Below are 144,179 nucleotides of genomic sequence, written 5' to 3'. Positions count from 1 at the left end.
ATTTAGTTATGCCATATGCCATAATGCCTCAGAAGTTTTCCAAATGATTATATAGATTTTTCAAGAGCTGCTTCACTAGTGTGATTGTATACATAGATGGCATTCTCATTTACTCTCAAACCCAGAAACAGCACATACACCATGTTCGGACTATCCTTCTCTGGTTACTAAGTCACAACCTGTCTGCAAAAGTGGAGAAATGTGAATTTCACTGCATGACAATTTCATTCTTTGGATATATCATCCGCACACAAAGGGTCACTATGGACCAATCCAAAGTCACAGCAGTCATGGAATGGCCCAAACCCATGACCATTAAAGACCTGCAGAGATTTCTGGGATTTACAAATTTCTACAGATGATTCATCAGAGACTATAGCATGGTGGCTGCCCCCCTCACCTCAGTCTTGAGGGGTAAAACAATTGAAGCTCATCTGGAGCAACGCTGCACAAAGGGCTTTCGAGAATTTTCAGACAAGTTTTACAACAGCTCCCATATTCAAACACCCTGACCCTAATATCCCATGGAGGTAGATGCATCAAACTAAGCTATACCTGTGTGCCTATTTTTGCTGGAAACTAATCCCAGCAGAAGTGAACCATAGTATGTGTAACAAAGAACTGTTATTGATCAAGGTGGCTCTGGAAGAATGGAGACACTGGCTTGAGGGGGTGAGGTGCCCATTCCAAGTAAAAACAGACCTTAAGAAACCCTTAGTACATCAAGGAGGCTAAAAAGGTGAACCCCTGCCAGGCTAGATAGGCTCTTTTCTTCACCAGGTTCAATTACACTGGCACATATTGACCAGGTTCCAAGAACTCCAAAGCTGACACCCTCTCCAAAAGACATGACCCACTTAACCAGGTCATAAGCTTAGAACCTATACTTCCACCATTACTGGTCATTGCCCCCATCCACTGATACTTGATGGAGGATATCCAGAGGGGGTTACAAGCAGAACCAGCTCCAACAGAGTGTCCCCCTTTAAAGCAATATGTGCCTCAACCTCTGCAAACCAGAACCATACAGTGGGCCCACAGCGCCCCCAGTTCAGGACACCTAGAAATAAGACATACCACCTTATTAGTTCAAAATGCCTTTTGGTGGACCACACTTATTTCAGACATCAGAAACTTTGTCCAAGCATGCCAGGTATGTGCCCAGTCAAGAACACCACACCACCTTCACAAAGGCCCACTTGAACCCCTGCCAGTTCCTCAATGCCCATGGTCTCACCTTGTGGTAGACTTCATAACTGATCTGCCAAATTCTCATGGTTTCACCACAATTCTGGCAGTCATTGACCATTTTTCTAAGGGCTGAAAGGATTACCCACAGGGATGGATGAAGACCAGGTCCAGAACTTGTATACCATTGTGTGTTAGAATGAAGCTGTTGATGGTCAAGTTAAAGGAGTTCAAGAGAGGGAGAGCAGGCAGGAGGACTGGAAGCCTGTCTGAAGGGAGGTTTCAGTCTAAAATTAGAGGAAGTGAGGAGGTCTTGGGACTCAGGAGGATGACAGATGGATTAGATTATTTTTCAACAGAAACAACATTAAAAGAATGGAATTGTTTAAACCGAGACATTACAAGAGGTGTGTGAGGGTTTGACACACACATGGTCCCTGAATCCACTGTAGGAAACCAGGTCTCAGTCTGCACCAGGAAATAAAGAGAATGAACACCAGGTTTATACAGAAACACTGAGAAAGGGTCTGCGGACAAGAAGAGTTACACCAGTGACTGAGTCAGAATCCAGAGCAGGACCAAAAAAAAAAAGTCAAAAGTCAAAGAAGCTTTATTGTCACTTCAACCATATATAGCAGATGCAGTACACATTAAAGTGAAACAACGTTCCTCCTAGACCAGAGGTGCTACACATAACAAAGACAAAGTACAGTGATGCAGACAAACATAGAGATAAACATAGAGATAAAGACTAAACTATACTTAAGGTGCAATAAAAACTAAACTATACTTAAGGTGCAATAAATAAACTAGACATACAACAGAAGTGCACAGGATGACAAGACAGTGCAGACAAACAACATATAGACTGACTTTTGTGCAGATAGCAGTGTATACAGTGAGTGCAAATAAGAAATTGACATTTTGTGCAAAGAACAGTGTATACAGCGAATGCAAATATTAAAGTGACACATGTAAACAGGATTAATATAAAAAATGTAAAGTGAAATGTAAAGTGACGTGTGTGCAAACAGGACAATTTAGTGTGTGTGTGTGTGTGCCCAGCATAGTTCAGTTCTTCTTGGAACACAGTTCTCAGCTTTTGTGCATGCGTGTTATGTATGTGTATGTGAGGTCATGTCCAGCACAGTTCAGTTCTCCTGTTGAGGTTAGATGTTGGATGTGTGTGTGTGACCAGTTCAGATCAGTTCTCTGTTGAGATACCTGATTGCCTGAGGGAAGAAACTGTTTAACAGTCTGGTTGTATGGGTCCGAATGCTTCGGTACCTCTTTCCGGATGGCAGAATGGTGAAAAGTGTGTGTGAGGGGTGTGTGGGATCACCCACAATGCTGTTAGCTTTGTGGATGCAGCGTGTGGAGTAAATGTCTGTAATAGAGGGAAGAGAGACTCCGATGATCTGCTCAGCTGTCCGCTGAAGGGTCTTGCGATCCGAGACGGTGAAATTCCCAGACCAGGCAGTGATGCAGCTGCTCAGGATGCTCTTGATGGTCCCTCTGTAGAAGGTGTTCAGGATGGGAGGTGGAAGATGAGCTTTCCTCAGCCTTCACAGGAAGTAGAGATGCCGCTGGGCCTTTCTGGTGATTTGGTACTCTTGACAATCTCCACGATGGACCCATCAATGTTCAGTGGAGAATGGTCACTCTTTGGTCTCCTGAAGTCAACCACCATCTCTTTAGTCTTGTCGACGTTCAGAGACAGGTTGCTAGTTGTTGCACCTCCTCTCTGTATGCTGACTCATCGTTCTTGCTGATGAGACCCACCACGGTTGTGTCATCAGCAAACTTGATGATGTGGTTGGAGCTGTGCATTGCTGCACAGTCGTGAGTCAGCAGAGTGAACAGCAGTGGACTGAGCACACAGCCCTGAGGAGCTCCAGTGCTCAGTGTGGTGGTGCTGGAGATGCTGTTCCTGATCCGGACTGACTGAGGTCTCCCAGTCAGGAAATCCAGGATCCAGTTGCAGAGGGAGGTGTTGATGTCCAGCAGACTCAGATTCTCGATCAGGTGCTGAGGAATGATTGTATTGAATGCTGAACTGAAGTCAATGAACAGCATTCATAGGTAAGTGTCTTTATTGTCCAGGTGTGTGAGGGCCAGATGGAGGGCTGTGGTGATGGCATTGTCTGTGGAGCGGTTTGGACGATACGCAAACTGCATGGGGTCAAGAGAAGATGGCAACAGGTTCTTAATGTTTCTCATGATGAGTCTCAATGTACTTCATGATGATGGGTGTGAGTGCAACGTGATGGTAGTCGTTAAGACAGGACACTGGAGACTTCTTCGGAACGGGGATGATGGTGGTCGACTTTAGGCACGTTGAGATGACGGCACTGCTCAGGGAGATGTTGAAGATGTCCGTGAAGACATCTACTAGCTGTTCTGCACATTCCCTGAGCACTCTGCCAGGAATGTTGTATGGTCCAGCAGCTTTCCGTGGGTTAACTCTACGTAGAGTTTTCTTCAAGTCAGCCATGGTGAGACAGAGCACCTCATCCTCTGAAGAAGGGATGGTCTTCCTTGCTGTCATGTCATTACGTGCCTCAAACCGAGCGTAGAAGCTGTTCAGCATATCTTGAAGGGAGGCATCACTGTCACAGGCAGGTGGAGCTGGCCTGTAGTTGGTGATGGACTGGATGCCTTGCCACATGCACCGAGTGTCGCTGCTGTTCTGGAAGTGGCTGTGAATTCTCTGGGAGTGTGCACGCTTTGCCTCTATAATGGCTTGAGACAGTCTAGCCCGCACTGTTCTTAGGGCGTCCTTTTCTCCATCTCTGGATCTTAGCAGTGCACACACCTTTGCGGTCATCCACAGCTTCTGGTTGGAGCATGTGGTGATGGACTTGGAGACAGTCATGTCCTCGATGCACTTCCAAATGTAGCCTGTCACTGATGCCGTGTACTCCTCCAAGTCAATAGAATCACTGTTGGTTGCAGCCTCCCTAAACATGTCCGAGTCAGTGCACTCAAAACAGTCCTGAAGAGCAGAGATGGCTCCTGCTGGCCAGGTTTTAACCTGTTCCAGAACCGGTTTAGAGCATCTGACGAGTGGTCTGTATACTGGAATCAACATAACAGAGATGTCGTCTGAGTAGCTGAGGTGTGTAAACAACATCCAGCGTGTTCGCCCCTCTCGTAGCAAAGTCCACATGCTGATGGAATTTAGGGAGCACTGTTCTGAGATTTGCATGATTGAAATCTCCGGCAATGATAAACAGTCCATCAGGGTGAGCATTCTGCAGCTCGCTAATAGCTCCGTAGAGTTCACTCCGTAGAGTTCCTTAGCAATAGCACTGGGTGGAATGTACACTCCGATAATGAAAGTAGTGGTGAATTCCCGGGGTTAATAAAAAGGTCTGCATCTAACAGTCACAAACTCCACTAGCGATGAACAGTAACTAGAGACAAGTAGAGAGTCTTTACACCATTCCATGTTGATGTAAACACACACACCACCACCGCGAGTCTTACTGCACAGAGCTGCATTCCTGTCAGCATGAAACACAGTTAGCCTGGCTAGCTGAATGGCAGCGTCCAGAACTCTGTCGCTGAGCCACGTCTCCATAAAAACAAAGACACAGCAGTCTCTGTACTCACGCCGTGTAGTTCGCTGGAGTCGGATGTAGTCCAGTTAATTGTCCAGGGAGCAGACATTTGATAGAAGTATGGAGGGGAGTGCCGGCTGGCTAGGGTTTGTTTATAACCTAGCACGGACACCTGCCCTATTTCCGCACTTCCACTTTCTCGTGCACTGCTTCCGTCAACTCTTCTCCCGGCCACCGGCATCAGACAACGCCGAGGGCTTGGGACCTGGTCTCCGCAGCAAGCCAAGATCACGAAGCTTTCTCCGTAGGTCATTGTGCATGTTTTCTGGTGCATGATTCCCATAATCCAGTAGTGTCTGGCGGTTGTACACATGAACACCGTTGTATCTGGTGTCCATATGCCGTTAAAGTCAGGCTATTTCGGGACAATAGCACCATTTTTGGTCCAGAGTGGCCTCTGCGTGCTACTGCTGCGCCGCCATCTTGGACATCTCCAAGTTGACCAGAGTGTAACCTGAAACAGGCACAAGATAGACACAGAGACTGAGCCTGAGACCAGATTAATAACAGCAATTGATTCTGGGTCAGAATCATAGAATGTACTGAGGTTAGGATTAAAGATAGAGACTGTAAAAATGGGAAATGATCCAGTTTGAGTTATGACAAATAGAACAACAGTCTAGAAAACTGCAGAACTATTTGTTTAACTGTTGGATGTGATTGACTGTGTGCAGTGTGGTGTGATGACTGTTGAGCAAGTTTTAATGTGAGTTGTGAGTTAGTGTGATGTGGTTCCTCTCCTCCACAGAGTGTCATTGTCTTGTATCACATCCTTCAACTCAGCACCTGCAGTCACTCCCAGCTGCAGCAGTTCAGTCTCTCTACAATCTGACATACAGAGGTTTTTGTACGACTCTATAACACTGTGTGAGTACCAGATAGTATTGATTAAATGCCAACTCTGACAGTAGTAATCTCCTGCATCTTCAGCCTGGACTCCACTGATGGTCAGAGTGAAATCAGATCCAGATCCACTGCCACTGAAATGAGCTGGAATACCTGACTCTCGCTGATTTATTAACTTAATCAGGAGTTTAGGAGCTTCACCAGGTTTCTGCTGATACCAGTGTAAGTGGTTATTACTATACAATGCCTGACTGGTTCTACAGTTGATGGTGACTGTTTCTCCTGGAAGAGCAGATTTCACTGCAGGAGTCTGAGTTACTGTGACTTGACCTCTGCATTCTGAAAAATACACAATAACGCAGCATGAAACTGAAATATTCTAATAGAAACAATAAGTGTATTAGTATGAACAGATCATTGTAGAGATAAAATATGAAGCAGTGTCTGACCTTGAGTCCAGAGGATCAGTGTCCAGATGAAGACGGGGATCAAAGTCATGGTAGCTGTGGGTGAAGTTGCTGTAGCAGCAGCTCTCAGTCATGAAGTGTTAAAGTCACAGTGCTATAAACACTCCCAGAGCACTGAAGCATGTGCTGCCAATGCAAAGTGTCCTCTAAGTAGGGAAACACCTTTACCACATTCCAACAATCTTACTGTCATTCTCACACTACTACAGAGTTATTGTGTAAATTTTGCTTCTAGAGTCAGATCAAGATTTTCCGGAAAATACTTTTAGGTCTGAGAAACATAAATAAGTGAACTGGAAAGAGAAGCTTAATTGTTTATGACAGATTTCTCTTTCATTCCATGAGGGTTCAGATGGACTACAGAGGAGATGTAGAAGAGACCAGCATTAAAAAGTTATTCTTTAGTATATTTATGTGTCATGTATATTGTGTTTCTGACTGTAGAGATGAATCTCATCATTAATCCATCACTTATCAATAAACTGCAGAGTGACAAATAAAAATCTTTCAGTTGTGTTCTATTAATATAACCACAAATGAACTTAGTGCATGTGTGTTTGTCCGTGTGTGTGTGTGTGTGTGTGTGTATTCACTGTAGTGTGACAGAAGTTTTTGTATGACGGCTTCATAGGAATGTATCACTGTGCGCAACTTTTGGTGGAGGAACCAAACTGTCTGTGGGCCGTAAGTAACCTGTTTACTAATTACTGAAATGGAGTGTGTTCAGATTTATGGTTTTCTGATATTTTAGAGGTTTCACAAAAGGTATCTGACTAGAATAGTTCACTTTAATTGACATTACATTTACGCCCTAAACACATATTATTCATTGTGCAAATTACTGTAACAGTGTTTCACTGAATAATTCTAACTACATTTAATATCTCAGAGACTCTGACTTTATGAACAGATGTCCTGAAGGCTAGAATGTATTTATTTAAATTATAAATATGTTTTAATTAAATGCTGTTTAATCACATTATAAATATTATTAATATTTCATATTATTGAAGGTAAAGTACAGTTAAAATTGAACTTGATGTACAAATGTTCACAATAATATAAATCATTATAGCTGTAAGATGTAAAAGTATTAGAATTGAATGTGAAACGTTTGTGATGCTCCACTGATCTCAGTTCTGCTCTGTAAGATATAAAGGGAAGTGAAACACACACAGTGAGCTGAAACAAAGCCTGAGTGACTGACAGCTGTCCATTCCTGTCTCACCTCTGTGTGTGTGTGTAGGTGTCACCCAGCCCAGTGTGACGGTGCTGCCCCCCTCCAGTGTGGAGCTGCAGCAGGAGAAGGTCACACTCATGTGTGTGGCCTACAAGGGCTTCCCCTCGGACTGGAAGTTGAGCTGGAAGGTTGATGGCAGCAGCTGGAGCTCGGGGGAAAGCAGCAGCACCTCCGTTCTGAACGCTGACGGCCTCTACAGCTGGAGCAGCACACTGAGCCTCCACCCGGAGCAGTGGAGGAACAAGGTGGTGACCTGTGAGGCCTCCAAAGACAACCAACCTACTGTGGTGAGCACAGTGAACACAGAGCAGTGCTCAGAGCTGTGAGATCACACACACTTTACTCAGCTCACCTTCTACTGCTTCACTGTGTGGTACATGTGGCCTTTACTGCTCAAATCATCCTCTCTCATCATTTCATTTGTGTTATTAACATGTGAGCTCACACACTCCTCAGTTTAACTCAGCTCTTCTTCTTAATTATCACCTAAATATGTGTTAAGTGTGTGGATCACTGCAATGTCCTGCTTTGAATTATTAATAAAAGCTTTTGAATCAGTAAACACGCTTGCTTTATATTGTTGATTAAACACATCATACACAAATCACCAATGCATCTGTCTCAGTATCTGCTGTAGAACCTGATCATTCATGAGAAAAACAAATAATAATAATAATAATAATAATAATAATAATAATAATAATAACAATAATTCTCCATGCCATTTTATTCCATACTTTCACAGGGAGCTTTGAGTTTATAATTTTTATATGTCCTGTATTTTAAAGTAACAAAGAATTGATAGAAATCACTGAAAATGTGTTTGAGTGAAGATTGAAGATGTAAAGCATTTTCTTTTCAAATAAATTATGCAAAAGCTTATGATATTTTCCAAGCCCCATCAAATAATCAAATACTGACACAGTGGTTATAGAAATTAAACCATTTTAATCATGACTATATCTCTGTAAATTACTCATACTGTACTAAAATATAAACTTTTTAAACAATGTTAAATGTAATTTTTATTTGCTTAGTGGAATTCCCACAACATCAAAATGATTAGTGTAGTCTTCTGTTTCTGGGAACAAATCTCAATGATTCATTTGGTCACAGTGTCAGTGATCAACACCACCCCAAACTCCACCAAACCCTGAAACATCAAAACCAGGAAAGTCCATCACTCAGGAATGAGACTGTTGGAGCTCCACTGCAACCAGAATGTAGTGAACTGATTGATGTGAACTGATGGAGTAAACATGATAGAAATGTAATATAACTAGATGTGAGGTGGCGTCTCAAACTTCTGAACTCATCAAACATCTTTAGGAGCAAAACACTTCTTTTACTGAAATAAGACATAAGATATTTTGGTGTCTGTTTATCTACTTCTAGAAAATTCTTAAAGTGGATTAGGTTTACTTTTGAAGAACCAACAACATTAATTAGAAAAATAACACAGAATTCTATGAAGACATGCAGCTGAGACTGTTGTCCTTCTAGCCCAGACTAGACATAAGCTGAAAACTTTATATGCAAAAATTAACATCCTTTATCCGTTCATAAATCAAACCTGTCTATGGTTGTTACAGTTACCCTAAACCTAACCCTAAGCATAGATTTGAGAATGAGAATGAATTTGATAAGAATGAATTATATCTTTCATATTTTCTGATACTCTGGAGATAATGTCAAACACCACAGTGAGTCAGTGTGTCCAAACATCAGTACAAAACTAGCAATTATTAGTAAAACTATATCAGCAAAAAAGGAAACCTGACCATTAGGCAGGAATGTTGTGTGTTTTCAGGAGGTAGGGCAGTAGGATTTTGCTGCAAGGCCCATACATGTTTTTGAGCAGTCTTCATGAGCAGGATAGTCTATATGGATTTGGTGTGTGGGGGACGAGATAGAACAGAAATGTACTTGATAATTAGATACTTGATATTTAGAAAACTGTGATGATTTCATTTGTGACAGTAAGTAGTACTATCACAATAGTAGTAGATATGAGGGAATGTGTGCAGTGTGGTGTGATGATGAAGACACAGAGCTACCTAAGACAACAAAGGACTAGGGTGACCATATTACTTTAGGAGTAGTTGTGTGGTAGGTCAGATAGAACAGAAGTGACACTAAGCACCATGACTGTATAAAACTACAAATGTACTGAAGATGATGGACTGTGTGCAGTGTGGTGTGATGATTATTGAGTGATTTCTAATGTGAGTTGTGAGTTAGTGTGGTGTGGTTCCTCTCCTCCACAGAGTGTCATTGTGTCGTATCACATCCTCCAACTCAGCACCTGCAGTCACTCCCAGCTGCAGCAGTTCAGTCTCTCTACAATCTGACTGAGGGAGGTTTTTGTACGACTCTATAACACTGTGTGATCCAGTAGCCAGAGATAGAATGCCAACTCTGACAGTAGTAATCTCCTGCATCTTCAGTCTGGACTCCACTGATGGTCAGAGTGAAATCAGATCCAGATCCACTGCCACTGAAACGAGCTGGAATACCTGACTCTCGCTGATTTGCGAGCTTAATCAGGAGTTTAGGAGCTTCTCCAGGTTTCTGCTGATACCAGTGTAAGTAGTTATTATTATACACTGCCGGATTAGTTCTACAGTTGATGGTGACTGTTTCTCCTGGAAGAGCAGATTTCACTGCAGGAGTCTGAGTTACTGTGACTTGACCTCTGCATTCTGAAAAATACACAATAACGCAGCATGAAACTGAAATATTCTAATAGAAACAATAAGTGTATTAGTATGAACAGATCATTGTAGAGATAAAATATGAAGCAGTGTCTGACCTTGAGTCCAGAGGATCAGTGTCCAGATGAAGACGGGGATGAAAGTCATGGTAGCTGTGGGTGAAGTTGCTGTAGCAGCAGCTCTCAGTCATGAAGTGTTAAAGTCACAGCGCTATAAACACTCCCAGAGCACTGAAGCATGTGCTGCCAATGCAAAGTGTCGTCTAAGTATGGAAACACCTTTACCACATTCCAACAATCTTACTGTCATTCTCACACTACTACAGAGTTATTGTGTGAATTTTACTTCTGGAGTCAGATGGGGAATTTCTGGAAAATACTTTTAGGTCTAAGATGCATAAATAAGTGAATTAGAAAGAGAAGTTTAAAGTTTAAAAAATTGTTTCATCTTTTGGAAATCTTCAGGAGATAGGAATAACTATTGATCTAACTATCTAATGAAGAAATCTTTAATCATACAGTTGTGTTCTGTAAATATAACCACAATTAGTTAACTCTGTGTTTGTGTGTTCACGGTAGTGTGACAGAGGTTTTTATTCGATGGCTTCATAGGAATGTATCACTGGGCACGACTTTCAGTGAAGGAACCAAACTCATTGTGAAAAGTAAGTGCCTTATTTGTTTAATTGTTCATAGATTCATTATGTTATCTTCAAAAAATTGAAATTAATTAAGTGAAACTGATTTACTGATTTACTGCAAATGAATACTTTAAAAGTTTGATATAGAAATGGGTCTTTTCTATTAAAGAGAGAAAAGTGAAACGTGTGAAGAGCAGAGAGCTGTTTCTGTTAAGGCTTTTGTGTTGTTTCTAAAATTCTGTATAAGTCACTTTTTTCACTTTTTCACTATTTTTAAGCTTGATGTGAAATGTTAGATTTTATTTGATTTAATTTTTGCTTTGCATTAATCTAATTAATTATCACAATGGAAATGATAGAGTTCACATTAACATTAATCTAATTGTGTGTGTGTGTGTGTTCTACAGCTGGTCCGATGGTGAAGCCCTCCGTGTCTCTGCTCCCTCCCTCCTCTCGGCAGCCCTCTAATGAAATGGCCTTGATACTCTGCCTGCTCTCGGCCTATTCTCCACAGAGGGCGCTGCTGAGCTGGACCGTGGATGGTGCTGAGGTAAATGAAGGGGTTCTGACCAGCACAGAAGAACAGAAGAACGGCGTCTACAGCCGCAGCAGCACCCTGACCCTCAGCAAAGAACGCTGGGAAGAGGCTGAGGTGTTCGGCTGTACCGTCTCCCACCACGACACCACTCAGGTCGCCTCGTTCCGAAAGAGCCGATGTGAAGTCCACTAGAATTCAAGTGTACGCTTTAAACCATGCTTAGCAGTCTGAGGTGATGTCAGTGGTGTAGCTCTGCTGAAATAAAGCTTCAATGTGGAAAGCAGGTCTCCTTTTTCATTAGTGAAGTGTCTTTGGCAGTGATTTGGAACAGCACCTTTAACAGCAGGTCGAGTGCAGCGCTGTGTGTTGTGCTTGAGTGAGTTTAGCTGAAGAACCATGAACATCTGCTGAAAGTGGTGATCTATTCTGGGTCTCAGAGCTCTTCATGCAAATCTGTGTGTGTGTGTGTGTGTGTGTCTGCTTTTCACTCTTCGGTCTGCCTCTGTGTGTACTACCAGGTGAGGAGTATCACTTTCACTTCTCATTTCTCTGTTTGTTCAGAATTTGCATCAAACTATTAAAACAGGTAATAAATTCCAAATACATTACAGAATAAACAGATTTAAGAGAAAACATCAAAATGTGTTTTCTCTGTTTGAAAAAGGAAAATAAGAATCTTGAACAGAAAGACACACCTAGTGCTGTTGTTTCATTTTTGGATCTTCTTATACCTGTAGTCATAATGCATAATATGGGGTCAAGACACAGATACACAGAGAGAATGTAGACAGATTCATCCTCATGTTAAAAATACAGGTAGGAACAGGACAAAACAAGAATTTACAAATTATGATCCAGACACTATAAGCTAAAATAATGACTACTGGGATGAAATAATAATAATAATAATAATAATAATAATAATAATAATAATAATAATAAAGAATCATTTATTATATCTTTAAAGAGGCCTATTCAAGACCAAAATCTTGTCCATTTTTACACACACACCCACACCCACACACACACACACACACACACACAAAGGCTTGATCAGAACTTGATTTCTCTGACGATACACATGATTTAGAAAAAAAGCCCTGAATTCAAAAGTGCTGAAATGACTCTTCCATCGTAAAGTATGAACAGAGCAGGTGATGTTCTACACATTTCCTCATTTCTTCCTAACACTTGCTGTGGATTGAGAACACAGGGCTGTCTGTCAGCCAGCATTTTAGCCTGTTATTTACAGAAATTCATCAGGTTTTTACACCCAGTGAAAAAACCACAGGAAAAGAAAGAACTAATATTTATCTTTATTTAATCTTGGTGTTGCTAGGCATAAAATTTTCTACTGGGACACAGGCCCCCATCACTCAAACTTTTATTAAATGCCTAACGTTCTGTATGTACTCTGCTTTCACAAACATAATAAACACCATCAACCGTGAAATGTTTTTTCCCCCCAAATTCTAACGTCACGTCAGACAGCCTGAACGTTTTAGACAGTTTAACCAACAAAAGATTAGTTTGGTTTTATTTATTAAGACTAAAATTGCTTTCAGCCTCTTATTGTTTGCATATTGCACTGTGCAAGGTTATAACATACTATTCAGTCTTTCAATTCACTTTAATAATTGCAATTAAAAAATGTTTAACTAAAATGGGGTAAGAAAATAATTTGCTAAACTCCCATGTCTTTTTCCTTTAAGTGAGAAATGACCCCATAGTTCATGTCAAAGTTAAGGGTATAGCCTTGGCATATTTTGCAACCAGCCACAAACCTACAGAATGGTGAGTGAACTTATAGTAGCTTGATAACGTGTCTTATTCCTAGTAACCTGACATCTTTCATTACTCACTCTCATCTTTGATCTCTGTTTTTCTACCTCTGTTTGTTAAAAAGAACTTTCCGATATCAATTTACAGAAGTCAGTAATAAAATATGATAAGTCACAATAGTTTGTCTTATTGTTTTAAAACTTTCTTCAGTTTCAAACGTAGCCTATCACTGTTCTTCTTCTTTCATAACACATGCTAAAGCACTGACTGTGTAGCGCCCTTACCACCTGATGAGGGGAGATGTGAATAGTTAATAAAACACAGAAAATGGAAATGCTGCTTCACCATCAGAGTCTCTGTATTGCCCCCTTCTTAAATAGGTGAACACTTCCCAAGGAAAAACTATTAAAGCAATACATTTATCATTCAGGCTGAGCAGGGAACAGTAACGTGGGCACCAAGGAGAAGGACCGAGAGGAAGCAGGTATGTGAAAACAGTTCTTTAATGAGAAGCACAGTCAAAAAAAAAAGCATAAACTAAGATAAACCGAAACTGGAATTAATGGAGCACTAGGCAAGGACAACGGAACTGAAGACGCATAGACATACACCAACATAGGCAGGAAGAGCAGACTCTAGGAAAGTCGCTCTAACACTCGCCGCTGACTCTGGCGAGTGAGAGTGTTAAATAGTGTCTGGGAAATTGGGTGCAGGTGTCAGTGCTAGAACTCGGGTTATTTGGGGACGTGGTAGCGTGGCTGAGGTTGGTGCATCCTTGACAGGAACATTAATTGTCACAGATAAGACAGTATGAAGTCCATTCAAAAACTACATATAACCAGCACAATTGCAGCCAGCTGGTTCAGTTCTAACATGCACAGTTCACATGCATGGTTGCTATGGTAATTGGACCACAACTAGAGCTTGTAATAAGAGGTTTTATTTGACTGGAGTACAGCAGATCATTAGTAGTAAATGTGGAAAATGGTCATTGCCCCTGTTATTGCTCATGTAGTGATGCGTCAGCATTATCATGGCCCAGAGACAACAGACTGCTCTTAGTTAATCGTGACTTAAGTAGTAAGCAGATAGTTACAGGAATGTTGTGTATAACATTCAGACAATTGTGAAGGACCTAATGATGTAAAATTCATGTAACATTAAATATGCTTAATCATTTTGGAAAAAAGCTTCACCATAGCTTGCTTTTTGTTTCTGTATTCTCTGCATGTGTTGTGCCATGCCTTTCCTATATAGTTAATCAAAGTGAAAATTTACCAAAGGTACCAAATTATAAATTACCAGGTGATTCAAAATAAAAGATGAATTAGTTGAACTAGAATTAGAAGTCAGTAGGTATATTGTTTGAATGTTGTCTCATAAAATTAAATAAAAATTTGAGGTTTTTGTTAGGATGGGGCAGGCATGCGTTTGTAAATTACAACTGCATTCATATAAACTGCATTCACATAAAGCAATCCAATTACTTTTCCTGCTAAAGGCCCAGAATCTTAATTACACATTTACATGATGAACTTAAAAGTGCACTAGAATTACAACAGGGCAAGATGCAGGTAAGACAAACCTAATATAAATGTAATGGCATGCGGTGCACATTCCCCTCTTCGCCACCAGTGGGAACCCTCGTCTGAATATTGACATTTCCGGGTCATGCAGTGTTCACTTCCTGTCTATGGGACTTATATACCACACACTCACAGTTCACTCTTTGCCAGGTTTTGCCAGTTTACTTGCATTTTCCAGTTTTTCGGTTTTGCTTGTGTCTTTGTCTTTATTTGGATTTGTCGCCATGCTGCTTTTCTGGTTTTTGGACTCTGACTGTTTCCTGTTTGTTCTCACTGTCTCACGATTTGGATTTGTATGCTCAGATTTCTTAATAAAACACTACATCTACTCCATCTGCATTATTGTTACAGAAAATTTCACCAAATCCAGCAGATTCTATAGCAGCAACTCACCAAACTGCATGCAATAAATGAACAACGGCTGAACACCATTCAAGGACGCCTACAGTGGCGAGCAAAAGGGGCAAAAATGGCGATCCCTGACAAGTATGATGGCTCTGCAGAGACATATAAGGAATTTCTCCATCAGTGTAATCTATTTTATTCATTAACCCTAGGCTTTTACTGAGGAGACTACACAGTGTGCCTTTGTAATGTAATTGCTTATGGGGAGAGCAGTCTGAGACAATGATCTTCAATTAACAAGTTCCTTCTCCTATTTCTCACAGCAAATTCGAGAGGTATTTGAATACCCTGGAGGGGGAATAGACATTGGACCACAACTTCTACAGCTAAGCCAAGGAACTAACACCGTGTCTGATTATGTTGTCCAATTCTGAACAGTGGTAAGCCAGAGTGGTTGGGATGATACTGCACTACCATCTGTTTTCAGGAAAGGACTCAATCCACATACATTTTTCTAAGGGCTGAAAGGATTACCCACAGCCATGGAAACTGCCACTGTCTTGTTCATCTGGCCTTCCAGAGCAAATCATTTTTGACAGAGGGGTTGCAACCTACTGAACATTAATGTTATGTTACATTCCATGTATCATTGCTCAAGCCAGCCCATGTGCCACCCAACGAAAGCCCCATGACACTATAACTCCCCATCCTCTGGACACTGAGGGTACCCCAGCATACCTGGTAAGAGAAATTCTCAACTACAGACAGAGAAGAGGCCACCTCTAGTACCTGATCGATTACCACCCTGGAGAAAGTTCATGGGTGGATTTCCTGGACATTCTCGACCCCTCACTGGTCCAAGAAGTCCATGAAAATCATCTAGAGTGACCCGCCCCCAGACCTAGCGGTCGGCCTCATAGGAGAACAGTGGGAGGTGTTTGTAGAGAAGGGAGGATTCTTTAATGACATCCGGTGCACATTCCACTCCTAGCCACATTTTGGATTTGTCGCCATGCTGATAGCTATTTTCTGGTTTTTGGACTCCCTGTTTCCTGTTTGTTCTCGCTGTATCAAGATATGGATTTGTATGCTCCGATTTCTTAATAAAACTCTGCACATGGATTCTACATTTAATCCATCTGCATCAATGTTACAATGAAGTTTCTTTAATGATAAGAACAGATAGAAAAAACAGTCAGGAGTAATGGATAATACTGGGTTATCAACTGGAGGAATATGAATAAATTAGAACAACACCTAAATGCTATCTGTCCCATGATTATACAATATATCAGCAGACAAGAAGCAAACCTGAAGCACAGGACAGCACAGGAAGTAGTAATGCATTCTCTATATTAAGAATATTTACATCTACAGCATCTGGCAGATGCCCTTATCCAGAATGAGGGAGAAGTGCTTTGTAATTTCTAGCAAAACACATCCTCAGGGTCTAATAAAATATTTTGAAGTTAAATCACTGTTCTTGATGAACAGAGGAAGATGAGTTTTTTTAAGTGCTTGTTTTAGTGGTTGGTGTTTGAATAGAATTGGTCTTCAATGTTGTCTCATCAAATTTCAGAAAAAATGTGGTTTTGTTTAGGATGGGGCAGGCACGTGTTTGTAGCTTTCACTTTTACTGGGTCACCACACCTCCATGCTATATGTCTCCTGATTCAATATATCAGCAAACAGGAAGGATACCTGAAGCACAGGAAGTAGTAATGCACTCTGTCTTAAAAATATTTACATTTACAGTATTTGGCAGATGACCTAATCCAGAGTGAGGGAGAAGTGCTTTGTAATCTCCAGCAAAACACATCCTCATTGTCTAATAAAATATTTTGAAGTTAAATCACTGTTCATGATTAGTTAGCATTAGTAGAGCAGCACAACAACAGTAGAAGTTTAACAAGTTCTCATTTTAGTGCTTGGTGTTTGAAGGGAATTGGTCTTTCTTTGAAGACAGATAGTGACTCAGCTTTTCATTCAGCCAGAGGAAGTTCATTCCTCCACCTGAGGGCCGAGTCAGAGAAGAGTTTTGATGTAATATGAGGAGAGAAAGTCAGATGGTGTAACTCAGAGAGCACAGCATCCTGACATGGGGAAGATTCTCCTGGGATCTACATCAGCTTCAACTTGCTGAGATTTAGTTTCAGCTGATGAAAATAGATAATGGTAGGTGAGGCAGGGATGTATGATAGATGGATGAAGACCAGGTCCAGAACATGTAAACCATTGTTTGTTAAAGTGAAGCTGTTGATAATCAAGTTAAAGGAGTTCAAGAGACGGAGAGTAGGCAGGAAGTCTGGAGGCTTGTCTGAAGGGAGGTTTCAGTCTAAAAGTGGAGGAAGTGAGGAGGTCTTAGGACTAATGAGGATGACAGATGGATTAGATTGATTTTTGACAGAAACAGCATTAAAAGAATGAAATTGTTTAAACTGATACAGTACAAGAGGTGTGTGAGAGTTTGACACACACATGGTCCCTGAATCCACTGCAGGAAACCAGGTCTCAGTCTGCACCAGGAAATAAAGAGAATGAACACCAGGTTTATACAAAAACACTGAGAAAGAGTCTGCGGACAAGAGGAGTTACACCAGTGACTGAGTCAGAATCCAGAGCAGGACCAGACTGTAACCTGAAACAGATTTATATTAATTAATAAGACCAGATTAATAACAGGAATTGTTTCTGGGTCAGAATCAGAGAATGTACTGGGTATAGGATTAGTAACAGAGAATGAATAAATGGGAAATGATCAAACAGTTTGAGTTATGATAAATAGAACAACAACAATCTAGAAAAGTGCAGAAATATTTATGTTAAACTGTTGGATGTGATGGAATGTGTACGATGTGGTGTGATGATTTCTAAAGTGATTTCTAATGTGAGTTGTGAGTTAGTGTGGTGTGGTTCCTCTCCTCCACAGAGTGTCATTGTGTCGTATCACATCCTCCAACTCAGCACCTGCAGTCTCTCCCAGCTGCAGCAGTTCAGTCTCTCTACAATCTGACTGAGGGAGGTTTTTGTACGACTCTATAACACGGTGTGAGTGCCAGATACTACTGATGTAATGCCAACTCTGACAGTAGTAATCTCCTGCATCTTCAGTCTGGACTCCACTGATGGTCAGAGTGAAATCAGATCCAGATCCACTGCCACTGAAACGAGCTGGAATACCTGACTGTCGCTGATTTGCGAGCTTAATCAGGAGTTTAGGAGCTTCTCCAGGTTTCTGCTGATACCAGCTGAAGTAGTGACCATATGAGCTGTGATGATACACTGCCTGACTGGTTCTACAGTTGATGGTGACTGTTTCTCCTGGAAGAGCAGATTTCACTGCAGGAGTCTGAGTTACTGTGGCTTGACCTCTGCATTCTGAAAAATACACAATAACGCAGCATGAAACTGAAATATTCTAATAGAAACAATAAGTGTATTAGTATGAACAGATCATTGTAGAGATAAAATATGAAGCAGTGTCTGACCTTGAGTCCAGAGGATCAGTGTCCAGATGAAGACGGGGATCAAAGTCATGGTAGCTGTGGGTGAAGTTGCTGTAGCAGCAGCTCTCAGTCATGAAGTGTTAAAGTCACAGCGCTATAAACACTCCCAGAGCACTGAAGCATGTGCTGCCAATGCAAAGTGTCCTCTAAGTATGGAAACACCTTTACCACATTCTTCTAGTCTTCATTTTCACACTACTACAGAGTTATTGTGTGAATTTTACGTCTGGAGTCTGATGGGGATTTTCTGGGAAATACTTTTAGGTCTAAGATGAACTAGAGAAAGAAACTTAAATGTTTATAATAGAATTGATTCAAGTGTATAAATGTAGTAGAGAAGTTCAGATTTTCAGTTTAATTCCATCAGGATTCAGACTGACTACAGAGGAGATGTAGAAGAGATCAACATTAAAAAGTTATTCTTTACTATATTCATGTGTCATGTTTATTGTGTTTCTGACTGTAGAGATGAATCTCATCACTAATCCATCATTCAGTGTTATTTCTCCTCCAGTCTTCTGCAGTGTGTACAGTACACTGTGCTCCAGAGTCAGACCTTTTTACTGAAACATCACTGAGTTTAAACAGATGAGTGATGAAGAAAACTTACTTATGAAGAAATCTTTAATCTTACAGTTGTGTTCTGTAAATTAAACAACAATTATTGAACTGTGTGTGTGTGTGTGTGTGTGTGTGTGTTCACTGTAGTGTGACAGAGGTTTTTGTACGACGGCTTCAGAAGAATGTATCACTGTGCGCAACTATTGGTGGAGGAACCAAACTGTCTGTGGGCCGTAAGTAACCTGTTTACTAATTACTGAAATGGAGTGTGTTCAGATTCATGGTAAAATAGGTTTCACAAAATGTATCTGACTATAGTACTAATAGTTCATTTTAATTTACATTAAATGTACGACCAAAACATATATTATTCATTGTGCAAATTACTGTAACAGTGTTTCACTGAATTATTCTAAATACCTTTAATATCTTAGAGACTCTGACTTTATGAACAGATGTCCTGAAGGCTAGAATGTATTTATTTAAATTATAAATATGTTTTAATTAAATGCTGTTTAATCACATTATAAATATTATTAATATTTCATATTATTGAAGGTAAAGTACAGTTAAAATTGAACTTGATGTACAAATGTTCACAATAATATAAATCATTATAGCTGTAAGATGTAAAAGTATTAGAATTGAATGTGAAACGTTTGTGATGCTCCACTGATCTCAGTTCTGCTCTGTAAGATATAAAGGGAAGTGAAACACACACAGTGAGCTGAAACAAAGCCTGAGTGACTGACAGCTGTCCATTCCTGTCTCACCTCTGTGTGTGTGTGTAGGTGTCACCCAGCCCAGTGTGACGGTGCTGCCCCCCTCCAGTGTGGAGCTGCAGCAGGAGAAGGTCACACTCATGTGTGTGGCCTACAAGGGCTTCCCCTCGGACTGGAAGTTGAGCTGGAAGGTTGATGGCAGCAGCTGGAGCTCGGGGGAAAGCAGCAGCACCTCCGTTCTGAACGCTGACGGCCTCTACAGCTGGAGCAGCACACTGAGCCTCCACCCGGAGCAGTGGAGGAACAAGGTGGTGACCTGTGAGGCCTCCAAAGACAACCAACCTACTGTGGTGAGCACAGTGAACACAGAGCAGTGCTCAGAGCTGTGAGATCACACACACTTTACTCAGCTCACCTTCTACTGCTTCACTGTGTGGTACATGTGGCCTTTACTGCTCAAATCATCCTCTCTCATCATTTCATTTGTGTTATTAACATGTGAGCTCACACACTCCTCAGTTTAACTCAGCTCTTCTTCTTAATTATCACCTAAATATGTGTTAAGTGTGTGGATCACTGCAATGTCCTGCTTTGAATTATTAATAAAAGCTTTTGAATCAGTAAACACGTTTGCTTTACATTGTTAATTAAACACATCATACACAAATCACCAATGCATCTGTCTCAGTATCTGCTGCTAAAAATAATAATAATAATTTTCCATTGGTATTTTATTCCATACTTTCACAGGGAACTTTGGGTTTATAATTTTTATATGTGCTGTATTTTGAAGTAACATATAATTGAGAGAAATAATCACTGAAAATCTGTTTGAGTGAAGATTGAAGATGTAAAGCATTTTCTTTTCATATAAATTATGCCAAAGCTTATGATATTTTCCAAGCCCCATCAAATAATCAAATACTGACACAATGGTTATAGAAATTAAACCATTTTAATCATGACTATATCTCTGTAGATTACTCATACTGTACCAAAATATAAACTCTATGATTCATTTGGTCACAGTTTCAGTGAGCAACACCACCCCAAACTCCACCAAACCCTGAAACATCAAAACCAGGAAAGTCCATCAATCAGGAATGGGACTGTTGGAGCTCCACTGCAACCAGCATGTAGTGAACTGATTGATGTGAACTGATAGAAAAGTAACGTAAATAGATGAGAGGTGGCATCTCAAACCTCTGAACTTGTCAAACATCTATAACAGTAAAACACTTCTCTTACTGAAATAAGACATACGATACTTTGGTCTCTGTTTTAGCCTATCCACTTCTAGAATATTCTTAAAGTTGATTAGGTTTACTTCTGAAGAACCAACAACAACATTAATTAGAAAAATAACACAAAATTCTATGAAGACATGCAGCTGAGACTGTTGTCCTTCTAGCCCAGACTAGACATAAGCTGAGAAATTCATACGCAAAAATTTACATCATTTATTCGTTCATAAATCAAATTTATCTATGGTTGTTACAGTTACCCTAACCCTAAGCAGAGATTATGATGAGAATGAATTATATCTTTCATATTTTCTGATACTCTGGAGATAATGTCAAACACCACAGTGAGTCAGTGTGTCCAAACATCAGTACAAAACTAGCAATTATTAGTAAAACTATATCAGCAAAAAAGGAAACCTGACCATTAGGCAGGAATGTTGTGTGTTTTCAGGAGGTAGGGAAGTAGGATTTTGCTGCAAGGCCCATACATGTTTTTGAGCAGTCTTCATGAGCAGGATAGTCTATATGGATTTGGTGTGTGGGGGACGAGATAGAACAGAAATGTACTTGATAATTAGATACTTGATATTTAGAAAACTGTGATGATTTCATTTGTGACAGTAAGTAGTACTATCACAATAGTAGTAGATATGAGGGAATGTGTGCAGTGTGGTGTGATGATGAAGACACAGAGCTAGGTTAGGGTTAGGGTTCAGCTGTATCGTCTCCCACCATGACACCACTCAGGTCACCTCATTCCGAAAGAGCCACTGTGAAGTCCACTAGAATTCAAGTGCATGCTTTAAACCATGCTTAGCAGTCTGAGGTGATGTCAGTGGTGTAGCTCTGCTGAAATAAAGCTTCAATGTGGAAAGCAGGTCTCCTTTTTCATTAGCGAAGTGTCTTTGGCAGTGATTTGGAACAGCACCTTTAACAGCAGGTCGAGTGCAGCGCTGTGTGTTGTGCTTGAGTGAGTTTAGCTGAAGAACCATGAACATCTGCTGAAAGTGGTGATCTATTCTGGGTCTCAGAGCTCTTCATGCAAATCTGTGTGTTTGTGTGTGTGTGTGTGTGTGTGTGTGTGTGTGTGTGCTTTTCACTCTTCGGTCTGCCTCTGTGTGTACTACCAGGTGAGGAGTATCACTTTCACTTCTTATTTCTCTGATTGGAAGAAATTTGCATCAAACTATTGAAATGATTAATAAATTCCAAATACATTACAGAATAAACAGATTTAAGAGAAAACATCAAAATGTGTTTTCTCTGTTTGAAAAAGGAAAATAAGAATCTTGAACAGAAAGACACACCTAGTGCTGTTGTTTCATTTTTGGATCTTCTTATACCTGTAGTCATAATGCATAATATGGGGTCAAGACACAGATACACAGAGAGAATGTAGACAGATTCATCCTCATGTTAAAAATACAGGTAGGAACAGGACAAAACAAGAATTTACAAATTATGATCCAGACACTATAAGCTAAAATAATGACTACTGGGATGAAATAATAATAATAATAATAATAATAATAATAATAATAATAATAATAATAATAATAATAATCATATATTATATCTTTAAAGAGGCCTATTCAAGACCAAAATCTTGTCCATTTTTACACACACACCCACACCCACACACACACACACACACACACACACACAAAGGCTTGATCAGAACTTGATTTCTCTGACGATACACATGATCTAGAAAAAAAGCCCTGAATTCAAAAGTGCTGAAATGACTCTTCCATCGTAAAGTATGAACAGAGCAGGTGATGTTCTACACATTTCCTCATCTCTTCCTAACACTTGCTGTGGATTGAGAACACAGGGCTGTCTGTCAGCCAGCATTTTAGCCTGTTATTTACAGAAATTCATCAGGTTTTTACACCCAGTGAAAAAACCACAGGAAAAGAAAGAACTAATATTTATCTTTATTTAATCTTGGTGTTGCTAGGCATAAAATTTTCTACTGGGACACAGGCCCCCATCACTCAAACTTTTATTAATTTTGTATTTTGTATTAACTTTTGTATTTCCAGGTTTCCCATGTTATGTTTTTGTTAGTCATGTTGTATTTGTACAGTGTTCTGTGTAAGTCTTGTTCTAGTTTGGATAATAAATAAATAATTTTATTTCATCCTGCATGTGGGTCTGATTCTCTGCACTCGGATGATCACGACTTCCATGGGTTCGATCCCCACTTCATGAAGATTACAGTGCTACAACTTAAGAAACTGTATATGGATGTAGTTAATAAAAGTGAAAATTTAATAAGGTACCAAATTATGAATTACCAAGTGATTCAAAATAAAAGATGAATTAGTTGAACTAGAATTAGAAGTCAGTAGGTATATTGTTTGAATGTTGTCTCATAAAATTTAATAAAAATTTGAGGTTTTTGTTAGGATGGAGCAGGCATGCGTTTGTAAATTTTCTTACAACTGCATTCATATAAACTGCATTCACATAAAGCAATCCAATTACTTTTCCTGCTAAAGGCCCAGAATCTTAATTACACATTTACATGATGAACTTAAAAGTGCACTAGAATTACAACAGGGCAAGATGCAGGTAAGACAAACCTAATATAAATGTAATGGCATGCGGTGCACATTCCCCTCTTCGCCACCAGTGGGAACCCTCGTCTGAATATTGACATTTCCGGGTCATGCAGTGTTCACTTCCTGTCTATGGGACTTATATACCACACACTCACAGTTCATTCTTTGCCAGGTTTTGCCAGTTTACTTGCATTTTCAAGCCATTTGTTTCCATTGATCTTGTCTGCCTTCCATGTATGACCAAGTTTTCCAGTTTTTCGGTTTTGCTTGTGTCTTTGTCTTTATTTGGATTTGTCGCCATGCTGATTGCTATTTTCTGGTTTTTGGACTCTGACTGTTTCCTGTTTGTTCTCACTGTCTCACGATTTGGATTTGTATGCTCAGATTTCTTAATAAAACACTACATCTACTCCATCTGCATTATTGTTACAGAAAATTTCGCCAAATGTAAATCCAGCAGAGATTCTATAGCAGCAACTCACCACATTGCATGCAATAAATGAACAACTGTTGAACACCATTCAAGGACGCCTACAGTGGCGAGCAAAAGGGGCAAAAATGGTGGTCACTGACAAGTATGATGGCTCTGCAGAGACATATAAGGAATTTCTCCATCAGTGTAATCTATTTTATTCATTAACCTGAGGCTTTTACTGAGGAGACTACACAGTGTGCCTTTGTAATGTAATTGCTTATGGGGAGAGCAGTCTGAGATAATGATCTTCAATTAACAAGTTCCTTCTCCTATTTCTCACAGCAAATTCGAGAGGTATTTGAATACCCTGGAGGGGGAATAGACACTGGACCACAACTTCTACAGCTAAGCCAAGGAACTAACACTGTGATTATGTTGTCCAATTCTGAACAGTGGTAACCCATGAGCTGAATATGCACAAAACTCTTTGACCCACTCATCCATTGGGCTTCCAGTGTGTATTGGGTTTTCAGCTCCCATTATTCGCATGGTCTGGCGGAGTTGTCTAATGTCCCTGTAGTAGATGAGTAGTATCAACACAGCAGGGTCGTATGGGAGGGTGCTCATATGCGGCCACAGAGAGCAGTGCGCCACAGTATACCCAGGCCAACTGAAGACACCGTTCTCATCCTGATTACCCGCCTGGTCAACTGGTCAATGGCCCTCGATCTGTAACCCCCACCTCCGACTCCCATGTAGGAAGCTCAGTTCCTGCTACATTGGACCTTTCAAGGTGATGAGGCAAATCAACCGCATAACTTATTGCATACCCTGCGCAAATTGTATATCACCCTCATTCCATGTATCATTGCTCAAGCCAGCCCATGTGCCACCCAACAAAAGCCCCATGACACTATACCTTCCCATACTCTGGACACTGAGGGTTCCCCAGCATACCTGGTAAGAGAAATTCTCAACTACAGACAGAGAAGAGGCCACCTCTAGTACCTGGAGAAAGTTCATGGGTGGATTTCCTCGACATTCTCGACCCCTCACATGTCCAAGAAATCCATGAAAATCATCCAGAGTGACCCTCTCTCAGACCTAGAGGTCGGCCTCATAGAAGAACAGTGGGAGGTGTTTGTAGAGAAGAGGGGATTCTTTAATGACATCCAGTGCACAAGCCAAAACTCGTTTATTTGAGACACCAACTTCTTGCTCTGAAAAAGTCCCCCGCTGGCGTGGTTCCCCATTTACCTGACGAGGTGAGGAGACGGTATCATGGCTGCAGAGCTGGAGCTAAGCTAAAAGCTAAGTGGCTAGAGAAGAAGTGGCGATATAAGCCTTCTGTATCCTCTGTAATCATGGGAAACGTGAACTCGCTACCGAGCAAGGTCGACGAGCTTGCTGCGCTGGCGAAAAATGACAAAACCTACAGAGAGTGCAGTTTATTGTGCTTCTGTGAAATGTGGCTAACATCTAGCATTCCGGATGCTAACATGGAGCTACCTGCCTTCAGCATGGTCAGGGCGGACAGAGACACTAAAGCCTGTGGGAAGCGGAAAGGAGTAGGACTCGCCAACAGTGGAAACATTGAGGATGTTGTTGACTGCACTACTGACTACATCAACTTATGTATAGACGTTGTTGTTCCAGTAAGAACTGTACACTGCTATGCAAACAACAAGCCCTGGATCACAAGTGATATCAAGGGACTTCTGAACCAGAAGAAGAGGGCTTTTAAGGATGGTGATCAGCAGGAGCTTAAGCGTGTGCAGAAGGAACTAAAAGTCCAGCTCAGGGAGGTGAAGGAGCAGTACAGAAGAAAGCTGGAGCAGAGGTTGCAAAACAACAGCATGAAGGAAGTATGGAGCGGAATGAAGACAATAACCAGATGCAGCTCAAAGCAGGGTAACACCATTGAAGGAGGTGTGGGAATGGCGAACCAGCTAAATAATTTCTTCAACAGGTTTGACGACCCCAACTCATTCACACCTCAGTACACTGCACCCCCCATCCCCACTTCTGCTCTCAATCTACCCACTGAGAACAACTATGGCACAGAGGAGGAGAATAATCATCCACCCATGATCACAGCAGCCCAGGTGTGCGGAGAGCTGAGGAGACTCCGTCCCAGCAAAGCTGCAGGCCCAGATGGAGTATCTCCACAACTACTGAAGGCCTGCGCAATGGAGCTGGGAGACCCTTCACAGCACATCTTTAACCTGAGCCTGGAGCAGGAGAGGGTACCTCAGCAGTGGAAAACATCCTGCATCATCCCAGTCCCAAAGAAACCACGCCCTGGAGAGCTGAATGACTTCAGGCCAGTCGCCCTGACGTCTCACATAATGAAGACCATGGAGCGGGTGATGCTACACCACATTAGGCCACAGGTCCACCATGCCCTCGACCCTCTGCAGTTTGCATACCAGGAGAAGGTGGGAGTAGAGGATGCCATTACTTACATGCTACACAGATCCCTCTCTCACCTGGACAGCAGCAGCGGGGCTGTGAGAATAACATTTTTGGACTTCTCCAGTACATTCAACACCATCCAGCCGCTGCTCCTCAGAGACAAACTAACAGAGACGGGAGTAAGCTCACACCTGATTGTGTGGATCACAGACTACCTGACAGACAGACCTCAGTACGTGAGACTGGGAGATTGCAGGTCTGACACTGTGGTCAGCAGTACTGGGGCACCACAAGGGACTGTTCTCTCTCCGGTCCTGTTCACCATCCACACCTCAGACTGTCAGTATAGCTCAGAGCTCTGCCACATGCATAAGTTTGCGGATGATACTGCTATCGTTGGCTGTATCAGGAAGGGACAGGAGGAAGAGTACAGACAACTGATACAGGACTTCGTTGCATGGTGTGATGTTAACCATCTGCACCTCAACACTACAAAGACCAGGAAGATGGTGCCAAAACGTACAAGTACCTTGGAGTACAGCTAGATGAAAGAATGGACTGGACTGCCAACACAGACGCTCTGTGTAGGAAAGGACAGAGCCGGTTGTACTTCCTAAGAAGGCTGGCTTCCTTTAACATCTGCAAAATGCTACTGCAGATGTTCTATCAGACTGTTGTGGCGGGTGCCCTGTTCTATGTGGCAGTGTGCTGGGGAGGCAGCATAAAGAAGAAGGACACCTCACGTCTGGACAAGCTGGTGAGGAAGGCAGGCTCGATTGTAGGCTCAGAACTGGAAAGCCTGACATCAGTGGCAGAGAAGAGGGCACTGAGCAGGCTCCTGTCCATCATGGACAATCCACTGCATCCACTGTACAACATCATCTCCAGACAGAGAAGCAGCTTCAGGTTGCTGTCACTGCCCTGCTCCACTGACAGACTGAGGAGGTCCTTCCTACCCCATGCCATGCGACTCTTTAATTCCACACGGGGTGGGAGGAGTCAGTGCTAACACTACTCTTCTCTCTGTACTGGACTGTACAATAAAACACACACTACACAATACACTCTGGTTTATACAGAACTCTCAATACACTGAGATTTGCACAGGACTCATAAACATGCAGTTTTTGCACATAACAGTTTTTGCACATCGAATAGGTCTGTAACCTTAATCACTTGTCTTACACATTACTTATCTTGTTCATCTCATTCTCCATATTTATTCCTAAATCTAAATAAAAAATATTTAGTATTTTTCTGCTATATTTTCTTGTATTGTTATATTCTGCTATATTTTGTAATATTTTATGTTTTGTTATTTGATATATTTTTGTAATATATTATATTTTTTGTTTGATATATTTTTTGTTGTATTTTTGTACCCTAATTTGGGTATTTTAGTATTTTTGTTAAATTCCTTCCTATTTTATCTATTACCTGTGTTTGTGGATACTGCTGGAAACTGTGAATTTCCCTTTGGGATGAATAAAGTATCTATCTATCTATCTATCTATCTATCTATCTATCTATCTATCTATCTATCTATCTATCTATCTATCTATCTATCTATCTATCTATCTATCTATCTATCTATCTATCTATCTATCTATCTATCTATCTATCTATCCACTCCTAGCCACATTTTGGATTTGTCGCCATGCTGATAGCTATTTTCTGGTTTTTGGACTCCCTGTTTCCTGTTTGTTCTCGCTGTATCAAGATATGGATTTGTATGCTCCAATTTCTTAATAAAACTCTGCACATGGATTGTACATTTAATCCATCTGCATCAATGTTACAATGAAGTTTCTTTAATGATAAGAACAGATAGAAAAAACAGTCAGGAGTAATGGATAATACTGGGTTATCAACTGGAGGAATATGAATAAATTAGAACAACACCTAAATGCTATCTGTCCCATGATTATACAATATATCAGCAGACAAGAAGCAAACCTGAAGCACAGGACAGCACAGGAAGTAGTAATGCATTCTCTATATTAAGAATATTTACATCTACAGCATCTGGCAGATGCCCTTATCCAGAGTGAGGGAGAAGTGCTTTGTAATTTCTAGCAAAACACATCCTCAGGGTCTAATAAAATATTTTGAAGTTAAATCACTGTTCTTGATGAACAGAGGAAGATGAGTTTTTTTAAGTGCTTGGTTTAGTGGTTGGTGTTTGAATAGAATTGGTCTTCAATGTTGTCTCATCAAATTTCAGAAAAAATGTGGTTTTGTTTAGGATGGGGCAGGCACGTGTTTGTAGCTTTCACTTTTACTGGGTCACCACACCTCCATGCTATATGTCTCCTGATTCAATATATCAGCAAACAGGAAGGATACCTGAAGCACAGGAAGTAGTAATGCACTCTGTCTTAAAAATATTTACATTTACAGTATTTGGCAGATGACCTAATCCAGAGTGAGGGAGAAGTGTTTTGTAATCTCCAGCAAAACACATCCTCATTGTCTAATAAAATATTTTGAAGTTAAATCACTGTTCATGATTAGTTAGCATTAGTAGAGCAGCACAACAACAGTAGAAGTTTAACAAGTTCTCATTTTAGTGCTTGGTGTTTGAAGGGAATTGGTCTTTCTTTGAAGACAGATAGTGACTCAGCTTTTCATTCAGCCAGAGGAAGTTCATTCCTCCACCTGGGGGCCAAGTCAGAGAAGAGTCTTAATATGAAGAGAGAATGTCAGATGGTGTAACTCAGAGAGCACAGCATCCTGACATGGGGAAGATTCTCCTGGGATCTACATCAGCTTCAACTTGCTGAGATTTAGTTTCAGCTGATGAAAATAGATAATGGTAGGTGAGGCAGGGATGTATGATAGATGGATGAAGAAGATAGTCTCAGTCTGCACCAGGAAATAAAGAGAATGAACACCAGGTTTATACAGAAACACTGAGAAAGAGTCTGCGGACAAGAGGAGTTACACCAGTGACTGAGTCAGAATCCAGAGCAGGACCAGACTGTAACCTGAAACAGGCACAAGACAGACACAGAGACTGAGGCTGAGACCAGATTAATAATAGGAATTGTTTCTGGGTCAGAATCAGAGAATGTAGGATTAGTAACAGAGACTGAGTAAATGGGAAATGATCCACCAAACAGTTTGAGTTAAAGATAAAGAAGAAGAAGGACACCTCACGTCTGGACAAGCTGGTGAGGAAGGCAGGCTCGATTGTAGGCTCAGAACTGGAAAGCCTGACATCAGTGGCAGAGAAGAGGGCACTGAGCAGGCTCCTGTCCATCATGGACAATCCACTGCATCCACTGTACAACATCATCTCCAGACAGAGAAGCAGCTTCAGGTTGCTGTCACTGCCCTGCTCCACTGACAGACTGAGGAGGTCCTTCCTACCCCATGCCATGCGACTCTTTAATTCCACACGGGGTGGGAGGAGTCAGTGCTAACACTACTCTTCTCTCTGTACTGGACTGTACAATAAAACACACACTACACAATACACTCTGGTTTATACAGAACTCTCAATACACTGAGATTTGCACAGGACTCATAAACATGCAGTTTTTGCACATAACAGTTTTTGCACATCGAATAGGTCTGTAACCTTAATCACTTGTCTTACACATTACTTATCTTGTTCATCTCATTCTCCATATTTATTCCTAAATCTAAATAAAAAATATTTAGTATTTTTCTGCTATATTTTCTTGTATTGTTATATTCTGCTATATTTTGTAATATTTTATGTTTTGTTATTTGATATATTTTTGTAATATATTATATTTTTTGTTTGATATATTTTTTGTTGTATTTTTGTACCCTAATTTGGGTATTTTAGTATTTTTGTTAAATTCCTTCCTATTTTATCTATTACCTGTGTTTGTGGATACTGCTGGAAACTGTGAATTTCCCTTTGGGATGAATAAAGTATCTATCTATCTATCTATCTATCTATCTATCTATCTATCTATCTATCTATCTATCTATCTATCTATCTATCTATCTATCTATCTATCTATCTATCTATCTATCTATCTATCTATCTATCTATCTATCTATCTATCTATCTATCTATCCACTCCTAGCCACATTTTGGATTTGTCGCCATGCTGATAGCTATTTTCTGGTTTTTGGACTCCCTGTTTCCTGTTTGTTCTCGCTGTATCAAGATATGGATTTGTATGCTCCAATTTCTTAATAAAACTCTGCACATGGATTGTACATTTAATCCATCTGCATCAATGTTACAATGAAGTTTCTTTAATGATAAGAACAGATAGAAAAAACAGTCAGGAGTAATGGATAATACTGGGTTATCAACTGGAGGAATATGAATAAATTAGAACAACACCTAAATGCTATCTGTCCCATGATTATACAATATATCAGCAGACAAGAAGCAAACCTGAAGCACAGGACAGCACAGGAAGTAGTAATGCATTCTCTATATTAAGAATATTTACATCTACAGCATCTGGCAGATGCCCTTATCCAGAGTGAGGGAGAAGTGCTTTGTAATTTCTAGCAAAACACATCCTCAGGGTCTAATAAAATATTTTGAAGTTAAATCACTGTTCTTGATGAACAGAGGAAGATGAGTTTTTTTAAGTGCTTGGTTTAGTGGTTGGTGTTTGAATAGAATTGGTCTTCAATGTTGTCTCATCAAATTTCAGAAAAAATGTGGTTTTGTTTAGGATGGGGCAGGCACGTGTTTGTAGCTTTCACTTTTACTGGGTCACCACACCTCCATGCTATATGTCTCCTGATTCAATATATCAGCAAACAGGAAGGATACCTGAAGCACAGGAAGTAGTAATGCACTCTGTCTTAAAAATATTTACATTTACAGTATTTGGCAGATGACCTAATCCAGAGTGAGGGAGAAGTGTTTTGTAATCTCCAGCAAAACACATCCTCATTGTCTAATAAAATATTTTGAAGTTAAATCACTGTTCATGATTAGTTAGCATTAGTAGAGCAGCACAACAACAGTAGAAGTTTAACAAGTTCTCATTTTAGTGCTTGGTGTTTGAAGGGAATTGGTCTTTCTTTGAAGACAGATAGTGACTCAGCTTTTCATTCAGCCAGAGGAAGTTCATTCCTCCACCTGGGGGCCAAGTCAGAGAAGAGTCTTAATATGAAGAGAGAATGTCAGATGGTGTAACTCAGAGAGCACAGCATCCTGACATGGGGAAGATTCTCCTGGGATCTACATCAGCTTCAACTTGCTGAGATTTAGTTTCAGCTGATGAAAATAGATAATGGTAGGTGAGGCAGGGATGTATGATAGATGGATGAAGAAGATAGTCTCAGTCTGCACCAGGAAATAAAGAGAATGAACACCAGGTTTATACAGAAACACTGAGAAAGAGTCTGCGGACAAGAGGAGTTACACCAGTGACTGAGTCAGAATCCAGAGCAGGACCAGACTGTAACCTGAAACAGGCACAAGACAGACACAGAGACTGAGGCTGAGACCAGATTAATAATAGGAATTGTTTCTGGGTCAGAATCAGAGAATGTAGGATTAGTAACAGAGACTGAGTAAATGGGAAATGATCCACCAAACAGTTTGAGTTATGATAAATAGAACAACAACAATCTAGAAAAGTACAGAAATATTTATGTTAAACTGTTGGATGTGATGGAATGTGTACGGTGTGGTGTGATGATTTCTAAAGTGATTTCTAATGTGAGTTGTGAGTTAGTGTGGTGTGGTTCCTCTCCTCCACAGAGTGTCATTGTGTCGTATCACATCCTCCAACTCAGCACCTGCAGTCACTCCCAACTGCAGCAGTTCAGTCTCTCTACAATCTGACTGAGGGAGGTTTTTGTACGACTCTATAACACTGTGTGAACCAGTAGCCAGTGATGGAATGGTAACTCTGACAGTAGTAATCTCCTGCATCTTCAGTCTGGACTCCACTGATGGTCAGAGTGAAATCAGATCCAGATCCACTGCCACTGAAACGAGCTGGAATACCTGACTCTCGCTGATTTGCAAGCTTAATCAGGAGTTTAGGAGCTTCTCCAGGTTTCTGCTGATACCAGTGTAAGATGTGACCATATGAGCTGTGATGATGCACTGCCTGACTGGTTCTACAGTTGATGGTGACTGTTTCTCCTGGAAGAGCAGATTTCACTGCAGGAGTCTGAGTTACTGTGGCTTGACCTCTGCATTCTGAAAAATACACAATAACGCAGCATGAAACTGAAATATTCTAATAGAAACAATAAGTGTATTAGTATGAACAGATCATTGTAGAGATAAAATATGAAGCAGTGTCTGACCTTGAGTCCAGAGGATCAGTGTCCAGATGAAGACGGGGATGAAAGTCATGGTAGCTGTGGGTGAAGTTGCTGTAGCAGCAGCTCTCAGTCATGAAGTGTTAAAGTCACAGCGCTATAAACACTCCCAGAGCACTGAAGCATGTGCTGCCAATGCAAAGTGTCGTCTAAGTATGGAAACACCTTTACCACATTCCAACAATCTTACTGTCATTCTCACACTACTACAGAGTTATTAATGCATAAATACGTGAATTGGAGAGAACTTGAAAGATTTCTTTCATTTCTTGGAGATTTTCAGGAGTTAGGAGTAACTAATGATATAACTAACTCATAAAGAATTCATTAATGATACAGTTGTGTTCTGTAAATATAACCACAATTAGTTAACGCTCTACACACTGTGTGTGTGTGTGTCTGTTCACTGTAGTGTGACAGAAGTTTTTAAACGACGGCTTCATAGGAATGCATCACTGTGGTACACCTTTGGTGGAGGAACCAAACTGTCTGTGGGCCGTAAGTAACCTGTTTATTAATTACTGAAATGGAGTGTGTTCAGATTCTTCATAAAAATTGTAATGGTTATAGTCCATAGGTTTGTCTTTCGTCTTTAAATTCCCTTTAATGAAATGTGATGTTTAGACAAAAATTTGTTCTGCTTCTCAATTTTTTTTTATTTTAGAGGTTTCACAAAATGTATCTGACTATAGTACTAAGAGTTCACTTTAATTTACATTGAATGTACGACCAAAACATCTATCGTTGTTTGTGAAAAGTACTGTAACAGTGTTTCGCTGATTATTTCTAAAAAAAATAATCTCAGAGACTCTGACTGTATGAACAGATGACCTGAATGCTAGCAAGATTTTATTTAAATTATAAATTTGTTTTAATTTAAATGTTTAATCATATTATAAAATATTATAAAATATTTATTTTTATTGAATGTATAGTGCAATTAAATTTGAACTATCAGAGTTCACAATAATATAAATCATTATAGCTGTAAGATGTAAAAGTATTTGAATTGAATGTGAAACGTTTGTGATGCTCCACTGATCTCAGTTCTGCTCTGTAAGATATAAAGGGAAGTGAAACACACACAGTGAGCTGAAACAAAGCCTGAGTGACTGACAGCTGTCCATTCCTGTCTCACCTCTGTGTGTGTGTGTAGGTGTCACCCAGCCCAGTGTGACGGTGCTGCCCCCCTCCAGTGTGGAGCTGCAGCAGGAGAAGGTCACACTCATGTGTGTGGCCTACAAGGGCTTCCCCTCGGACTGGAAGTTGAGCTGGAAGGTTGATGGCAGCAGCTGGAGCTCGGGGGAAAGCAGCAGCACCTCCGTTCTGAACGCTGACGGCTTCTACAGCTGGAGCAGCACACTGAGCCTCCACCCGGAGCAGTGGAGGAACAAGGTGGTGACCTGTGAGGCCTCCAAAGACAACCAACCTACTGTGGTGAGCACAGTGAACACAGAGCAGTGCTCAGAGCTGTGAGATCACACACACTTTACTCAGCTCACCTTCTACTGCTTCACTGTGTGGTACATGTGGCCTTTACTGCTCAAATCATCCTCTCTCATCATTTCATTTGTGTTATTAACATGTGAGCTCACACACTCCTCAGTTTAACTCAGCTCTTCTTCTTAATTATCACCTAAATATGTGTTAAGTGTGTGGATCACTGCAATGTCCTGCTTTGAATTATTAATAAAAGCTTTTGAATCAATAAACATGCTCGCTTTTTATTGCTGATTATACACATCATACACAAATCACCAGTGCATCTGTCTCAGTATCTGCTGTAGAACCTGATCAATCATTAGAAAGACTAATAATAAAAATTGGTGTGTAGGGGATCAGATACAGCAGAAATCAGATACTTGATATTTGGAAAACTGTGATATTTCCAATTGTGACAGTAAGCACCATAACTGAAAAAAACTACACCAGGTTACGTATGTAACCCGGTTCCCTGTGAACTGAGGAATGAGACGCGGTGTCATGGCTGACACTGTGAAAACACTTTTATGTCTGAAGCTCTGTGTGAAATCACGCAGATTTATCAGCTCAGGTAGGTCATGTGACAAAGGGTTAGGCACTGGCAGGAACATAAAAGTGAGTCTATGTAACATTACTCCAGCTTCAACTGTGGGTGCCCAGGGTATGGCTATTGCCTCATGCCCTTTTCAGAGAACTGGATTACATACGTAACCTGGTGTAGTTCCCTTTCGAGGGAACTCGATGCTGTGTCATGACGCTATGGGAACGGGAATGCCAACGCCGCCACATGCCAGGAGATGTCTTGGTTGAAACCCAATGCACCGGAGGTGGCGGGGTAGGCAGCACTGGAAATGGCCTTAAAGGGGAATCCCTGAGAACCTGTATGCTTTGTGGCACAGAGGTCTAAATCTGTGGCCTGGCAGAGTTCAGACCTAAATGGTGAGCCTCTTCCCTCAGATGAGCTCCTATAGCAGGTCAGCTTGGAACAACTGCAAATCTGCCATTGTGTGCAGAACTGCAATGGATTAACCTGCAGGATCGTAGGCCTTCTCTATAAAGCCAGTTTGTCCCAACAGTGCCTCAGTGGGAATGCGGACATGCTCCATGAAGCCATTGAAGGGGAGAGATAGCCTGCAAGCTTTTCTTCAAACCTAGGCATCGCTGCATACCCCTGTTCATCTAAGTCCACAATGGCTGAATAGTCAGCAGTGGCTGAGGAGAACAGTCAAGCAGAATAAAGATTATTCCACAACCTTGACTCTTTAGTGTGGAAGTGTGGAAAAAAGTGAGATGCCTGCATAGAGGTGGAAGGCAGCGTAAAGTTAGTCAGAGATTGTCAAACTCATAGCGGACAACACTAACCTTTCATCCTGTCAAACTAAGCTAAGCTTAGCAACAGCACATATGATCACCTTCAGGAGCTTTGCCAACACCACAGAATTTCAAATGATGTTTGCTCCTTGTTGCCCACATCAAGCTCCTCAGAGTCCGATGAAGACAAAAATTCCTTGTTCGGGTCAGGAGAAATCGCAAAACGAGCTCCCGGAGCTGAAGTGGGGAAATTCGAGTCAGGAGAGAGAGCAAGAGAAAGGGGAACACCCCTCTCTCATTCCGCCTCCAATAACTCAACCTGCGAGATCCATGATCTAATTCGACAAGCTGTGTCAGCAGACGAGGGACCCGAGTCATGAGGCGCAGGCGCTTGGCTGGAAAAAACAATCAAGCGAGAGTGGAGTTTACAAAGAGGAAAAGTTTCGCAACATACACAGCCAGCTCCCTCGAGAGCCGCATGTGCACGGTTCGATTTACAGTTGATGGTGACAGTTTCTCTGGGAAGAAACAGTCAGTTAGGCTGTTAGCTGTTTCACCTCCTCTCTGTATGCTGACTCATGATTATTGCTCATGAAACTCAACACAGTTGTGCCATTAGTAAACTTAATGATGTTGTTTGAGCTGTGCGTTGCCACACAGTTGTGAGTGAGCAGAGTGTACAACAGTGGACTGAGCACACAGACCTGAGTGGCCTCAGTGCTCATTGTGGCGATCTTGGACATGCTGCTCTTGATCTGCACTGACTGAGGTCTTACAGTCAAGAAGTCCTGATCTAGAGGCCCAGCAGACTCAGCTTTTCAGTCAGATGCTAAGGAACGACTGTGAATGACTGTTAGGTTCCACGTATGATGTGTATATTGTGTTTATTTTTCACTCTCCTTTCCTTTTGTGCTATTCTTTACTCTGCCTCTAAGTCAGGATTATTGGCTGACTCAGCTGTCAATCATAATTGTGACGTCATGACTTTCTGCCAATTTTTCTGTTTTTGTTTTGTTTATTTCTTTGATTTGGGTAACACTCCTTTATTTTCTGTGTGCTGAATCTCATATTCCTTCTTTTATTAAATGATTATTTGCACACTTTCACTTTTACTTGATGCGTCAGTAAAATCTTTTGAAGCACACCACTCTTCTGTGTCCTTTTTGATCTGTTCCAGACCCAGTAACAAATGTTACAGTATCATCCCTCTTTAACATCAAGCACGTAACAACGACACTGAAGATGTCTTCGGCACAGGGAGGGTGGTAGTGTTCTTGAGACATGTTGGTACGACAGCACTGCTCAGTGGAATGTTGGAAATGTCAGTGAAGACATCAACCAGCTGTTCTGCACATCCTCTGAGCACTCTGCTAGGTATGTTATCTAGTCAAGCAGCATTCTCTGGGTTAACTCTTTGTGGTAAGACAAAGCACCTGGTCACAGGGAGGAGAGGTTGTCTTCCTTGCTACCACATTGTTCTGCACCTCAAACTGAGCATAGAAGTAGTTCAGCTCATCTTGAAGGGGGCATCACTGTCACAGGTAGGTGAAGTTGTCCTGTAGTTAGTGATCACCTGGTTGCCCTGCCATATGCACCAGGTGTTGCTGCTGGCTTGGAAGTGGCTGTGAAATCTTTGGGCTTGTGCTCAATTTGCCTTTCTGATGGCCCGGGACAGTTTGACCCTTAATGTACTAAGGGCCACCTTATCAACTGCTATGAAGGCAGAGTCTCTGTTTCTCAGCAGCACATGCACCTTTGCAGTCATTCATGACTTCTGATTGGAGCATATGGAGATTGTCTTGGAGTCATGTCATCAATGCACTTGCTGATGTAGCAGGTCATTGATGCCCTAAGATTAACCACAGCTAATGAATAGAATGAATTTTATCTTTCATGTTTTCTGATAATCTGGAGTTAATGTCAAACACCACAATGAGTCATATCATTCATACCAAACTATCATTTATTAGTAAGACAATATAAGGGCAACTGGAAACCTGACCATTAGGTAGGAATGCTGTGGACATCTTGTGTGTTTTTGGAATTTTGCTGCAAGAACCATACATTCAGGAAGAGATGAATACAGAGCTGTATGAAAACCAGTCTTTGTGAGCAGGATATTTTAGCTGGAGTAAGTATGTAGGGTTCAGAGAGAACAGAAATGAATTTGATGAACTTGATATTTGCAATGCGGTGATGTTTTCAATAGTGACACTAAGCACCATAAGTGTGAGAATGACTAAAGAATTGAATGATGTAAGAGAAAACAACAAAAATGTGTTTATTCAGTTTATGAAGGAAAAGTCAGATCAGGCTTCTACAGGGTTTTAACTCTTTGAGATGATACACATGTTCTATGAAAATTTAATCCTAAATTTAACTACAGAGTTATTGTGTGAATTTTACTTCTGGAGTCAGATGGCGATTTTCTGGAAAATACCTTTAGGTCTAAGATGCATAAATAGGTGAATTAGAAAGATATGTTTAAATGTTTATGACAGATTTGTTTCAAGTGTATAAATGCAGTAGAGAAATAACAGAAATTCAGATTTTCTCTTTAATTCCATCAGGATTCAGACTGACTACAGAGGAGACGTAGAAGTGACCAGCATTAAAAAGTTATTATTTATTATATTTATGTGTCATGTATATTGTGTTTCTGACTTTAGAGAGGAATCTCATCACTAATCCATCATTCAGTGTTATTTCTCCTCCAGTCTTCTGCAGTGTGTACAGTACACTGTGCTCCATAGTCAGACCTTTTTACTGAAACATCACTGAGTTTAAACAGATGAGTGACTAAGATATTTCTTTTCATTTTTGCTTTGTGTTACTCTAAATAATTATCACAATGGAAATTTGTGTAGCAGTGAAACATAAACATGATTTTACCATTAAATTATAACCCATAAATAATTATTAAGATAATCTAAAAAATTGAACGGAGATGACTTTACCATGGTGTGATGGTTATTTAAGCACGGTGTGTTTTATTTAATAGATGGAGATTTTATTCAGCTGCAGTTTGGTTGGATAATGTTATCAGAATTGTGTCCTGTTGTACGATGAGCAGATAAACTACTGCATCTGCTCTACAGCTGAACTGAAGGACCAAATATCACCATGTTCAGTATGATAGAGTTCACATTAACATTAATCTAATTGTGTGTGTGTGTGTGTGTGTGTTCGTTCTTCAGCTGGTCCGATGGTGAAGCCCTCCGTGTCTCTGCTCCCTCCCTCCTCTCTGCAGCGCTCTGAGGGAACGGCCTCACTGCTCTGCCTGCTCTCGGCCTATTCTCCACAGGGGGCGCTGCTGAGCTGGACCGTGGATGGTGCTGAGGTGAACGAGGGGGTTCTGACCAGCACAGAAGAACAGAAGAATGGTGACTACAGACGCAGCAGCACCCTGACCGCCAGCAAAGAACGCTGGGAAGAGGCTGAGGTGTTCGGCTGTACCGTCTCCCACCACGACACCACTCAGGTCGCCTCGTTCCGAAAGAGCCGCTGTGAAGTCCACTAGAATTCAAGTGTACGCTTTAAACCATGCTTAGCAGTCTGAGGTGATGTCAGTGGTGTAGCTCTGCTGAAATAAAGCTTCAATGTGGAAAGCAGGTCTCCTTTTTCATTAGTGAAGTGTCTTTGGCAGAGATTTGGAACAGCACCTTTAACAGCAGGTCGAGTGCAGCGCTGTGTGTTGTGCTTGAGTGAGTTTAGCTGAAGAACCATGAACATCTGCTGAAAGTGGTGATTTATTCTGCATCTTAGTGCAGTTCATGCAAATGTGTGTGTGTGTGTGTGTGTATTTCACTCTTCAATCTGCCTCTTTATATACAACCAGGTGAGGAGGAACACTTTCACGTCTTATTTCTTTGATTGGTCAGAATTTGTAAACTATAAACGGAACTATAAAAATATTTAACAAATTTCGATAAAATAACTTAAAGAATAAACTGATGTTTGAGAAAACATTTAAAATGATATTTTCCCTGTTTTAATGGAAAATAAAAACCTTGATAAGAATGACACATCTACTGCTTTTTTCATATTTAAATCTTCTAATACTTGTAGTTGTAATCCATAATAGGCGTCAAGACACTGATTGACACAGAGAATGTAGACAGTTCCAAGCTCACACTATAACCCAGAAACTAGAACCAAAATGAAGAACTATTGTGATGAAATAATAAAAAAGAAAGAAAAAAAAATCAAATATAAAGAAAGAGCTCAATTTTTTTCTTTAATCTTTATTCAGTCTTGTTCATGTAGTGATGCGTCTATCAGCATCATCATGGCCCAGATACAACAGACTGCTCTGAGTTAATCATGACTTAACTAGTAAGCAGATAGTTACAGAAATGTTGTGTCTGACTTTTGGACAATCTTAAAGGTCCTGATGATATAAAATTCATGGAATATGTGATATACTTTAATCACTTTAAGATGAATGCAGTTAATCAGTCATTCAGGGATAAAAAATAACTATTTAACTAGAGAGGAAGTGTGTGTAATGTGCTACATCTAACAGGTATAACTTCTGTAATGCACTCTCTGTCTTGAGAAAATTTACATTTCCAGCATTTGGCATATTCCCTTATCCAGAGTGATTTACAGATGTAGAAGTGCTTTGTAATCTTCAAAAAAAAACATCCTCACTGACTAATAAAATATTATGAAGCTAAATCCCTGTTAGAGGAGATACTGTAGCTTTGGTTACTACAACAGCACAAATGGAAGTTGACTTTCTTTGAAGATAGACAGTGACTCAGCTTTTCAGTCAGCCAGAGGAAGTTCATTCCTCCACCTGGGGGCCAAGTCAGAGAAGAGTCTTAATGCAATATGTGGAGAGAAGCTCAAATGGCGTAACTCAAGAATTCTACATAGAGAGCACAATATTCTGACATGGAGAAGCTTCTTCAGGAATGTACAGCAGCTCAGTCTTACTGAGATTTAATTTCATTTGATGATCTGCTATGATGAGATGTCTACCAGACATCATGAAATCTGTGCAGAACCATATGATGAGGAAAGCCACAGAAGAATAAGAAAAAAAAAAAACTGTAGAGCATTCAGGAAGTCTGGGAGGGGTTTAAATAGATAGTGTTAGGTAAAGAAGGGATGGCTGATAGACAGATGAAGACCAGATCCAGAAGATGTGAACTATTATGTGTTAGAGGGAAGCTGCTGATGGTCACTTTAAAGTAGTCCAAGAGAGGGAGAGCAGGCAGGAGGACTGGAGGGTTGTCTGAAGAGAATCTTTAGTCTAAAAGTAGAGGAAGTGAGGTGGTCTCATGACTCAGGAGGATGACCGATGGATTAAATAAATTTTCATTAAAAAAATAAAACTGTTTAAGTTGAGGAGAGAACAAGAGGTGTAAGAAACTACAGACTGCCTCAACCCAGATTCCACTCCACTGTACACATCAGAAAGAGTTCATTCCCAAAAAGGCTTCGAAATCATATAGGAATATGTTTCTTTCAATTCAGTTTGTCTGTATAGTATTTTTATATTGGCTTAAAGCAGCAATACCAAACACTTAATCCAATCAATTATAAGTATGGGAATGGCAGGAGGACATCATGGACCATCACTGAACAAAGGGTATAAAGTGACTGTGATTACAATTTAAAGATATCCGACTAGAGAATAGTATCACCCGGCACTCAATTTACATTTAAAGTGAAACTCATTTAAATTACAAATAGGAAACACAGTATAAAATGTTTGAACAGGATTTGTCCTGTGTTCTTTTGACTCATATGAACCCAAAATACTTAATGTATCTTGTCCCTGCTATGCTTCAGTAAACTTCTTCATTAAGATCTTCAACACCCTCATCTTTTTATTTTTCCTACAAGATGTGTGTGAGACTCACAGTATCCCTGAATCCTCTGCAGTTAACCAGGTGTCAGTCTGAACTAGGAAATAAAGAGAATGAACCAGGTAAATACAGAAACACTGAGAAAGAGACTGTGAGGAAAAGAGGACTTGGACCAGTGAATGAGTCAGAATCCATTGCAGGACCATAGTGTAACCTGAAACAGACACAGAGACTGAGGCTGAGACCAGATTAATAATAGGGATTGATTCTGGATGGGACATGATCCACCAAACAGTTTGAATTATGATTAATAGAAAAACAACAATCTAGAAAACTGCAGAACTATTTATGTTAAACTGTTGGATGTAAGGGACTGTGTGCAGTGTGCTGTGATGATTACTGAGAGATCTCTAATGTGAGTTGTGAGTTAGTGTGGTGTGGTTCCTCTCCTCCACAGAGTGTCATTGTGTCATATCACATCCTCCAACTCAGCACCTGCAGTCACTCCCAGCTGCAGCAGTTCAGTCTCTCTACAATCTGACTGAGGGAGGTTTTTGTACGACTCTATAACACTGTGTGAACCAGTAGCCAGTGATGGAATGCCAACTTTTACAGTAGTAATCTCCGGCATCTTCAGTCTGGACTCCACTGATGGTCAGAGTGAAATCTGATCCTGATCCACTGCCACTGAAACGAGCTGGAATACCTGACAGACGCTGATTTGCAAATTTAATCAGGAGTTTAGGAGCTTCTCCAGGTTTCTGCTGATACCAGTGTAAACGGTCAGCATTTGAGTCTCTGCCTACTGCCTGACTGGTTCTACAGTTGATGGTGACTGTTTCTCCTGGAAGAGCAGATTTCACTGCAGGAGTCTGAGTTACTGTGGCTTGACCTCTGCATTCTGAAAAATACACAATAACGCAGCATGAAACTGAAATATTCTAATAGAAACAATAAGTGTATTAGTATGAACAGATCATTGTAGAGATAAAATATGAAGCAGTGTCTGACCTTGAGTCCAGAGGATCAGTGTCCAGATGAAGACGGGGATGAAAGTCATGGTAGCTGTGGGTGAAGTTGCTGTAGCAGCAGCTCTCAGTCATGAAGTGTTAAAGTCACAGCGCTATAAACACTCCCAGAGCACTGAAGCATGTGCTGCCAATGCAAAGTGTCCTCTAAGTATGGAAACACCTTTACCACATTCCCCCAATCTTACTGTCATTCTCACACTACTACAGAGTTATTGTGTGAATTTTGATTCTGGAGTCTGATGGAGAATTTCTGGAAAATACTTTTAGGTCTAAGATGCATAAGTGAATTAGAGAGAAAGGTTTAAACTTGAAAGTTTTGTTTCATTTCTTGGAAATTTTCAGGAGTTAGGACTAACTAATGATATAACTAACTCATGAAGAAATCATTAATCATACAGTTGTGTTCTGTAAATATAACCACAATTAGTTAACTCTGTGTGTGTGTGTTTTTGTGTGTTTTTGTGTGTGTGTGTGTGTGTGTGTTCACTGTAGTGTGACAGAGGTTTTTGTATGACGGCTTCATAGGAATGTATCACTGTGGTACACTTTTGGTGGAGGAACCAAACTGTCTGTGGGCCGTAAGTAACCTGTTTACTAATTACTGAAATGGAGTGTGTTCATATTCTTCATAAAAAGTAAAAAGATTATAGTCCGTAGGATTTTTTTGTCTTTAAATTCCCTTTAATGAAATGTGAAGTCAGGATAAAGTCATTTTGTTTCTTAAATTTATCTTATATTAGAGGTTTCTCAAAATGTATCTCACTACAGTATTAATAGTTCACTTTAATTTACAGTAAATTTACAACCAAAACATATATTATGTTTGTGCAAATTACTGTAACAGTGTTTCACTGAATAATTCTAACTACATTTAATATCTCAGAGACTCTGACTTTATGAACAGATGACCTGAAGGCTAGAATGAATTAATTTAAATTATGAATCTGTTTTACTTTAAATGCTGTTTAATTACATTATAAAATATGTTTAATATTTCTTATTATTGAATGTACAGTACAATTAAATTTGAACTTTTAATGTTCACAATAATATAAATCTTTATAGCTGTAAGATGTAAAAGTATTAGAATTGAATGTGAAACGTTTGTGATGCTCCACTGATCTCAGTTTTGCTCTGTAAGATATAAAGGGAAGTGAAACACACACAGTGAGCTGAAACAAAGCCTGAGTGACTGACAGCTGTCCATTCCTGTCTCACCTCTGTGTGTGTGTGTAGGTGTCACCCAGCCCAGTGTGACGGTGCTGCCCCCCTCCAGTGTGGAGCTGCAGCAGGAGAAGGTCACACTCATGTGTGTGGCCTACAAGGGCTTCCCCTCGGACTGGAAGTTGAGCTGGAAGGTTGATGGCAGCAGCTGGAGCTCGGGGGAAAGCAGCAGCACCTCCGTTCTGAACGCTGATGGCTTCTACAGCTGGAGCAGCACACTGAGCCTCCACCCGGAGCAGTGGAGGAACAAGGTGGTGACCTGTGAGGCCTCCAAAGACAACCAACCTACTGTGGTGAGCACAGTGAACACAGAGCAGTGCTCAGAGCTGTGAGATCACACACACTTTACTCAGCTCACCTTCTACTGCTTCACTGTGTGGTACATGTGGCCTTTACTGCTCAAATCATCCTCTCTCATCATTTCATTTGTGTTATTAACATGTGAGCTCACACACTCCTCAGTTTAACTCAGCTCTTCTTCTTAATTATCACCTAAATATGTGTTAAGTGTGTGGATCACTGCAATGTCCTGCTTTGAATTATTAATAAAAGCTTTTGAATCAGTAAACACGCTTGCTTTACATTGTTGATTAAACACATCATACACAAATCACCAATGCATCTGTCTCAGAATCTCAATTCAATTCAATTCAATTTATTTTCTATAGCGCCTTTTACAATGAACAGTGTCTCAAAGCAGCTTTACAAAAGAAGAGACACAGAGAAAGGGGAGGGGAAAAATGAAAATAAAAAATAATAAAATAACTAAATAACTAGAAATAAGAATAAATTATGATATTTAATTATTAAACTATTTTATCCTTATTTTATCCCTAATAAGCAACACTGTGGTAACGGTGGTAAGTAAAAACTCCCTGGGATGGTATGAGGACAAAACCTTGAGAGGAACCAGGCTCAGAAAGGAACCCATCCTCATTTGGGTGACACTAAACAGTAAATAATGTAACTATAACTGATTAATGTCCTTTCTACAACAGCAATCAATGGCCCATGAGGAACTATTAGGTCAGTGTAGTTTCTGAGGTTATTATAGACACTAGTTCTTTGCTGTCACGTGCTGACAGATGAAATGGCAGATCTGTGACGGTGTGAAAGTCCCCAAGTGGCTCTGTCCATGGCTGTCTCCTGGTCCACACAGATCCATCCACAGCATCAGTGGGCACCACCAAGCGATGAGACTCCAACCAGGGGTAGGGCAGTGGTCACAGTGGAAACTAGCAAACACTGGGAGCTCAGGAGTGGGGTGTATAGCTTGACAGAGAAAGACAGAGAGAGAAGGAGAAAGCTATTAAGTATGACTCTGATCATGTGATGTTTAAAGACAATGTAGATTATGTATAAAGTGCAGGCAGGGACTCCGGCAAGACTAGCTATGACAGCATAACTAAAACGGAGAGCCAGAAGGTGACAGACATGAAGGCTTCCTGGGACATAAAGCGTCCAACCACTTCACAGTCAGCAAACCTGAGCAACTTGCGAGAGTGGTAAGGCGACAGCATCCAAACATCCCATTACACCAAACACAATATGTCCATGAACCTTCGAGATCTGCTTCTTTACCTAAGAAAACTATATATTAAAAGCTTGACTAAACAGATGTGTCTTCAGCCTAGACTTAAACATTGAGACTGTGTCTGAATCCCGAACATTAATTGAAAGGCTGTTCCATAACTTTGGGGCTTCGAAAGAAAAAGCTCTGCCCCCTGCTGTAGCCTTTGCTACTTGAGGTACTACCAAGTAACCAGCACCCTTTGATCAGAGAAGGCATGGCGGATCATAAAAGACTAAACGATCGCTCAAGTACTCTGTCTTGTCTGTGTTAAGCAGAAGGAAGTTAGTGGCCATCCAATGTCTAATATCCTGTAAACATACTTCTATCTTAATAAGCTGGTGTTTTCTCATCTGACTTAGCTGAAACATATAGCTGTGTGCCGTCAGCATAACAGTGGAAGCTAATACCATGTTTATGAATAATTGCACCAAGGGGTAGCATATATAGGGAGAAAAGCAGTGAACCTTAAACAGAACCTTGTGGAACGCCAAACATAACCTTGGTATGTGTAGAGATGTCACCATCTAGATCTACAAACTGATGTCGGCCAGTCCAATAAGGCCTGAGCCAGGAGAGGGCTGATCCTTTAACACCAACAACATGATCTAGCCTATCAAGTAGAACAGTGTGGTCAATGGTGTCAGAAGCTGCACTAAGATCGAGTAGCCCCAGTAAGGAGACACAACCCTGATCAGAAGCCAGTAACAGGTCATTTACCCAGTGCTGTCTCTGTGCTATGATGAGGTCTAAATCCTGACTGTAGAACTGTATCTGCTGTAGAACCTGTTCACTCATGAGAAAGAAACCTAATAATAATAATAATGATAATAATAATAAATATTATGATTGGGCCCAAGCAATGGCGCTATTGCCGACCAGGTGCACCAGGCAAAGTGGGCACAGTGGGTACATGCATTTAAAGGGGAAATACCAAAAGGACAAGAGTGAGAATTTGGGTCTAATGAAAGTGATCACAGCAATGTACACTGATGGCAAAAAGACAACTGCCTCTTCGTCTAAACTATATAAGGACAAAAGTGACAGTTTGGGTGTAATGAAACAGATCATAGCAATGTCCAGTGATGTCAAAAGGGACAATGACTCTCCCTCTAAACTATATTACTATGTTAGTTAAATATAGTTATATATCTATATCTATATCTATCTATCTATCTATCTATCTATCTATCTATCTATCTATCTATCTATCTATCTATCTATCTATATATATATATATATATATATATATATATATATATATATATATATATATAATATATATATATATATAGAGAGAGAGAGAGAGAGAGAGAGAGAGAGAGACAGTCACTCAGAAATTTATACACATTTCAGGAAAAAAAAATTTGTATACATATTTTAAACTAAATTTTTTTTTTATGTTATAGATTGATATATATGATATATGAATTTGTTGTGAGCCGTTTGAGCATCACAAAATCATGAAACTAAGCAAACTTACTCACAACCAGTTGTTCTTTCTATGTAAAATATTTTGAAACATTAGGACTTTCCACTGTTAAGATACATTCATTTTCTACTCCAGGGGGTCCTTGACTTACATCAGAATTCTGTTCCTACTGCGCAACGTAACGCGATTTTTGCCGTAAGTCGGAACTCACATACTGTACATAAGTTCCTATGTCACTCACCTATGCCGGCGATGTAAACAAAGCCGTCTTCCTCATCCACTCCTCTCGCCAACTAGTTCCCGCATGAAATTTGTTTTAACATCGCAAACGCCGTACGTCGGAATTATGGAACAAGACTTTCTTAATAAATTTATCGGAGATGGCGACAAAACGCCATAGGTCGAGGACGTCATAAACCGAGGACCTGCTGTATTATGTCCTTAATTAAATCCTCACCATAGCAACATCATTCATAATATCACAAATTCCTTCACTTTTTCACATCAGCCATGTCTTGCTATTATTCTGACTGATTTTCAACCAAATCAGATGAAAGTAAGAGACAAAACATTAGATTTCTAAAAGTGACACACTTCCTGCTGCCAGTTGGTGGCGCTTTGACTGAGACTAACAGTAGTCATGTCCGTGTGATCAGCTTTCTTCTCTTAACATAAAGTTGAGGTTTGATGTACATCACTCAATATACACCGAAGTTATTAGCCACTTCCTGTTTCCTTTTATTCGCCATAAGTTTGAGGGCTCCTCACGGCTGAATTGTTTGAGATATCAAGAATCCCTTCACAATTTTCCTCAATGTCTTCAGATCATATTGGACCCTGTTTGATCAAAATCATACAAATCCCCTAGGAGGAGTATATCAAATTCCATCGGGTGCGTTTTTCAAACATTCCAAAATAACTGACTTCCTGTTAAACAGATCCCATGACAGGTGGATGAACGTCATTTAGCTCAATGAGATCTAAATGTATACCGAGCGTCATGCATATACGTCCAAGTGAAGATGAGCTGTGCAGCTATATTTCTGACAAAAGTTCCAGGGGGTGCTGTGACAGCCCTGTGCCACGCCCGGGGACCAGCCACACTGGCCTTTCTCAGAAACATTTACACTCTCTATGTGAAATATTTTGGAACATTAGGCCTTTCCACTCGTAAGATATGAGAAGATTAATTTTCTTCTATTATGTTCTCATGTAAATCGTCGCCATAGTAACACGATTCAAGGTATTAAAAATTCCTTCACAGTTTCACATCAGCCATGTCCTGACATTATCCTGACTGATTTTGAAACAAATCAGGTGAAAGTAAGGGACAAAAAATTAGAGATTTCAAAAAATGACACCCTTCCTGCTGCCAGTTGGTGGCGCTATGACCGAGACTCACAGTTGTCATATCTGTGTGATCAGCTTTCTATGCTTAACATAATCCTAAGTTTTCATGTAGATCACTTAATGTACAGAGAAGTTATTAGCGACTTGCTGTTTCTGTTTATTCGCCATAAGTTTAAGGGCTCCTCATGGCTGAACCGTTTGAGATATCAAAAATCCCTCATCAATTCTGCATTATCAATGTCTTGAGATCATTTTAGCCTGGGTTTGGTGGCGGTTGTATCAATGTCTTGAGATCATATTAGCCTGGGTTTGATGGCGGTTGTATCAATGTCTTGAGATCATTTTAGCCTGGGTTTGATGGCGGTTGTATCAATGTCTTGAGATCATTTTAGCCTGGGTTTGGTGGCGGTTGTATCAATGTCTTGAGATCATATTAGCCTGGGTTTGGTGGTGGTTGTATCAGTGTCTTGAGATCATTTTAGCCTGGGTTTGATGGCGGTTGTATCAATGTCTTGAGATCATTTTAGCCTGGGTTTGGTGGCGGTTGTATCAATGTCTTGAGATCATTTTAGCCTGGGTTTGGTGGCGGTTGTATCAATGTCTTGAGATCATATTAGCCTGGGTTTGGTGGTGGTTGTATCAATGTCTTGAGATCATTTTAGCCTGGGTTTGATGGCGGTTGTATCAATGTCTTGAGATCATTTTAGCCTGGGTTTGATGGCGGTTGTATCAATGTCTTGAGATCATATTAGCCTGGGTTTGGTGGCGGTTTTATCAATGTCTTGAAATCATTTTAGCCTGGGTTTGGTGGCAGTTGTATCAATTCCCTAGGAGGAGTATTTCAATTTCTATTGGGTGCATTTTGCAAACAACTCAAAATAACTCACATCTTGTGGAATAGACTGAATAACATGCAATGTGAAAGTTGTTCAGCTCAATGAGATCTAAGTGTCTACCAAGTTTTACATGGATATGTGCAAGTGTGTATCCTCTATTCAGAATTTCCAGGGGGTGCTGTGACAGGAGGCCACAGATTCCAACCTGTCTGCTGATTTTCATGAGTTTTTGAGCATGTTAAGAGCCCCAAAAGTGCCCGGATGATTGAAAAAAAAAATAATGATAAAAAAAAAAAAATATATATATATATATATATATATATATATATATATATAATAATGATGATGATCCTTAGAAGAACAAGAGGGCCCTTCGCACTGCTAGTGCTTGGGCCCTAATAATAATAATAATAATAATAATAATAGTAGTAGAAGTAGATTTTACATTATTCTCTCAATGAAGAATATAATGTGTAATCTTGGTGTGATGGAAATGCTGTTACACCTACTGTATTAATCACAACTTAACCCCTGTATATTTCTCATGCTAAAGTGAAATAAATAATTTAAAAAATCACAATTGTTACATATACAGTGAAGGAAAAAATTATTTGATCCCCTGCTGATTTTGTACGTTTGCCCACTGACAAAGAAATGATCAGTCTGTAATTTTAATGGTAGGTGTATTTGAACAGTGAGAGGCAGAATAACAACAAAAAAATCCAGAAAAACGCATTTCAGGAAAGTTATACATTGATTTGCATTTTAATGAGTGAAATAAGTATTTGATCCCCTATCAATCACAAAGATTTCTTCTGCCAGGTGTCTTTTATACAGGTAAGGAGCTGAGATTACAGTAGGAACACTCTCGGAGGGTGTTCTTAATCTCAGCTCGTTAACTGTATGAAAGACACCATCCACAGAAGGAAGCAATCAATCAGATTCCAAACTCTCCATCATGGCCAAGACCAAAGAGCTGTCCATGGATGTCAGGGACAAGATTGTAGACCTACACAAGGCTGGAATGAGCTACAAGACCATCGCCAAGCAGCTTGGTGAGAAGGTGACAACAGTTGGTGCGATTATTCCCAAATGGAAGAAACACAAAAGGACTGTCAAGCTTCCTCGGTCTGGGGCTCCATGCAAGATCTCACCTTATGGAGTTTCAATGATCATGAGAACGGCGAGGAATCAGCCCAGAATTACACTGGAGGACTTTGTCAATGATCTCAAGGCAGCTGGGACCATAGTCACCAAGAAAACAATTGGTAACACACTATGCCATGAAAGACTGAAATCCAGTAGCGCCTGCAAGGTCCCCCTGTTAAAGAAAGCACATGTACAGGCTCATCTGAAGTTTGCCAGTGAACATCTGAATGATTCAGAGGAGAACTGGCTGAAAGTGTTGTTCACCCAAAATCCAGCTCTTTGGCATCAACTCACCTCGCTGTGTTTGGAGGAGGAGGAATGCTGCCTATGACCCCAAGTACACCATCCCTAGGTGACAGGACAACTGCACCGCATCAAAGGGACGATGGACGGGGCCATGTACTGTTAAATCTTAGATGAGAACCTCCTTCCCTCGGCCAGGGCATTGAAAATGGGTCGTGGATGGATATTCCAGCCTGACAATGACCCAAAACACACGGCCAAGGAAACAAAGGAGTGGTTCAAAAAGAAGCACATTAAGGTCCTGTAGTGGCCTAGCCAGTCTCCAGACCTTAATCCCATAGAAAATCTGTGGAGGGAGCTGAAGGGTCAGCCACAAAACCTTAATGACTTGGAGAGGATCTGCAAAGAGGAGTGGGCCCAAATTCCTTGAGATGTGAGATGTGTGCAAACCTGGTGGCCAACTACAAGAAATGTCTGATGTCTGTGATTGCCAACAAGGGTTTGCCACCAAGTACTAAGTCATGTTTTGCAAAGGGGTCAAATACTTATTTCACTCAATAAAATGCAAATCAATGTATAACTTTTTTGAAATGTGTTTTTCTGGATTTTTTTGTTGTTATTCTGTCTCTCACTGTTCAGATAAACCTACCATTAAAATTACAGACTGATCATTTCTTTGTCAGTGGGCAAACGTACAAAATCAGCAATAATTTTTCCCTCACTGTATAGTGAATTTCCCAAAACAAAACACACTTTACAATTTAAATATTAGTACGTAACTAAAATTTATTCATTAGCATACAGCTTCCAATCATTTGTCCTGGATTGTCTGTGCTGCACTTTTCAGTGTTTTCCTTTCACTAACAGATGTAATCAACTCAGGAAGCACTGGTATTTAACTTAATAGTTAAATGAGGTGAATCAGGAGCAGAGAAAGTGCTGAAATGTCCAAGACGGGGGGTACTGATGCACTGATTATTGTTTCCCTGGATAAACCAGGGATAGGAACCTGTGAGTTAGCTAATGCCAGGACACCATGAGCACTGAGGCAATCATTTGGCACCTTAAACAGTGAGACAGTACACAGAACTGAGGAGAAACATTAATATTTTTGCAGTTTAAAACAGGTCATGTGATCTAGGTGAAACAAAACCAGGGAGCAAGTAATATGCCCTAAATCTCATTCAGTTCCTGACTCAGAGTTCATGATCCAGACTGAAATCTCATTCTGCTGAGCAAAATGTTAATGTAGATGTTTAAAAACATTAAATAACATTGAGGTGATGAAGCCCTACATGAGAGTCACAGGTGATTTTAGTACATATATCTGAGTAAGAATGGATGAATTTAATTACTGATACATTCTGCACACAAGAGTAGGAAGTTTTGCATTGGTACGCCAAAAGTTCTGGAAACTAATTACAAACACACAACCAAAGATAGGTGTGAAAGACCCAGACTGAATAGGAGTGTGTTTCAAACTGGTATAAAACTGCTAGAAAATCAGAAAAAATATTTAACTTACTACAGTGGATGTGAGGGACTGTGTGCAGTGTGGTGGGATGATTATAAAAAGATCTCTAATGTGAGTTGTGAGTTAGTGTGGTGTGGTTCCTCTCCTCCACAGAGTGTCATTGTGTCGTATCACATCCTCCAACTCATCACCTGCAGTCACTCCCAGCTGCAGCAGTTCAGTCTCTCTACAATCTGACTGAGGGAGGTTTTTGTACGACTCTATAACACTGTGTGAACCAGTAGCCAGTGATGGAATGATAACTCTGACAGTAGTAATCTCCTGCATCTTCAGTCTGGACTCCACTGATGGTCAGAGTGAAATCAGATCCAGATCCACTGCCACTGAAACGAGCTGGAATACCTGACTCTCGCTGATTTGCGAGCTTAATCAGAAGTTTAGGAGCTTCTCCAGGTTTCTGCTGATACCAGTGTAAACGGTTACCGTTTGAGTCTGTATACACTGCCTGACTGGTTCTACAGTTGATGGTGACTGTTTCTCCTGGAAGAGCAGATTTCACTGCAGGAGTCTGAGTTACTGTGACTTGACCTCTGCATTCTGAAAAATACACAATAACGCAGCATGAAACTGAAATATTCTAATAGAAACAATAAGTGTATTAGTATGAACAGATCATTGTAGAGATAAAATATAAAGCAGTGTCTGACCTTGAGTCCAGAGGATCAGTGTCCAGATGAAGACGGGGATGAAAGTCATGGTAGCTGTGGGTGAAGTTGCTGTAGCAGCAGCTCTCAGTCATGAAGTGTTAAAGTCACAGCGCTATAAACACTCCCAGAGCACTGAAGCATGTGCTGCCAATGCAAAGTGTCCTCTAAGTATGGAAACTCATCTGCCAGATGCTGCAAATATGAAGCTGAGTATGACAGCATGACAACTACAGTGCATATAAAAGGTTTAAAATGATGAAACTATGTCAGAACCCTTTTCACCTTTTTTGTGAATTTGCTTTATGTAAAAAACAATTAACAGGCAACCTGAAATGTTTTAGGGCAAAAAAGACAAACAAAAACATTCAATACCCAATTTGCATATGTGTGCACAACCTTCTATAACTCTGAATTCGGCAATGCTCAGAATCAACCAGTCACATTCAAGGTCATGTTAAATATTAGTTAGTATACACCTGCCATTGGTTAAAATGACTGATTAAACACAGATAATGTACAGCTGTTCCTTTAGGATTTCTCTTTTTTGGAAAAGCCAAAGATTATAAAAAGCAGAGATGTGATATTGTTGAAAACTATCAATCAAGATAATTATCAACCAAGAGGCCCCCAACATTAAAATAACTTCAGTAATTTCTGCATTCGCTCTACATGTTACATGTGGGATATTTTTTAGGCCTGTATGAATTTATTCCATTGTAAAAGGTGACATCATGAATAGTTTTCAACCCTATTTCTATTATTGGTTTAATGAAGTTGCAGGAACAGCTGGACAGTTCCCTGACAGGCCTGGAGAGCCTGAACCTTGGAAGCCTGCTTCTTTGTGTGTATTTTGTGCCACGCCTTTCCCATTATTCTCCTATCCTGTTGTGTCAACATTAAACCATAAATGGCCTGGTACAAAATGTAAAATTTCTTATTCAGACAACAGACAAGCATCATAATATAAGGAGAAAAAGAAGAACAAGAAAGGAGAAAAAAAAAACTACTATTACTACAGGTTTTCAGCAAGTTTAAGATTTTCTATTAAATTAGAGAAATTAAGGCATTCTTTTTCTTCATTTGTTTCAGTGACAAAAAGTAATGACGTAGTTCCTTATGAAACGTAGAAATTTGTAAGAGTTTCCAGGGAATCTGTTGTTATGCAAAAAGAACTTCCCAATAATAATAATAATAATAGTGTTAATTGCTAAATTGTGTGTTTCATCTTTCAAAAATAAACTAAATAATACATTTTCTTTTGTTAAAACATGTAAATCTTCAAATTTAGGAAATAACCAGTAATGTATATCTTCCCAGGAAGCACAGGCAAATTTATCATAAAAAAGATGTTCTGTAGTTTCAATTTGATCATCACAAATGGAACAGTTGCTAACATCAAGACCAAATCAACACCTCGAAAATTCTCTAGAAGGATATACTCCATTAAGAATTTTAAAATCGACTTCCTTTGCCTTTGATGCAACTGGAAATTTCAAATATTTTATTCTTAAAAGTTTAACTTTAACTTTAGAGAAATATTGGAATATTACATTTTTATTTGAAGGGATATAATTAATTAACAAAAACATTCCAGATTATAGCATTGGACAAATTTATGTTAGTAACAGAAACTCTATCTACCAAAAGCAGAGAAAGACAAAGGTGTTACATTATTTTGAGATATAGACTGTGGGATAGCTTTGGTGATGTTATCATTTTGTTTTCTGTCAAATAAATTAAATTTGGAACTAAAAGTTTCAAAAGACATTATTCCAGTATTCTATTTTTGTAGAATACAGATTTGTTCCTAAACACAGCATATCTACAGTTCCATAGAGGGACATTATGGGGACTGAAATTATGCTTATAGATCATTTTCCAATAAAGGAAGACCTGTTGATGAAACACTGATAACATAACAGGGAGTTTTTTAAGGTCATGATCACATCTAAGGAAAAAACGGATAGCTCCTACTTTCATAAATGTTTGTCTGGGAATATGAAACCAAAAACTTTTTTCATTTTTCAACAAGGATTTTAGCTTTTTTGTTTTAATCGTACCATTAATACATTCAGTGTCAAGGGCTTTTAGTCGTCCTTTTTCATATTCTTTGACCAACATTCCTTTTCTAATGTATGTGTGTTTTTCCTTTCCAGATAAAATTAAAGTTAGCTTGGTTTATAGCTTTTATTGCATTTTTAGGAAAAGAGATTGAGTAGGCTGGGTAAATAAGTCTAGAAATGCATTCAATTCTTGCAAGAAAATCTCTGCCAATAATAGAAATGTCTCTTTGAGACCACAAGTTTAAGTAGGACTTATATTATCTAAAGTATTCCAAATGTTGAGATTATTATCCTTTGTACTGTATATATCTAAGTATCTAATAGTGTCTTTAACATGAATATTGTAAACGGTTGACAGAGGAAAGTTATGAATCAGTAGTGATTCACATTTTGTAAGATTTAACTTTAAGCCAGATGCCTTGGAGAAAAACTCTATGGTTTGGAGAATTTTTTTGAACTTGCTCAATGTTTTTCATTAATATAGTTGTGTCATCTGCCAATTGGCTGATGACTAACTGTTTGCCAAATACTGTCAAATTTTCAAAATCAGAATGTTTTACGAGAATGGAGAGCATTTCTGATACAGCACTAAAGAGCAGGGGAGAGATGGGACAATCTTGTTTGATTCCTCTGTTAATTATGAATCTTGGAGACATACCATGTGGTAATATAACTGTGCTATTTGTGTCTTCATAAATGAATTTAAATAGATTAATAAAGTTTTCTCCAAAACCAAATAATTCTAAAGTACGAAACATAAATTTGTGTTCAATCATGTCAAAAGCTTTAAAAAAAGTCTAAAAATAAAATGAAACCATCTTCAATTAAATAATTATAATCCAGTAAGCCAAGCACAAGTCGAGGCCTTTCAAAAAACTGACTGTCTCTGAAATAACCTGTGAAACTCCAATTTTTAATCTGTTAGCATAAATATGAGTTAAAATTTTATAGTCATTATTAAGCAGTGTTATGGGCCTAAGATTGTCTATTAATTTAGGATTTTTTCCAGGTTTAGGGATGAGAGTGATAATCCCTAGCTTCCTAGTGGTTGGAAGAATATGGGGTTCAGATATTTCTTTCAACATATGAAAAACAAGGTCTTTAATATATTTCCAAATATGCCTATAGAAGTTACTCATCAGTCCATCTGAACAAGGAGATATGTCTAATGATAAACAATTCATTGCTTTTTCCAACTCCTCCATACTAATATCTGCATCACAAACATTTTTAAAACTCTCATTCACTGTTGGGATCCATTCCTTAATGTGATCAAAGAAAGCATCAGCATCTGTATGTGAATAAGAGGAGGAGTATAAATTGTTGTAGAAACAAGAAATTTCCTTAGAAATTCTTTCAGGATCTTCATTTTCTTGATCATTAATCAGTAAAGCTTTAACACTGTTATGCTCTTGTTTCTTTTTTTTTCCAGTCTACAAAAATATGCTGAACTCCTTTCCCCCTCCTCTATCCACTTTGCTCTCGATCTTATATACCCTCCTTTGGCTTTATCAACATAAATGTTGTCTAAGGAGGATTGAAGGAGAAGCAGTTTCTGCCTATCATTTTCACTTAAGAAGGATTAAATACAAATACTGTTTATTTCTTTGATCATTTCCAGTTCTTTTTCTTTACTGTTCCTGCTTAATAATTTACCATAAGATATGGAGATCTGACATACTTTATACTTTAAATATTCCCATTTCTCTCTATAACTTTTAAAATTTGAATCTCCATTTACAGTATTAATTGTAGCTATAAATTCATGACAAAAGGTTCATTATGTAGAAGGTTTGAATTGAATTTCCAATAAACCTTTCTCCTTTGATAGACGTTTGTAGATCATTTGATAGATCGTTTCTATCTAAGAATAAGCTTAATCATGCAATGGTCAGTTAATGGTGCAGCAGAAACCATAGAGTCTGACTCCAGACCAGATCTAAATTCAGAGACTAACCAGAAATCTAACCTGGATTTGTCTGAACCATCAGGTTTAAACCACGTGAAAACTTGAATACTAGGGTTTTTTAGTGCGCCATACATCTGTCAATTTAAACACACTACAAAAGTCAAGCAATATGGGATTGTAATGGTGTCTCAGGTATTTTGAAGGAAATCTATCACGCCATTCGTCTATCACCATATTAAAATCCCCTCCAAAAATAAAATCTTCAGTAGGATACCTTTGGCATAGATCCTTAGCAACTGTTGTAACCTCAGTAATTAAAATTTTGTTTTGGTTATGATTATTATGTCCATATATATTTCCCAAAATCAAAACATTTTCATTTACTTCAAAAACACAAATTACCCAGTGACTGCAAGTATCCCTAACAGTGGTTAAAATCTTCCCAGGAAAATTATTCAAAAGTACGGGAACACCTGCTGACTTAGAGGAAAAAGTATTTTATCTTACCATTGGTTTGACTACAATTTTTCATCCAAGTCAAAAGAATGAGTTTCTTGGAAAAGAAGACATTGCGCTTTTCATTTTTACAAAAAAGAAAAATAGATTTCCTTTTAATAGAATCTCTTAGACCCCTAGTGTTAAGTAAAACATAAGAGAGAACATCTGGTTAAAATATGGTGTAAAAATAATAAAAATATATATTTACCTATTTTATTCCTCTGTTTGCTTATATATATATATATATAGAGAGAGAGAGAGAGAGAGAGAGAGAGAGAGAGAGAGAGAGACAGTCACTCAGAAAAATCTATACACATTTCAGGGAAAAAAAATTGTATACATATTTTATTACTAAATCTTTTTTGCTATATGTTATAGATTGATATATATGATATATGAATTTGTTGTGAGCCGTTTGAGCATCACAAAATCATGAAACTAAGCAAACTTAGAACATCTGGTTAAAATATGGTTTAAAAATAATAAAAATATATATTTACTTATTTTATTCCTCTGTTTGCTTATATATATATATATATATATATATATATATATATATATATATATATATATATATATATATATATATATATATAATAGAATTAAATACTCCTGCAAGGCCCCTATCAATCATTATTAAATACCAACAAATCAGCTGTAAAATGAACACTTTTCAACTTAAAAATCAAAAGTGAACAGACCTTGGTGACTTAGTTTCACTTTTTCTCCCCTCCTTTAAATGTAACAGTTTTCCCAGAACATTTTAACTTTAAAATATTAACTTGAAAAGAGAGAAAAAATGTGTTTATGTCGACTTAACAAACTGATATTTAAATTTATATACAATTATATTAATTTTTATTATATATTTCATTCATATTTTATTCTCCAATGCCATTTTATTCCATACTTTCACAGGGTTTATTATTTTTCTATGTGCTGTACTTTGAACGAAATAAAGTAACAATTTAAGAGAAATCATCACTGAAAATGTGTTTGAGAGAAGATTGACGGTGTAAATGTGATAGATTGGAAATGTAGTAGTGAAATATAAAAGTATTGAGGAATACTGGGTACCCCCAAATTATTTTTTTTCTTTTTCTTTCCATCTCTTTCATCGAATTTATTCCTTAAAAGGCTCTTTAAAAATGTACGGAAGCCCAGAGAGGCCATGTGATATTATTTTTTTGCTTTTGTTTTCTCGTGATCCCGACATAATCAGAACCGCGGTGAAGTTAGTTTGATATTCGGACATTAGACAGACATTCGGAAGCGCTAGTTTAGGGACCGTCGACAAATTTCTGTACGACTGAAATGTGGTACTTGTTACTTAACTGACTACGTTCCCCAGTTATTCTAATTTCTTAAATACACATATGGCATGCGGCATTGCAAACAGCATTTGTTTATTTATAAATAAAAATTGAATTAATTGATAGTATTAATTATGTATCATGTGAATTAATTTGCTATCATTCATTAATTTTTTAATAAAAAAAAAAAAAAATTCTTCAATAGCTTCTAGGTCATGTGACCCTGTGACCCAAATCTAGTACCAAAATGATTTACTTGAACACCTCCACACCGTACACCTCTTTGTATCCCAAAAAATCTTTTTTTTTTATTTTTATTTTAATTTTTATTTAAAAAAAAACAATTTCTTCAATAGCTTCTAGGTCATGTGACCCTGTGACCCCAAACTAGTACTAAAATAATCAACTTGGACACCTCCACGAGGTACACCTCTTTGTATCCCAAAGAATCTCTTCTTTTATTTTTATTTTAATTTTAATTTTTAAAAAACATTATTTCTTCAATAGCTTCTAGGTCATGTGACCCTGTGACCCAAAAACTAGTACTAAAATGATCTACTTGGATACCTCCACAGGGTACACCTCTTTGTTATTCCAAAAATGTCTTCTTTTATTTTTATTTAAAAAAAAAAAACACTATTTCTTTAATAGCTTCTATGTCATGTGACCCTGTGACCCCAAACTAGTACTAAAATGATCTACTTCGACACCCCCACAAGGTACACCTCTTCTTATCCCAAAAAATGTCTTCATTGGTTTTAATTCATTTGTTTATTTTCTTCATTTAACTCATTTTTATATAAATAAACAAGTCATTTTTATCACGATTACACACCGTTTTTTAGTGTTATTAGACAATAGTCTTCTTAAACACACAAGCAGCATTTCCGTATTTTTTTTCTGCCTGTTTAAAGCTGCAGAGTGCCACACTGGACCTGTTGAGATCATTTGAAATATTTCCTATATGTATATATATATATATATATATATATATATATATATATATATATATATATATATATATATATATATATATACAGGGTCACATGACATAGAAGCTATTAAAGAAATAGTGGGGTTTTTTTTATAAAAATTAAAATAAAAATAAAAGAAGAGATTCTTTGGGATACAAAAAGGTGTACCCTGTGGAGGTGTCCAATTAGATCATTTTGGTACTAGATTTGGGTCACAGGGTCACATGACCTAGAAGCTATTGAAGAAATAGTTTTTTATTATTATTATTATTATTAAAAAATAAATGAATGATAGCAAATTAATTCACATGATACATAATTAATACTATCAATTAATTCAATTTTTATTTATAAATAAACAAATGCTGTTTGCAATGCCGCATGCCATATGTATATTTAAGAAGAAATTAGAATAACTGGGGAACGTAGTCAGTTAAGTAACAAGTACCACATTTCGGTCGTATAGAAATTTGTCGACGGTCCCTAAACTAGCGCTTCCGAATGTCTGTCTAATGTCCGAATATCAAACTAACTTCACCGCGGTTCTGATTATGTCGGGATCACGAGAAAACAACTTTTGTTATCTCGAGATCACGAGAAAATTAAGTCGTGATCACGAGAAAACAAAAGCAAAAAAAATAATAATAATATCACATGGCCTTTCTGGGCTTCCGTAAAAATGTATTCTCAGGTTTCATGAGTTTTAGTGTCTCCGGTAAGATGCCTGTAGGTGGCGCATTACACTAGGTGATGAGGAACTTACGTTCGGATCAAAGGGCAAAGTCATTAAAGAAAGCGCCAGAACGCTGCAGATGCTAATCTGTGTATCTCATCATTTCCTACAGGTATGTAAAATGGGTTTTTTTATTGACCAGTATCTGTTAATATTGAAACTTAAAAGATTAGTAGATGTTCAGAGATGATGTTGTACTGAAAAAAGTGATTGTCGAGTTTTAAAAGGATGAATTAATTTGCGGTTCAGCCGTTGTCCTTGTTATGAAGTTAAAAACTTTATAACACTGTTAAAAATTAGACGTGTGAGTAAGAGATTGTGAAACATTCTTACTATATACCTTGTGTAATCTTGACAGGTTTCCCATATTGAGCTGAAAGATGTGCTATATTGAGTTATCCACTCCATCTTGTTTATGTGGAAAAGTTGAAGTGTAAAATGGTGGTTTTCGTTAAGATGTACACTCTTAATTGATGCTGGTATGATGTTTCAACCTTTAAGACTGCTGATTGTTTATTCCACCAAATTGATTGTGGTGTTGCTTTATAGCGATTCGCATTTCTCGGGTACAGAACTTCACCATATCTAAAATAGACAAAGTGAACTCCTATAGTAATGGTAAGATACAAGACCTGTGTTTAGTTGCATCCAGATGTTCACTGTGGCTTAAAAATGTACAAACTAAAGAGAAATGTTCAAATGTATTACATTTATAGACTTAATGGACATAAATTTAAATGTTGTGAATTGAATTGTCCAGAAAGCATGACCTGTGAAGGAATATTGTTAATGGTGTTTTCAAAATGTTTTACTTGCCTGTTATTTGCAAGAAGAGAAAAAAGTCATTAAAGAAAGCGCCAGAATGCTGCAGATGCTAATCTGTGTGTATCTCATCATTTCCTACAGTTACTAGCTCTCATCCTTCCTTGTTTGAGACCGGTAACATACAGTAAAGTATTTTCTTTTCAAATAAATTATACAAATGCTTATGATATTTTCCAAGCCCCATCTGCTAGTCAAATACTGACACAATGGTTATGGAAATTAAACCTTGTTAACCATGACTATATCTCTGTAGATTACTCATACTGTACGAAAATATAATTTTTTTTTTAATCAATATTAAGACTAAACTTTATTTGTTTATTTGAATTCCCACAACATCAGAATGGTTAGTTGGGTCCTCTGTTTCTGTGAATAAATCTCAATGATTCAGTTGGTCACAGTGTCAGTGAGCAACACCACCCCAAACTCCACACCATGAGGCTGTAGTCATGAGGTGATCAGACTGCAGAGAACAGCAGCACTACAGAGAGCTGAAGGACCAGAGCAGAGTAAAGTCCTTCACCACTGACACAAGCCAACAGACTGAAGGACACTGTGCCTGACCCACACCTAAAAGACATGCACCAGACCCTGAAACATCAACACCAGGAAAGTCCATCAATCAGGAATGAGACTGTTGGAGCTCCACTGCAACCAGCATGTAGTGAACTGATTGATGTGAACTGATGGAGTAAACATGATAGTAATGTAATGTAAATAGATGAGAGGTGGCGTCTCAAACCTCGTCCTCTGAACTCGTCAAACATCTTTAAGAGCAAAACACCTCTCTTACTGAAATCAGACATAAGATATTTTAGTGTCTGTTTTGGCCTATCTGTTTCTAGAAAATGCTTAGTGGATTACGTTTACTTTTAAAGAACTAAGAACACCACTACCAAAATTAATTAGAAAAATAATAAAGAATTGTATGAAGACATGCAGCTGAGACTGATGTCCTTCAGCCCAAACTAGACATAAGCTGAGAACTTTATACACAAAAATTAACATCATTCATTTGTTCATCAATCAAACCTATCTAGGGTTGTTACAGTTACCCAAACATTAACCATAGATTATGATAAGAATTTAATTTAGCTTTCATATTTTCTGATACTCTGGAGTTAATGTCAAACACCACAGTGAGTCAGTGTGTCCAAACATCAGTATAAAACTAACATTAATTAGTAAGACAATATCAGGAAAAAAGGAAACCTGACCATAAGACATTAATGTTGTGTGTTTTCACGAGGTAGGGCAATGGGATTTCGCTGCAAGGCCCATACATGTTTTTGATGTGTTTGTGAGCAGGATAGTTGAGATGTATAAGGTGTGGGGGGATCAGATAGAAAAGAAATTTTATAATCATATATTTGATTTGGCAATCTGTGATGTTTTCAATTGTGACAGTAAGCACCGTGATTGTAGAAAACTACAAAAGTAGTGGATGTGATGGACTGTGTGCAGTGTGGTGTGATTATTTAGAGATCTCTAATGTGAGTTGTGAGTTAGTGTGGTGTGGTTCCTCTCCTCCACAGAGTGTCATTGTGTCGTATCACATCCTCCAACTCAGCACCTGCAGTCACTCCCAACTGCAGCAGTTCAGTCTCTCTACAATCTGACTGAGGGAGGTTTTTGTACGACTCTATAACACTGTGTGAACACACAGCTACTAGGACAATGTTCACTCTGACAGTAGTAATCTCCTGCATCTTCAGTCTGGACTCCACTGATGGTCAGAGTGAAATCAGATCCAGATCCACTGCCACTGAAACGAGCTGAAATACCTGACTCTCGCTGATTTGCGAGCTTAATCAGGAGTTTAGGAGCTTCTCCAGGTTTCTGCTGATACCAGTGTAAGCAGTGACCATATGAGCTGCTGTGATACACTGCCTGACTGGTTCTACAGTTGATGGTGACTGTTTCTCCTGGAAGAGCAGATTTCACTGCAGGAGTCTGAGTTACTGTGACTTGACCTCTGCATTCTGAAAAATACACAATAACGCAGCATGAAACTGAAATATTCTAATAGAAACAATAAGTGTATTAGTATGAACAGATCATTGTAGAGATAAAATATGAAGCAGTGTCTGACCTTGAGTCCAGAGGATCAGTGTCCAGATGAAGACGGGGATCAAAGTCATGGTAGCTGTGGGTGAAGTTGCTGTAGCAGCAGCTCTCAGTCATGAAGTGTTAAAGTCACAGCGCTATAAACACTCCCAGAGCACTGAAGCATGTGCTGCCAATGCAAAGTGTCCTCTAAGTATGGAAACACCTTTACCACATTCCAACAATCTTACTGTCATTCTCACACTACTACAGAGTTATTGTGTGAATTTTACTTCTGGAGTCTGATGAAGAATTTATGGAAAATATTTTTAGGTATAACATACATAAATAAGTGAAATTAGAGAGAAAAGTTTAGATTTGTTTCATTTCTTGGAAATTTTCAGGAGTTAGGACTAACTAATGATCTAACTAACTCATAAAGAAATCATTAAAAAGAGGTTTTTGTATGATGGCTTCATAGGAATGTATCACTGTGGTACACTTGGTGGAGGAACCAAACTGTCTGTGGACCTGTTTATTAATTAATGAAATGGAGTGTGTTCAGATTCTTCATGAAAATTGTAAAGTTTATAGTCCATAGGCTATTTTTGTCTTTAAATCCCCTTTAATGAAATGTGAGGTTTGGATTAAAGTCATTTTGTTTCTCAAATTTCTATAATTTTTCGAGGTTTCACAAAATGTATCTGACTATAGTACTAATAGTTCATTTTTATTTACATTAAATGTACGACCAACACATTTATCGTTGTTTGTAAAAAATTAGTGTAACAGTGTTTCAATGAATTATTCTAACTACATTTAATATCTCAGAGACTCTGACTATATGAACAGATGACCGGAAGCAGCAGCAGCAGGTCGAGTGCAGCGCTGTGTGTTGTGCTTGAGTGAGTTTAGCTGAAGAACCATGAACATCTGCTGAAAGTGGTGATCTATTCTGGGTCTCAGAGCTGTTTATGCAAATGTGTGTGTGTGTGTGTTTGTTACACTCTTTAATCTGCCTCTTTATATACAACCAGGTGAGGAGGAACAATTTCAATTCTTACTTATCTGATTTTTAGAATTTGCATCAAATTATTAAAATATTTGACATTCAAATAAAATAACTTAAAGAATGAACTGATGTTCGAGAAAACATTTAAAATGATATTTTCTCTGTTTTACTGGAAAATAACAACCTTGATTAGAATGACACATTTTGTGCTTTTTTTCATATTTTGATTTTCTAATACTTGTAGTCGTAATCCATAATATGGGTTAAGACACTGATTGACACAGAGAATGTAAACAGTTACATCCTCAAATTATAACCCAGAAAATAGAACTGAAAGGAAGAACTATTCTTAAGAAATAATAAAAATGAAATACAGCATAAGATATACAGAAAGAGCTCAATTTTTTTTTTCTTTAATCTTTATTTAGTCTTTTTCATGTAGTGATGCCTCTATCAGCATCATCATGGCCCAGATACAACAGTTTGCTCTAAGTTAATCATGACTTAACTAGTAAGCAGATAGTTACAGTCATGGCTAAAGCTGGGTCATTAACTGGAGGACTCTAATTATATTAGAGCCACACCTACATGCTATATGTGTCCTGATTCATTATTGCAGCAGGCAAGAAGGAGACCTGAGGCATAAGACAGTACAGGAAGTAATAATCCACTCTCTGTCTTGAGAATATTTACACTTCCAGCATTTGGTATATACCTTTACAGAAGTAGAAGTGCTTTGTAATTTCCAAAAACACATCCTCAGTGACCAATAAAATATTATGAAGCTAAATCCCTATTAGAGGAGATAGCATTAGTTACTACAACAGCACAAATGGAAGTTGACTTTCTTTGAAGATAGACAGTGACTCAGCTTTTCACTGAGCTAGAGGAAGTTCATTCCTCCACCTGGGGGCCAAGTCAGAGAAGAGTCTTAATGCAATATGAGGAGAGAAGGTCAGACGGTATAACTCAAGAATTCTACACAGAGAGCACAACATCCTGATATGTGGAAGTTTCTCTAGGGATCTACAGCAGCCATCTGTCTGAGATTTAGTTTAGATGATGAACTGCCATGTTGAGATTTCTGCCAGACATCATGAGATCTGTGCAGAACCAGAGGATGAAGAAAACCATGGAGGAAGAAGAGAAAGAGTGGAGCATTCAGGAAGTCTGGGAGGGGTTAAACTAGATAGTGGTAGGTAAGGCAGGGATGGGTGATGGATGGATGAATACCAGGTCCAGGACGTGTAAACCCTTGCAGCTGTTGATGGTCAGGTTAAAGGAGTTCAAAAGAGGAAGAGCAGGCAGGAAGACAGGAGGCTTTTCTAAAGGGAGGCTTCAGTCTAAAGGCAGAGGAAGTGGGGAGATCTCATGACTAAGGAGGAGGAGAGATAGATTAGATTAATTTTTGACAGAAACAGCATTAAAAGAATGAAATTGTTTAACATGAGACAGTACAAGAGGTGTGTAAGAGTGTGAGAGACACAGTGTCCCTGAATCCTATGCAGTAAACCAATTCTCAGTCAGCACCCGGAAATTAAGTTACTGAAAACCAGGTTTATACAGAAACACTGAGAAAGAGTCTGTGAGGACAGGAGGAGTTACACCAGTGACTGAGTCAGAATCCAGATCAGGACCAAAGTGTAACCTGAAACAGGCACAAGACAGAAACAGAGACTGAGGCTGAGACCAGATTAATAACAGGAATTAATTCTGGGTCAGAATTAGAGAATGTACTGAAGATAGGATTAGTGATAGAAACTGAATTAACGGGAAATGATCCACCAAACAGTTTGAGTTATGATAAAAAAGAACAACAATCTGGAAAACTGCAGAATGATTTATCTTAAACTGTTTGATCTGATGGACTCTGTGCAGTGTGCTGTGATGATCTCTAATGTGAGTTAGTAAAGTGAGTTGTGAGTTAGTGTGGTGTGGTTCCTCTCCTCCTCAGAGTGTCATTGTATTGTATCACATCCTCCAACTCAGCACCTGCAGTCTCTCCCAGCTGCAGCAGTTCAGTCTCTCTACAATCTGACTGAGGGAGGTTTTTGTACGACTATATAACACTGTGGTACGACCAGATACTACTGATGTAATGTTCACTCTGACAGTAGTAATCTCCTGCATCTTCAGTCTGGACTCCACTGATGGTCAGAGTGAAATCAGATCCAGATCCACTGCCACTGAAACGAGCTGGAATACCTGACTCTCGCTGATTTGCGAGCTTAATCAGGAGTTTAGGAGCTTCTCCAGGTTTCTGCTGATACCAGGCTAAACGCTCACCGTTTGAGTCTGTATACACTGCCGGACTGGTTCTACAGTTGATGGTGACTGTTTCTCCTGGAAGAGCAGATTTCACTGCAGGAGTCTGAGTTACTGTGGCTTGACCTCTGCATTCTGAAAAATACACAATAACGCAGCATGAAACTGAAATATTCTAATAGAAACAATAAGTGTATTAGTATGAACAGATCATTGTAGAGATAAAATATGAAGCAGTGTCTGACCTTGAGTCCAGAGGATCAGTGTCCAGATGAAGACGGGGATGAAAGTCATGGTAGCTGTGGGTGAAGTTGCTGTAGCAGCAGCTCTCAGTCATGAAGTGTTAAAGTCACAGCGCTATAAACACTCCCAGAGCACTGAAGCATAGAAAATGAAGAAGAAAAAAAAAAGCTTTTTAATCACAGACATGTTACATACAGAACTGAAACTAGCAGACTGAACAAATGGTTCTCAGAATTTGTATTTAAGGTACTTTCCTACATCATTTTGAATAAAGATACAGTACCATAAAACTTCATATTAACAGTTTGCACAAAATCTATCAACATATCCATTTCTCATTGTGGAATAATTTTGACCATTCATAGCTAACACAGTACCCAGTGAAGTGTAACAGTGTTACTCCAGGACCCTGGTGCTATATAAAGAAACAGAGCTACATAAGACAACACAGGACTAGGGTGACCAGGTTAGTTTAGGAGTAGGTGTGTGGGTGTGGGTGGGGGGTCAGAGAGAACAGACGTAACAGTAAGCACCATGACTGTAGAAAACTACAAATGTACTGAAGGTGATGGACTGTGTGCAGTGTGCTGTGATGATTATTGAGAGATCTCTAATGTGAGTTGTGAGTTAGTGTGGTGTGGTTCCTCTCCTCCACAGAGTGTCATTGTGTCGTATCACATCCTCCAACTCAGCACCTGCAGTCGCTCCCATGTGCAAAAGCCAAAGATAATAAAAAGTATTTTTATTATCTCATTGTTGAAAAATATCAATGAAGATTAATATTAAACAACAGGACTGCAACAGCATTAAAATCACTGCAGTAATGTCTTTTTGTGCTCTACATGTGACATCAATCTCCTGAATTCTTTATATATAAATTAAGTTATCAACAAAAATATATCCATTATCCTGATCCAGGTGAAATAATGTCTTGTGAGATCTAAGACCAAAAGATATTGATATGGTTTGTGAAAAAAACAAACCCACAGCAGATCACCAAAAGAACGACATCCCCACAGTGAAGCATGTTGGCTGCAGCATCATACTTTGTGGCGGCTTTTCATCAGCTGGAACCGGGGATTTAATCTGGGTGGAGGGAATCATGAATATCTCAACATTCAAGATAAAGAGGAATTTCAGCATTCAGTATGACAACAACCCAAATCGCACCTCCAAATCAACAGAGGAATGGCTTTACAAAAAAGATCTGCGGCTTTGGGATGACTCTGTGTCAGGAACAGCTGGACAGCTCCCTGCCAGGCCCAGAGAGGGCGCTGGCAGGTGAACCTTGGAAGCCTGCTTCTTTGTGTGTCTTTTGTTACGCCCTTCCTATTGTTCCTATCCTGATTATGTCACCTGTATCCCATTAGCCCTAATGTCTACCCCTATAAATAGGGATCCTTGTGTTTGTGTCCTTGTCCATGATTGTTATCTGTACCGTGGTTTCTGTTGGGGTTTTGTTTGCTAGGTTCCATGTCCAAGCTAAGGTCTAGGTTTTGTTTTGTTTAGTTTAGTTTAGTTAACCACGCCATGTCTAGTGTTACGTTTGTTTCCCTATGTCGCGTCTTAAATGTAATAAAAGCAGTGCTTCGCTGAATCCTGCGCATGGGTCTCATTACACCGTGTGCTGGCGTGCGCACACACACCACGGGCGTCCGGGGGCGAGCCCCGCATAGGGCAGGGGTCCCAGACGTTACACTCCGTCAGAGTCCTGATCTAGATCTATATGAAAGTCTGTGCTTTGACCTGAAGAGGGCTGAACAATGGAAGTGTCCAGACAATTTGACAGAGTTAAAACTCTTTTCTAAAGAAGAATAGCAATATATCACTAAATCAAGATTAAGCACTAAATTTATTGATTCTTGCCTAAGAAGATTGAATGAAGTGAAAAAATCTAAAGGTTTTAACTGTGTTAGTGTAGGGCTATGCACATTTATGCAACCAGGTTATTGTACATGTTTTATTTTAATTCTTCCTAAAATGATCTGGTTTAATATTTTTACAAAAAAAAAAAAAAAAAAATTAACAGGGGTGTGTAGTCTTAATTTCTACTGAATGTGTTTGGTCTAAAACAGCAACAACGGTGAATATTCATACAATCACAACATTTAAAAAAAATTTGATTTATAAAAGTTGCAAACTATTGATTTTCCCTTAATCTTCACTCTTATGGGATATTTTGTGTTGCTTAATGAGATTTAGTCCCAGTGCATTTTGTGCATTTCAGTTCCAGGTTGAAACACTACAAAATATTGAAAAATGCAAAGAGTGTAAATAATTATTTAACTGGCATTTTGAATGCTTCAGGACCAGTACTCATATTTGGATGAATTCTGCACCATTTATCCAGAAACCTGGAGAAGCTGTTAAAGTTCTGATTAAATATGTCAACTTTAATGATTTCACTCTGATAATCAGTGTAATCCAGCCTGAAGATGCAGGAGATTACTACTGTCAGAGTCACCATTCCATCTTCTAATGTGAGTTGTGAGTTAGTGTGGTGTGGTTCCTCTCCTCCACAGAGTGTCATTGTGTCGTATCACATCCTCCAACTCAGCACCTGCAGTCTCTCCCAGCTGCAGCAGTTCAGTCTCTCTACAATCTGACTGAGGGAGGTTTTTGTACGACTCTATAACACTGTGGTACGACCAGATACTACTGATGTAATGTTCACTCTGACAGTAGTAATCTCCTGCATCTTCAGTCTGGACTCCACTGATGGTCAGAGTGAAATCAGATCCAGATCCACTGCCACTGAAACGAGCTGGAATACCTGACTCTCGCTGATTTGCAAACTTAATCAGGAGTTTAGGAGCTTCTCCAGGTTTCTGCTGATACCAGTGTAAGTAGTGACCATATGAACTATGATAATACACTGCCTGACTGGTTCTACAGTTGATGGTGACTGTTTCTCCTGGAAGAGCAGATTTCACTGCAGGAGTCTGAGTTACAGTGTAACAGTGTTACTCCAGGACTCTGGTGCTATATAAAGAAACAGAGCTACATAAGACAACACAGGACTAGGGTGACCAGGTTAGTTTAGGAGTAGGTGTGTGGGTGTGGATGGGGGGTCAGAGAGAACAGACGTAACAGTAAGCACCATGACTGTAGAAAACTACAAATGTACTGAATGTGATGGACTGTGTGCTGTGAGGTGTGATGATTATTGAGAGATCTCTAATGTGAGTTGTGAGTTAGTGTGGTGTCGTTCCTCTCCTCCACAGAGTGTCATTGTGTCGTATTACATCCTCCAACTCAGCACCTGCAGTCACTCCCAGGTGCCAAAGCCAAAGTTTATAAAAAGTAGGTATGTGATCTCATTGTTGAAAAATATCAATCAAGATTAATATTAAACAAAATGCCTGCAACAGCATTAAAATCACTGCAGTAATGTCTTTTTGAGCTCTACATGTGACATCAATCTCCTGAATTCTTTATATATAAATTAAGTTATCAGCAAAAATATATCCATTATCCTGATCCAGGTGAAATAATGTCTTGTGAGATCTAAGACCAAAAATATTGATATGGTTTGTGAAAAAAACAAACCCACAGCAGATCACCAAAAGAACGACATCCCCACAGTGAAGCATGTTGGCTGCAGCATCATACTTTGTGGCGGCTTTTCATCAGCTGGAACCGGGGATTTAATCTGGGTGGAGGGAATCATGAATATCTCAACATTCAAGATAAAGAGGAATTTCACCATTCAGTATGACAACAACAAACAGTATGTCTGGACTCCACTGATGGTCAGAGTGAAATCAGATCCAGATCCACTGCCACTGAAACGAGCTGGAATACCTGACTGTCGCTGATTTATGATCTTAATCAGGAATTTAGGAGCTTCTCCAGGTTTCTGCTGATACCAGTGTAAACGGTCACCATATGAGTCTGTATACACTGCCTGACTGGTTCTACAGTTGATAGTGACTGTTTCTCCTGGAAGAGCAGATTTCACTGCAGGAGTCTGAGTTACTGTGGCTTGACCTCTGCATTCTGAAAAATACACAATAACGCAGCATGAAACTGAAATATTCTAATAGAAACAATAAGTGTATTAGTATGAACAGATCATTGTAGAGATAAAATATGAAGCAGTGTCTGACCTTGAGTCCAGAGGATCAGTGTCCAGATGAAGACGGGGATGAAAGTCATGGTAGCTGTGGGTGAAGTTGCTGTAGCAGCAGCTCTCAGTCATGAAGTGTTAAAGTCACAGCGCTATAAACACTCCCAGAGCACTGAAGCATGGGGTTTGAATGCAAAAAAAAGCATTTTCACTACAGACACGTTACAAACAGAACTGAAACCAGTAGGATGAAAATAAAATTCTTGGAAATTGTATTTAAGGTGCTTTCCTTGTTAAATGAAGCATTATAACAGAGATACAGTACTATATGCTTTCTACTTTCTCAAAGCAACTTCATAGTAAATGTTTACTGGTTGCACAAAATCTGTCAACATATTTACTTCTCATTGTGGAAGGTGTTCACTGTTGGTTTTTATTTAAATTAGAAAACTATTTAACAAGATCTGACCATTTCCTTGCTGTTGGCAACAATACATCGTGGGAGTGTAAGGACACATCTTCCACGATTTGATCCAATATGATTCAACACAAGATTTCAATGACAGAAGTTTCATAAAAACTGACTGAAGAGATTCCTTTTTAATATCTGAATAAAAAAACAATGCCTAACAATGTGCCTTTTTGTCTACTATTTGTTAAGTTTAATATTGTAAAGAAAATGTATCTTAAATGTAAAAATGTATACATTCCATCTTAAAATAGAACAAACAAGACCCAGAGAGAAACCATTCAGAATACATGATCCATAATGAGCTCCAAATCCGCATCTGGGGAGTCAGTTTAATCAGAAGTAGAGCTCCAAAGATGGCTAAAATGCCGCCTTTTCAGAACTGCCTCTCTTGTGGGTTCTGATGTTCTCCATGGTGCAAGGCTGGTTTTGTCTGAAAGCTACTGAGAAATTTGTTTTAACTATTATAACCTGTTTATAAATGCATACGCTGTATAACTTGTATCTGAAGCCATCGATCACTTCACAAGTTCAGATGATTTCCTGTAATAGTGTAGACTCTGATCATGTGATTAGTGCACACTACAGAATTTGTGCTTTTGCACAGATTGTGATCTCTGGTGTTCAAACAGTGCAATTGCACGAGATGCATTATTAACAGAATGCTGATTTCCACTAAATAAAATCACACAATGCACATTACCGCATTTTTGCATTGCGATGCATTAATACACCCCTACAAAGCAGTTTTCCATTCAAAGAGAAAATTTAATGAGAAAAAAATAATTAACAGCAAATTATCGGTAACATTTCATGAATACTGACTTGTGTTAGTGAGGTAAAAGTTTCAAAACTCTGTTAGAACAGAAGAAAGAAAGACTAAAAAACCCCACAAAAACAATGTTGGATTTTATTTTGTGTTGAGTTTTTCCCCAGTGTTTCAAAGTATATTATCCTGACTGGCTGCTATCCCTGCACTTTGGGTCTGATCTTGCCTTGTTGACGCCACCGTTATGTGACAGATGCCAGTGTAAGTAGTGACCATATGAGCTGTGATGATACACTGCCGGACTGGTTCTACAGTTGATGGTGACTGTTTCTCCTGGAAGAGCAGATTTCACTGCAGGAGTCTGAGTTACTGTGGCTTGACCTCTGCATTCTGAAAAATACACAATAACGCAGCATGAAACTGAAATATTCTAATAGAAACAATAAGTGTATTATTATGAAGAGTTTATTGTAGAGATAAAATATGAAGCAGTGTCTGACCTTGAGTCCAGAGGATCAGTCAATAAATTAACTCAAGGTCAAATATTTAAAAACACACACAGAAGAAAAAAAAAGTAAATCACTGTGTTAAAAAATACAATGGTGCCAGTGATCCCACAACTTGGACTGATAACGTGTGGTACTAAACTTTATATTCGATAGGCCTATAATAATCTCATTCTCAGTAGCATTAAGCTACTGAGCATTGAAAGAATGAAATTGTTTAAGATGAGACAATACAAGAGGTGTGCGATACTCTGCAGGAAACCAGGTCTCAGTCTGCACTAGGAAATAAAGAGAATGAACATCAGGTTCAGGGTCAAGAGGAGTTACACCAGTGACTGAGTCAGAGTCCAGATCAGGACCAGAGTGTAACCTGAAACAGGCACAAGACAGAGACTGAGGCTGAGACCAGATTAAGAACTGGGATTGATTCTGGGTCAGAATTAGAGAATGTACTGAGGGTAGGATTAGTGATAGAGTTTTAATGAATAGAAAACTACAGAACTATTTATGTTAAACTGTTGGTTGTGATGGACTGTGTTCAGTGTACTGTGTTGATTATTGAGAGATCTCTAATGTGAGTTGTGAGTTAGTGTGATGTGGTTCCTCTCCTCCACAGAGTATCATTGTGTCGTATCACATCCTCCAACTCAGCACCTGCAGTCACTCCCAGCTGCAGCAGTTCAGTCTCTCTACAATCTGACTGAGGGAGGTTTTTGTACGACTCTATAACACTGTGTGAACAGGTTGGTGCTACTGATGTAATGGAAACTCTGACAGTAGTAATCTCCTGCATCTTCAGTCTGGACTCCACTGATGGTCAGAGTGAAATCAGATCCAGATCCACTGCCACTGAAACGAGCTGGAATACCTGACTCTCGCTGATTTGCGATCTTAATCAGGAGTTTAGGAGCTTCTCCAGGTTTCTGTTGATACCAGTGTAAAGGTTGATTACTCCAGCCTTGGTACACCTGGGGATTAGTTCTACAGTTGATGGTGACTGTTTCTCCTGGAAGAGCAGATTTCACTGCAGGAGTCTGAGTTACTGTGGCTTGACCTCTGCATTCTGAAAAATACACAATAATGCAGCATGAAACTGAAATATTCTAATAGAAACAATAAGTGTATTAGTATGAACAGATCATTGTAGAGATAAAATATGAAGCAGTGTCTGACCTTGAGTCCAGAGGATCAGTGTCCAGATGAACACGGGGATGAAAGTCATGGTAGCTGTGGGTGAAGTTGCTTTAGCAGCAGCTCTCAGTCATGAAGTGTTAAAGTCACAGCGCTATAAACACTCCCAGAGCACTGAAGCATGTGCTGCCAATGCAAAGTGTCCTCTAAGTATGGAAACACCTTTACCACATTCCAACAATCTTACTGTCATTCTCACACTACTACAGAGTTATTGTGTGAATTTTACTTCTGGAGTCAGAAGGAGATTTTCTGGAAAATATGTTCAGGTCTAAGAAACATAAATAAATGAATTATTAAGAGAAGTTTTAAATTGTTTTGTTTCATTTCTCGGAGATTAATTCATTCTGTTTGTTTGTGTGTGTGTGTGTGTGTGTGTCTGTTTGTGTGTGTGTGTGTGTGTGTGTGTGTTCACTGTAGTGTGACAGAGGTTTTTGTACGATGGCTTCATAGGAATGTATCACTGTGGTTGACTTTTGGTGGAGGAACCAAACTGTCTGTAGGCCGTAAGTAACCTGTTTACTAATTACTGAAATGGAGTGTGTTCAGATTCTTCATGAAAAAAAGTGTAAAGGTTATAGTCCATAGGTTTTTTTTGTCTTCAAATTCCCTTTAATTAAATGTGATGTTTGTATAAAAGTCGCTTTGTTTCTCAAATTTCTCTTATTTTAGAGGTTTCACAAAATGTATCTGACTATAGTACTAATAGTTCATTTTAATATATTAAAATGTTAGTGTTTCATTGAATAATTCTAACTACATTTAATATCTCAGAGACTCTGACTGTATGAACAGATGCCCTGAAGTTTAGCACGAATTTATTTAAATTATAAATGTTTTAATTTAAATGCTGTTTAATCACATTATAAAATAGGTTTAATATTTCTTATTATTAAATGTACAGTACAATTAAATTTGAACTTGATGTACAAATGTTCACAATAATATAAATCATTATAGCTGTAAGATGTAAAAGTATTTGAATTGAATGTGAAACGTTTGTGATGCTCCACTGATCTCAGTTCTGCTCTGTAAGATATAAAGGGAAGTGAAACACACACAGTGAGTTGAAACAAAGCCTGAGTGACTGACAGCTGTCCATTCCTGTCTCACCTCTGTGTGTGTGTGTAGGTGTCACCCAGCCCAGTGTGACGGTGCTGCCCCCCTCCAGTGTGGAGCTGCAGCAGGAGAAGGTCACACTCATGTGTGTGGCCTACAAGGGCTTCCCCTCGGACTGGAAGTTGAGCTGGAAGGTTGATGGCAGCAGCTGGAGCTCGGGGGAAAGCAGCAGCACCTCCGTTCTGAACGCTGACGGCCTCTACAGCTGGAGCAGCACACTGAGCCTCCACCGGGAGCAGTGGAGGAACAAGGTGGTGACCTGTGAGGCCTCCAAAGACAACCAACCTACTGTGGTGAGCACAGTGAACACAGAGCAGTGCTCAGAGCTGTGAGATCACACACACTTTACTCAGCTCACCTTCTACTGCTTCACTGTGTGGTACATGTGGCCTTTACTGCTCAAATCATCCTCTCTCATCATTTCATTTGTGTTATTAACATGTGAGCTCACACACTCCTCAGTTTAACTCAGCTCTTCTTCTTAATTATCACCTAAATATGTGTTAAGTGTGTGGATCACTGCAATGTCCTGCTCTGAATTATTAATAAAAGCTTTTGAATCAGTAAACACGCTTGCTTTACATTGTTGATTAAACACATCATACACAAATCACCAATGCATCTGTCTCAGTATCTGCTGTAGAACCTGATCATTCATGAGAAAAACAAATAATAATAATAATAATAACAATAATAATAATAATATTATTATTATTAATAATAATAATAATAATAATAATAATAATAATAATAATAATAATTATTATTATTATTATTATTATTATTATTATTATTATTATTATTATTATTATTATAAATAATAATAATAATAATAAATAATAAATAATATCATTATTATTCTCCCATGCCATTTCATTCCATACTTTCACAGGGGACTTTGGGTTTATAATTTTATATGTGCGCTATTTTGACGTAACAAATAATTGAGAGAAATCATCACTGAAAATGTGATTCAGATTGAAGATGTAAATCATTTTCTTTTAAATTAAATTATACAAATGCTTATGATACTTTCCAAGCCCCATCTAATAGTCAAATACTGACACGATGGTTATGGAAATTAAACCTTTTTAACCATGATTATATCTCTGTAGATTATTATATTTTACTAAAATATAATTTTTCTAACAATATTAAGAGTAATTTTTATTTGGTTAGTGGAATTCCCACAACTTCAGAATGGTTAGTTGGGTCCTCTGTTTCTGTGAATAAATCTCTAAATGATTCAGTTGGTCACAGTGTCAGTGAGCAACACCACCCCAAACTCCACACCATGAGGCTGTAGTCATGAGGTGATCAGACTGCAGAGAACAGCAGCACTACAGAGAGCTGAAGGACCAGAGCAGAGTAAAGTCCTTCACCACTGAGACAAGCCAACAGACTGAAGGACACTGTGCCTGACCCAAGCATAAAAGACATGAACCAGACCCTGAAACATCAACACCAGGAAAGTCCATCAATCAGGAATGGGACTGTTGGAGCTCCACTGCAACCAGCATGTAGTGAACTGATTGATGTGAACTGATGGAGTAAACATGATAGAAAAGTAATGTAAATAGATGAGAGGTGGTGTCTCAAACCTCGTCCTCTGAACTCATCAAACATCTTTAAGACCAAAACACCTCTCTTTCTGAAATAGACATTTTGGTGTATGTCTAGAAAATTGCTTAAAAATTATTATTTTTAACTTTTATCAAGCAAGAACACAACCAACATTAACACAGAATTCTATGAAGACATGCAGCTGAGACTGATGTCCTTCTAGCCCAGACTAGACATAAGCTGAGGACTATATACACAAATTAACATCGTTTTTTTGTTCATTAATTTAACTTATCCAGGATTCTTACAGTTACCCTAACCCTAACCATAGATTATGATGAGAATTAATTTTACCTTTCATATTTTCTGATACTCTGGAGTTAAACACCACAGTGAGTCAGTGTGTCCAAACATCAGTACAAAACTAACACTTATTAGTAAGACAATATCAAGAAAAATGGAAACCTGACCATTAAGTTGGAATGTGTTTTCATGAGGTGTAATTGGATTTTGCTACAAGACCCATGCCTGCAAGAAAAGATGCACACAAAAAACTGTATGAAAACCAGTCTTTGTGAGCAGGATAGTTTAGATGGAGTAAATGTGTGGGGAATCATACAAAACAGAAATGAATTTGATAATCAGATACTTGATATTAGTAAAATTATGATATTGTGACAGTGAGCACCATCTCTGTAGAAAACTACAAAAGTAGTGGATATGATGGACTGTGTGCAGTGTGCTGTGATGATTATTGAGAGATCTCTAATGTGAGTTGTGAGTTAGTGTGGTGTGGTTCCTCTCCTCCACAGAGTGCCATTGTGTCGTATCACATCCTCCAACTCAGCACCTGCAGTCTCTCCCAGCTGCAGCAGTTCAGTCTCTCTACAATCTGACTGAGGGAGGTTTTTGTACGACTCTATAACACTGTGATACGACCAGATATTACTGATGTAATGTACACTCTGACAGTAGTAATCTCCTGCATCTTCAGTCTGGACTCCACTGATGGTCAGAGTGAAATCAGATCCAGATCCACTGCCACTGAAACGAGCTGGAATACCTGACTCTCGCTGATTTGCGAGCTTAACCAGGAGTTTAGGAGCTTCTCCAGGTTTCTGCTGATACCAGTGTAGCCAGTCACCATTTGAGTCTCTGTAGACTGCCGGACTGGTTCTACAGTTGATGGTGACTGTTTCTCCTGGAAGAGCAGATTTCACTGCAGGAGTCTGAGTTACTGTGGCTTGACCTCTGCATTCTGAAAAATACACAATAACGCAGCATGAAACTGAAATATTCTAATAGAAACAATAAGTGTATTAGTATGAACAGATCATTGTAGAGATAAAATATGAAGCAGTGTCTGACCTTGAGTCCAGAGGATCAGTGTCCAGATGAAGACGGGGATGAAAGTCATGGTAGCTGTGGGTGAAGTTGCTGTAGCAGCAGCTCTCAGTCATGAAGTGTTAAAGTCACAGCGCTATAAACACTCCCAGAGCACTGAAGCATGTGCTGCCAATACAAAGTGTCCTCTAAGTATGGAAACACCTTTACCACATTCCAACAATCTTACTGTCATTCTCAAACTGCTACAGAGATATTGTGTGAATTTTGTTTCTAGAGTCATATGGAGATTTACTAAACAGGTCTAAGATGCATAAATTAGTGAAATGGAGAGAGAAGTTTAAAGATTTGTTTCATTTCTTAGAAATTTTCAGGAGGTAGGGACAACTAATGATCTAACTAACTAATAAATAAAAACCATTGATCATACAGTTGTGTTCTGCAAATTTAACCACAATTAGTTAACTCTGTGTGTGTGTGTGTGTTTGTGTGTCTGTTTGTGTGTGTGTGTGTTCACTGTAGTGTGACAGAGGTTTTTGTATGACGGCTTCATAGGAATGTATCACTGTGGGTGACTTTTGGTGGAGGAACCAAACTGTCTGTGGGCCGTAAGTTACCTGTTTATTAATTACTGAAATGGAGTGTGTTCAGATTCTTCATAAAAAATGTAAAGATTATAGTCCATAGGTTTTTTGTGTTCAAATTCCCTTTAATGAAATGTGATGTCAGGATGAAGTCATTCTGTTTCTCAAATTTCTCTTATTTTAGATGTTTCACAAAACGTATCTGACCATAGCACTAATAGTTCACTTTAATTTACATTAAATTTACTACCAAAACATATATTATTGTTTGTGCAAATTAGTCACAGTGTTTCACTCAATTATTATAACTACATTTAATATCTCAGAGACTCTGACTGTATGAACAGATGACCTGAAGGCTAGAATGAATTTATTTAAATTATAAATATGTATTAATTTGAATGCTGTTTAATTACATTATGAAATATTATTAATATTTCTTATTATTGAAGGTACAGTACAATTAAATTTGAACTTGATGTACAAATGTTCACAATAATATAAATCATTATAGCTGTAAGATGTAAAAGTATTAGAATTGAATGTGAAACGTTTGTGATGCTCCACTGATCTCAGTTCTGCTCTGTAAGATATAAAGGGAAGTGAAACACACACAGTGAGCTGAAACAAAGCCTGAGTGACTGACAGCTGTCCATTCCTGTCTCACCTCTGTGTGTGTGTGTAGGTGTCACCCAGCCCAGTGTGACGGTGCTGCCCCCCTCCAGTGTGGAGCTGCAGCAGGAGAAGGTCACACTCATGTGTGTGGCCTACAAGGGCTTCCCCTCGGACTGGAAGTTGAGCTGGAAGGTTGATGGCAGCAGCTGGAGCTCGGGGGAAAGCAGCAGCACCTCCGTTCTGAACGCTGACGGCTTCTACAGCTGGAGCAGCACACTGAGCCTCCACCGGGAGCAGTGGAGGAACAAGGTGGTGACCTGTGAGGCCTCCAAAGACAACCAACCTACTGTGGTGAGCACAGTGAACACAGAGCAGTGCTCAGAGCTGTGAGATCACACACACTTTACTCAGCTCACCTTCTACTGCTTCACTGTGTGGTACATGTGGCCTTTACTGCTCAAATCATCCTCTCTCATCATTTCATTTGTGTTATTAACATGTGAGCTCACACACTCCTCAGTTTAACTCAGCTCTTCTTCTTAATTATCACCTAAATATGTGTTAAGTGTGTGGATCACTGCAATGTCCTGCTTTGAATTATTAATAAAAGCTTTTGAATCAGTAAACACGCTTGCTTTACATTGTTGATTAAACACATCATACACAAATCACCAGTGCATCTGTCTCAGTATCTGCTGTAGAACCTGATCATTCATGAGAAAAACAAATAATAATAATAATAATAATAATAATATTAATAATAATAATAATAATAATAATAATAATAATAATAATAATAATAATAATAATTATTATTATTATTATTATTATAAATAATAATAATAATAAATAATGAATAATATCATTATTATTCTCCCATGCCATTTTATTCCATAGTTTCACAGGGGGCTTTGGGTTTATAATTTTATATGTGCGCTATTTTGACGTAACAAATAATTGAGAGAAATCATCACTGAAAATGTGATTCAGATTGAAGATGTAAATCATTTTCTTTTAAATTAAATTATACAAATGCTTATGATACTTTCCAAGCCCCATCTAATAGTCAAATACTGACACGATGGTTATGGAAATTAAACCTTTTTAACCATGATTATATCTCTGTAGATTATCATATTTTACTAAAATATAATTTTTCTAACAATATTAAGAGTATATTTTATTTGGTTAGTGGAATTCCCACAACATCAGAATGGTTAGTTGGGTCCTCTGTTGCTGTGAATAAATCTCAATGATTCAGTTGGTCACAGTGTCAGTGAGCAACACCACCCCAATCTCCACACCATGAGGCTGTAGTCATGAGGTGATCAGACTGCAGAGAACAGCAGCACTACAGAGAGCTGAAGGACCAGAGCAGAGTAAAGTCCTTCACCACTGACACAAGCCAACAGACTGAAGGACACTGTGCCTGACCAAAGCATAAAAGACATGCACCAGACCCTGAAACATCAACACCAGGAAAGTCCATCAATCAGGAACGGGACTGTTGGAGCTCCACTGCAACCAGCATGTAGTGAACTGATTGATGTGAACTGATGGAGTAAACATGATAGAATAGTAATGTAAATAGATGAGAGGTGGCGTCTCAAACCTCGTCCTCTGAACTCGTCAAACATCTTTAAGACCAAAACACCTCTCTTACTGAAATAGACATTTTGGTGTATGTCTAGAAAATTGCTTAAAAATAATTATTTTTAACTTTTATCAAGCAAGAACACAACCAACATTAACACAGAATTCTATGAAGACATGCAGCTGAGACTGATGTCCTTCTAGCCCAGACTAGACATAAGCTGAGGACTATATACACAAATTAACATAATTTATTTGTTCATTAATTTAACTTATCCAGGATTCTTACAGTTACCCTAACCCTAACCATAGATTATGATGAGAATTAATTTTACCTTTCATATTTTCTGATACTCTGGAGTTAAACACAGTGAGTCAGTGTGTCCAAACATCAGTACAAAACTAACACTTATTAGTAAGACAATATCAAGAAAAATGGAAACCTGACCATTAAGTTGGAATGTGTTTTCATGAGGTGTAATTGGATTTTGCTGCAAGACCCATGCCTGCAAGAAAAGATGCACACCAACAAAACTGTATGAAAACCAGTCTTTGTGAGCAGGACAGTTTAGATGGAGTAAATGTGTGGGGAATCATATGAAACAGAAATGAATTTGATAATAAGATACTTGATATTAGTAAAATTATGATATTGTGACAGTGAGCACCATCTCTGTAGAAAACTACAAAAGTAGTGGATGTGATGGACTGTGTGTAGTGTGGTGTGATGATTATTGAGAGATCTCTAATGTGAGTTGTGAGTTAGTGTGGTGTGGTTCCTCTCCTCCACAGAGTGTCATTGTGTCGTATCACATCCTCCAACTCAGCACCTGCAGTCTCTCCCAGCTGCAGCAGTTCAGTCTCTCTACAATCTGACTGAGGGAGGTTTTTGTACGACTCTATAACACTGTGATACGACCAGATACTACTGATGTAATGTACACTCTGACAGTAGTAATCTCCGGCATCTTCAGTCTGGACTCCACTGATGGTCAGAGTGAAATCAGATCCAGATCCACTGCCACTGAAACGAGCTGGAATACCTGACTCTCGCTGATTTGCGAGCTTAATCAGGAGTTTAGGAGCTTCTCCAGGTTTCTGCTGATACCACTGTAAGAAGTGACCATATGAGCTGTGATGATACACTGCCTGACTGGTTCTACAGTTGATGGTGACTGTTTCTCCTGGAAGAGCAGATTTCACTGCAGGAGTCTGAGTTACTGTGGCTTGACCTCTGCATTCTGAAAAATACACAATAACGCAGCATGAAACTGAAATATTCTAATAGAAACAATAAGTGTATTAGTATGAACAGATCATTGTAGAGATAAAATATGAAGCAGTGTCTGACCTTGAGTCCAGAGGATCAGTGTCCAGATGAAGACGGGGATGAAAGTCATGGTAGCTGTGGGTGAAGTTGCTGTAGCAGCAGCTCTCAGTCATGAAGTGTTAAAGTCACAGCGCTATAAACACTCCCAGAGCACTGAAGCATGAGGTTTGAATGCAAAAAAAAGCATTTTCACTACAGACACGTTACAAACAGAACTGAAACCAGTAGGAAATAAAATAAAATAAAAAAGAAAAAAAAATTCTCAGAAATTGTATTTAAGGTGCTTTCCTTGTTAAATGAAGCATTATAACAGAGATACAGTACTATATGCTTTCTACTTCCTCAAAGCAACTTCATAGTAAATGTTTACTGGTTGCACAAAATCTGTCAACATATTTACTTCTCATTGTGGAAGGTGTTCACTGTTGGTTTTTATTTAAATTAGAAAACTATTTAACAAGATCTGACCATTTCCTTGCTGTTGGCAACAATACATCGTGGGAGTGTAAGGACACATCTTCCACGATTCGATCCAATATGATTCAACACAAGATTTCAATGACAGAATTTTCATAAAAACTGACTGAAGAGATTCCTTTTTAATATCTGAATAAAAAAACAATGCCTAACAAAGTGCCTTTTTGTCTACTATTTGTTAAGTTTAATATTGTAAAGAAAATGTATCTTAAACGTAAAAATGGATACATTCCATCTTAAAACTGAGAGAACAAACAAGACCCAGAGAGAAACCATTCAGAATACATGATCCATAATGAGCTCCAAATCCGCATCTGGGGAGTCAGTTTAATCAGAAGTAGAGCTCCAAAGATGGCTAAAATGCCGCCTTTTCAGAACTGCCTCCCTCTTGAATACTTATGTTCCCCTACAGTGTGAGGCTGATTTGTCTGAAAGCTCCTGAGAAGTTTAACTGTTATAACCTGTTTATAAAAGCTGTATAACTTGTATCTGAAGCCATCGATCACTTCACAAGTTCAGATGATTTCCTGTAATAGTGCAGACTCTGATCATGTGACTAGTGCATGCTACAGATTTGAGCTTTTGCACAGATTGTGATCTCTGGTGTTCAAACAGAGCAACTGCATGAGATGCATTATTAACAGAATGCTGATTTCCATGAAATGAAATCACACAATGCACATTATAGCATTTTTGCATTGCGATGCATTAATACACCCCTACTAGTCAGTTCTCCAAAGGGCTTTTTATGAGAAAAAATAATTAACAGCAAATTATCAGTAACATTTCATGATTACTGACTTGTGTTAGTGAGGTAAAAGTTTCAAAACTCTGTTAGAACAGAAGAAAGAAAGACTAAAAAACCCCACAAAAACAATGTTGGATTTTAATGTAGGCTACAAACAAGTTTTATTCTGGCATCCAGAGGATCAATCAATAAATCAGTCAATCAATCAATCAATCAACCTTTATTACAGACTCAAGGTCCAATATTTAAAATCACACACAGAAGAAAAAACAAAAAACACAGAAATAATCAACAAAAAAAAAACATGTAAATCACTGCGTTAAAAAAATACAGTGGTGCCAGTGATCCCACAACTTGGACTGATACCGTGTGGTACTAAACTTTATATTCGGACCATAATAATCTCGTTCTCAGAAGCATTAACCCGGCAGATAAATTTATACATTAGATGACGTAACACGGCTTTAAATGTGTTTACTCCCACACTCACAAACATTTCACTTGCACTATGCCATCTACGTTTCCTTAATAAAATTCTCAGTGCATCATTATAAGCTACTTGTAGCCTTTGTAAGCTAGACATTCGATAATTTGTCCACAAATGTGCAGTACAGAGAGGTGTACAATATGCTTTAAACAGAGACGTCTTCACTTTGTCTGAACATGAGTTAAACTTCTGTAAAAGAATATTAGCCTGCATATACAGCATGCAACGTTGCCGTTCAATGTCCTCATCATCTGTCATATGCTCAGTTAAAAAATGACCAAGATATTTCACCTTTGCACACACAGCAAGGTCCTTGTCAGACAATTTAAAAACTGGAAAATTTAGGCTCTTGTCCTCCTAATTTCTACAAATGATCATAACACTCATTATTATTATATAGAATGTCATGCGCAAGACCATAAACAGAACATATGGTTAAAAGTTGTTGAAGACCCGAACTACAAGGGCTAAAAACCACAAGATCATCTGCATACATAATGTGGTTCACCAAGCAGTTCCCAATCATACATCCAGTTCTACAAGCATTCAGGCAATTAGATAAGTCATCCATGTAAAGATTAAAATGTCCAGATAAAGACGGGGATGGAAGTCATGGTAGCTGTGGGTGATGTTTCTGTAGCAGCAGCTTTCAGTGATAAAGTGTTAAAATCACACCTTTACCACATTCCCCCAATCTTACTGTCATTCCCACAGCATCAGAATGGTTAGTGGAGTTCTCTGATTTTGTGAATAAATCTCAATGATTCAGTTGGTCACAGTGTCAGTGAGCAACACCACCCCAAACTCCACACCATGAGGCTGTAGTCATGAGGTGATCAGACTGCAGAGAACAGCAGCACTACAGAGAGCTGAAGGACCAGAGCAGAGTAAAGTCCTTCACCATTGACACAAGCCAACAGGCCAAAGGACACTGTTCCTGACCCACGCCTAAAAGACATGCACCAGACCCTGAAACATCAACACTAAGAAAGTCCATCACTCAGGAATGAGACTGTTGGAGCTCCACTGCAACCAGCATGTAGTGAACTGATTGATGTGAACTGATGGAGTAAACATGATAGACATTTAATGGAAATAGATGAGAGGTGGTGTCTCAAACCCCTCATCAAATATCTTCAAGAGTAAAACACCTCTCTTAATGAAATAAGACATAAGATATTTTGGTGTCTGTTTTAGCCTATGCTTCTAGAAAATGCTTGAAGTGGATTAGGTTTACTTTTGAAGAACCAAGAACATCACCACCAACATTAACACAGAATTCTATGAAGACATGTAGCTGAGACTGGTGTCCTTCAGCCCAAACTATTCATAAGCTGAGAACTTTATACACAAAAATGAACATCATGTATTTGTTCATAAATCAAACCTATCTAGGATTGTTATAGTTACCCTACCATTAACCGCAGATTATGATAAGAATTCATTTTTATCTTTTACATTTTCTGATACTCTGGAGTTCAAGTCAAACATCACAGTGAGTCAGTGTGTCCAAACATCAGTATAAAACGAGCACTTATCAGGAAAAAATGGAAACCTGACCATGAGGCAGTAATGTTGTGTGTTTTCAGGAGGTAGGGCAATGGGATTTTGCTGCATGACTCATACAGGTTTTTGATGTCTTTGTGAGCAGGATAGTTTAGATGTATAAAGTGTGGGGGGATCTGATAGAAGAGAAATGAATTTTATATTTAGATATTTGATTTGTAAAACTGTGATGTTTTCAATTGTGACAGTAAACACCATGACTGTAGAAAACTACTACAAACGTAGTGGATATGATGGACTGTGTGCAGTGTGCTGTGATGATTATTGAGAGATCTCTAATGTGAGTTGTGAGTTAGTGTGGTGTGGTTCCTCTCCTCCACAGAGTGCCATTGTGTCGTATCACATCCTCCAACTCAGCACCTGCAGTCACTCCCAGCTGCAGCAGTTCAGTCTCTCTACAATCTGACTGAGGGAGGTTTTTGTACGACTCTATATCACTGTGTGAGCACAGGGCCACTGTGGTAACTCTGACAGTAGTAATCTCCTGCATCTTCAGTCTGGACTCCACTGATGGTCAGAGTGAAATCAGATCCTGATCCACTGCCACTGAAACGAGCTGGAATACCTGACTGTCGCTGATTTGCGAACTTAATCAGGAGTTTAGGAGCTTCTCCAGGTTTCTGCTGATACCAGTGTAAGTAGTTACTACTAAACACTGCCTGACTGGTTCTACAGTTGATGGTGACTGTTTCTCCTGGAAGAGCAGATTTCACTGCAGGAGTCTGAGTTACTGTGGCTTGACCTCTGCATTCTGAAAAATACACAATAACGCAGCATGAAACTGAAATATTCTAATAGAAACAATAAGTGTATTAGTATGAACAGATCATTGTAGAGATAAAATATGAAGCAGTGTCTGACCTTGAGTCCAGAGGATCAGTGTCCAGATGAAGACGGGGATGAAAGTCATGGTAGCTGTGGGTGAAGTTGCTGTAGCAGCAGCTCTCAGTCATGAAGTGTTAAAGTCACAGCGCTATAAACACTCCCAGAGCACTGAAGCATGTGCTGCCAATGCAAAGTGTCCTCTAAGTATGGAAACACCTTTACCACATTCCAACAATCTTACTGTCATTCTCACACTACTACAGAGTTATTGTGTGAATTTTGTTTCTGGAGTCTGATGGAGCTTTTCTGGAAAATACTTTTAGGTCAAAATTGCATAAATAAATTAATTGGAGAGAAAAGTTGAAACTTGAATATCCGTTTCATTTCTTGGAGATTTTCAGGAGTTAGGACTAACTACTGATTTATTTTACTAATGCGGAAATCATTAATCTTACAATTGTGTTCTGCAAATATAACCACAGTTAGTTAACTCTGTTTGTGTGTGTGTGTGTGTGTGTGTGTGTTCACTGTAGTGTGACAGGTTTTTGTATGACGACTTCATAGGAATGTATCACTGTGGTGGACTTTTGGTGGAGGAACCAAACTGTCTGTGGGCCGTAAGTAACCTGTTTATTAATTACTGAAATGGAGTGTGTTCAGATTCTTCATAAAAAGTAAAAAGATTATAGTCCATAGGGGTTTTTTTGTCTTTAAATTCCCTTTAATGAAATGTGAAGTCAGGATAAAGTCATTTTGTTTCTGAAATTTAACTTATATTAGATGTTTCTCAAAATGTATCTCACTACAGTACTAATAGTTCATTTTAATTCATAGTAAATTTACAACCAAAACATATATTATTGTTTGTGCAAATTAGTCACAGTGTTTCACTCAATTATTCTAACTCCATTTAATATCTCAGAGACTCTGACTTTATGAACAGATGACCTGAAGGCTAGAATGAATTTATTTAAATTATAAATTTGTTTTACTTTAAATGCTGTGTAATTACATTATAAAATGTGTTTAATATTTCTTATTATTGAAGGTACAGTACAATTAAATTTGAACTTTTAATGTTCAACAATAATATAAATCATTATAGCTGTAAGATGTAAAAGTATTTGAATTGAATGTGAAACGTTTGTGATGCTCCACTGATCTCAGTTCTGCTCTGTAAGATATAAAGGGAAGTGAAACACACACAGTGAGCTGAAACAAAGCCTGAGTGACTGACAGCTGTCCATTCCTGTCTCACCTCTGTGTGTGTGTGTAGGTGTCAGCCAGCCCAGTGTGACGGTGCTGCCCCCCTCCAGTGTGGAGCTGCAGCAGGAGAAGGTCACACTCATGTGTGTAGCCTACAAGGGCTTCCCCTCGGACTGGAAGTTGAGCTGGAAGGTTGATGGCAGCAGCTGGAGCTCGGGGGAAAGCAGCAGCACCTCCGTTCTGAACGCTGACGGCCTCTACAGCTGGAGCAGCACACTGAGCCTCCACCCAGAGCAGTGGAGGAACAAGGTGGTGACCTGTGAGGCCTCCAAAGACAACCAACCTACTGTGGTGAGCACAGTGAACACAGAGCAGTGCTCAGAGCTGTGAGATCACACACACTTTACTCAGCTCACCTTCTACTGCTTCACTGTGTGGTACATGTGGCCTTTACTGCTCAAATCATCCTCTCTCATCATTTCATTTGTGTTATTAACATGTGAGCTCACACACTCCTCAGTTTAACTCAGCTCTTCTTCTTAATTATCACCTAAATATGTGTTAAGTGTGTGGATCACTGCAATGTCCTGCTTTGAATTATTAATAAAAGCTTTTGAATCAGTAAACACGCTTGCTTTATATTGTTGATTAAACACATCATACACAAATCACCAATGCATCTGTCTCAGTATCTGCTGTAGAACCTGATCATTCATGAGAAAAACAAATAATAATAATAATAATAATAATAATAATAATAATAATAATAATAATAATTATTATTATTATTATTATTATTATTATTATTATTATTATTATTATTATTATTATTAATAATAATAATAATAATAAATAATAAATAATATCATTATTATTCTCCCATGCCATTTCATTCCATACTTTCACAGGGGGCTTTGGGTTTATAATTTTATATGTGCGCTATTTTGACATAACAAATAATTGAGAGAAATCATCACTGAAAATGTGATTCAGATTGAAGATGTAAATCATTTTCTTTTAAATTAAATTATACAAATGCTTATGATACTTTCCAAGCCCCATCTAATAGTCAAATACTGACACGATGGTTATGGAAATTAAACCTTTTTAACCATGATTATATCTCTGTAGATTATTATATTTTACTAAAATATAATTTTTCTAACAATATTAAGAGTATATTTTATTTGGTTAGTGGAATTCCCACAACATCAGAATGGTTAGTTGGGTCCTCTGTTGCTGTGAATAAATCTCAATGATTCAGTTGGTCACAGTGTCAGTGAGCAACACCACCCCAAACTCCACACCATGAGGCTGTAGTCATGAGGTGATCAGACTGCAGAGAACAGCAGCACTACAGAGAGCTGAAGGACCAGAGCAGAGTAAAGTCCTTCACCACTGACACAAGCCAACAGACTGAAGGACACTGTGCCTGACCAAAGCATAATAGACATGAACCAGACCCTGAAACATCAACACCAGGAAAGTCCATCAATCAGGAACGGGACTGTTGGAGCTCCACTGCAACCAGCATGTAGTGAACTGATTGATGTGAACTGATGGAGTAAACATGATAGAATAGTAATGTAAATAGATGAGAGGTGGCGTCTCAAACCTCGTCCTCTGAACTCGTCAAACATCTTTAAGACCAAAACACCTCTCTTTCTGAAATAGACATTTTGGTGTATGTCTAGAAAATTGCTTAAAAATTATTATTTTTAACTTTTATCAAGCAAGAACACAACCAACATTAACACAGAATTCTATGAAGACATGCAGCTGAGACTGATGTCCTTCTAGCCCAGACTAGACATAAGCTGAGGACTATATACACAAATTAACATAATTTATTTGTTCATTAATTTAACTTATCCAGGATTCTTACAGTTACCCTAACCCTAACCATAGATTATGATGAGAATTAATTTTACCTTTCATATTTTCTGATACTCTGGAGTTAAACACAGTGAGTCAGTGTGTCCAAACATCAGTACAAAACTAACACTTATTAGTAAAACTGAAGCATGTGCTGCCAATGCAAAGTGTCCTCTAAGTATGGAAACACCTTTACCACATTCCCCCAATCTTACTGTCATTCTCACACTACTAGATAGATAGATAGATAGATAGATAGATAGATAGATAGATAGATAGATAGATAGATAGATAGATAGATAGATAGATAGATAGATAGATAGATAGATAGATAGATAGATAGATAGATCCAACTTTATTGTCATTGCAAAGTACAGGTACATAGCAACGAAATGCTGTTTAGCATCTACCAGAAGTGCAAATAGTAGAAATTGTGCAGATAAATATGTAAATATGTACATCTATAAATAAATCTGTCAGAGTGTGCATAGAGAGGTATGTGCAAGTAGTATTTACAGCAGATAAAGTGACAGGTGTAATTATAATTGTGCACAAATGTGTGCATTATGTACAATCAGTGTTGGGTAGGTTACTTTGGAAATGTAATAGGTTACAGATTACAAGTTACTCTGTTTAAAATGTAATAAGCAGTGTAACTTTTCAATTACTTTATAAAAGTAAAGTAACTGATTACATTTGATTACTTTTTATTACTTTTAAGTTTCTAACGGATATTGTCAACGAAATCATTTCCAAACATTTATACCAGGCAGGGTTAATCTTACAGTAGTACTCAACTCTGTTTACTGTTAGAATTTTAAATCTTTCATCACTTGAATTAAGATTATGTTCATTTAATTTCAAGCACAGCCACCAAAAAAACAGACTTCATAACAAAAATTCTCTAATATTGTTTTAGGAATCAAACCTTTGCATAGCTACGACAGGACCCACTGGCAAGTAACAATGCCTTGAAAAAAAAAACATAATCTGAAAAGAGTCATCATAATGTATGCTACAGTGCTAAAATAACTAAGTTATATTAGATCTGACATTACCAACACATTTTCAAGGAGTTAAAATGTGAGCTATATATTTTCTTTATTTTTAAAGAAGTGCCTGGTAAAGGTAGCTAGCAGCAGGGACGATTTTAGGATTTTCATTTAAGGGGGGCTCAGCCCCCAATGGTAAACTTATTGCAGCATTCCACTGTATTGCACAGATGTGTATAACATTTGAGTACTGAACAAGCCAAATACAAGTCTTCCTGATCACACACACACACACACACACTTGTCCTCTGATCCTCGCTCTGATCGAGAACGCGCTGAAAGACGGGAAGAGCCGAAGTCTCCCGGCGTTTTCATATGAAATTTAAAGGGGACTGAGGCGATCAATTACTCGTGTACAGTTTATGGGGATTCACAGAATTTTAGGGGGGCTGAGTAGAAAATGTTAGGGGGGCTTTAAAATGGCCTAGAGTCACCCATGGCTAGCAGATTAGGTAATTTGTTCTGAACGTTTTGAATACAGGTCTTGAGTACACTATGGGCTCGATGAACGCGCAGGCGCATTTTAGTGGATTTTTTCCACATAGCAGCTACAGTAAATCTACTGACCACTCTGTCACTTTTTATTATACAGAAACGAGTGATATATCATTCAAAACTAAAGGGTCTGTTTTTATTTCTGTACACTCACAATAATGACAAAAATTTTACATTTTAAATATATTATTAAATAAAGAAAGGCTAGGTTCCATACCTGCAGATGCTTCCTCAGGTTCAACATTGAAGCCTCTGATGTCGAAAGCATTTTAACAGCCGGCAAACAAATTTCCCACTGAACTGTTATATTTGCCCCTTATCGGATTTCAGGATGAAATTATTTTTAAATTTCCAGGACTGAAATGTATTTTTATCACTCGCCATGGTGATAACTCTCAGACAGTGTATTAGCCTAAAGCTTTCAGCGGCAATGTGGATTAATGTAATTGGCAGACGCGCCACAAATTCAAACCAGAGAACCAATCAAAATCATCAGAATAGCACCGCTTTAACAAACTCTATCAACAAATTAATATCATTCAACATATGCTAGTTTTTTAAAGAAAATATTCAGATGTAACTCTATTTGTAATCTTTAACATTTTCATAAGTAACTGTAATTTAATTAAATATTTTTCTAAGTAACTGTAACGAGTTACTGTTACATTTATATTGTAATTAAGTTACGTAACGCCGTTACATGTAACTAGTTACTCCCCAACACTGTGTACAATGTATGTACAGAGATAATGTACAGTGTTTATACAGATATATAAGTATAGTATGTATAAATATAATATATATAAATGTACATAAATAGATAGATAAACTAGGTGTAATCTATGAAGTGGACAATATGTACATTAATTATATTACACAGTGAAAAAATACTATATTATAACAGAATGTACAACAGTGAAAAATATTATATTAACAGAATGTACAGGGTGGAGCAGAACTGTAAAGTGGTAAGTGTAGGAAGACATGAGTGTCCTAGCGGTGTAGTGTAGAGTTCAGTAGATTTATGGTTGACTGAAAAAAACTGGCCCTAAACCTGCTGGTTCTGGTGCAGATGGACCTGTTTCTCCTCCTGGATGGAAGGAGGTTGAACAGTTTGTGACTCGGGTGGGAGGAGTCCTTGATGATTTTGTGTGCTCTGCGCAGACATCAGTGAAGAGACTCAATGGCAGGTATTTGGGTAGTGATGATGCGTTGGGCGGTTTTCACAAGCCTTTGCAGTGATTTCTTTTCACACACCGTGGTGCTGCCATACCACACTGTGATGGAGCTTGTCAAGAGGCTCTCAATGATGCAGCGCTAAAAGTTGGTCAGGATCTTGGGGGATAGGTGAACTTTCTTTAGTCTTCTTTGGAAGTAAAGACGCTGTTGCGCTTTCTGAAACAGAGTTGAGGTGTTCAGATGCCAGGACAGATCCTCAGAGATGTGGACACCCAGGAACTTAAGGCTGGAGATACGCTCTACTTCAGACCCGTTGATGTAAATAGGGGAGTGTCTGCTGCTGTTAGATTTCCGGAAGTCCACAATGAGCTCTTTGGTCTTTGAGGTGTTGAGGGTGAGGTTGTTCATGGAACACCATGCTGACAGTCTTTAGATCTCCTGCCTGTAGGCCGATTCATCGTTGTTACTGATTCGGCCAACAACTGTGGTATCATCTGCATACTTGATGAAGACGTTGGAGTTATGTTGCGGAACACAGTCAAGGGTGAACAGGGATTAGAGCAGTAGGCTCAGCACACAGCCTTGTGGGATGCCAGTGTTCGGGATTAGGGTTGAGGATAAGTGATTACCCAACCTTAAAGACTGAAGTCGATTTGTTAAAAAAGTCCATAATCCAGCTGCAAATGGATGTGCAGATACACAGGTCACTGAGCTTAGTGATCAGTTTACTAGGGATGACTGTATTAAATGTGGAGCTGAAGTCACTGAACAACATCCGAATGTATGTATTGTTATTGTCCAGGTGGGTGAGAGCTAGATGAAGAGCAGTGGAAATAGCATCCTCTGTAGACCTATTTGGGCGATAGGCAAACTGGTGTGGGTCCAGTGTAGGTGGGAGAAATGCTATGAGGTGACTTAGAACCAGCTTCTCAAAGCACTTCATAACAATGGGGGTGAGTGCAACAGGGCGGAAATCTTCACAGAAGAATGGTTGGGCACTGGTATGATGCTTGTAGTCTTCAGACATATTGGACCAGTGGCCTGGGCCAGTGACAGGTTGAAAATGTCAGTGAAGACTTGCACCAGTTGGTCAGCACAACTCCTGAGCACACGTCTGGGTGTGCCATCAGGGCCAGCTGACTTACGTGGATCTACTCTGCTCAGTGCTGAGTGTACCTCTGTTGTGGAGAGTGATATTGGAAGATCAGCCATGGAGGAGTCATCATTCCTGGTGTGTATGACGCCCTGGTCAAAGTGAGCAAAGAAGCGGTTGAGCTCGACTGGAAGGACGGCATTACTGGTTGGTAGAGACTGTATTGTTGGTTTGTGGTCAGTGATGGTTTGGATGCCTTTCCACATGCGTCTGGGGTTGGTGTTGCAGTGGTAGTGCTCCTCGATACCCAGTTTATGTGCATGCCTGGCTTTCCTAATGCCCCTTCACAGGTTGGCTCTGCCTCTGCTGCAGTTCCTCTGCATTGCTGGATTTAAAAGCAGCATCTCTTGCTTTCAGAAAGAGGCGGATCTCAGAGTTCATTCATGGCTTCTGGTTAGGAAAGTGTTTCACATGTTTGACTACAGAGTTGTGTGAATTTTACTTCTGGAGTCAGATGGTGATTTTCTGGAAAATACTGCTAAATTGGTCTAGGAAGCATGAATAAATGAATTGGAGAGAGAAGTTCAAACTTGAAACATGTGTTTCATTTCTTAGAAAGGAGTTAGGACTAACTAATGAAGAAATCATTAATCATACAGTGTTTTTTTGTAAATATAACCACAATTAGTTCACTTTGTTTTTTGTGTGTGTGTGTGTGTGGGTGTGTGTGTGTGTGTGTGTGTGTGTCTGTGTGTGTGTGTGTGTGTGTGTGTGTGTGTGTGTGTGTGTGTGGGTGTGTGTGTGTGTGTGTGTGTGTGTGTGTGTGTGTGTATGCGTGTGTGTGTGTGTGTGTTTACTGTAGTGTGACAGAGGTTTTTGTACGATGGCTTCATAGGAATGTATCACTGTGGTGGACTTTTGGTGGAGGAACCAAACTGTCTGTGGGCCGTAAGTAACCTGTTTACTAATTACTGAAATGGAGTGTGTTCAGATTCTTCATAAAAACTGTAACGATTATAATACTTAGGTTTTTTGTCTTTAAATTCTATTTAATGAAATGTTATGTCAGGATAAAGTCATTCTGTTTCTTAAATTTCTCTCAAATGAAATGTGGCATTTGGATGAAATCATTTTGTTTCTCAAATTTCTGCACAATTTCTTACATATGTTAGAGGTTTCACAAAAGGTATCTGACTATTGTCCCAATAATTCACTTTAATTTACATTAAATTTATGATCGAAACATATATTATTGTTTGTGCAAATTACTGTAACATTTTCTCTTGAATTATTTTAAATACCTTTAATATCTCAGAAACTCTATGACCGTATGAACAGATGACCAGAAGCCGAGAATGAATTTATTTAAATGATAAATATGTTGTAATTTATTAAATGATGTTTATTCATATTATAAAGTTATTTCTGAATTTCTGATTATTCATTATACAATACAATTAAATTTGAACTTTTAATGTTCACAATAATATAAATCTTTATAGCTGTAAGATGAAAAAGTATTTGAATTGAATGTGAAACGTTTGTGATGCTCCACTGATCTCAGTTCTGCTCTGTAAGATATAAAGGGAAGTGAAACACACACAGTGAGCTGAAACAAAGCCTGAGTGACTGACAGCTGTCCATTCCTGTCTCACCTCTGTGTGTGTGTGTAGGTGTCACCCAGCCCAGTGTGACGGTGCTGCCCCCCTCCAGTGTGGAGCTGCAGCAGGAGAAGGTCACACTCATGTGTGTGGCCTACAAGGGCTTCCCCTCGGACTGGAAGTTGAGCTGGAAGGTTGATGGCAGCAGCTGGAGCTCGGGGGAAAGCAGCAGCACCTCCGTTCTGAACGCTGACGGCCTCTACAGCTGGAGCAGCACACTGAGCCTCCACCCGGAGCAGTGGAGGAACAAGGTGGTGACCTGTGAGGCCTCCAAAGACAACCAACCTACTGTGGTGAGCACAGTGAACACAGAGCAGTGCTCAGAGCTGTGAGATCACACACACTTTACTCAGCTCACCTTCTACTGCTTCACTGTGTGGTACATGTGGCCTTTACTGCTCAAATCATCCTCTCTCATCATTTCATTTGTGTTATTAACATGTGAGCTCACACACTCCTCAGTTTAACTCAGCTCTTCTTCTTAATTATCACCTAAATATGTGTTAAGTGTGTGGATCACTGCAATGTCCTGCTTTGAATTATTAATAAAAGCTTTTGAATCAGTAAACACGCTTGCTTTACATTGTTGATTAAACACATCATACACAAATCACCAGTGCATCTGTCTCAGTATCTGCTGTAGAACCTGATCATTCATGAGAAAAACAAATAATAATAATAATAATAATAATAATAATAATAATAATAATAATAATAATAATAATAATTATTATTATTATTATTATTATTATTATTATTATTATAAATAATAATAATAAATAATATCATTATTATTCTCCCATTTCATTCCATACTTTCACAGGGGGCTTTGGGTTTATAATTTTATATGTGCGCTATTTTGACGTAACAAATAATTAAGAGAAATCATCACTGAAAATGTGATTCAGATTGAAGATGTAAATCATTTTCTTTTAAATTAAATTATACAAATGCTTATGATACTTTCCAAGCCCCATCTAATAGTCAAATACTGACACGATGGTTATGGAAATTAAACCTTTTTAACCATGATTATATCTCTGTAGATTATCATATTTTACTAAAATATAATTTTTCTAACAATATTAAGAGTAATTTTTATTTGGTTAGTGGAATTCCCACAACATCAGAATGGTTAGTTGGGTCCTCTGTTGCTGTGAATAAATCTCAATGATTCAGTTGGTCACAGTGTCAGTGAGCAACACCACCCCAAACTCCACACCATGAGGCTGTAGTCATGAGGTGATCAGACTGCAGAGAACAGCAGCACTACAGAGAGCTGAAGGACCAGAGCAGAGTAAAGTCCTTCACCACTGACACAAGCCAACAGACTGAAGGACACTGTGCCTGACCCAAGCATAAAAGACATGAACCAGACCCTGAAACATCAACACCAGGAAAGTCCATCAATCAGGAATGGGACTGTTGGAGCTCCACTGCAACCAGCATGTAGTGAACTGATTGATGTGAACTGATGGAGTAAACATGATAGAAAAGTAATGTAACTAGATGAGAGGTGGTGTCTCAAACCTCGTCCTCTGAACATCTTTAAGAGAAAAACACCTCTCTTACTGAAATAAGACATAAGATATTTTGATGTCTGTTTTGGCCTATCTGCTTATAGAAAATGCTTGAAGTAGATTTTGTTTACTTTTGAAGAACCAAGAACACCACCACAAACATTAATTAGAAAAACAACACAGAATACTATGAAGACATGCAGCTGAGACAGATGTCCTTCTAGCCCAGACTAGACACAAGCTGAGAACTTCATACACAAATTAACATCATTTATTTGTTCATCACTCAAACCTATCTATGGTTGTTAAAGTTACCCTAATGCTAACCACAGATTATGATAAGTATTTAATTTAGCTTTCATATTTTCTGATACTCTGGAGTTAATGTCAAACACCACAGTGAGTCAGTGTGTCCAAACATCAGTATAAAACTAACATTAATTGGTAAGACAATATCAGGAAAAAAGGAAACCTGACCATTAGGCAGGAATGTTGTGTGTTTTCAGGAGGTACGGCAGTAGGATTTTGCTGCAAGGCCCATACATGTTTTTGAGCAGTCTTTGACAGCAGGATAGTTTAGATGTATAAGGTGTGGGGGGATCAGATATAAAAGAAATGAATTTTATAATCATATATTTGATTTGGAAAACTATGATGTTTTCAACTGTGACAGCCAGCACCATGATTGTAGAAAACTACAATTATAGTGGATGTGATACACTGTGTGCAGTGTGCTGTAATGATTATTGAGTGATTTCTAATGTGAGTTGTGAGTTAGTGTGGTGTGGTTCCTCTCCTCCACAGAGTGTCATTGTGTCGTATCACATCCTCCAACTCATCACCTGCCGTCACTCCCAGCTGCAGCAGTTCAGTCTCTCTACAATCTGACTGAGGGAGGTTTTTGTACGACTCTATAACACTGTGTGAACACGTAGTTGCTACTGATGTAATGTGCACTCTGACAGTAGTAATCTCCTGCATCTTCAGTCTGGACTCCACTGATGGTCAGAGTGAAATCAGATCCAGATCCACTGCCACTGAAACGAGCTGGAATACCTGACAGACGCTGATTTGCGAACTTAATCAGGAGTTTAGGAGCTTCTCCAGGTTTCTGCTGATACCAGTATAAGTTGTGACCATATGAGCTGCTGTGATACACTGCCTGACTGGTTCTACAGTTGATGGTGACTGTTTCTCCTGGAAGAGCAGATTTCACTGCAGGAGTCTGAGTTACTGTGGCTTGACCTCTGCATTCTGAAAAATACACAATAATGCAGCATGAAACTGAAATATTCTAATAGAAACAATAAGTGTATTAGTATGAACAGATCATTGTAGAGATAAAATATGAAGCAGTGTCTGACCTTGAGTCCAGAGGATCAGTGTCCAGATGAAGACGGGGATGAAAGTCATGGTAGCTGTGGGTGAAGTTGCTGTAGCAGCAGCTCTCAGTCATGAAGTGTTAAAGTCACAGCGCTATAAACACTCCCAGAGCACTGAAGCATGTGCTGCCAATGCAAAGTGTCCTCTAAGTATGGAAACACCTTTACCACGTTCCCCCAATCTTACTGTCATTCTCACACTACTAGATAGATAGATAGATAGATAGATAGATAGATAGATAGATAGATAGATAGATAGATAGATAGATAGATAGATAGATAGGTAGATAGATCCAACTTTATTGTCATTGCAAAGTACAGGTACATAGCAACGAAATGCTGTTTAGCATCTACCAGAAGTGCAAATAGTAGAAATTGTGCAGATAAATATGTAAATATGTACATCTATAAATAAATCTGTCAGAGTGTGCATAGAGAGGTATGTGCAAGTAATATTTACAGCAGATAAAGTGACAGGTGTAATTGTGCACAAATGTGTGCATTATGTACAATCAGTGTTGGGTAGGTTACTTTGGAAATGTAATTGGTTACAGATTACAAGTTACTCTGTTTAAAATGTAATAAGCAGTGTAACTTTTCAATTACTTTATAAAAGTAAAGTAACTGATTACATTTGATTACTTTTTATTACTTTTAAGTTTCTAACGGATATTGTCAACGAAATCATTTCCAAACATTTATACCAGGCAGGGTTAATCTTACAGTAGTACTCAACTCTGTTTACTGTTAGAATTTTAAATCTTTCATCACTTGAATTAAGATTATGTTCATTTAATTTCAAGCACAGCCACCAAAAAAACAGACTTCATAACAAAAATTCTCTAATATTGTTTTAGGAATCAAACCTTTGCATAGCTACGACAGGACCCACTGGCAAGTAACAATGCCTTGAAAAAAAAAAACATAATCTGAAAAGAGTCATCATAATGTATGCTACAGTGCTAAAATAACTAAGTTATATTAGATCTGACATTACCAACACATTTTCAAGGAGTTAAAATGTGAGCTATATATTTTCTTTATTTTTAAAGAAGTGCCTGGTAAAGGTAGCTAGCAGCAGGGACGATTTTAGGATTTTCATTTAAGGGGGGCTCAGCCCCCAATGGTAAACTTATTGCAGCATTCCACTGTATTGCACAGATGTGTATAACATTTGAGTACTGAACAAGCCAAATACAAGTCTTCCTGATCACACACACACACACACACACACACTTGTCCTCTGATCCTCGCTCTGATCGAGAACGCGCTGAAAGACGGGAAGAGCCGAAGTCTCCCGGCGTTTTCATATGAAATTTAAAGGGGACTGAGGCGATCAATTATTCGTGTACAGTTCACAGGGAATCACAGAATTTTAGGGGGGCTGAGTAGAAAATGTTAGGGGGGCTTTAAAATGGCCTAGAGTCACCCATGGCTAGCAGATTAGGTAATTTGTTCTGAACGTTTTGAATACAGGTCTTGAGTACACTATGGGCTCGATGAACGCGCAGGCGCATTTTAGTGGATTTTTTCCACATAGCAGCTACAGTAAATCTACTGACCACTCTGTCACTTTTTATTATACAGAAACGAGTGATATATCATTCAAAACTAAAGGGTCTGTTTTTATTTCTGTACACTCACAATAATGACAAAAATTTTACATTTTAAATATATTATTAAATAAAGAAAGGCTAGGTTCCATACCTGCAGATGCTTCCTCAGGTTCAACATTGAAGCCTCTGATGTCGAAAGCATTTTAACAGCCGGCAAACAAATTTCCCACTGAACTGTTATATTTGCCCCTTATCGGATTTCAGGATGAAATTATTTTTAAATTTCCAGGACTGAAATGTATTTTTATCACTCGCCATGGTGATAACTCTCAGACAGTGTATTAGCCTAAAGCTTTCAGCGGCAATGTGGATTAATGTAATTGGCAGACGCGCCACAAATTCAAACCAGAGAACCAATCAAAATCATCAGAATAGCACCGCTTTAACAAACTCTATCAACAAATTAATATCATTCAACAAATGCTAGTTTTTTAAAGAAAATATTCAGATGTAACTCTATTTGTAATCTTTAACATTTTCATAAGTAACTGTAATTTAATCACATATTTTTCTAAGTAACTGTAACGAGTTACTGTTACATTTATATTGTAATTAAGTTACGTAACGCCGTTACATGTAACTAGTTACTCCCCAACACTGTGTACAATGTATGTACAGAGATAATGTACAGTGTTTATACAGATATATAAGTATAGTATGTATAAATATAATATATATAAATGTACATAAATAGATAGATAAACTAGGTGTAATCTATGAAGTGGACAATATGTACATTAATTATATTACACAGTGAAAAAATACTATATTATAACAGAATGTACAACAGTGAAAAATATTATATTAACAGAATGTACAGGGTGGAGCAGAACTGTAAAGTGGTAAGTGTATGAAGACATGAGTGTCCTAGCGGTGTAGTGTAGAGTTCAGTAGATTTATGGTTGACTGAAAAAAACTGGCCCTAAACCTGCTGGTTCTGGTGCAGATGGACCTGTTTCTCCTCCTGGATGGAAGGAGGTTGAACAGTTTGTGACTCGGGTGGGAGGAGCCCTAGATGATTTTGTGTGCTCTGCGCAGACATCAGTGAAGAGACTCAATGGCAGGTAGTTGGGTACTGATGATGCGTTGGGTGGTTTTCACAAGCCTTTGCAGTGATTTCTTTTCACACACCGTGGTGCTGCCATACCACACTGTGATGGAGCTTGTCAAGAGGCTCTCAATGATGCAGCGCTAAAAGTTGGTCAGGATCTTGGGGGATAGGTGAACTTTCTTTAGTCTTCTTTGGAAGTAAAGACGCTGTTGCGCTTTCTGAAACAGAGTTGAGGTGTTCAGATGCCAGGACAGATCCTCAGAGATGTGGACACCCAGGAACTTAAGGCTGGAGATACGCTCTACTTCAGACCCGTTGATGTAAATAGGGGAGTGTCTGCTGCTGTTAGATTTCCGGAAGTCCACAATGAGCTCTTTGGTCTTTGAGGTGTTGAGGGTGAGGTTGTTCATGGAACACCATGCTGACAGTCTTTAGATCTCCTGCCTGTAGGCCGATTCATCGTTGTTGCTGATTCGGCCAACAACTGTGGTATCATCTGCATACTTGATGAAGACGTTGGAGTTATGTTGCGGAACACAGTCAAGGGTGAACAGGGATTAGAGCAGTAGGCTCAGCACACAGCCTTGTGGGATGCCGGTGTTCGGGATTAGGGTTGAGGATAAGTGATTACCCAACCTTACAGACTGAAGTCGATTTGTTAAAAAAGTCCATAATCCAGCTGCAAATGGATGTGCAGATACACAGGTCACTGAGCTTAGTGATCAGTTTACTAGGGATGACTGTATTAAATGTGGAGCTGAAGTCACTGAACAACATCCGAATGTATGTATTGTTATTGTCCAGGTGGGTGAGAGCTAGATGAAGAGCAGTGGAAATAGCATCCTCTGTAGACCTATTTGGGCGATAGGCAAACTGGTCTGGGTCCAGTGTAGGTGGGAGAAATGCTATGAGGTGACTTAGAACCAGCTTCTCAAAGCACTTCATAACAATGGGGGTGAGTGCAACAGGGCGGAAATCTTCACAGAAGAATGGTTGGGCACTGGTATGATGGTTGTAGTCTTCAGACATATTGGACCAGTGGCCTGGGCCAGTGACAGGTTGAAAATGTCAGTGAAGACTTGCACCAGTTGGTCAGCACAACTCCTGAGCACACGTCTGGGTGTGCCATCAGGGCCAGCTGACTTACGTGGATCTACTCTGCTCAGTGCTGAGTGTACCTCTGTTGTGGAGAGTGATATTGGAAGATCAGCCATGGAGGAGTCATCATTCCTGGTGTGTATGACGCCCTGGTCAAAGTGAGCAAAGAAGTGGTTGAGCTCGACTGGAAGGACGGCATTACTGGTTGGTAGAGACTGTATTGTTGGTTTGTGGTCAGTGATGGTTTGGATGCCTTTCCACATGCGTCTGGGGTTGGTGTTGCAGTGGAAGTGCTCCTCGATACCCAGTTTATGTGCATGCCAGGCTTTCCTAATGCCCCTTCACAGGTTGGCTCTGCCTCTGCTGTAGTTTCTCTGCATTGCTGGATTTAAAAGCAGCATCTCTTGCTTTCAGAAAGAGGTGGATCTCAGAGTTCATTCATGGCTTCTGGTTAGGAAAGTGTTTCACATGTGTGACTACAGAGTTGTGTGAATTTTACTTCTGGAGTCAGATGGTGATTTTCTGGAAAATACTGCTAAATAGGTCTAGGAAGCATGAATAAATGAATTGGAGAGAGAAGTTCAAACTTGACACATGTGTTTCATTTCTTAGAAAGGAGTTAGGACTAACTAATGAAGAAATCATTAATCATACAGTGTTTTTTTGTAAATATAACCACAATTAGTTCACTTTGTTTTTTGTGTGTGTGTGTGTGTGTGTGGGTGTGTGTGTGTGTGTGTGTGTGTGTGTGTCTGTGTGTGTGTGTGTGTGTGTGTGTGTGTGTGTGTGTGTGTGTGTGGGTGTGTGTGTGTGTGTGGGTGTGTGTGGGTGTGTGTGTGTGTGTGTGTGTGTGTGGGTGTGTGTGTGTGTGTGTGTGTGTGTGTGTGGGTGTGTGTGTGTGTGTGTGTGTGTGTGTGCGTGTGTGTGTGTGTGTGTGTGTGTGTGTGTGTGTGTGTGTGTGTGTGTTCACTGTAGTGTGACAGAGGTTTTTGTACGATGGCTTCATAGGAATCTATCACTGTGGTACACTTTTGGTGGAGGAACCAAACTGTCTGTGGGCCGTAAGTAACCTGATTACTAATTACTGAAATGGAGTGTGTTCAGATTCTTCATAAAAACTGTAACGATTATAATACTTAGGTTTTTTGTCTTTAAATTCTCTTTATTGAAAGGTTATGTCAGGATAAAGTCATTCTGTTTCTTAAATTTCTCTCAAATGAAATGTGGCATTTGGATGAAATCATTTTGTTTCTCAAATTTCTGCACAATTTCTTACTTATGTTAGAGGTTTCACAAAAGGTATCTGACTATTGTCCCAATAATTCACTTTAATTTACATTAAATTTATGATCGAAACATATATTATTGTTTGTGCAAATTACTGTAACATTTTCTCTTGAATTATTTTAAATACCTTTAATATCTCAGAAACTCTATGACTGTATGAACAGATGACCAGAAGCCGAGAATGAATTTATTTAAATGATAAATATGTTGTAATTTATTAAATGATGTTTATTCATATTATAAAGTTATTTCTGAATTTCTGATTATTCATTATACAATACAATTAAATTTGAACTTTTAATGTTCACAATAATATAAATCATTATAGATGTAAGATGAAAAAGTATTAGAATTGAATGTGAAACGTTTGTGATGCTCCACTGATCTCAGTTCTGCTCTGTAAGATATAAAGGGAAGTGAAACACACACAGTGAGCTGAAACAAAGCCTGAGTGACTGACAGCTGTCCATTCCTGTCTCACCTCTGTGTGTGTGTGTAGGTGTCACCCAGCCCAGTGTGACGGTGCTGCCCCCCTCCAGTGTGGAGCTGCAGCAGGAGAAGGTCACACTCATGTGTGTGGCCTACAAGGGCTTCCCCTCGGACTGGAAGTTGAGCTGGAAGGTTGATGGCAGCAGCTGGAGCTCGGGGGAAATCAGCAGCACCTCCGTTCTGAACGCTGACGGCTTCTACAGCTGGAGCAGCACACTGAGCCTCCACCCGGACCAGTGGAGGAACAAGGTGGTGACCTGTGAGGCCTCCAAAGACAACCAACCTACTGTGGTGAGCACAGTGAACACAGAGCAGTGCTCAGAGCTGTGAGATCACACACACTTTACTCAGCTCACCTTCTACTGCTTCACTGTGTGGTACATGTGGCCTTTACTGCTCAAATCATCCTCTCTCATCATTTCATTTGTGTTATTAACATGTGAGCTCACACACTCCTCAGTTTAACTCAGCTCTTCTTCTTAATTATCACCTAAATTTGTGTTAAGTGTGTGGATCACTGCAATGTCCTGCTTTGAATTATTAATAAAAGCTTTTGAATCAGTAAACACGCTTGCTTTACATTGTTGATTAAACACATCATACACAAATCACCAATGCATCTGTCTCAGTATCTGCTGTAGAACCTGATCATTCATGAGAAAAACAACAGATTATAATAATAATAATAATAATAATAATAATAATAATAATAATAATAATAATAATAATAATAATAATAATAATAATTCTCCAATGCCATTTTTTTCTATACTTTCACACAGAGCTTTGGGTTTATAATTTTTATATGTGCTGTATTTTGAAGTAAGAAATAATCGAGAGAAATCCTCAGTGAAAATGTGTTTGAGTGAAGATTGAAGATGTAAAGAATTTTCTTTTCAAAATAAATTATACAAATGCTTATGATACTTTCCAAGCCCCATCAAATAGTAAAATACTGACAGAATGGTTATGGAAATTAAACCTTTTAAACCATGATTATATCTCTGTAGATTACTCATACTGTACTAAATTATATAATTTCTATCAATATTAAGAGTATATTTTATTTGTTTATTTGAATTCCCACAACATCAGAATGGTTAGTTGGGTCCTCTGTTGCTGTGAACAAATCTCAATGATTCGGTTGGTCACAGTGTCAGTGAGCAACACCACCCCAAACTCCACACCATGAGGCTGTAGTCATGAGGTGATCAGACTGCAGAGAACAGCAGCACTACAGAGAGCTGAAGGACCAGAGCAGAGTAAAGTCCTTCACCACTGACACAAGCCAACAGACTGAAGGACACTGTGCCTGACCCAAGCATAAAAGACATGAACCAGACCCTGAAACATCAACACCAGGAAAGTCCATCACTCAGGAATGGGACTGTTGGAGCTCCACTGCAACCAGCATGTAGTGAACTGATTGATGTGAACTGATGGAGTAAACATGATAGTAATGTAATGTAAACAGATGAAAGGTGGCGTCTCAAACCTCAGAACTCATTAAACATCTTTAAGAGTAAAACACTTCTCTTACTGAAATAAGACATAAGATATTTTGGTGTCTATTTCTGCATATCTGCTTCTAGAAAAATGCATAAAAATCATAATTGTTTACTTTATGGAACCAATAACACCACCACCAACACTAATTAGAAAAATAACACAGAATTCAATGAAGACATTCAGCTAAGACTGATGTCCTTCTAGCTCCGACTACACATAATCTGAGAACTTCATAATCTTTATAAACAAATTAACATAATTTATATCAGATTTGTTTATAAATCAAACTTATCTAGATTGTGATTAGAAATAATTTTATTTTTCATATTTTCTGATACTCTGGAGTTAATGTCAAACACCACAGTGAGTCAGTGTGTCCAAACATCAGTTCAAAACGAGTAAAACATCAGGAATAAAATATCAGTAAAATATCAGGAATAAAGGAAACCTGACCACTCGATTGGAAATGTTGTGTGTTTTCATAAGGTGCAATGGGATTTTACTGCAAGTCCCATAGCTGCAAGAAAAGATGCACACAAACAAAAGTGTAAGAAAACCAGCAGAATAGTTTAGATGGAGTAGGTCTGGGGGGATGAGATAAGAACAGAAATGTATTTGATAATCAGATACTTGATATTTGTAAAGCTGTGAAGTTTTCAATTATGACAGTAAGCACCATGAATGTAGTAAAATAGGAATGTAGTACATGTGAGGGACTGTGTGCAGTGTGCTGTGATGATTATTGAGAAATCTCTAATGTGAGTTGTGAGTTAGTGTGGTGTGGTTCCTCTCCTCCACAGAGTGTCATTGTGTCGTATCACATCCTCCAACTCAGCACCTGCAGTCTCTCCCAGCTGCAGCAGTTCAGTCTCTCTACAATCTGACTGAGGGAGGTTTTTGTACGACTCTATAACACTGTGTGAACACGTAGTTGCTACTGATGTAATGGTAACTCTGACAGTAGTAATCTCCTGCATCTTCAGTCTGGACTCCACTGATGGTCAGAGTGAAATCTGATCCTGATCCACTGCCACTGAAACGAGCTGGAATACCTGACTCTCGCTGATTTGCGAACTTAATCAGGAGTTTAGGAGCTTCTCCAGGTTTCTGCTGATACCAGGCTAAACGCTCACCGTTTGAGTCTGTATACACTGCCTGACTGGTTCTACAGTTGATGGTGACTGTTTCTCCTGGAAGAGCAGATTTCACTGCAGGAGTCTGAGTTACTGTGACTTGACCTCTGCATTCTGAAAAATACACAATAACGCAGCATGAAACTGAAATATTCTAATAGAAACAATAAGTGTATTAGTATGAACAGATCATTGTAGAGATAAAATATGAAGCAGTGTCTGACCTTGAGTCCAGAGGATCAGTGTCCAGATGAAGACGGGGATGAAAGTCATGGTAGCTGTGGGTGAAGTTGCTGTAGCAGCAGCTCTCAGTCATGAAGTGTTAAAGTCACAGCGCTATAAACACTCCCAGAGCACTGAAGCATGTGCTGCCAATGCAAAGTGTCCTCTCAGTATGGAAACACCTTTACCACATTCCAACAATCTTACTGTCATTCTCACACTACTACAGAGTTATTGTGTGAATTTTGTTTCTGGAGTCTGATGGAGCTTTTCTGGAAAATACTTTTAGGTCAAAATTGAATAAATAAATTAATTGGAGAGAAAAGTTGAATCTTGAATATTTGTTTCATTTCTTGGAAATTTTCAGGAGTTAGGACTAACTAATGATTTATTTTACTAATGGGGAAATCGTTAATCATACAGTTGTGTTCTGCAAATATAACCACAATTAGTTAACTCTGTTTGTGTGTGTCTGTTTGTGTGTGTGTGTGTCGGTGTGTGTGTGTGTGTGTGTTTTTGTGTGTGTGTGTGTGTGTGTGTGTGTGTGTGTTCACTGTAGTGTGACAGAGGTTTTTGTATGACGGCTTCATAGGAATGTATCACTGTGGTACACTTTTGGTGGAGGAACCAAACTGTCTGTGGGCCATAAGTAACCTGTTTATTAATTACTGAAATGGAGTGTGTTCAGATTCTTCATAAAAAGTAAAAAGATTATAGTCCATATGGGTTTTTTTGTCTTTAAATTCCCTTTAATGAAATGTGAAGTCAGGATAAAGTCATTTTGTTTCTGAAATTTAACTTATATTAGATGTTTCTCAAAATGTATCTCACTACAGTACTAATAGTTCATTTTAATTCATAGTAAATTTACAACCAAAACATATATTATTGTTTGTGCAAATTAGTCACAGTGTTTCACTCAATTATTCTAACTCCATTTAATATCTCAGAGACTCTGACTTTATGAACAGATGACCTGAAGGCTAGAATGAATTTATTTAAATTATAAATTTGTTTTACTTTAAATGCTGTTTAATTACATTATAAAATATGTTTAATATTTCTTATTATTGAAGGTACAGTACAATTAAATTTGAACTTTTCATGTTCACAATAATATAAATCATTATAGCTGTAAGATGTAAAAGTATTTGAATTGAATGTGAAACGTTTGTGTTAAGTGTGTGGATCACTGCAATGTCCTGCTTTGAATTATTAATAAAAGCTTTTGAATCAGTAAACATGCTTGCTTTACATTGTTGATTAAACACATCATACACAAATCACCTATGCATCTGTCTCAGTATCTGCTGTAGAACCTGATCATTCATGAGAAAAAGAACTGATAATAATAATAATAAAAATAATAATAATAATAATAATAATAATAATAATAATAATAATAATAATAATAATAATAATAATAATAATAGTTCTCCAATGACATTTTATTACATACTTTCACAGGGAGCTTTGGTTTTATCATTTTTATATGTGCTGTATTTTGAAGTAACAAATGAAAATCTGTTTGAGTGAAGATTGAAGATGTAAAGAATTTTATTTCTAATGAATTATGCAAAAGCTTATGATACTTTCCAAGCCCCATCAAATAATCAAATACTAACACAGTAGTTATGGAAAATAAACCTTTTTAACCATGATTATATCTCTGTAGATTACTCATACTGTACTAAAATAACAAATTCATGACAATATTAAGAATAATTTTTATTTGGTTAGTGGAACTCCCGCAACATCAGAATGGTTAGTTGGGTCCTCTGTTTCTGTGAATAAATCTCAATGATTCAGTTGGTCACAGTGTCAGTGAGCAACACCACCCCAAACTCCACACCATGAGGCTGTAGTCATGAGGTGATCAGACTGCAGAGAACAGCAGCACTACAGAGAGCTGAAGGACCAGAGCAGAGTAAAGTCCTTCACCACTGAGACAAGCCAACAGACTGAAGGACACTGTGCCTGACCCACACCTAAAAGACATGCACCAGACCCTGAAACATCAACACCAGGAACGTCCATCAATCAGGAATGGGACTGTTGGAGCTCCACTGCAACCAGCATGTAGTGAACTGATTGATGTGAACTGATGGAGTAAACATGATAGAATAGTAATGTAAATAGATGAGAGGTGGCGTCTCAAACCTCGTCCTCTGAACTCGTCAAACATCTTTAAGAGTAAAACACCTCTCTTACTGAAATAGACATTTTGGTATATGTCTAGAAAATTGCTTACAAATGATTATTTTTAACTTTAAGTAATCAAGAACACCACCAACAACAATAATAAGAAAAATAACACAGAATTCTATGAAGACATGCAGCTGAGACTGATGTCCTTCTAGCCCAGACTAGACATAAGCTGAGAACTATATACACAAATTAACATCATTTATTTGTTCATTAATTTAACTTATCCAGGATTCTTACAGTTACCCTAACCCTAACCATAGATTATGATAAGAATTAATTTTACCTTTCATATTTTCTGATACTCTGGAGTTAAACACCACAGTGAGTCAGTGTGTCCAAACATCAGTAAAAAATTAACACTTATTAGTAAGACAATATCAAGAAAAATGGAAACATGGCCTTTAAGTTGGAATGTGTTTTCATGAGGTGTAATTGGATTTTGCTACAAGACCCATGCCTGCAAGAAAAGATGCACACAAAAAACTGTATGAAAACCAGTCTTTGTGAGCAGGACAGTTGGAGTGAATGTGTGGGGAATCATATGAAACAGAAATGGATTTTATAATAAGATACTTGATATTTGTAAAACTGTGATGTTTTCAATTGTGACAGTAACCACCATGATTGTAGAAAACTACAAAAGTAGTGGATGTGATGGACTGTGTGTAGTGTGGTGTGATGACTATTGAGAGATCTCTAATGTGAGTTGTGAGTTAGTGTGGTGTGGTTCCTCTCCTCCACAGAGTGTCATTGTGTCGTATCACATCCTCCAACTCAGCACCTGCAGTCACTCCCAGCTGCAGCAGTTCAGTCTCTCTACAATCTGACTGAGGGAGGTTTTTGTACGACTCTATAACACTGTGTGAACCAGTAGCCAGAGATTTCATGCCTACTCTGACAGTAGTAATCTCCTGCATCTTCAGTCTGGACTCCACTGATGGTCAGAGTGAAATCAGATCCAGATCCACTGCCACTGAAACGAGCTGGAATACCTGACTCTCGCTGATTTGCGAGCTTAATCAGGAGTTTAGGAGCTTCTCCAGGTTTCTGCTGATACCACTGTAAGAAGTGACCATATGAGCTGTGATGATACACTGCCTGACTGGTTCTACAGTTGATGGTGACTGTTTCTCCTGGAAGAGCAGATTTCACTGCAGGAGTCTGAGTTACTGTGGCTTGACCTCTGCATTCTGAAAAATACACAATAACGCAGCATGAAACTGAAATATTCTAATAGAAACAATAAGTGTATTAGTATGAACAGATCATTGTAGAGATAAAATATAAAGCAGTGTCTGACCTTGAGTCCAGAGGATCAGTGTCCAGATGAAGATGGGGATGAAAGTCATGGTAGCTGTGGGTGAAGTTGCTGTAGCAGCAGCTCTCAGTCATGAAGTGTTAAAGTCACAGCGCTATAAACACTCCCAGAGCACTGAAGCATGGGGTTTGAATGCAAAAAAAAGCATTTTCACTACAGACACGTTACAAACAGAACTGAAACCAGTAGGATGAAAATAAGATTCTCAGAAATTGTATTTAAGGTGCTTTCCTTGTTAAATAAAGCATTATAACAGAGATACAGTACTATATGCTTTCTACTTCCTCAAAGCAACTTCATAGTAAATGTTTACTGGTTGCACAAAATCTGTCAACATATTTACTTCTCATTGTGGAAGGTGTTCACTGTTGGTTTTTATTTAAATTAGAAAACTATTTAACAAGATCTGACCATTTCCTTGCTGTTGGCAACAATACATCGTGGGAGTGTAAGGACACATCTTCCACGATTCGATCCAATATGATTCAACACAAGATTTCAATGACAGAATTTTCATAAAAACTGACTGAAGAGATTCCTTTTTAATATCTGAATAAAAAAACAATGCCTAACAAAGTGCCTTTTTGTCTACTCTTTGTTAAGTTTAATATTGTAAAGAAAATGTATCTTAAACGTAAAAATGGATACATTCCCTCTTAAAACTGAGAGAACAAACAAGACCCAGAGAGAAACCATTCAGAATACATGATCCATAATGAGCTCCAAATCCGCATCTGGGGAGTCAGTTTAATCAGAAGTAGAGCTCCAAAGATGGCTAAAATGCCGCCTTTTCAGAACTGCCTCCCTCTTGAATACTTATGTTCCCCTACAGTGTGAGGCTGATTTGTCTGAAAGCTCCTGAGAAGTTTAACTGTTATAACCTGTTTATAAAAGCTGTATAACTTGTATCTGAAGCCATCGATCACTTCACAAGTTCAGATGATTTCCTGTAATAGTGTAGACTCTGATCATGTGACTAGTGCACGCTACAGATTTGAGCTTTTGCACAGATTGTGATCTCTGGTGTTCAAACAGAGCAACTGCATGAGATGCATTATTAACAGAATGCTGATTTCCATGAAATGAAATCACACAATGCACATTATAGCATTTTTGCATTGCGATGCATTAATACACCCCTACTAGTCAGTTCTCCAAAGGGCTTTTTATGAGAAAAAATAATTAACAGCAAATTATCAGTAACATTTCATGAATACTGACTTGTGTTAGTGAGGTAAAAGTTTCAAAACTCTGTTAGAACAGAAGATAGAAAGACTAAAAAACCCCACAAAAACAATGTTGAATTTTAATGTAGGCTACAAACAAGTTTTATTCTGGCATCCAGAGGATCAATCAATGAATCAGTCAATCAATCAATCAATCAAACTTTATTACAGACTCAAGGTCCAATATTTAAAAACACACACAGAAGAAAAAACAAAAAACACAGAAATAATCAACAAAAAAAAAACATGTAAATCACTGCGTTAAAAAAATACAGTGGTGCCAGTGATCCCACAACTTGGACTGATACCGTGTGGTACTAAACTTTATATTCGGCCCATAATAATCTCATTCTCAGAAGCATTAACCCGGCAGATAAATTTATACATTAGATGACGTAACACGGCTTTAAATGTGTTTACTCCCACACTCACAAACATTTCACTTGCACTATGCCATCTACGTTTCCTTAATAAAATTCTCAGTGCATCATTATAAGCTACTTGTAGCCTTTGTAAGCTAGACATTCGATAATTTGTCCACAAATGTGCATTATAGAGAGGTGTACAATATGCTTTAAACAGTGACGTCTTCACTTTGTCTGAACATGAGTTAAACTTCTGTAAAAGAATATTAGCCTGCATATACAGCATGCAACGTTGCCGTTCAATGTCCTCATCATCTGTCATATGCTCAGTTAAAAAATGACCAAGATATTTCACCTTTGCACACATTATTACTGAAATAATACATAAGACATTTTGGTGTCTGTTTTGGCCTGTCTACTTCTAGAAAATGCTTGAAGTGGATTATGTTTACTCTTAAAGAACCAAGAACACCACTAACAAAATTAATTTGAAAAATAACACAGAATTCGATGAAGAAATGCAGCTGAAACTAATGTGCTTCTAGCCCAGACTAGACATAAGCTATGATCTTTATATACAAATTAACATAATTTATTTTTTCATGAATTAAACTTATCTAGGGTTGTTACAGTTACCCTAACCCTAACCCTAGATTATGATACACATCCTCAGAGATGTGGACACCCAGGAACTTAAGGCTGGAGAAACGCTCTACTTCAGACCCGTTGATGTAAATAGGGGAGTGTCTGCTGCTGTTAGATTTCCAGAAGTCCACAATGAGCTCTTTGGTCTTTGAGGTGTTGAGGGTGAGGTTGTTCATGGAACACCATGCTGACAGTCTTTAGATCTCCTGCCTGTAGGCCGATTCATCGTTGTTGCTGATTCGGCCAACAACTGTGGTATCATCTGCATACTTGATGAAGACGTTGGAGTTATGTTGCGGAACACAGTCAAGGGTGAACAGGGATTAGAGCAGTAGGCTCAGCACACAGCCTTGTGGGATGCCGGTGTTCGGGATTAGGGTTGAGGATAAGTGATTACCCAACCTTACAGACTGAAGTCGATTTGTTAAAAAAGTCCATAATCCAGCTGCAAATGGATGTGCAGATACACAGGTCACTGAGCTTAGTGATCAGTTTACTAGGGATGACTGTATTAAATGTGGAGCTGAAGTCACTGAACAACATCCGAATGTATGTATTGTTATTGTCCAGGTGGGTGAGAGCTAGATGAAGAGCAGTGGAAATAGCATCCTCTGTAGACCTATTTGGGCGATAGGCAAACTGGTCTGGGTCCAGTGTAGGTGGGAGAAATGCTATGAGGTGACTTAGAACCAGCTTCTCAAAGCACTTCATAACAATGGGGGTGAGTGCAACAGGGCGGAAATCTTCACAGAAGAATGGTTGGGCACTGGTATGATGGTTGTAGTCTTCAGACATATTGGACCAGTGGCCTGGGCCAGTGACAGGTTGAAAATGTCAGTGAAGACTTGCACCAGTTGGTCAGCACAACTCCTGAGCACACGTCTGGGTGTGCCATCAGGGCCAGCTGACTTACGTGGATCTACTCTGCTCAGTGCTGAGTGTACCTCTGTTGTGGAGAGTGATATTGGAAGATCAGCCATGGAGGAGTCATCATTCCTGGTGTGTATGACGCCCTGGTCAAAGTGAGCAAAGAAGTGGTTGAACTCGACTGGAAGGAAGGCATTACTGGTTGGTAGAGACTGTATTGTTGGTTTGTGGTCAGTGATGGTTTGGATGCCTTTCCACATGCGTCTGGGGTTGGTGTTGCAGTGGAAGTGCTCCTCGATACCCAGTTTATGTGCATGCCTGGCTTTCCTAATGCCCCTTCACAGGTTGGCTCTGCCTCTGCTGTAGTTCCTCTGCATTGCTGGATTTAAAAGCAGCATCTCTTGCTTTCAGAAAGAGGCGGATCTCAGAGTTCATTCATGGCTTCTGGTTAGGAAAGTGTTTCACATGTTTGACTACAGAGTTGTGTGAATTTTACTTCTGGAGTCAGATGGTGATTTTCTGGAAAATACTGCTAAATTGGTCTAGGAAACATGAATAAATGAATTGGAGAGAGAAGTTCAAACTTGAAACATGTTTTTCATTTCTTAGAAAGGAGTTAGGACTAACTAATGAATAAATCATTAATCATACAGTGTTTTTTGTAAATATAACCACAATTAGTTCACTCTGTCTGTGTGTGTGTGTGTGTGTGTGTGTGTGTTATTGTTATTATTATTATTATTATTATTATTATTATTATTATTATTATTATTTTTGTTTTTATTATTATTATTATTATTATTATTATTATTATTATTATTATTATTATTATTATTATTATAAATAATAATAATAAATAATATCATTATTATTCTCCCATGCCATTTCATTCCATACTTTCACAGGGGGCTTTGGGTTTATAATTTTATATGTGCTCTATTTTGACGTAACAAATAATTGAGAGAAATCATCACTGAAAATGTGATTCAGATTGAAGATGTAAATCATTTTCTTTTAAATTAAATTATACAAATGCTTATGATACTTTCCAAGCCCCATCTAATAGTCAAATACTGACACGATGGTTATGGAAATTAAACCTTTTTAACCATGATTATATCTCTGTAGATTATTATATTTTACTAAAATATAATTTTTCTAACAATATTAAGAGTATATTTTATTTGTTTATTTGAATTCCCACAACATCAGAATGGTTAGTTGGGTCCTCTGTTGCTGTGAATAAATCTCAATGATTCAGTTGGTCACAGTGTCAGTGAGCAACACCACCCCAACCTCCACACCATGAGGCTGTAGTCATGAGGTGATCAGACTGCAGAGAACAGCAGCACTACAGAGAGCTGAAGGACCAGAGCAGAGTAAAGTCCTTCACCACTGACACAAGCCAACAGACTGAAGGACACTGTGCCTGACCCACACCTAAAAGACATGCACCAGACCCTGAAACATCAACACCAGGAAAGTCCATCAATCAGGAATGAGACTGTTGGAGCTCCACTGCAACCAGCATGTAGTGAACTGATTGATGTGAACTGATGGAGTAAACATGATAGTAATGTAATGTAAATAGATGAGAGGTGGTGTTTCAAACCTCGTCCTCTGAACTCATCAAACATCTTTAAGAGCAAAACACCTCTCTTTCTGAAATAGACATTTTGGTGTATGTCTAGAAAATTGCTTAAAAATTATTATTTTTAACTTTTATCAAGCAAGAACACAACCAACATTAACACAGAATTCTATGAAGACATGCAGCTGAGACTGATGTCCTTCTAGCCCAGACTAGACATAAGCTGAGGACTATATACACAAATTAACATCATTTTTTGTTCATTAATTTAACTTACGATGGGTTCTTACAGTTACCCTAACCCTAACCATAGATTATGATGAGAATTAATTTTACCTTTCATATTTTCTGATACTCTGGAGTATATCTAAACACCACAGTGAGTCAGTGTGTCCAAACATCAGTACAAAACTAACACTTATTAGTAAGACAATATCAGGAAAAATGGAAACCTGACCATTAAGTTGGAATGTGTTTTCATGTAATTGGATTTTGCTACAAGACCCATTCATGAAAAGATGCACACAAAAAACTGTATGAAAACCAGTCTTTGTGAGCAGGACATTTGGAGTGAATGTGTGGAGAATCATATGAAACAGAAATGAATTTGATAATCAGATACTTGATATTTGTAAAATTATGATATTGTGACAGTAATCACCATGACTATAGAAAACTACAAAAAAAGTGGATGTAAGGGACTGTGTGCAGTGTGCTGTGATGATTATTGAGAGATCTCTAATGTGAGTTAGTGTGGTGTGGTTCCTCTCCTCCACAGGGTGACATTGTGTCGTATCACATCCTCCAACTCAGCACCTGCAGTCTCTCCCAGCTGCAGCAGTTCAGTCTCTCTACAATCTGACTGAGGGAGGTTTTTGTACGACTCTATAACACTGTGTGAACAGGTTGGTGCTACTGATGTAATGGAAACTCTGACAGTAGTAATCTCCTGCATCTTCAGTCTGGACTCCACTGATGGTCAGAGTGAAATCAGATCCAGATCCACTGCCACTGAAACGAGCTGGAATACCTGACTCTCGCTGATTTGCGAGCTTAATCAGGAGTTTAGGAGCTTCTCCAGGTTTCTGCTGATACCAGTGTAAAGGTTGATTACTCCAGCCTTGGTACACCTGTGGATTAGTTCTACAGTTGATGGTGACTGTTTCTCCTGGAAGAGCAGATTTCACTGCAGGAGTCTGAGTTACTGTGGCTTGACCTCTGCATTCTGAAAAATACACAATAACGCAGCATGAAACTGAAATATTCTAATAGAAACAATAAGTGTATTAGTATGAACAGATCATTGTAGAGATAAAATATGAAGCAGTGTCTGACCTTGAGTCCAGAGGATCAGTGTCCAGATGAACACGGGGATGAAAGTCATGGTAGCTGTGGGTGAAGTTGCTGTAGCAGCAGCTCTCAGTCATGAAGTGTTAAAGTCACAGCGCTATAAACACTCCCAGAGCACTGAAGCATGTGCTGCCAATGCAAAGTGTCCTCTAAGTATGGAAACACCTTTACCACATTCCAACAATCTTACTGTCATTCTCACACTACTACAGAGTTATTGTGTGAATTTTACTTCTGGAGTCAGAAGGAGATTTTCTGGAAAATACTTTTAGGTATAAGTTGCATAAATAAGTGAATTAGAAAGATAATTTTATGAAATATTTGTTTCAAGTGTATAAATGCAGTAGAGAAATGACAGAAGTTCAGATTTTCTCTTTAATTCGATCAGGATTCAGACTGACTACAGAGGAGATGTAGAAGAGATCAACATTAAAAAGTTATTCTTTACTATATTTATGTGTCATGTTTATTGTGTTTCTGACTGTAGAGATGAATCTCATCACTAATCCATCATTCAGTGTTATTTCTCCTCCAGTCTTCTGCAGTGTGTACAGTACACTGTGCTCCAGAGTCAGACCTTTTTACTGAAACATCACTGAGTTTAAACAGATGAGTGATGAAGAAAACTTACTTATGAAGAAATCTTCAATCTTACAGTTGTGTTCTGTAAATATAACAACAATTATTGAACTGTGTGTGTGTGTGTGTGCGTGTGTGTGTGTGTGTGTGTGTGTGTGTGTTCACTGTAGTGTGACAGAGGTTTTTGTACGATGGCTTCATAGGAATGTATCACTGTGGTGGACTTTTGGTGGAGGAACCAAACTCATTATGAAAAGTAAGTGCCTTATTTGTTTAAATGCTCATAGAGTCATTAGTTCTTTTTATGAATTCCGTGAAACTGATAAATTTACTGCAAATTAATACTGTGAAATTTTGATAAAGAAATTGGTCTTTTCAATAAAAGAGAGAAAAGTGGAATGTGGTGTGAAGAGGAGAGAGCTGTTTCTAGGTTCTCGGTTTCATTTGTCATTTTTTAAAATTCTGATGAAGTCAATTCATCTATTTTTAAGGTTCATGTGAAATGTTAGATTTTATTTCATTAAATTTTTGCTTTGTGTTACTCTAATTAATCACAATGGAACTTTGTGTAACAGTTTGTTTTATTGTTTGTTTACATTTTTTGTTGATTTCCCATTAAATTATAACCTATAAATAATTATTAGGATGATTTAAAAAATTAAACAAAGATGACTTTACCATGGTGTGATGGTTATTTAAGCACGGTGTGTTTTATTTAATAGATGGAGATTTTGTTGAGCTGCAGTTTGGTTGGATAATGTTATCAGAATTGTGTCCTGTTGTACGATGTCCAGATAAACTACTGCATCTGCTCTACAGCTGAACTGAAGGACCAAATATCACCATGTTCAGTATGATAGAGTTCACATTAACATTAATCTAATTGTGTGTGTGTGTGTGTGTGTGTGTGTGTTCGTTCTTCAGCTGGTCCGATGGTGAAGCCCTCCGTGTCTCTGCTCCCTCCCTCCTCTCTGCAGCGCTCTGAGGGAACGGCCTCACTGCTCTGCCTGCTCTCGGCCTATTCTCCACAGGGGGCGCTGCTGAGCTGGACCGTGGATGGTGCTGAGGTAAATGAAGGGGTTCTGACCAGCACAGAAGAACAGAAGAACGGCGTCTACAGCCGCAGCAGCACCCTGACCCTCAGCAAAGAACGCTGGGAGGAGGCTGAGGTGTTCGGCTGTACCGTCTCCCACCACGACACCACTCAGGTCGCCTCGTTCCGAAAGAGCCGCTGTGAAGTCCACTAGAATTCAAGTGTACACTTTAAACCATGCTTAGCAGTCTGAGGTGATGTCAGTGGTGTAGCTCTGCTGAAATAAAGCTTCAATGTGGAAAGCAGGTCTCCTTTTTCATTAGTGAAGTGTCTTTGGCAGCGATTTGGAACAGCACCTTTAACAGCAGGTTGAGTGCAGCGCTGTGTGTTGTGCTTGAGTGAGTTTAGCAGAAGAACCATGAACATCTGCTGAAAGTGGTGATCTATTCTGGGTCTCAGAGCTCTTCATGCAAATCTGTATGTGTGTGTGTGTGTGTGTGTGTATAACACTCTTCAGTCTGCCTCTTTATTTACAACCATGGGAGGAGGAACACTTTCAATTCTTATTTCTCTGATTGGTCAGAATTTGCATAAACTATCAAAACATTTAACAAATTTCAATAAAATACATCAAAGAATAAACTGATGTATGAAAAAACATTTCAAATGATCTCTTTTAATGGAAAATAGCAACTTTGATAACAATGAAACATCTAGTGCTTTTTTTATTTGGATCTTCTAATACTTGTAGTCGTAATCTATAATAAGGGTCAAGACACTGACTGACACAGAGAACGTAGACAGATCCATCCTTAAATTAGAACCCAGAAACTAGAACAGAAATGAAGAACTATTGTGATGAAATAATAAAAAAGAAAGAAAAAATGAAATATACAGAAAGAGCTCAAATGTTTCTTTAATCTTTATTTAGTCTTGTTCATGTAGTGATGAGTCTATCAGCATCATCATGGCCCAGATACAACAGACTGCTCTGAGTTAATCATGACTTAACTAGTAAGCAGATACTTACAGGAATGTTGTGTAAGATTTTAGAACAATTTTGAAGGTCCTGATGATGTAAAATTCATGGAATATGGGATATATTTTAATCACTTTTAGATAAAAGCAATAAATCAGTCATTCAAGGATGAGAATAACTATTTAACTTTAGTTGAAGTGTGTGTAATGTGCTACATCTAACATAGATACAGGTACAACTTCTGTAATGACAGGAACAGATATAGAATGGTCAGGGGTCATGGATAAAGCTGGGTCATTAATGGAGGAATCAGATTATATTAGAGCCACACCTCCATGCTATATGTCTCCTGATTCAATATTGCACCAGGCATGAAGGAGACCTGAGGCACAAGACAGCACAGGAAGTAGTAATGCACTCTCTGTCTTGAGAATATTTACATTTACAGCATTTATCAGATGGCTTTATCCAGAGTCACTTACAAAAGTAGAACTGCTTTGTAATCTCCAAAAACACATCCTCACTGACTAATAAAATATTATGAAGCTAAATCCCTGTTAGAGGAGACAGCTTAAGTTAGTACAGCAGCACAGCAACAGTAGAAGATGAGGTTTTCTAATAAATTCTCATTTTAGTGCTTGGTGTTTGAAGGGAATTGGTCTTTCTTTGAAGACAGATAGTGAATCAGCTTTTCAGTCAGCCAGAGGAAGTTCATTCCTCCACCTGGGGGCCAAGTCAGAGAAGAGTCTCAATATGAAGAGAGAAGGTCAGATGGGTCAGATGGGTCATTAACTGGAGGAATGCGATTATATTAGAGCCACACCTTCATGCTATATCTGTCCTGATTCAAGATAGCAGCAAGTTCTCATGGTCAAGAGGAGTTACACCAGTGACTGAGTCAGAATCCAGAGCAGGACCAGAGTTTAACCTGAAACAAACACAAGACAGAGACTGAGGCTGAGACCAGATTAATAACAGGGATTGATTCTGGGTCAGAAATAGAGAATGTACTGAGGGTAGGATTAGTGATAAACTTGTGATATATAGAAAATTGCAGAACTATTTATGTTAAACTGTTGGTTGTGATGGACTGTGTGCAGTGTGGTGTGATGATTATTGAGAGATCTCTAATGTGAGTTGTGAGTAAGTGTGGTGTGGTTCCTCTCCTCCACAGAGTGTCATTGTGTTGTATCACATCCTCCAACTCATCACCTGCAGTCACTCCCAGCTGCAGCAGTTCAGTCTCTCTACAATCTGACTGAGGGAGGTTTTTGTACGACTCTATAACACTGTGTGAACAGGTTGGTGCTACTGATGTAATGGTAACTCTGACAGTAGTAATCTCCTGCATCTTCAGTCTGGACTCCACTGATGGTCAGAGTGAAATCAGATCCAGATCCACTGCCACTGAAACGAGCTGGAATACCTGACAGACGCTGATTTGCGATCTTAATCAGGAGTTTAGGAACTTCTCCAGGTTTCTGCTGATACCAGTGTAAGTAGTGACCATATGAGCTGTGATGATACACTGCCGGACTGGTTCTACAGTTGATGGTGACTGTTTCTCCTGGAAGAGCAGATTTCACTGCAGGAGTCTGAGTTACTGTGGCTTGACCTCTGCATTCTGAAAAATACACAATAACGCAGCATGAAACTGAAATATTCTAATAGAAACAATAAGTGTATTAGTATGAACAGATCATTGTAGAGATAAAATATGAAGCAGTGTCTGACCTTGAGTCCAGAGGATCAGTGTCCAGATGAAGACGGGGATGAAAGTCATGGTAGCTGTGGGTGAAGTTGCTGTAGCAGCAGCTCTCAGTCATGAAGTGTTAAAGTCACAGCGCTATAAACACTCCCAGAGCACTGAAGCATGTGCTGCCAATGCAAAGTGTCCTCTAAGTATGGAAACACCTTTACCACATTCCAACAATCTTACTGTCATTCTCACACTACTACAGAGTTATTGTGTGAATTTTGTTTCTGGAGTCTGATGGAGCTTTTCTGGAAAATACTTTTAGGTCAAAATTGAATAAATAAATTAATTGGAGAGAAAAGTTGAATCTTGAATATTTTTTTCATTTCTTGGAAATTTTCAGGAGTTAGGACTAACTAATGATTTATTTTACTAATGGGGAAATCGTTAATCATACAGTTGTGTTCTGCAAATATAACCACAATTAGTTAACTCTGTTTGTGTGTGTGTGTGTGTGTGTGTGTGTGTGTGTGTCGGTGTGTGTGTGTGTGTGTGTGTGTGTGTGTGTGTGTTCACTGTAGTGTGACAGGTTTTTGTATGACGGCTTCATAGGAATGTATCACTGTGGTGGACTTTTGGTGGAGGAACCAAACTGTCTGTGGGCCGTAAGTAACCTGTTTATTAATTACTGAAATGGAGTGTGTTCAGATTCTTCATAAAAAGTAAAAAGATTATAGTCCATAGGGGTTTTTTTGTCTTTAAATTCCGTTTAATGAAATGTGAAGTCAGGATAAAGTCATTTTGTTTCTGAAATTTAACTTATATTAGATGTTTCTCAAAATGTATCTCACTACAGTACTAATAGTTCATTTTAATTCATAGTAAATTTACAACCAAAACATATATTATTGTTTGTGCAAATTAGTCACAGTGTTTCACTCAATTATTCTAACTACATTTAATATCTCAGAGACTCTGACTTTATGAACAGATGACCTGAAGGCTAGAATGAATTTATTTAAATTATAAATTTGTTTTACTTTAAATGCTGTTTAATTACATTATAAAATGTGTTTAATATTTCTTATTATTGAAGGTACAGTACAATTAAATTTGAACTTTTAATGTTCACAATAATATAAATCATTATAGCTGTAAGATGTAAAAGTATTTGAATTGAATGTGAAACGTTTGTGATGCTCCACTGATCTCAGTTCTGCTCTGTAAGATATAAAGGGAAGTGAAACACACACAGTGAGCTGAAACAAAGCCTGAGTGACTGACAGCTGTCCATTCCTGTCTCACCTCTGTGTGTGTGTGTAGGTGTCACCCAGCCCAGTGTGACGGTGCTGCCCCCCTCCAGTGTGGAGCTGCAGCAGGAGAAGGTCACACTCATGTGTGTGGCCTACAAGGGCTTCCCCTCGGACTGGAAGTTGAGCTGGAAGGTTGATGGCAGCAGCTGGAGCTCGGGGGAAAGCAGCAGCACCTCCGGTCTGAACGCTGACGGCCTCTACAGCTGGAGCAGCACACTGAGCCTCCACCGGGAGCAGTGGAGGAACAAGGTGGTGACCTGTGAGGCCTCCAAAGACAACCAACCTACTGTGGTGAGCACAGTGAACACAGAGCAGTGCTCAGAGCTGTGAGATCACACACACTTTACTCAGCTCACCTTCTACTGCTTCACTGTGTGGTACATGTGGCCTTTACTGCTCAAATCATCCTCTCTCATCATTTCATTTGTGTTATTAACATGTGAGCTCACACACTCCTCAGTTTAACTCATCTCTTCTTCTTAATTATCACCTAAATATGTGTTAAGTGTGTGGATCACTGCAATGTCCTGCTTTGAATTATTAATAAAAGCTTTTGAATCAGTAAACACGCTTGCTTTATATTGTTGATTAAACACATCATACACAAATCACCTATGCATCTGTCTCAGTATCTGCTGTAGAACCTGATCATTCATGAGAAAAACAAATAATAATAATAATAATAATAATAATAATAATAATTATTATTATTATTATTATTATTATTATTATTATTATTATTATTATTATTATTATTATTATTACTAATAATAATAATAAATAATAAATAATATCATTATTATTCTCCCATGCCATTTCATTCCATACTTTCACAGGGGGCTTTGGGTTTATAATTTTATATGTGCTCTATTTTGACGTAACAAATAATTGAGAGAAATCATCACTGAAAATGTGATTCAGATTGAAGATGTAAATCATTTTCTTATAAATTAAATTATACAAATGCTTATGATACTTTCCAAGCCCCATCTAATAGTCAAATACTGACACGATGGTTATGGAAATTAAACCTTTTTAACCATGATTATATCTCTGTAGATTATTATATTTTACTAAAATATAATTTTTCTAACAATATTAAGAGTATATTTTATTTGGTTAGTGGAATTCCCACAACATCAGAATGGTTAGTTGGGTCCTCTGTTGCTGTGAATAAATCTCAATGATTCAGTTGGTCACAGTGTCAGTGAGCAACACCACCCCAAACTCCACACCATGAGGCTGTAGTCATGAGGTGATCAGACTGCAGAGAACAGCAGCACTACAGAGAGCTGAAGGACCAGAGCAGAGTAAAGTCCTTCACCACTGACACAAGCCAACAGACTGAAGGACACTGTGCCTGACCAAAGCATAATAGACATGAACCAGACCCTGAAACATCAACACCAGGAAAGTCCATCAATCAGGAACGGGACTGTTGGAGCTCCACTGCAACCAGCATGTAGTGAACTGATTGATGTGAACTGATGGAGTAAACATGATAGAATAGTAATGTAAATAGATGAGAGGTGGCGTCTCAAACCTCGTCCTCTGAACTCGTCAAACATCTTTAAGACCAAAACACCTCTCTTACTGAAATAGACATTTTGGTGTATGTCTAGAAAATTGCTTAAAAATTATTATTTTTAACTTTTATCAAGCAAGAACACAACCAACATTAACACAGAATTCTATGAAGACATGCAGCTGAGACTGATGTCCTTCTAGCCCAGACTAGACATAAGCTGAGGACTATATACACAAATTAACATAATTTATTTGTTCATTAATTTAACTTATCCAGGATTCTTACAGTTACCCTAACCCTAACCATAGATTATGATGAGAATTAATTTTACCTTTCATATTTTCTGATACTCTGGAGTTAAACACCACAGTGAGTCAGTGTGTCCAAACATCAGTACAAAACTAACACTTATTAGTAAGACAATATCAAGAAAAATGGAAACCTGACCATTAAGTTGGAATGTGTTTTCATGAGGTGTAATTGGATTTTGCTGCAAGACCCATGCCTGCAAGAAAAGATGCACACAAACAAAACTGTATGAAAACCAGTCTTTGTGAGCAGGATAGTTTAGATGGAGTAAATGTGTGGGGAATCATACAAAACAGAAATGAATTTGATAATCAGATACTTGATATTAGTAAAATTATGATATTGTGACAGTGAGCACCATCTCTGTAGAAAACTACAAAAGTAGTGGATGTGATGGACTGTGTGCAGTGTGGTGTGATGATTATTGAGAGATCTCTAATGTGAGTTGTGAGTTAGTGTGGTGTGGTTCCTCTCCTCCACAGAGTACCATTGTGTCGTATCACATCCTCCAACTCAGCACCTGCAGTCACTCCCAGCTGCAGCAGTTCAGTCTCTCTACAATCTGACTGAGGGAGGTTTTTGTACGACTCTATAACACTGTGATACGACCAGATATTACTGATGTAATGTACACTCTGACAGTAGTAATCTCCTGCATCTTCAGTCTGGACTCCACTGATGGTCAGAGTGAAATCAGATCCAGATCCACTGCCACTGAAACGAGCTGGAATACCTGACTCTCGCTGATTTGCAAACTTAATCAGGAGTTTAGGAGCTTCTCCAGGTTTCTGCTGATACCAGTGTAAATAGTTATTATTATACACTGCCGGATTAGTTCTACAGTTGATGGTGACTGTTTCTCCTGGAAGAGCAGATTTCACTGCAGGAGTCTGAGTTACTGTGGCTTGACCTCTGCATTCTGAAAAATACACAATAACGCAGCATGAAACTGAAATATTCTAATAGAAACAATAAGTGTATTAGTATGAACAGATCATTGTAGAGATAAAATATGAAGCAGTGTCTGACCTTGAGTCCAGAGGATCAGTGTCCAGATGAAGACGGGGATCAAAGTCATGGTAGCTGTGGGTGAAGTTGCTGTAGCAGCAGCTCTCAGTCATGAAGTGTTAAAGTCACAGCGCTATAAACACTCCCAGAGCACTGAAGCATGGGGTTTGAATGCAAAAAAAAGCATTTTCACTACAGACACGTTACAAACAGAACTGAAACCAGTAGGATGAAAATAAAATTCTCAGAAATTGTATTTAAGGTGCTTTCCTTGTTAAATAAAGCATTATAACAGAGATACAGTACTATATGCTTTCTACTTTCTCAAAGCAACTTCATAGTAAATGTTTACTGGTTGCACAAAATCTGTCAACATATTTACTTCTCATTGTGGAAGGTGTTCACTGTTGGTTTTTATTTAAATTAGAAAACTATTTAACAAGATCTGACCATTTCCTTGCTGTTGGCAACAATACATCGTGGGAGTGTAAGGACACATCTTCCACGATTCGATCCAATATGATTCAACACAAGATTTCAATGACAGAATTTTCATAAAAACTGACTGAAGAGATTCCTTTTTAATATCTGAATAAAAAAACAATGCCTAACAATGTGCCTTTTTGTCTACTCTTTGTTAAGTTTAATATTGTAAAGAAAATGTATCTTAAACATAAAAATGTATACATTCCCTCTTAAAACTGAGAGAACAAACAAGATCCAGAGAGAAAAAATTCAGAATACATGATCCATAATGAGCTCCAAATCAGCATCTGGGGAGTCAGTTTAATCAGAAGTAGAGCTCCAAAGATGGCTAAAATGCCGCCTTTTCAGAACTGCCTCCCTCTTGAATACTTATGTTCCCCTACAGTGTGAGGCTGATTTGTCTGAAAGCTACTGAGAAGTTTAACTGTTATAACCTGTTTATAAAAGCTGTATAACTTGTATCTGAAGCCATCGATCACTTCACAAGTTCAGATGATTTCCTGTAATAGTGTAGACTCTGATCATGTGACTAGTGCACGCTATAGATTTGAGGTTTTGCACAGATTGTGATCTCTGGTGTTCAAACAGAGCAACTGCATGAGATGCATTATTAACAGAATGCTGATTTCCATGAAATGAAATCACACAATGCACATTATAGCATTTTTGCATTGCGATGCATTAATACACCCCTACTAGTCAGTTCTCCAAAGGGCTTTTTATGAGAAAAAATAATTAACAGCAAATTATCAGTAACATTTCATGAATACTGACTTGTGTTAGTGAGGTAAAAGTTTCAAAACTCTGTTAGAACAGAAGAAAGAAAGACTAAAAAACCCCACAAAAACAATGTTGAATTTTAATGTAGGCTACAAACAAGTTTTATTCTGGCATCCAGAGGATCAATCAATGAATCAGTCAATCAATCAATCAATCAAACTTTATTACAGACTCAATGTCCAATATTTAAAAACACACACAGAAGAAAAAACAAAAAACACAGACATAATCAACAAAAAAAAAACATGTAAATCACTGCGTTAAAAAAATACAGTGGTGCCAGTGATCCCACAACTTGGACTGATACCGTGTGGTACTAAACTTTATATTCGGACCATAATAATCTCATTCTCAGAAGCATTAACCCGGCAGATAAATTTATACATTAGATGACGTAACACGGCTTTAAATGTGTTTACTCCCACACTCACAAACATTTCACTTGCACTATGCCATCTACGTTTCCTTAATAAAATTCTCAGTGCATCATTATAAGCAACTTGTAGCCTTTGTAAGCTAGACATTCGATAATTTGTCCACAAATGTGCAGTACAGAGAGGTGTACAATATGCTTTAAACAGTGACGTCTTCACTTTGTCTGAACATGAGTTAAACTTCTGTAAAAGAATATTAGCCTGCATATACAGCATGCAACGTTGCCGTTCAATGTCCTCATCATCTGTCATATGCTCAGTTAAAAAATGACCAAGATATTTCACCTTTGCACACACAGCAAGGTCCTTGTCAGACAATTTAAAAACTGGAAAATTTAGGCTCTTGTCCTCCTAAGTTCTACAAATGATCATAACACTCATTATTATTATATAGAATGTCATGCGCAAGACCATAAACAGAACATATGGTTAAAAGTTGTTGAAGACCCGAAATACAAGGGCTAAAAACCACAAGATCATCTGCATACATAATGTGGTTCACCAAGCAGTTCCCAATCATACATCCAGTTCTACAAGCATTCAGGCAATTAGATAAGTCATCCATGTAAAGATTAAAATGTCCAGATAAAGACGGGGATGGAAGTCATGGTAGCTGTGGGTGATGTTTCTGTAGCAGCAGCTTTCAGTGATAAAGTGTTAAAATCACACCTTTACCACATTCCCCCAATCTTACTGTCATTCCCACAGCATCAGAATGGTTAGTGGAGTTCTCTGATTTTGTGAATAAATCTCAATGATTCAGTTGGTCACAGTGTCAGTGAGCAACACCACCCCAAACTCCACACCATGAGGCTGTAGTCATGAGGTGATCAGACTGCAGAGAACAGCAGCACTACAGAGAGCTGAAGGACCAGAGCAGAGTAAAGTCCTTCACCATTGACACAAGCCAACAGGCCAAAGGACATTGTTCCTGACCCACGCCTAAAAGACATGCACCAGACCCTGAAACATCAACACTAAGAAAGTCCATCACTCAGGAATGAGACTGTTGGAGCTCCACTGCAACCAGCATGTAGTGAACTGATTGATGTGAACTGATGGAGTAAACATGATAGACATTTAATGGAAATAGATGAGAGGTGGTGTCTCAAACCCCTCATCAAATATCTTCAAGAGTAAAACACCTCTCTTAATGAAATAAGACATAAGATATTTTGGTGTCTGTTTTAGCCTATGCTTCTAGAAAATGCTTGAAGTGGATTAGGTTTACTTTTGAAGAACCAAGAACATCACCACCAACATTAACACAGAATTCTATGAAGACATGTAGCTGAGACTGGTGTCCTTCAACCCAGACTATTCATAAGCTGAGAACTTTATACACAAAAATGAACATCATGTATTTGTTCATAAATCAAACCTATCTAGGATTGTTATAGTTACCCTACCATTAACCGCAGATTATGATAAGAATTCATTTTTATCTTTTACATTTTCTGATACTCTGGAGTTCAAGTCAAACATCACAGTGAGTCAGTGTGTCCAAACATCAGTATAAAACGAGCACTTATCAGGAAAAAATGGAAACCTGACCATGAGGCAGTAATGTTGTGTGTTTTCAGGAGGTAGGGCAATGGGATTTTGCTGCATGACTCATACAGGTTTTTGATGTCTTTGTGAGCAGGATAGTTTAGATGTATAAAGTGTGGGGGGATCTGATAGAAGAGAAATGAATTTTATATTTAGATATTTGATTTGTAAAACTGTGATGTTTTCAATTGTGACAGTAAACACCATGACTGTAGAAAACTACTACAAACGTAGTGGATATGATGGACTGTGTGCAGTGTGCTGTGATGATTATTGAGTGATTTCTAATGTGAGTTGTGAGTTAGTGTGGTGTGGTTCCTCTCCTCCACAGAGTGCCATTGTGTCGTATCACATCCTCCAACTCAGCACCTGCAGTCACTCCCAGCTGCAGCAGTTCAGTCTCTCTACAATCTGACTGAGGGAGGTTTTTGTACGACTCTATAACACTGTGATACGACCAGATACTACTGATGTAATGTGCACTCTGACAGTAGTAATCTCCTGCATCTTCAGTCTGGACTCCACTGATGGTCAGAGTGAAATCAGATCCAGATCCACTGCCACTGAAACGAGCTGGAATACCTGACTCTCGCTGATTTGCGAACTTAATCAGGAGTTTAGGAGCTTCTCCAGGTTTCTGCTGATACCAGTGTAAACGGTCACCGTATGAGTCTGTATACACTGCCTGACTGGTTCTACAGTTGATGGTGACTGTTTCTCCTGGAAGAGCAGATTTCACTGCAGGAGTCTGAGTTACTGTGACTTGACCTCTGCATTCTGAAAAATACACAATAACGCAGCATGAAACTGAAATATTCTAATAGAAACAATAAGTGTATTAGTATGGACAGATCATTGTAGAGATAAAATATGAAGCAGTGTCTGACCTTGAGTCCAGAGGATCAGTGTCCAGATGAAGACGGGGATGAAAGTCATGGTAGCTGTGGGTGAAGTTGCTGTAGCAGCAGCTCTCAGTCATGAAGTGTTAAAGTCACAGCGCTATAAACACTCCCAGAGCACTGAAGCATGTGCTGCCAATGCAAAGTGTCCTCTAAGTATGGAAACACCTTTACCACATTCCAACAATCTTACTGTCATTCTCACACTACTACAGAGATATTGTGTGAATTTTACTTCTGGAGTCTGATGAAGAATTTATGGAAAATATTTTTAGGTATAACATACATAAATAAGTGAAATTAGAGAGAAAAGTTTAGATTTGTTTCATTTCTTGGAAATTTTCAGGAGTTAGGACTAACTAATGATCTAACTAACTCATAAAGAAATCATTAAAAAGAGGTTTTTGTATGATGGCTTCATAGGAATGTATCACTGTGGTACACTTGGTGGAGGAACCAAACTGTCTGTGGACCTGTTTATTAATTAATGAAATGGAGTGTGTTCAGATTCTTCATGAAAATTGTAAAGTTTATAGTCCATAGGCTATTTTTGTCTTTAAATCCCCTTTAATGAAATGTGAGGTTTGGATTAAAGTCATTTTGTTTCTCAAATTTCTATAATTTTTCGAGGTTTCACAAAATGTATCTGACTATAGTACTAATAGTTCATTTTTATTTACATTAAATGTACGACCAACACATTTATCGTTGTTTGTAAAAAATTAGTGTAACAGTGTTTCAATGAATTATTCTAACTACATTTAATATCTCAGAGACTCTGACTATATGAACAGATGACCGGAAGCAGCAGCAGCAGGTCGAGTGCAGCGCTGTGTGTTGTGCTTGAGTGAGTTTAGCTGAAGAACCATGAACATCTGCTGAAAGTGGTGATCTATTCTGGGTCTCAGAGCTGTTTATGCAAATGTGTGTGTGTGTGTGTTTGTTACACTCTTTAATCTGCCTCTTTATATACAACCAGGTGAGGAGGAACAATTTCAATTCTTACTTATCTGATTTTTAGAATTTGCATCAAATTATTAAAATATTTGACATTCAAATAAAATAACTTAAAGAATGAACTGATGTTCGAGAAAACATTTAAAATGATATTTTCTCTGTTTTACTGGAAAATAACAACCTTGATTAGAATGACACATTTTGTGCTTTTTTTCATATTTTGATTTTCTAATACTTGTAGTCGTAATCCATAATATGGGTTAAGACACTGATTGACACAGAGAATGTAAACAGTTACATCCTCAAATTATAACCCAGAAAATAGAACTGAAAGGAAGAACTATTCTTAAGAAATAATAAAAATGAAATACAGCATAAGATATACAGAAAGAGCTCAATTTTTTTTTTTTCTTTAATCTTTATTTAGTCTTTTTCATGTAGTGATGCCTCTATCAGCATCATCATGGCCCAGATACAACAGTTTGCTCTAAGTTAATCATGACTTAACTAGTAAGCAGATAGTTACAGTCATGGCTAAAGCTGGGTCATTAACTGGAGGACTCTAATTATATTAGAGCCACACCTACATGCTATATGTGTCCTGATTCATTATTGCAGCAGGCAAGAAGGAGACCTGAGGCATAAGACAGTACAGGAAGTAATAATCCACTCTCTGTCTTGAGAATATTTACACTTCCAGCATTTGGTATATACCTTTACAGAAGTAGAAGTGCTTTGTAATTTCCAAAAACACATCCTCAGTGACCAATAAAATATTATGAAGCTAAATCCCTATTAGAGGAGATAGCATTAGTTACTACAACAGCACAAATGGAAGTTGACTTTCTTTGAAGATAGACAGTGACTCAGCTTTTCACTGAGCTAGAGGAAGTTCATTCCTCCACCTGGGGGCCAAGTCAGAGAAGAGTCTTAATGCAATATGAGGAGAGAAGGTCAGACGGTATAACTCAAGAATTCTACACAGAGAGCACAACATCCTGATATGTGGAAGTTTCTCTAGGGATCTACAGCAGCCATCTGTCTGAGATTTAGTTTAGATGATGAACTGCCATGTTGAGATTTCTGCCAGACATCATGAGATCTGTGCAGAACCAGAGGATGAAGAAAACCATGGAGGAAGAAGAGAAAGAGTGGAGCATTCAGGAAGTCTGGGAGGGGTTAAACTAGATAGTGGTAGGTAAGGCAGGGATGGGTGATGGATGGATGAATACCAGGTCCAGGACGTGTAAACCCTTGCAGCTGTTGATGGTCAGGTTAAAGGAGTTCAAAAGAGGAAGAGCAGGCAGGAAGACAGGAGGCTTTTCTAAAGGGAGGCTTCAGTCTAAAGGCAGAGGAAGTGGGGAGATCTCATGACTAAGGAGGAGGAGAGATAGATTAGATTAATTTTTGACAGAAACAGCATTAAAAGAATGAAATTGTTTAACATGAGACAGTACAAGAGGTGTGTAAGAGTGTGAGAGACACAGTGTCCCTGAATCCTATGCAGTAAACCAATTCTCAGTCAGCACCCGGAAATTAAGTTACTGAAAACCAGGTTTATACAGAAACACTGAGAAAGAGTCTGTGAGGACAGGAGGAGTTACACCAGTGACTGAGTCAGAATCCAGATCAGGACCAAAGTGTAACCTGAAACAGGCACAAGACAGAAACAGAGACTGAGGCTGAGACCAGATTAATAACAGGAATTAATTCTGGGTCAGAATTAGAGAATGTACTGAAGATAGGATTAGTGATAGAAACTGAATTAACGGGAAATGATCCACCAAACAGTTTGAGTTATGATAAAAAAGAACAACAATCTGGAAAACTGCAGAATGATTTATCTTAAACTGTTTGATCTGATGGACTCTGTGCAGTGTGCTGTGATGATCTCTAATGTGAGTTAGTAAAGTGAGTTGTGAGTTAGTGTGGTGTGGTTCCTCTCCTCCTCAGAGTGTCATTGTATTGTATCACATCCTCCAACTCAGCACCTGCAGTCTCTCCCAGCTGCAGCAGTTCAGTCTCTCTACAATCTGACTGAGGGAGGTTTTTGTACGACTATATAACACTGTGGTACGACCAGATACTACTGATGTAATGTTCACTCTGACAGTAGTAATCTCCTGCATCTTCAGTCTGGACTCCACTGATGGTCAGAGTGAAATCAGATCCAGATCCACTGCCACTGAAACGAGCTGGAATACCTGACTCTCGCTGATTTGCGAGCTTAATCAGGAGTTTAGGAGCTTCTCCAGGTTTCTGCTGATACCAGGCTAAACGCTCACCGTTTGAGTCTGTATACACTGCCGGACTGGTTCTACAGTTGATGGTGACTGTTTCTCCTGGAAGAGCAGATTTCACTGCAGGAGTCTGAGTTACTGTGGCTTGACCTCTGCATTCTGAAAAATACACAATAACGCAGCATGAAACTGAAATATTCTAATAGAAACAATAAGTGTATTAGTATGAACAGATCATTGTAGAGATAAAATATGAAGCAGTGTCTGACCTTGAGTCCAGAGGATCAGTGTCCAGATGAAGACGGGGATGAAAGTCATGGTAGCTGTGGGTGAAGTTGCTGTAGCAGCAGCTCTCAGTCATGAAGTGTTAAAGTCACAGCGCTATAAACACTCCCAGAGCACTGAAGCATAGAAAATGAAGAAGAAAAAAAAAAGCTTTTTAATCACAGACATGTTACATACAGAACTGAAACTAGCAGACTGAACAAATGGTTCTCAGAATTTGTATTTAAGGTACTTTCCTACATCATTTTGAATAAAGATACAGTACCATAAAACTTCATATTAACAGTTTGCACAAAATCTATCAACATATCCATTTCTCATTGTGGAATAATTTTGACCATTCATAGCTAACACAGTACCCAGTGAAGTGTAACAGTGTTACTCCAGGACCCTGGTGCTATATAAAGAAACAGAGCTACATAAGACAACACAGGACTAGGGTGACCAGGTTAGTTTAGGAGTAGGTGTGTGGGTGTGGGTGGGGGGTCAGAGAGAACAGACGTAACAGTAAGCACCATGACTGTAGAAAACTACAAATGTACTGAAGGTGATGGACTGTGTGCAGTGTGCTGTGATGATTATTGAGAGATCTCTAATGTGAGTTGTGAGTTAGTGTGGTGTGGTTCCTCTCCTCCACAGAGTGTCATTGTGTCGTATCACATCCTCCAACTCAGCACCTGCAGTCGCTCCCATGTGCAAAAGCCAAAGATAATAAAAAGTATTTTTATTATCTCATTGTTGAAAAATATCAATGAAGATTAATATTAAACAACAGGACTGCAACAGCATTAAAATCACTGCAGTAATGTCTTTTTGTGCTCTACATGTGACATCAATCTCCTGAATTCTTTATATATAAATTAAGTTATCAACAAAAATATATCCATTATCCTGATCCAGGTGAAATAATGTCTTGTGAGATCTAAGACCAAAAGATATTGATATGGTTTGTGAAAAAAACAAACCCACAGCAGATCACCAAAAGAACGACATCCCCACAGTGAAGCATGTTGGCTGCAGCATCATACTTTGTGGCGGCTTTTCATCAGCTGGAACCGGGGATTTAATCTGGGTGGAGGGAATCATGAATATCTCAACATTCAAGATAAAGAGGAATTTCAGCATTCAGTATGACAACAACCCAAATCGCACCTCCAAATCAACAGAGGAATGGCTTTACAAAAAAGATCTGCGGCTTTGGGATGACTCTGTGTCAGGAACAGCTGGACAGCTCCCTGCCAGGCCCAGAGAGGGCGCTGGCAGGTGAACCTTGGAAGCCTGCTTCTTTGTGTGTCTTTTGTTACGCCCTTCCTATTGTTCCTATCCTGATTATGTCACCTGTATCCCATTAGCCCTAATGTCTACCCCTATAAATAGGGATCCTTGTGTTTGTGTCCTTGTCCATGATTGTTATCTGTACCGTGGTTTCTGTTGGGGTTTTGTTTGCTAGGTTCCATGTCCAAGCTAAGGTCTAGGTTTTGTTTTGTTTAGTTTAGTTTAGTTAACCACGCCATGTCTAGTGTTACGTTTGTTTCCCTATGTCGCGTCTTAAATGTAATAAAAGCAGTGCTTCGCTGAATCCTGCGCATGGGTCTCATTACACCGTGTGCTGGCGTGCGCACACACACCACGGGCGTCCGGGGGCGAGCCCCGCATAGGGCAGGGGTCCCAGACGTTACACTCCGTCAGAGTCCTGATCTAGATCTCTATGAAAGTCTGTGCTTTGACCTGAAGAGGGCTGAACAATGGAAGTGTCCAGACAATTTGACAGAGTTAAAACTCTTTTCTAAAGAAGAATAGCAATATATCACTAAATCAAGATTAAGCACTAAATTTATTGATTCTTGCCTAAGAAGATTGAATGAAGTGAAAAAATCTAAAGGTTTTAACTGTGTTAGTGTAGGGCTATGCACATTTATGCAACCAGGTTATTGTACATGTTTTATTTTAATTCTTCCTAAAATGATCTGGTTTAATATTTTTACAAAAAAAAAAAAAAAAAAATTAACAGGGGTGTGTAGTCTTAATTTCTACTGAATGTGTTTGGTCTAAAACAGCAACAACGGTGAATATTCATACAATCACAACATTTAAAAAAAATTTGATTTATAAAAGTTGCAAACTATTGATTTTCCCTTAATCTTCACTCTTATGGGATATTTTGTGTTGCTTAATGAGATTTAGTCCCAGTGCATTTTGTGCATTTCAGTTCCAGGTTGAAACACTACAAAATATTGAAAAATGCAAAGAGTGTAAATAATTATTTAACTGGCATTTTGAATGCTTCAGGACCAGTACTCATATTTGGATGAATTCTGCACCATTTATCCAGAAACCTGGAGAAGCTGTTAAAGTTCTGATTAAATATGTCAACTTTAATGATTTCACTCTGATAATCAGTGTAATCCAGCCTGAAGATGCAGGAGATTACTACTGTCAGAGTCACCATTCCATCTTCTAATGTGAGTTGTGAGTTAGTGTGGTGTGGTTCCTCTCCTCCACAGAGTGTCATTGTGTCGTATCACATCCTCCAACTCAGCACCTGCAGTCTCTCCCAGCTGCAGCAGTTCAGTCTCTCTACAATCTGACTGAGGGAGGTTTTTGTACGACTCTATAACACTGTGGTACGACCAGATACTACTGATGTAATGTTCACTCTGACAGTAGTAATCTCCTGCATCTTCAGTCTGGACTCCACTGATGGTCAGAGTGAAATCAGATCCAGATCCACTGCCACTGAAACGAGCTGGAATACCTGACTCTCGCTGATTTGCAAACTTAATCAGGAGTTTAGGAGCTTCTCCAGGTTTCTGCTGATACCAGTGTAAGTAGTGACCATATGAACTATGATAATACACTGCCTGACTGGTTCTACAGTTGATGGTGACTGTTTCTCCTGGAAGAGCAGATTTCACTGCAGGAGTCTGAGTTACAGTGTAACAGTGTTACTCCAGGACTCTGGTGCTATATAAAGAAACAGAGCTACATAAGACAACACAGGACTAGGGTGACCAGGTTAGTTTAGGAGTAGGTGTGTGGGTGTGGATGGGGGGTCAGAGAGAACAGACGTAACAGTAAGCACCATGACTGTAGAAAACTACAAATGTACTGAATGTGATGGACTGTGTGCTGTGAGGTGTGATGATTATTGAGAGATCTCTAATGTGAGTTGTGAGTTAGTGTGGTGTCGTTCCTCTCCTCCACAGAGTGTCATTGTGTCGTATTACATCCTCCAACTCAGCACCTGCAGTCACTCCCAGGTGCCAAAGCCAAAGTTTATAAAAAGTAGGTATGTGATCTCATTGTTGAAAAATATCAATCAAGATTAATATTAAACAAAATGCCTGCAACAGCATTAAAATCACTGCAGTAATGTCTTTTTGAGCTCTACATGTGACATCAATCTCCTGAATTCTTTATATATAAATTAAGTTATCAGCAAAAATATATCCATTATCCTGATCCAGGTGAAATAATGTCTTGTGAGATCTAAGACCAAAAATATTGATATGGTTTGTGAAAAAAACAAACCCACAGCAGATCACCAAAAGAACGACATCCCCACAGTGAAGCATGTTGGCTGCAGCATCATACTTTGTGGCGGCTTTTCATCAGCTGGAACCGGGGATTTAATCTGGGTGGAGGGAATCATGAATATCTCAACATTCAAGATAAAGAGGAATTTCACCATTCAGTATGACAACAACAAACAGTATGTCTGGACTCCACTGATGGTCAGAGTGAAATCAGATCCAGATCCACTGCCACTGAAACGAGCTGGAATACCTGACTGTCGCTGATTTATGATCTTAATCAGGAATTTAGGAGCTTCTCCAGGTTTCTGCTGATACCAGTGTAAACGGTCACCATATGAGTCTGTATACACTGCCTGACTGGTTCTACAGTTGATAGTGACTGTTTCTCCTGGAAGAGCAGATTTCACTGCAGGAGTCTGAGTTACTGTGGCTTGACCTCTGCATTCTGAAAAATACACAATAACGCAGCATGAAACTGAAATATTCTAATAGAAACAATAAGTGTATTAGTATGAACAGATCATTGTAGAGATAAAATATGAAGCAGTGTCTGACCTTGAGTCCAGAGGATCAGTGTCCAGATGAAGACGGGGATGAAAGTCATGGTAGCTGTGGGTGAAGTTGCTGTAGCAGCAGCTCTCAGTCATGAAGTGTTAAAGTCACAGCGCTATAAACACTCCCAGAGCACTGAAGCATGGGGTTTGAATGCAAAAAAAAGCATTTTCACTACAGACACGTTACAAACAGAACTGAAACCAGTAGGATGAAAATAAAATTCTTGGAAATTGTATTTAAGGTGCTTTCCTTGTTAAATGAAGCATTATAACAGAGATACAGTACTATATGCTTTCTACTTTCTCAAAGCAACTTCATAGTAAATGTTTACTGGTTGCACAAAATCTGTCAACATATTTACTTCTCATTGTGGAAGGTGTTCACTGTTGGTTTTTATTTAAATTAGAAAACTATTTAACAAGATCTGACCATTTCCTTGCTGTTGGCAACAATACATCGTGGGAGTGTAAGGACACATCTTCCACGATTTGATCCAATATGATTCAACACAAGATTTCAATGACAGAAGTTTCATAAAAACTGACTGAAGAGATTCCTTTTTAATATCTGAATAAAAAAACAATGCCTAACAATGTGCCTTTTTGTCTACTATTTGTTAAGTTTAATATTGTAAAGAAAATGTATCTTAAATGTAAAAATGTATACATTCCATCTTAAAATAGAACAAACAAGACCCAGAGAGAAACCATTCAGAATACATGATCCATAATGAGCTCCAAATCCGCATCTGGGGAGTCAGTTTAATCAGAAGTAGAGCTCCAAAGATGGCTAAAATGCCGCCTTTTCAGAACTGCCTCTCTTGTGGGTTCTGATGTTCTCCATGGTGCAAGGCTGGTTTTGTCTGAAAGCTACTGAGAAATTTGTTTTAACTATTATAACCTGTTTATAAATGCATACGCTGTATAACTTGTATCTGAAGCCATCGATCACTTCACAAGTTCAGATGATTTCCTGTAATAGTGTAGACTCTGATCATGTGATTAGTGCACACTACAGAATTTGTGCTTTTGCACAGATTGTGATCTCTGGTGTTCAAACAGTGCAATTGCACGAGATGCATTATTAACAGAATGCTGATTTCCACTAAATAAAATCACACAATGCACATTACCGCATTTTTGCATTGCGATGCATTAATACACCCCTACAAAGCAGTTTTCCATTCAAAGAGAAAATTTAATGAGAAAAAAATAATTAACAGCAAATTATCGGTAACATTTCATGAATACTGACTTGTGTTAGTGAGGTAAAAGTTTCAAAACTCTGTTAGAACAGAAGAAAGAAAGACTAAAAAACCCCACAAAAACAATGTTGGATTTTATTTTGTGTTGAGTTTTTCCCCAGTGTTTCAAAGTATATTATCCTGACTGGCTGCTATCCGGGCTGCACTTTGGGTCTGATCTTGCCTTGTTGACGCCACCGTTATGTGACAGATGCCAGTGTAAGTAGTGACCATATGAGCTGTGATGATACACTGCCGGACTGGTTCTACAGTTGATGGTGACTGTTTCTCCTGGAAGAGCAGATTTCACTGCAGGAGTCTGAGTTACTGTGGCTTGACCTCTGCATTCTGAAAAATACACAATAACGCAGCATGAAACTGAAATATTCTAATAGAAACAATAAGTGTATTATTATGAAGAGTTTATTGTAGAGATAAAATATGAAGCAGTGTCTGACCTTGAGTCCAGAGGATCAGTCAATAAATTAACTCAAGGTCAAATATTTAAAAACACACACAGAAGAAAAAAAAAGTAAATCACTGTGTTAAAAAATACAATGGTGCCAGTGATCCCACAACTTGGACTGATAACGTGTGGTACTAAACTTTATATTCGATAGGCCTATAATAATCTCATTCTCAGTAGCATTAAGCTACTGAGCATTGAAAGAATGAAATTGTTTAAGATGAGACAATACAAGAGGTGTGCGATACTCTGCAGGAAACCAGGTCTCAGTCTGCACTAGGAAATAAAGAGAATGAACATCAGGTTCAGGGTCAAGAGGAGTTACACCAGTGACTGAGTCAGAGTCCAGATCAGGACCAGAGTGTAACCTGAAACAGGCACAAGACAGAGACTGAGGCTGAGACCAGATTAAGAACTGGGATTGATTCTGGGTCAGAATTAGAGAATGTACTGAGGGTAGGATTAGTGATAGAGTTTTAATGAATAGAAAACTACAGAACTATTTATGTTAAACTGTTGGTTGTGATGGACTGTGTTCAGTGTACTGTGTTGATTATTGAGAGATCTCTAATGTGAGTTGTGAGTTAGTGTGATGTGGTTCCTCTCCTCCACAGAGTATCATTGTGTCGTATCACATCCTCCAACTCAGCACCTGCAGTCACTCCCAGCTGCAGCAGTTCAGTCTCTCTACAATCTGACTGAGGGAGGTTTTTGTACGACTCTATAACACTGTGTGAACAGGTTGGTGCTACTGATGTAATGGAAACTCTGACAGTAGTAATCTCCTGCATCTTCAGTCTGGACTCCACTGATGGTCAGAGTGAAATCAGATCCAGATCCACTGCCACTGAAACGAGCTGGAATACCTGACTCTCGCTGATTTGGCGATCTTAATCAGGAGTTTAGGAGCTTCTCCAGGTTTCTGTTGATACCAGTGTAAAGGTTGATTACTCCAGCCTTGGTACACCTGGGGATTAGTTCTACAGTTGATGGTGACTGTTTCTCCTGGAAGAGCAGATTTCACTGCAGGAGTCTGAGTTACTGTGGCTTGACCTCTGCATTCTGAAAAATACACAATAATGCAGCATGAAACTGAAATATTCTAATAGAAACAATAAGTGTATTAGTATGAACAGATCATTGTAGAGATAAAATATGAAGCAGTGTCTGACCTTGAGTCCAGAGGATCAGTGTCCAGATGAACACGGGGATGAAAGTCATGGTAGCTGTGGGTGAAGTTGCTTTAGCAGCAGCTCTCAGTCATGAAGTGTTAAAGTCACAGCGCTATAAACACTCCCAGAGCACTGAAGCATGTGCTGCCAATGCAAAGTGTCCTCTAAGTATGGAAACACCTTTACCACATTCCAACAATCTTACTGTCATTCTCACACTACTACAGAGTTATTGTGTGAATTTTACTTCTGGAGTCAGAAGGAGATTTTCTGGAAAATATGTTCAGGTCTAAGAAACATAAATAAATGAATTATTAAGAGAAGTTTTAAATTGTTTTGTTTCATTTCTCGGAGATTAATTCATTCTGTTTGTTTGTGTGTGTGTGTGTGTGTGTGTGTGTCTGTTTGTGTGTGTGTGTGTGTGTGTGTTCACTGTAGTGTGACAGAGGTTTTTGTATGACGGCTTCATAGGAATGTATCACTGTGGTTGACTTTTGGTGGAGGAACCAAACTGTCTGTAGGCCGTAAGTAACCTGTTTATTAATTACTGAAATGGAGTGTGTTCAGATTCTTCATGAAAAAAAGTGTAAAGGTTATAGTCCATAGGTTTTTTTTGTCTTCAAATTCCCTTTAATTAAATGTGATGTTTGTATAAAAGTCGCTTTGTTTCTCAAATTTCTCTTATTTTAGAGGTTTCACAAAATGTATCTGACTATAGTACTAATAGTTCATTTTAATATATTAAAATGTTAGTGTTTCATTGAATAATTCTAACTACATTTAATATCTCAGAGACTCTGACTGTATGAACAGATGCCCTGAAGTTTAGCACGAATTTATTTAAATTATAAATGTTTTAATTTAAATGCTGTTTAATCACATTATAAAATAGGTTTAATATTTCTTATTATTAAATGTACAGTACAATTAAATTTGAACTTGATGTACAAATGTTCACAATAATATAAATCATTATAGCTGTAAGATGAAAAAGTATTAAAATTGAATGTGAAACGTTTGTGATGCTCCACTGATCTCAGTTCTGCTCTGTAAGATATAAAGGGAAGTGAAACACACACAGTGAGCTGAAACAAAGCCTGAGTGACTGACAGCTGTCCATTCCTGTCTCACCTCTGTGTGTGTGTGTGTAGGTGTCACCCAGCCCAGTGTGACGGTGCTGCCCCCCTCCAGTGTGGAGCTGCAGCAGGAGAAGGTCACACTCATGTGTGTGGCCTACAAGGGCTTCCCCTCGGACTGGAAGGTGAGCTGGAAGGTTGATGGCAGCAGCTGGAGCTCGGGGAAAGCAGCAGCACCTCCGTTCTGAGCAGCTGGCGGCCTCTACAGCTGGAGCAGCACACTGAGCCTCCACCGGGAGCAGTGGAGGAACAAGGTGGTGACCTGTGAGGCCTCCAAAGACAACCAACCTACTGTGGTGAGCACAGTGAACACAGAGCAGTGCTCAGAGCTGTGAGATCACACACACTTTACTCAGCTCACCTTCTACTGCTTCACTGTGTGGTACATGTGGCCTTTACTGCTCAAATCATCCTCTCTCATCATTTCATTTGTGTTATTAACATGTGAGCTCACACACTCCTCAGTTTAACTCAGCTCTTCTTCTTAATTATCACCTAAATATGTGTTAAGTGTGTGGATCACTGCAATGTCCTGCTCTGAATTATTAATAAAAGCTTTTGAATCAGTAAACACGCTTGCTTTACATTGTTGATTAAACACATCATACACAAATCACCAATGCATCTGTCTCAGTATCTGCTGTAGAACCTGATCATTCATGAGAAAAACAAATAATAATAATAATAATAATAATAATAATAATAATAATAATAATAATAATAATAATAATAATAATAATAATAATAATAATAATAATTATTATTATTATTATTATTATTATTATTATTATTATTATTATTATTATTATAAATAATAATAATAATAATAAATAATAAATAATATCATTATTATTCTCCCATGCCATTTCATTCCATACTTTCACAGGGGACTTTGGGTTTATAATTTTATATGTGCGCTATTTTGACGTAACAAATAATTGAGAGAAATCATCACTGAAAATGTGATTCAGATTGAAGATGTAAATCATTTTCTTTTAAATTAAATTATACAAATGCTTATGATACTTTCCAAGCCCCATCTAATAGTCAAATACTGACACGATGGTTATGGAAATTAAACCTTTTTAACCATGATTATATCTCTGTAGATTATTATATTTTACTAAAATATAATTTTTCTAACAATATTAAGAGTAATTTTTATTTGGTTAGTGGAATTCCCACAACTTCAGAATGGTTAGTTGGGTCCTCTGTTTCTGTGAATAAATCTCTAAATGATTCAGTTGGTCACAGTGTCAGTGAGCAACACCACCCCAAACTCCACACCATGAGGCTGTAGTCATGAGGTGATCAGACTGCAGAGAACAGCAGCACTACAGAGAGCTGAAGGACCAGAGCAGAGTAAAGTCCTTCACCACTGAGACAAGCCAACAGACTGAAGGACACTGTGCCTGACCCAAGCATAAAAAGACATGAACCAGACCCTGAAACATCAACACCAGGAAAGTCCATCAATCAGGAATGGGACTGTTGGAGCTCCACTGCAACCAGCATGTAGTGAACTGATTGATGTGAACTGATGGAGTAAACATGATAGAAAAGTAATGTAAATAGATGAGAGGTGGTGTCTCAAACCTCGTCCTCTGAACTCATCAAACATCTTTAAGACCAAAACACCTCTCTTTCTGAAATAGACATTTTGGTGTATGTCTAGAAAATTGCTTAAAAATTATTATTTTTAACTTTTATCAAGCAAGAACACAACCAACATTAACACAGAATTCTATGAAGACATGCAGCTGAGACTGATGTCCTTCTAGCCCAGACTAGACATAAGCTGAGGACTATATACACAAATTAACATCGTTTTTTTGTTCATTAATTTAACTTATCCAGGATTCTTACAGTTACCCTAACCCTAACCATAGATTATGATGAGAATTAATTTTACCTTTCATATTTTCTGATACTCTGGAGTTAAACACCACAGTGAGTCAGTGTGTCCAAACATCAGTACAAAACTAACACTTATTAGTAAGACAATATCAAGAAAAATGGAAACCTGACCATTAAGTTGGAATGTGTTTTCATGAGGTGTAATTGGATTTTGCTACAAGACCCATGCCTGCAAGAAAAGATGCACACAAAAACTGTATGAAAACCAGTCTTTGTGAGCAGGATAGTTTAGATGGAGTAAATGTGTGGGGAATCATACAAAACAGAAATGAATTTGATAATCAGATACTTGATATTAGTAAAATTATGATATTGTGACAGTGAGCACCATCTCTGTAGAAAACTACAAAAGTAGTGGATATGATGGACTGTGTGCAGTGTGCTGTGATGATTATTGAGAGATCTCTAATGTGAGTTGTGAGTTAGTGTGGTGTGGTTCCTCTCCTCCACAGAGTGCCATTGTGTCGTATCACATCCTCCAACTCAGCACCTGCAGTCTCTCCCAGCTGCAGCAGTTCAGTCTCTCTACAATCTGACTGAGGGAGGTTTTTGTACGACTCTATAACACTGTGATACGACCAGATATTACTGATGTAATGTACACTCTGACAGTAGTAATCTCCTGCATCTTCAGTCTGGACTCCACTGATGGTCAGAGTGAAATCAGATCCAGATCCACTGCCACTGAAGCGAGCTGGAATACCTGACTCTCGCTGATTTGCGAGCTTAACCAGGAGTTTAGGAGCTTCTCCAGGTTTCTGCTGATACCAGTGTAGCCAGTCACCATTTGAGTCTCTGTAGACTGCCGGACTGGTTCTACAGTTGATGGTGACTGTTTCTCCTGGAAGAGCAGATTTCACTGCAGGAGTCTGAGTTACTGTGGCTTGACCTCTGCATTCTGAAAAATACACAATAACGCAGCATGAAACTGAAATATTCTAATAGAAACAATAAGTGTATTAGTATGAACAGATCATTGTAGAGATAAAATATGAAGCAGTGTCTGACCTTGAGTCCAGAGGATCAGTGTCCAGATGAAGACGGGATGAAAGTCATGGTAGCTGTGGGTGAAGTTGCTGTAGCAGCAGCTCTCAGTCATGAAGTGTTAAAGTCACAGCGCTATAAACACTCCCAGAGCACTGAAGCATGTGCTGCCAATACAAAGTGTCCTCTAAGTATGGAAACACCTTTACCACATTCCAACAATCTTACTGTCATTCTCAAACTGCTACAGAGATATTGTGTGAATTTTGTTTCTAGAGTCATATGGAGATTTACTAAACAGGTCTAAGATGCATAAATTAGTGAAATGGAGAGAGAAGTTTAAAGATTTGTTTCATTTCTTAGAAATTTTCAGGAGGTAGGGACAACTAATGATCTAACTAACTAATAAATAAAAACCATTGATCATACAGTTGTGTTCTGCAAATTTAACCACAATTAGTTAACTCTGTGTGTGTGTGTGTGTTTGTGTGTCTGTTTGTGTGTGTGTGTGTTCACTGTAGTGTGACAGAGGTTTTGTATGACGGCTTCATAGGAATGTATCACTGTGGGTGACTTTTGGTGGAGGAACCAAACTGTCTGTGGGCCGTAAGTTACCTGTTTATTAATTACTGAAATGGAGTGTGTTCAGATTCTTCATAAAAAATGTAAAGATTATAGTCCATAGGTTTTGTGTTCAAATTCCCTTTAATGAAATGTGATGTCAGGATGAAGTCATTCTGTTTCTCAAATTTCTCTTATTTTAGATGTTTCACAAAACGTATCTGACCATAGCACTAATAGTTCACTTTAATTTACATTAAATTTACTACCAAAACATATATTATTGTTTGTGCAAATTAGTCACAGTGTTTCACTCAATTATTATAACTACATTTAATATCTCAGAGACTCTGACTGTATGAACAGATGACCTGAAGGCTAGAATGAATTTATTTAAATTATAAATATGTATTAATTTGAATGCTGTTTAATTACATTATGAAATATTATTAATATTTCTTATTATTGAAGGTACAGTACAATTAAATTTGAACTTGATGTACAAATGTTCACAATAATATAAATCATTATAGCTGTAAGATGTAAAAGTATTAGAATTGAATGTGAAACGTTTGTGATGCTCCACTGATCTCAGTTCTGCTCTGTAAGATATAAAGGAAGTGAAACACACACAGTGAGCTGAAACAAAGCCTGAGTGACTGACAGCTGTCCATTCCTGTCTCACCTCTGTGTGTGTGTGTAGGTGTCACCCAGCCCAGTGTGACGGTGCTGCCCTCCAGTGTGGAGCTGCAGCAGGAGAAGGTCACACTCATGTGTGTGGCCTACAAGGGCTTCCCCTCGGACTGGAAGTTGAGCTGGAAGGTTGATGGCAGCAGCTGGAGCTCGGGGAAAGCAGCAGCACCTCCGTTCTGAACGCTGACGGCTTCTACAGCTGGAGCAGCACACTGAGCCTCCACCGGGAGCAGTGGAGGAACAAGGTGGTGACCTGTGAGGCCTCCAAAGACAACCAACCTACTGTGGTGAGCACAGTGAACACAGAGCAGTGCTCAGAGCTGTGAGATCACACACACTTTACTCAGCTCACCTTCTACTGCTTCACTGTGTGGTACATGTGGCCTTTACTGCTCAAATCATCCTCTCTCATCATTTCATTTGTGTTATTAACATGTGAGCTCACACACTCCTCAGTTTAACTCAGCTCTTCTTCTTAATTATCACCTAAATATGTGTTAAGTGTGTGGATCACTGCAATGTCCTGCTTTGAATTATTAATAAAAGCTTTTGAATCAGTAAACACGCTTGCTTTACATTGTTGATTAAACACATCATACACAAATCACCAGTGCATCTGTCTCAGTATCTGCTGTAGAACCTGATCATTCATAGAGAAAAACAAATAATAATAATAATAATAATAATATTAATAATAATAATAATAATAATAATAATAATAATAATAATAATAATAATAATAATTATTATTATTATTATTATAAATAATAATAATAATAAATAATGAATAATATCATTATTATTCTCCCATGCCATTTTATTCCATAGTTTCACAGGGGGCTTTGGGTTTATAATTTTATATGTGCGCTATTTTGACGTAACAAATAATTGAGAGAAATCATCACTGAAAATGTGATTCAGATTGAAGATGTAAATCATTTTCTTTTAAATTA

At 38.6% G+C, this 144,179-nt stretch overlaps 1 protein-coding gene, 2 pseudogenes and 21 gene segments (V, D, J or C); 14 read left to right on the top strand and 10 right to left on the bottom strand.

Annotated features, from left to right (window-relative positions):
- Positions 1-6,245: 6,245 nt before the first annotated feature.
- On the top strand, positions 6,246-7,786 carry LOC131364605 (immunoglobulin lambda constant 6-like). The segment is given in 3 exon segments: positions 6,246-6,274; positions 6,756-6,808; positions 7,371-7,786. Coding segments are annotated over 3 exon segments (402 nt in total).
- A 1,918-nt stretch (positions 7,787-9,704) lies between these two features.
- LOC131364604 (probable non-functional immunoglobulin kappa variable 6D-41) lies at positions 9,705-10,387 on the bottom strand. The segment is given in 3 exon segments: positions 9,705-10,066; positions 10,177-10,245; positions 10,363-10,387. Coding segments are annotated over 3 exon segments (456 nt in total).
- An 82-nt stretch (positions 10,388-10,469) lies between these two features.
- LOC131365148 (immunoglobulin kappa constant-like) lies at positions 10,470-11,635 on the top strand. The segment is given in 2 exon segments: positions 10,470-10,742; positions 11,126-11,635. A coding segment is annotated over 1 exon segment (315 nt).
- A 5,925-nt stretch (positions 11,636-17,560) lies between these two features.
- LOC131364603 (probable non-functional immunoglobulin kappa variable 6D-41) lies at positions 17,561-18,506 on the bottom strand. The segment is given in 3 exon segments: positions 17,561-17,607; positions 17,976-18,347; positions 18,458-18,506. Coding segments are annotated over 3 exon segments (468 nt in total).
- LOC131364602 (immunoglobulin lambda constant 6-like) lies at positions 18,505-20,243 on the top strand. The segment is given in 3 exon segments: positions 18,505-18,528; positions 19,215-19,269; positions 19,828-20,243. Coding segments are annotated over 3 exon segments (399 nt in total).
- A 9,096-nt stretch (positions 20,244-29,339) lies between these two features.
- On the bottom strand, positions 29,340-32,718 carry LOC131364601 (probable non-functional immunoglobulin kappa variable 6D-41). The segment is given in 4 exon segments: positions 29,340-29,386; positions 31,774-31,814; positions 32,238-32,559; positions 32,670-32,718. Coding segments are annotated over 4 exon segments (459 nt in total).
- Positions 32,719-32,808: 90 nt separating this feature from the next.
- Positions 32,809-34,296, top strand: LOC131364600 (immunoglobulin lambda constant 6-like). The segment is given in 3 exon segments: positions 32,809-32,837; positions 33,130-33,182; positions 33,841-34,296. Coding segments are annotated over 3 exon segments (402 nt in total).
- LOC131365018 (immunoglobulin lambda constant 6-like) lies at positions 33,993-39,374 on the top strand. The segment is given in 3 exon segments: positions 33,993-34,121; positions 36,655-36,851; positions 38,675-39,374. Coding segments are annotated over 2 exon segments (387 nt in total).
- Positions 39,375-42,290: 2,916 nt separating this feature from the next.
- LOC131364599 (immunoglobulin lambda constant 6-like) lies at positions 42,291-44,019 on the top strand. The segment is given in 3 exon segments: positions 42,291-42,367; positions 42,853-42,905; positions 43,564-44,019. Coding segments are annotated over 3 exon segments (450 nt in total).
- Positions 44,020-61,085: 17,066 nt separating this feature from the next.
- LOC131364597 (immunoglobulin kappa variable 6D-21-like) lies at positions 61,086-62,768 on the bottom strand. The segment is given in 3 exon segments: positions 61,086-61,197; positions 62,279-62,609; positions 62,720-62,768. Coding segments are annotated over 3 exon segments (492 nt in total).
- A 5,751-nt stretch (positions 62,769-68,519) lies between these two features.
- LOC131364596 (Ig kappa-b4 chain C region-like) lies at positions 68,520-74,784 on the top strand. The segment is given in 3 exon segments: positions 68,520-68,662; positions 73,651-73,703; positions 74,329-74,784. Coding segments are annotated over 3 exon segments (516 nt in total).
- On the bottom strand, positions 71,210-73,252 carry LOC131365243 (probable non-functional immunoglobulin kappa variable 6D-41). The segment is given in 2 exon segments: positions 71,210-73,069; positions 73,180-73,252. Coding segments are annotated over 2 exon segments (423 nt in total).
- Positions 74,785-76,369: 1,585 nt separating the features above from the next.
- On the bottom strand, positions 76,370-77,296 carry LOC131364595 (probable non-functional immunoglobulin kappa variable 6D-41). The segment is given in 3 exon segments: positions 76,370-76,407; positions 76,769-77,137; positions 77,248-77,296. Coding segments are annotated over 3 exon segments (456 nt in total).
- Positions 77,295-78,960, top strand: LOC131364594 (Ig kappa-b4 chain C region-like). The segment is given in 2 exon segments: positions 77,295-77,307; positions 78,493-78,960. Coding segments are annotated over 2 exon segments (333 nt in total).
- A 6,507-nt stretch (positions 78,961-85,467) lies between these two features.
- LOC131364593 (immunoglobulin lambda constant 6-like) lies at positions 85,468-87,180 on the top strand. The segment is given in 3 exon segments: positions 85,468-85,544; positions 86,013-86,065; positions 86,725-87,180. Coding segments are annotated over 3 exon segments (450 nt in total).
- A 5,081-nt stretch (positions 87,181-92,261) lies between these two features.
- LOC131364592 (Ig kappa-b4 chain C region-like) lies at positions 92,262-94,477 on the top strand. The segment is given in 3 exon segments: positions 92,262-92,509; positions 93,244-93,296; positions 94,022-94,477. Coding segments are annotated over 3 exon segments (621 nt in total).
- A 1,056-nt stretch (positions 94,478-95,533) lies between these two features.
- On the bottom strand, positions 95,534-96,948 carry LOC131364591 (probable non-functional immunoglobulin kappa variable 6D-41). The segment is given in 3 exon segments: positions 95,534-95,555; positions 96,450-96,783; positions 96,894-96,948. Coding segments are annotated over 3 exon segments (405 nt in total).
- Positions 96,949-100,586: 3,638 nt separating this feature from the next.
- Positions 100,587-102,917, top strand: LOC131364590 (Ig kappa-b4 chain C region-like). The segment is given in 3 exon segments: positions 100,587-100,834; positions 101,685-101,737; positions 102,463-102,917. Coding segments are annotated over 3 exon segments (621 nt in total).
- Positions 102,918-107,943: 5,026 nt separating this feature from the next.
- Positions 107,944-108,897, bottom strand: LOC131364589 (probable non-functional immunoglobulin kappa variable 6D-41). The segment is given in 3 exon segments: positions 107,944-107,981; positions 108,382-108,714; positions 108,825-108,897. Coding segments are annotated over 3 exon segments (420 nt in total).
- Positions 108,898-111,852: 2,955 nt separating this feature from the next.
- LOC131364588 (immunoglobulin kappa light chain-like) lies at positions 111,853-116,785 on the top strand. Its single transcript, XM_058407778.1, has 3 exons — positions 111,853-112,100; positions 115,636-115,721; positions 116,390-116,785. The coding sequence occupies exons 1-3, from the start codon at positions 111,853-111,855 to the stop codon at positions 116,710-116,712; spliced, it is 657 nt and encodes a 218-aa protein (XP_058263761.1). The 3' UTR covers positions 116,713-116,785.
- Positions 116,786-119,194: 2,409 nt separating this feature from the next.
- Positions 119,195-120,892, top strand: LOC131364586 (Ig kappa-b4 chain C region-like). The segment is given in 3 exon segments: positions 119,195-119,271; positions 119,786-119,838; positions 120,497-120,892. Coding segments are annotated over 3 exon segments (450 nt in total).
- A 1,589-nt stretch (positions 120,893-122,481) lies between these two features.
- On the bottom strand, positions 122,482-127,524 carry LOC131364585 (immunoglobulin kappa variable 6D-21-like). The segment is given in 3 exon segments: positions 122,482-122,519; positions 126,991-127,359; positions 127,470-127,524. Coding segments are annotated over 3 exon segments (456 nt in total).
- A 5,747-nt stretch (positions 127,525-133,271) lies between these two features.
- Positions 133,272-143,700, top strand: LOC131364584 (immunoglobulin lambda-1 light chain-like; annotated as a pseudogene).
- Positions 135,962-138,006, bottom strand: LOC131364664 (probable non-functional immunoglobulin kappa variable 6D-41; annotated as a pseudogene).
- Positions 143,701-144,179: the final 479 nt, after the last annotated feature.

Source organism: Hemibagrus wyckioides, linkage group LG14 (assembly GCF_019097595.1).
Source record: "Hemibagrus wyckioides isolate EC202008001 linkage group LG14, SWU_Hwy_1.0, whole genome shotgun sequence".
NCBI classification, from domain to species: Eukaryota; Metazoa; Chordata; class Actinopteri; order Siluriformes; family Bagridae; genus Hemibagrus; species Hemibagrus wyckioides.
The sequence above is the reverse complement of the archived record's forward strand: the minus strand, read 5'-3'. Positions and strand labels throughout refer to the sequence as shown.

Excerpts from the sequence above, each read along its gene's own strand:
- LOC131364588 (XM_058407778.1), top strand. The coding sequence starts at position 111,853 with ATGGTTGTAGTCTTCAGACATATTGGACCAGTGGCCTGGGCCAGTGAC. Across the intron at positions 112,101-115,635 it reads TGTATGACGCCCTGGTCAAA|TGTGACAGAGGTTTTTGTAC; the intron begins GTGAGCAAAGAA and ends TGTTCACTGTAG. Across the intron at positions 115,722-116,389 it reads AACCAAACTCATTATGAAAA|CTGGTCCGATGGTGAAGCCC; the intron begins GTAAGTGCCTTA and ends TTCGTTCTTCAG.